At 46.2% G+C, this 102500-nt stretch overlaps 1 long non-coding RNA gene across 1 annotated transcript; it reads left to right on the top strand.

Annotated features, from left to right (window-relative positions):
* Positions 1-5741: 5741 nt before the first annotated feature.
* LOC307236525 lies at positions 5742-70469 on the top strand. The gene is made up of 4 exons (XR_013844378.1): positions 5742-6398; positions 48411-48469; positions 65075-65136; positions 69572-70469. It is a non-coding gene; the product is annotated as an uncharacterized lncRNA (long non-coding RNA).
* Positions 70470-102500: the final 32031 nt, after the last annotated feature.

A 102500-nucleotide genomic window follows, 5' to 3' on the forward strand; every position in this document is an offset into this window, starting at 1 on the left:
ACTGAAAACGCTGGGATTGACACTGATCAAATCTGACAAAGAGCACCAAAGGATTGCGTCATTTATTTGGACGGATGGTCATCCGCCGTTGGAAATCTTGTCTAGTTCTTACAAGTAGTGTTTTTTTATTTTTTAAATTACAATCAGGGATGGGTTGTGTGTGTGTTCTTAGGGGGTGGGTTCATCTTGTGCATTTGGGGACTGGATGACTTTGAGTGTCTCGTGTGCGTGCGTGGGTGTTTGCATCGTTGGCTCTTGGCTTCTTCTTTGGTTTGGGTTCTTCTGCGGCTGTGTTGCTTTGGGCTACACGTGTTCTTGCGGCTGGGGGGGTGTTGTGTTTTTTTTCTTTTTATGTACTGCTGTTGTTTTAGATATAAGACTCATCAACCCAAACTCATGAACCCAAAACCTCCCTGTGATGAGTCTTAAAATGATGAAAACCCGCCGAGCACTGTAGCTTCCCACGGGGCAAAGTCAGGATCCCAGACAGAAACAGGAAAATTTGGCCGGACGTAAAGAATGCGCCATGGAGTTGCCACCGTGTAATTTGTACCTCAGGTTTCCTGGCTGATATTTGCGGGATTAATTCCCGGACAGATGTAGAAACGAAAACACCGCCTTGAAAGAAACGAGTGTGACAGGCGAGCAGGAATGGACATACCACCGTTGTTAGGGAAACCCATTCATTTTTTCCTCTACCCCTTCGGTTTCCATGTTGTCACCTCCGCCCCCCGACCTTCTCATCACGCAGGAAGATAGACAGACTGGGTTGATGAAAACTGTTCCTCTCTCTCTCTCTCTCTCTCTCTCTCTCTCTCTCTTCCTCTCTCTCTGTCTGTCTGTCCCTTCTTTCCTCCCTCTCTCTCTTTCTGTCTGACGAGCGCTCTCTATGCTCTCTATGCCGTCGCTAAGGCTCGGGCCACTCCAAAGCCACATAAGGAAACATTTGTTCCCGGTCCTCTGGTTGAATGGAGTCCTTGTGTTGGAGGTAGCCAAAGAGATACAAGGGGCAGGACATCCAAACAGTCCAAAAAAACAAGAGCCGGGAGCTCGGTCTGAAGCCCCTCTCTGTCCAGTAATGAATGTCCTCTCGTCTTAATCGCCCTCAGAGCGTACATCGCCCAGATATGACTGACTCCATTGTCCGCTGTCCGAGAGGGGTTTGTGTACGTCCAAGGGGGATCGGGGCGCCTCGGTCGGTCCTAAGAAGATATTCCCGTTTTTGTTACCACCAACACAAGCGCGGTTGTGTTTTCATTGGGGGGGTTGTGCTATTTTTTCCCCCCTTTTTTTTTTTTATAGCGTTTTCCAACCCTTGTTACATTTCAGCATGGTCTTGATGCCGAGGTATGCGGAGCAATTTGGTAATGCGTCCCAGAGAGAGAGAGAGAGAGTTGAGTCTTTATCTTTGCCAAGCCTGCCCTGAAAAATTCTCTTGATTCCTTCCCCCCCCCCCCCACCCCACCCCCACCCCCCCCCTACACCCCACCCCCCCCCCCCCCACGCCTTTTTACCATCTGTGGGAGCAGCGTTGGAGAATGGCGAAGTGCTCTCTCTGGATATGATTACCCCTCATCGGCGCAATCTGGAAGACATTTGGCCAGACATTAGTCCATACATAGCACTACACCAGCACTAGGCCGAGCGCATACATTTTTCTGCGCGGTGCGTGATAATAACAGGGGTTCGCACTCCCCTGCACTGTTTACATTCATGACATAGTTTTTACATTTTTAAGGGCGAACGTTTAAGGGAAGACACTAAGGGAACAACTATGCGAGAGCGTGTGAACTGCAATCACGGCGTCGCAAAATCCGCCGCTGAGCTCACGCTATCTGTCTGAAGGTCCATTCGATATATGCGGTCGGACGTCGGGGGACCACTTTCGTTGGGGACCACCGTTTGAGACCCAAGTAAAAACCAGATTAAAAAAAATAAAAATAAAAGCAGAAACCTGGCCTTGCTCTTTTTCTTTCTTTCTCTGAGAAGAAGAGGGAGGAGAAAAAAAAAAAAAGGCACTTCATAGCAGCGGTGGCATAGGAATGCGAGAGAGGAATGCCGTTGAGTTACTATAAAGGGGTTTTGATCGGCGAAAACAATGTCTTTGTGTTTTCATCCCCAGCTCTAGTCACGCAAGGCTGTGTGAGCAAACCTCCAGCAACTTTTCACCCTGGCACACGAGAAGGCGATCAAGTACCTGCAATTGACAGAATCGCGTGCAATTCAGGTACTCCAGGATTGCACTGGAGTGCGGCCAAACCGGGAGCCGTGGAAAAGCCGGAGCGGAGCCGCAGGCATTTGGAGGGGGTTTGAGTTGTATGCTATACATCTATAAATACAGTATACCGATATACTGTATTAAATGTTAACGATAATAGACCTGTCTCTCATCCATGTTTTCCTGCAGTCATCTGTAAAATCAATTGTGTTTTTAAAAACAGCAGAGGATATGAGAATGACATAAAATTAAAGATTGAAAATAAATAAATAAATAAATAAATAACTTTATAAAATAATTCATGAATAAATTATACACATACATAAATATATATATATATATATATATATATATATATATATATATATATATATTCTCCAATGGAATAATAGTACTACTTCAACTAATAATAATAGTAATAAATATAGCTGCAGGCAGCAATACACAGGATCCAGGGTAGTTAAAATAAACGATTTGGTATATTTGGAAGACGCAAGAACCCATTAATAAACTGGGAAATAGAAAATAACCTGGGAGACCACAGAGACCACGATGGTGGACGATTGAACAATACATTCATTTTTTCTAATAAATTCCTTTTTTTACTGTCAAACTGATCCGAATAACTCTCCTGGGTGTAGGCATTGAAATAAACATCAACATATTCCAGAGTGAGGGAAATATGGAGAAACAAAATAATTGCTTATTTATCGAGATTCTGTGAATTTATACGTCTATTAATGTCATTTTAACCTTCAGTCCAACACCTTTCAGGAAGGATGGGGTTTGGGGGATAGTGTTTGGAAGATGAATTTCCACCAAGTGGGTTAAATTGATCTCTCTCTCTCTCTCTCTCTCTCTCTCCCTCTCTCTCTCTCTCTCTCTCTGTCACACACACACACACACACACACACACACACAGGAGGACGGGTCTTCTGCTTACATCCTCAGAGAGGTGTCAACTTGTGTATCTGGAGAAATGCATGACAGATATAATCAGTCGGATATAATAACAACACTACCGATCTGGGGTATCATGATTGGAGCGATTCCATTCTGTGTCCTCTGCCCTTGCTCTGCTCGGACGTGGTAGCCCCCTGCTGAATGTTGCTTCAGGTGGGACAGTCCACCTGAAGTGACGAAATTTTCTGGGCGACAGAAAATACTCCATGGCAAACTGTGTAGTTTGCCTTGTACCCGTCCCGACTGACAGGTTGATCCACTCGTGGTCCTGTGGTTCAGATCTGTATTTGGACAGCCTCTTTCTTTTTACGGGCGGACTTGAGCTGGAGGTATTCGCTGATATTTTCAAATGCCGCTCATCTCCGTAACCAGGGAAACGATGACGTGGAGTGGCAGACAACTTGCCTTTCATTCTGATTTAATACATCTCCGCTTCGTCTCGTGAAACTTTTTAGGTTTTACGACATCTCATGTCATTGCAAGCATTGTTTAATCAAATTGTCTTCTGATATTACTTTGACTTTTAATAGTAATAAAGTAATACCTGCCACTGTGTAATTTCATATGGTTGTTGTTACAACTAACTGCAATTCAGGAAGACTCTGAATGTTCCAAATACAACACCTACCCCGTGTTTGACGGTTATCTCTGGCCTTCTGTGCTTCTGCATATGTACAGTCTGTCAGAGTTTGTGTCGTATACTGTATTCCTTTCTTTAAAGTCAAATCGCGGCTACATCTGTGCGTGCTGCCATTCTGGTGAGGTCCAGATTGTTGACCAATCAGTAGACTGAATGGCTATCACGTGACCTGTGCGCGCCGTCATCTTGCACATGGGCCCAGGGATTTCACCGCTGCAGAGATGATAAAAACACAGTTTTTTACCAACTTATCTCACAATAATGGACTGAACTGGATCAAACTTGGAAGGCGGCATGTCGGAACTGCAACTTGTTTGTGAGTTCATCGGCTCCATGGGATCCGTACACCACAGACCTCAGCGCTCCCACCCCTTCGGGGCTGGACTTATAATAATAATAATAACAATAATAATAATAATAATAATAATAATAATAATAATAATAATAATAATAATAATAACAATAACAATAACAATAACAATACTAAATATATATGTATACACAAATAAATAAATACATAATAATAATAATAATAATAATAATAATAATAATAATAATAATAATAATAATAATAATACATTGTAGATTATAGACAATATTTAGGGATAAACATCCTTTCACGTTGGGTTTCGAGTCTTCCTCCGTCCCAGTGAAACTCCAGCCCATGTTTTGGGGTTTGGAAGGGTGTGTGTGAGGACTTATGATCCCAGGAATAAAAGCAAGCCTGGAGGTGGTTAAGACATGAAAGTGAGGTAAGGAAGACAAGAGATTCATTCATGGGAAGGCGGTTCAAGGCACCGCCATCGCTGTGCGTTTGGAGGATGACGGATGAGCATTATTACTCACACACGCGCTGCTCCTCGGCGCTCACACGCAATGTGATAGCAAATGTGCCAGCCACGTTGATTGGACGAGACGCGATCGCGACGATACTAGACTGTGGAATCTGTTGGATTGTCGTAAAAAATGAAAAGATACTCCAGGCCAAATAATACTTTGACATTTGCTTATATTCTTGTAAAAAAAAAAAAAACATAAACAAAAGAAAACACACACACACACACACACACACATATATATATATTACATTACATTTAGCAGACGCTTTTATCCAAAGCGACTTACAATTATTCAAACACCGACGGACGCAGCCATCAGGAGCAATTAGGGGTTAAGTGTCTTGCTCAAGGACACTACAGCATGCTAGCAGGAGGAGCCTGGGATCGAACCAGCAACCTTTAGATTACTAGACGACCAGCGCTACCATCCCCAATATATATATATATATATATATATATATATATATATATATATATATATATATATATAAATCGTTGAAAAAACAAGATTTTTTTTTAATGAAAATAAATAATAAATACAATTGAAAAACAAAATTAAAAAAATGACTATAGAATATAAACCTATAAAAATGAATCTTTCTTTTTAGACGTATCGTTTTTGTCATCTTTGTTGTTGTTGTTTTTTTGACAAGAGCAGCAATTAACCTTAAACATTTCAAATACAGTTTATAATCTCCCTATTTGTCATCCAATTTATTATCTTTCCTTTCATCGCGTGTAATTGATTTCTGTATTTAATTACTCATACCTCCAGAGCTCACCAAATGAATATTTTTTTTTTTTTCCGAGCAATGGTTTTTTGTCGTTGTGAAAATGATTTCGACGACTGTAAAAAAAAAAATAAAAATGAATAAAAGAAATAAACAAATAACAATGCCGTGTTGCGTCCGTCTCTTTGGTGTGAAACGCTTCTTCCAAACCTCGGGGACGCGAGCTTGCCGGCGAACCACACCTCCCGCCATGCTTTGCGCGCCGACGTCACCGGCAAGCCCGCACGTGCTCGCCTGCCTCTGTTTGGCCGCGACTCATTACGGCTCCGGCTCCCGCGGGGTGCGCACCGTGCGTGACGCGGGGGGACGCCGCCGGACACTATTGGAGGCTACGGGGGATTCCTGCTCTTCACCCTTACGGATATGTCCGCTTACGCTTTTCACAACGCAAGGATTACTCTATCATTTTGGTGTGTTTGTTTTTTTGTTTGTTTTTTTGACATGGCTATCAATGAAAAACGACCGTTACTTGGACCCGCACACTGGAATACTCCGCCGCGGTTCTCATAATAGCTACTAACTCACGTGGCGAGTTGTTGTGTTTGTTTTGTTTTGTTTTAACTCCCCCGGCTTTGCTCCAACGGCTCCAAACGTCTTCGGTTTGGGATGTACGGATGGTTTTTCCACGATGTCATTCGCGTCCGTCCGGCGTCCACGGGTCCGGAGTGGAGCTGGACCGGCCGGCGGTTCGGACGGACCGGTGTCCCGCTGGAACCCTCACCACTGCCGGCCACGGTTCGGATTCACGCGGGTGACGTGAAATTTGGATTGGATTTATCAGCAACGCACTGAATGGATATGCTATTTATGGGATGGGATATGAAGTCCAGCACGGGAATACCTGTCAAGATTATGATTATATATAATTATTTTTTTTTATCATGGAAGTGGTACCCAACGTTTGTCCAATCACGGATCCCGTCTATCTCCCACAGGTAAACACTCAGGTAAATGTACTTAAATTTATTCATTTGTTTATTTTTTTTTAACGTCCTTGGGTTCCTTGAAAGGCGCCCATAAATAAAAACGATTATTCAGTTGTTATTATTATTATTATTATTATTATTATTGATATTAATATGTATTAATTTAATAATAATAATAATAATAATAATAATAATGAGAATACCTCATTATTAAATGACTCTACAGTGGCGCTGACATCTTTTTATTTTCAAGAATGATTGAACGCCAACGTAATTCGGTGACGTCATGCCCCCCCCCCAGAAGGTCCTGGCAGAAATGAAAAGCTTTGACCTTTTTTCCATTTGACGCGTCGAACCCTGACACCGACTTACTCCACGCTCCACACCCCCATTCACCTGTTCCGCCGCTCCCTCCCCGGGGAACGCTGCTCCGTTATTCCCTGGGACCGCTCCAGTGCCGCCACGACCACGGAGACGCGTGCCGACCGTTCGCGGAGACCCGGAGGGACATTCTTTTCTCTCGTTCCCTTCTTCTTTTTTTGAGTTTTATAGGTGCGAATCCGTCGCGGGTGTCGTTCATTCCGCCCCGTCGTGGAGTTCTAGGGCTCCCCAGGTGTGAGCCGCCCGCTCGCCTTGCCCCCCCCCCCCCCCCCCCCCAGCTGTCGGAGCTGCTGAATGATCACCCACGCTAAAATGAATGGACCTCCGTCCATAGGTTGCAAAATGCGGTCCCACCCCTCCCATAAGTGACACCATTCAGGTCTGACTCATTATTTCGGGTGTTCCTGTCATTGCCCTAGGGGAGGGGAGGTGAGAAGGGTGGGGGTGGGGGGGGGGCGGGGAGGGGAGCACCTGACACAAGTCTAAATTCCCACAGCGGTTTGAGTCGGCAGTCTTAAAGTTCACCATCACCGTCACATCCCCTCAGGTTCCTTAGCAGTGGAGAATTTCATCTTTTGTTGGGGGTTACAGACTGAGTTACTGAGGGGTACAGAGCCCCCCACTATACGCCTGTAAAGGACAGAGCTGACGCTGAGTAACACCCCACCCCAACCCCAACCCCGACAACCCCCTCCATTAAAAATCTTCTCCAAACAAGACCCCCTTTCTCCGCTGAAGAGGGACCCTCTGTCCGATGCCAAGTGACTCTCATGGCGAGCATTGACGGTGGGACACTCGCTCCACAAAAGGAGCTGAAGTGTCAAATAAACTCGGTCAGAGCCCCCCCCCGCCCCCCACCCGACACACAAGAATTCTTTTATCCGGCACCCCGGGAGGCGGACAAAGACGGACTTTGTGTCACCGAGGAGGCCTTGGCTAAACAGTGGAAGTTTTTTTTCTTTTTCTTTTCTTCCTCTTCTTCTTCTTCTTCTTCTTCTTCTTTCCACTACTTCTGGCTCTTTTCCTTCCTCCACCTCCTCCCCCTTCCACCCTTTCGTCGTTTGAACGAGAAGGAGCGGGAGCGTATTGCCCCGCACACTTTCACGATACTACGTCCCCCCCCCCCCATCCCCAAATCCGTCGTCCCAGATCAGCCCATCTCTGTATGGGAGGCCTGCACCCTTTTCAGCAGCTACTTTTGTTTTCGTTTTCTTTTCTTTTCCCCTTGTGGCCATAATTTGGGGGCAGGAATTTGCTTTCTCACCATGTTGGAGGGCGCTGGGCTGTGCTTGTCAAATGATACGCTTGTGGTGAGCCGCAGCGCGGAGCCGTGCACGCCATCGGTTACAGTCACTTAGCGAGCCTGTATTTTACTCTTCCCCCAAGAACTCTCTCTCTCTCTGTCTCGCTCTCTCTTTCAGGGAGAGGGATGCCCATCCAAATTCAGATCAGACCCCTTCCTTGGTTGGAAAGTTGCTTTAGACGTGTGATTCTCAACCTTTTTTCCTCATCAACGACCCTCAATTAGATGTGCATTAGGACCCCATTTGACTGACTTCTGCCTTTGGGACCCCATTTTGACCCCAATTCATTGTCAAATGTGATTTAGTCCAAACTTCCACACCCGTTTATACTATAGTTCGGGAGATAGCTGTGGAACAAGGGTCGACAGTTATTCAAAACAGTCATTCTTATACGTTACATATACGTCATACGTTCTCCGATGTCATTTCACCGTGAGGCTCTCTTGTCTTGGTCTACAGGTGAGTCTGTAAGGGCCCCAGACGCCCAGGCGTGGGAAGCGACCTGGACTCAATCTACAGTGAGACAGGTTTTCAGACATTGTTGTGGCCCCCGGTGGTCTGGACCACAACCTTTCCCGTCTTGACCTTCAAGTATGAGGAATATTGCAAACGCAGACGCTGAGGTACATCACTAACGCAGCCCCTGAGAGGTGCGTCGGCGAACGCAGACCTCGATGCACATCGCCAACGCGGGCCTGCGAGAGGGCGATAGCAACACCACCAGCCCAGAGCGGGAAATGTAAACAGATCGAGTTGCTGTGGTCGAGCGCGTTAATGGTGTGTTTATGAGCTTAGGCTGAGTGGTGATTTATCATGTCCAAACCCAGAGGCTGGCGTTGGGTCCAGGCTTTGATCAAGCCCAGCGACAGCCCTAGTGTGTGTGTGTGTGTGTGTCTGTGTGTCTGTGTGTGTGTGTGTGTGTGTGTGTGTGTGTGCGTGCGTGCGTGCGTGCGTGCACAGGTGACAGCACACTGACTTCAGTTTCCTAACCTCCTGGTGAACTGTGTCTGGATGCCATGCCAGTTTACAAATGACTGGATGGGGTGGGGGTGTAAAGTAATACAAGCATGAATTAAAGTGATTATTAATCATAGCGCTGCGTTCACGGTGTATGACCTCACTGCGAACAAATGGGAACATGAGTGATTTTCAAAGGGAAAAATCTCATCATGAGAAATATCAGGGTGTCAGAAACCCAGCCGATAAAGTGTGTGTGTGTGTGTGTGTGTGTGTGTGTGTGTGTGTGTGTGTGTGTGTGTGTGTGTGTGTGTGTGTGTGTGTGTGTGTGTGTGTGTGTGTGTGTGTTTTTTTTAAGAATAGGGCTCTAAAGTTTGTCCGAACAGGAGAACTGTCATTTATTAGTGGTACAGGAACAATGGGGAGCTTGTCTCCAGGGTGGCGGGGGCCGATGGGGGCCAGTGGGGGCTGGCTGAGCCGGGGGAGGAGGGTGGCCTGAGATTGGGCTGCAGCCTTCGACCAAGAACAAGCCCCTGTCTGATGGAGGGAACTGCTGACCCTTCCTGAGCAAAATGGTACCTTTGTTCCGAGGTGTGTGTGTGTGTGTGTGTGTGTGTGTGTGTCTGTGTGTGTGTGTGTGTGTGTGTGTGTGTGTGTGTGTGTGTGTGTGTGTGTGTGTGTGTGTGTGTGTGTGTGTGTGACAGCAAGAAAGAGAAGGGTTTTGAAAAGCCGGGAGCGTTTTTTTTTCCTCCTCCTTCTTTCCTCCAGCGACAACAGGACCGTGGCACCGCGCTTCTTTCCAGACACCGCAGGGTTAATTCACATTTGGAACAATGAAGCCGATTCAATCCGATATCGCTCGAGATACGATTCTATATCCCTATCTTGACATTTTACACACCATGAGAATCGCTGGCAACTTTCCGTTGTACCATCTGACGTTCATTACAAAAATATTTCCGCGGAACACATTCCGTCTCATGCAATTCATTCCTGACGATGGCGGCATTTCATTTAAGCGGAAAATGGTTACATAACGTCCAAACAAGGTTTTCAAAAATTACAATTTTCAAATCAATTTCAGAAATCAAAACAATCGAATGTAATCGCTGCTAATCAATTTGATCGATTTGTATTCGTGTGGAATTTTTATTTTATTTTTTTTTCTATTTAATGTTTTTAACCTAGCCCTACTCTTGGAGGTCATTCCGGACGCCTGGCGGCCATGTTTGGACCTTACCCCCTAAACTTTTCCAACAGGTGTTTTCAACACACAGGAACTTGTTTTAACCCTCCGATCGCAGGCCGCCCCCTTCAGACTTAACAGCCCTGTGCTTACTCTGGCCTTTTGCCAGCGTCTGAGTGGGGTTTCCTCTTGGGTCTGGTGGCGAGAGAGAGAGAGAGAGAGAGAGAGAGAGAGAGAGAGAGAGAGAGAGAGAGAGAGAGAGAGAGAGAGAGAGAGAGAGAGAGAGAGAGAGAGAGAGAGAGAGAGAGAGAGAGAGAGAGAGAGAGAGAGAGAGAGAGAGAGAGAGAGAGAGAGAGAGAGAGAGATATTTTGGAAGACAGGGGGGTGAAATGAAGGGGAGGAAGTAGGAGGGACGGATGTGAGCGGTGGAAGGTAATGGCAGCATATTGCTGATTTCCTCCAGGGGAAACCACAGCTTAGAGAGTGGGTAGGTGGTACGGTCCGCCTGGCGGGTTGGGGGGCAGGAAGTGGGCTGGGGAAAAAAAACAACAGAGTGCTGGAGGTCCGTGTGGCTGGTTCACATGGCGGGGTAACGGGCGAGGATGTGGTCGGCCGCCATGGCGGCTTTCTGCAGAACGCCGTTTTTGGGGGTTTTCTTGTCACGGTCTAGTTGACGGTTTGGGGGGCTTCTGTCCAACGTTCACCGCTCTGCTAGGTCCCCACCCACCACCAGAGATGGCAGGGAGAAGGCTGAGAATTGGGTAGAAGTCCTCTGTTTACACCAACGCATCCAACCAAACCAACCTCGTTTTTAGTTCCCAAAATTTGGAGCGAACAGTAGAGACACTCAGTGGGAAACACAGGGCCATCTCTGTTGGTGTTGACGCCGACATACAGCCGCTCCATTCAGACGTTGCGGCCCCAACCACAGGAAGACTATGTGAGCTACCAAGCTAACTACAAGTGCACTATAGATGTGGAGAACAGTGGTGAATAGGAGATGCTTTTAGGTGAAAGGGACCTCTGTACAGGTGTGGATTCACACCCACTGTACACAGCAAGTCAAGGCGTTTCCATTGGTTGCTCTCGTTGTGACAGTGGAGTTTTCCACGCTGACACGCGGGTTTTATGTAGTATTGCTGGATGATTTCAAAAGACTTTGAGACATGGCTGTGCACATGTCTGAGGTGCATCTTAAGTGTTTTGTATTAGGGACCAAAGACAGAAATTTGAACATTAAGAATTTAGGGGTGAGGTTGACTTCCAAAGGGTTAGTGCATTTGCCTTGCTGGTATTTGTTGGTCAGGAAATGGCCGCTTCAGAGGATGGATTTTGAAATGATGAGCAAAGTTTTCAAGGCAAAGGAGCGAGATGTTACCCTTTTTAGGATCTCGCGAGGCTCACAAATCTGCCATACTTTTAAAGTCACAGGACGAAAATAGTCCCAATACGTATGGAATTTCCCATCCCTATTATTGAGAGTATAGGTCCATGACCGAAGAGGCTGGTCTAGTATGTCCAGCTGGCCTCTGGAGTCCCAGGGGGTCGAAGGATCAGGGTGATCTTCGGGTGACCATTCCTACAATAGCGCACATTCCTTTGCCCTTTCTCTCTCCCTTCCTCGCCGCGACCTCAGTTGTTCTTTTCGCGCCCCGGCTGTGGAGGGAAAATTCCTTCCCTTTGTCCTCACGGCTCTCACCAGTGTCGCATTCCACCGAACCTGTGACTGTTTTTTTGTTTTTTTTCTACCTCCTGGCTTTTCCGGGTGTCGACGGGTTCGCCATGGCAACGGCGAGCCGTACACACCTTCCCCGAAACCTCCATCGCTATTCAGGAGGGGTGTTCTCTCTCTCTCTCTCTCTCTCTCTCTCTCTCTCTGTCTCTCTCTCTCGCTCATTTGCTGCACTGTTTCACCCCACCCCACCCAGCCCCCTTTTCTTTCCTTCACGGTGGGGGATAAAGGAGACATTTTGGGTGTGAAGAGGAGCGTGTAATTTCCTATGTGACCTCCCTGGGACAGGAGCAGACCACCAGGCTCCTGGGCTAAGCCCGGCTAGGCTGGTGTCGGGGATGCCTTTCTGTGCGTGTCTGTCTGTACGCGCGGCGTTAAGCAGATTAATTAAGGCTTAGTTACACTGGCCCCATTGTGAGGAGAGGAATATTTCTGTGGATCGTTGCACGTTCCGTGGGGGTCCTGACACTCGGTCGGAATCTTGAGCCGGGGAAAGGTCTGCGGATGAGGCGTTTAGACGACCTAACCTGCCCTCGTCTGGAAGGGCTGCTGTTATCCAGGAGCAAAGGCTGTTCAACTCTACGACGGTATTCAGTTCCGAGCTTGGTTTTGCAACGTACACTTATGGAAGAAGGCGGGATTCTGCTTTTGGGCTTAGTACATCTTTCTTGACATTACTAGGCTTTCGTTGATGTACAACAAAGAGACCTAATGGGATTTTCGAAGGTATCTATTGAGGGGGCGGTGTCTGGTAAGGACAATGTTTCTGTATTCAGGGAGGTTCATTGAGGTCCTGGTCACCTGTTGAATTCTGGCATTGTTAAGTCTTTGCCGACCCCTTGTGGGCTTTGTGAGAAACTGCACCCCTGAAGGTTTATGGGGCTGCAGTTCCACTCCTGGCCACTGGAGCTCCAGAGTGCTAATGTTCACTATTTGGTTTTGGGGTTTTTTTTTTTTAGCCAAAAGAGTCCTGGAGTGAGCTCCTGATGTGGGAGCTTTTGGCCCAACCTTGACCCCCCTCAGAGTATGTTTCCCACAATGGAACGAGGTGGACAAAAGTAGAGTAGTCAATGGCTGTATTTTGAAACTCTGCCCTCGACCTGAAGCTGAAGAGGACTGATGGATTATTTATTTTGGACAAACCATTAATCATACAAACTATTCAGCCGTACAGTGGTTGCAATACCATTTGGTATATTGTCCCTGCCCCACTGGTTTGCAGCCCCATAAGGGTAGAATTTGTGGAATTTGTTAATTTAAAAGAATATAATTTGTTCACATTTAAGCTTTTTTTCAGTATTTGTATTATTATTGTCTTATTATATACTGTGTATATATATATATATATATATATATATATATATATATATATATGTTTTTTTTTTAATAGGCAATAAAAGCTACGAATGAATGCGACTGCTCAACCTGGTTTTATATAAACAATGTTAGTTTGCATATTACACATTTTTTTAATTGTACATTTTGGAAGGGAGGGCAAATCCTCTAAATTCTCGAGAGGGGCTGGGCCGTTGAATTTGAGTCAATGAATTCAGGACATTGGCGCCCTCTAGTGGCCACGGGGCAAAGTGCAGTTGCTTGATTCGCCTACTGGAATGCTTGGCTTTGTACAGGGGACGTTCTGCTTGGGAGATGCTGTAACATATTCAGAGTCAAACACGGAAAAGACAAAAAACAACATCAAGTGATTATTTGATTATGTCTGTTGGTCACTCACGGTAAACGCATGCGTGCACGAGAACCATAAGATACTAAGTACTGTACTTAGTGAACGAACAAGTCTGTTTGCCTTATGTGTTAAAATAGGCCGAGTTGAACATCTCTGACCCACTGTGCATTTCTGCTTTGTGTTTTTATATTACACACTGGAGACAGAGACCATGATTGCAGATCCATAGTGGCCAAAATCAAACAGAAAATAGCTCAGCATGCAGCATTTACGGTGTTGCCCACTGGAGGGAGATGTATGTTCTTGTTTAAAGAACAACATGAAGTCTTTGTTAAGACCTCACATCCTATAAAACTTATGGTCCGTTGAGCAGTTTTTCATTTCCCTGGATAACGGTAATAATATACATGTATCCTCATTTGGACCAGAAGTATTTTGTTTCAGCTTGTTCTGTATTTTCATCATTGAACTGTAACAATGGTGGTTTTTCCACCATTGTTGTGTCGTTATTTCAGTGAGGGGAATCATTGTGTATATATAGTAATACTTGACTCCAGGCCATATTTTCATCATTTCAGGCTTTCCTATTGTCCTCCTACTCATGAACTTTTTAATTTGCTTTTGTGTGGTACTGTCGATGTCACTCTGCCCACAAGGTGTCTCTCTTATGCCAGCCTTGAGAGGGCCCCGGATGAAAAAGATAAGCTTCTCCTGAAAAAACGAGGAGATCATTCTTTCTTCAGGAGAACTTCTTTGAATACACCTGTTTGGTCAGTGTTTGTAGAGCAGTGGTTGTTTGCTGTTTATCTCTAGTTTGTCGGATAAAAATAAAATAAATATATATGCGTGTAAATAATAATGCATTCATTCATTTAAAAAAGATGTAAACATATATATATATATAATTTTTAAGGTGATTTTAAACCCAAGCGTCAGAGCAGGAAAAACATCCGACAGTTCCCGCCTGGGCCACTAGATGGCACTGTGTCACAACGGAAACCCTCCTTTCCCCAGCGCCAGCAGGGCAGGGAAGGCCCAGCTTCTGGTTCACTCCTGTGATCTATGGGGTAATGGACGCAGATTGGCGGTATTATCCAATTATTGCCCACATGCACGTCCATCCTTCTTTGAAGATCAAAGGCGGCGTGTGTCTCTGTGTGTACCGACGCTGATAAACCCGGAGTGAACTTCAATAAACCCAACCGCTCCTGCCGCACATCTGCCGGCTCCAGCCAGGGCACGGGAGAAACGCTGTGGACCACGTGATGCATTGTTGTCGATTCAAACTTTTGGGATTTTCGGCGTGACTGCGCGTAGGAAAGCGCGGCGGGGTCTGAGAGAGAGAGAGAGAATAGTGGCGGCCATTGATGAGACGCCGCTGCTTTGCTTGTATGCTAATTTCAATCAGGATCTCTCGTCTTGTATCCAGCAAACACACGGAAACATGGCAAATGCCTCCGCTCTCTGTTGGCCCCGTTCCAGCTCTCTGTGAGAGAGAGAGAGAGAGAGAGAGAGGAGAGAGAGAGAGAGAGAGAGAGAGAGAGAGAGAGAGAGAGAGACGAGAGGAGAGAGAGAGAGAGAGAGAGAGAGAGAGAGAGAGAGAGAGAGAGAGAGAGAGAGAGAAGAGAGAGAGAGAGAGAGAGAGAGAGAGAGAGAGAGAAAAACACGCTGCCGGTTTCAATACTTCTCATATAGTTTGGTTCCCACAGGTGTGTGTGTGTGTGTGGAAACCCAGACGCACATATTTGATTGTTATCAACTCCACCGTGTGACATGCGTTTACCGGAATTTGTTCACAAGCCAAAAGAAAGAAGCGACTTCCTTCATGGCACCAATATTTCCCCGGGCCTTCCTTAATTTGGTTCAAGTGCGATTCTTAACGTCTGCATTAGACGTTGCCGTTCGGGGGAAACCTCGCTTGGACCTGACGCCTATCCCGACCTCTAGATCTCCCCGGTCGCTTCCACGGCGCGCAGAAGGTGCTCATCCGCGCGCGGAGATATCATCCGCCGCGCAAAGTTCAGTTTGTGGACTTTAGGGCTCACTGCGCCTTCCGAGATAAGTGCGTCAGGTCGGCCATTATCTGTGGCCAATCGCATTTGCCCGTTTGGGGTTTTATAGTTCAAAAGTCCCAGGGCAGCCGCACATAGACAGCCCCCCCCGAGCGAGATTCCACATCCCATAAATTCTTTACATCTTATCGGCCCGGACTCTGTCTTTGCATAACTCCAATCATAATTCCACGCCGCGTCCTTATCAGACCCGCTGGTCATTACTACATTTTGCTGCCGTTCTTTCATTCCTCTTTCTATTTATTCTCACAATCAGTGAAAGTGCTTCTCACTACTGGGGCGGGAGGGGGCGGGGGGGCAGCTTTGCTTCCTTTGTAGGAAACACAGTGTTGACATTAGCACCTGCGTCAAGGGCCCTTCATTTATTTTATTCTATTTTTTTTTTTTTTTTTTTTTTTTTTTTCCTTCAAAAAGCGGCAATGGCAAATCCCGCGGAGGATAAATGGTTGCAACATTCCCCTGGAGCTGCTTATCTCCTGCCATCTCCTCTAAGCTCTTGACAATTACTCATCTCTCCAGAACAATCGATCATCCAAATCCTTCAGCAGCTTTTGATAACAGCTACCGCAGGCGAGCTCGGCGGGGCCTGACCAGACCCGCCTGCGACGCTGACGGGGGGGGGGGGGGGGGGGTTGGGTACCGTTCCAGCTCACGCCGTGCCTCCGGGGCGATATTCCCCGTTTTTCTTTCCTCATTTCATTTGATTTTCATTTTTTTCTCAAGCTCTGGTTTTATTGGCCCGCCGTTGCAGCCGCCGCGCCAGGGCGCGGCGGGGCCTGGGCGCGGCCGCCGCGTGGAGGCGGGGCGTCGGGGGCTGGAGATAGGCAGAGGGAAGTCTAGGTTCAGGTGAAACCTCCGTCTGCCATTTGGGTTAATCATTGACCCCGGTTTGACTCGGTCTGCTCGGCCGGTGGAGCGAGTCCTTACGAACGCACACCTTCTGGAGGACACGTTAAGTTGGGAAAGTTACTCAACATGCCGATGGCTGCTGTTGCACAACCAAAAGAAGGTATAATTCTGTGTAATGTAATTAGGTTTTGTTTTTTACGGTAGTATTTCTGCTGCTCCCCCTGCTTTGTTATTAATGGGCCGCTGTTAGCGGTGGCAAATCCTTTACAGGCCTCGTTAGCAGAGACCCCCCCCACACACACACACACACACACACACACGCATGCACATATGCACACACCCCCCCCCCCCAACCCAACATTGTTCCATAAGGGAACCTCCACTGTAAAGACCAGGCCTTGGTGTGTTGAAACCCCAGCTAGAATTAGCGGGTTGTGTGTGTGTGTGTGTGTGTGTGTGTGTGTGTGTGTGTGTGTGTGTGTGTGTGTGTGTGTGTGTGTGTGTGTGTGTGTGTGTGTGTGTGTGCCCTGTAGAATAATGACAATTAAATACCACTTCTACCTCGATTTATGTCACCACCCCCAATCACGCTCCTAGCTTGCAATCATCGGGACCCCCCTCTCATAAATGGGCTGCACGTGTGCAAGGGCGAGGACAGCTGGGATGTGGAGAACCTCAGGAGTTCCACTTTTGTAGCGGGGGGGCCGGGGCATAAAAACACATTGACACGCACGCACGCACACACACACACACACACACACATAAATATACACATTTGTGCGCTCACGTGCACATCAGGAGGACATCAGCGGTCCTTGTAAGTTTGGGTTTGGCCTCGGCGTAACTGGGGGAGTTTGTGTGTGTTCCTCTGTTCGTTTACAAAAGCCTGCGCTTGGCCACAGTAAACCCTGCCAGCCCGGACCCTCCAACACATCTGTCTCTTGAGTCACATACACACACACACACACACATGCACGTCCGCGCTTCATCTAAAAATCCTCATAAGCAGCAGTTGAGTGAAAATTTAAACGTCTATGTGCGCACGAAAAAACAGCAAACCCATTTCCAAAACACGATAAAAAAAAAAAGAAAAGAAAGAAACTGCATTTATAAAAGCAGGTTATACTGTATTAATTGCGCTTTACGGGCTACGCCTGGCCTGTAAAAACCAGGGAGGCACGGCAGCAGCGGCCAAGGTGATATCGGGGGGGGGGGGAGGGGGGGTGTGGCTGGTCTGGCGTGTTTGCCCCTCACCGAGGGGTGTAGCGTGGGCGCGGCGGCGGGGTCCGTGCGCCCCGCCCGAGCTCTCGGGTCTCGGGGCTTTGGTTTTGGTCCCGTCCATGTGCAGTTGGGAAAGAGGCAGAAGCGAAACAGAGCGAGGGAGAGCGGGAGAGCGGGAGCGTAGGAAAGAGGTTTGTGGAAAAAGTGAGTGGCGTGGTCAGGGAGCTGGTGATTGCTGATGGCCGGCTTCCCGGCTGCCAGCTTATCGACTTTAACAATACAGGGAACGGCCGGTCGCTGTGCCCACGGGGTCCCCGCGTCCTCCCCACCTGCCAAGGCAGCGCCGCGCCAGTAAAACCCCACATGGTACTGATTGAGAAGGCCTCGGAATTATGCCTCCTTCCTCCCGTCCCCCACTCTCTCCCTCTCTCTCTCTCTCTCTCTCTCTCCCTCTCCCTCCCTTTCGTTCGCCTCGTCCAGATTCATGAAAGCCATCAAAGGAGCTGGAACGGCCGCAGCGCACGTCGACGCGGCGCAATAAATCGAACTCCCCAAAAAACCTCCTCCTGATGACTCACATTCCCTTTGTGCACGGTCGTGATCTTCAATCACAGAGAGGTTAGGGTGCCAGATTTTGCCCAAAAATGACATTTGCTCATAATCCCCCCGCGTGCTGCTTTCTCTCGTCCCGCCTTCCCCTCTTTCCTCCTCCGCTCGCTCCCCGCTTTCGTGCTTCCACTGAGCTGTTTTGGAAGGAGCTCCGGGGGTAGCATTCATTTAAGAGTCAGATATAAACAGGCATTAAAGGCAGCATGGTCTTAATTAGCCATGTGTTTAGTGTGATTTGGTAATGTTTATACCCCTCCGTGTGCACGTACGCACGAGTGTGCGCTTATGTGCGCTAATCACCCGGCCTGCGTCTTTTACTGCCGCATGGAGTCATTTAACAGCGAGACAAGCTCCGAACATTCACACTCCGTACGGCGGCAGACGTACCAGCTCGCACGGCTACGTTAACAACTTGTCACTAGGGCTAAGTGGATAAACAGCCTTGTTGTTGGACCCGGCTACGAAAAAGCCTTTGGCGATGAGTTATTTCTTACGTCAAAGACTAATACGCGCTCCCTCGCAAAGCAAGCCCAAAAAAAGCGCCGCTTTCGGCCTCCTTTCGGGCCGGTTTTGTAACCTTCCTCAGTCGTTCCTTCTCGTTTGCAGTTTGTTTCAAAAGCCACAGAATAAGACGTCGAGCCAGCGGCGCTCCGCGCCGCGGCGTCGCGGCCTCCGGGGGCGCAGCTGTCAACCCTTTCTTCTTTTACCCTTCTTCCCCGCTGGCCCGGGACTGGAGGCTTCCGTTATTTCCAAATCCCAATGTTGACAGGTATGCTCTGGGGCCGTTATGAAACTCCGCCGGCCCCCGCTACCTAACCCCCTCTCGCGTCGTACAGTAAATGGTTGACATTTGGCCCGAGCATCAAGGAACTGCGGGAGCCATAAAAAACACCTTACAATGTCTGGGTTTTGCAGCCGTGCTATTAAGCTGTAAAGCCCTATTGTAAAAAAAAAAAAAAAGAGAGAGAGAGAGAAGAAACGAAATCGAGCCGATACAGTTGAGAACGACGCAGCGAAAGATGAAAAGGCTCCCTCACTTAGCAATCGCTTTACAAACCCGACGGTGGGCTGGTACATTCTCCAAATTCCCCACGGCTCACACCCCCTCGCTCAATTTTTTTTTTTTTTATCTTTCCCGCGGCCCCCGTTAACCGACGGCGTTGGCGGGAGGGCACCGTCCGCGGTGCGAGTTTGACGTCACCGGCGGCCCCACGAGATTCCTCGGAAGACCAAGGTCTGGGCGGCCGGGTTGAGAGATTATCTTCCACCCTTTAACGGCTGGTACATTGTTCCGAGGAGGTAGATAATCCACAGATAAGAACGGGGGGAAGAAGCGACACAGGACGCATGACGCGCACGGCGGCCGTGGCAGCCTTGGCGGGCCAAAGTCTCATCTCAGCTGTCTCCGTGATGGACGACCGCACGACAGAGGGGGGTTTTTTTTTTTTGGTTTTTTTTTTTGGGATGCGTCACTCTCTTCCCTTTGTCCCGGGCCTCACCTCCGCCTCGTTTTTTCTTCTTTTTTTTTTTTTCCCCTCTTTCCTCTTTTTGGGTATTGTGGTGCAGAGGGAGCAGACCCAGACGTGTTCATAAATAAACGGGGTCTCCCAGGCCCGGGCCAGGCGCAGGCCGGTGTTTATGTTCCAGCCCCGCGCTGGGGGGGCCATCTGGGCCGCGGGGGCTCCGCCGGCCCCGACGTTTTCGCTGGGACCTCAGGTGGAGGCAAGATGTGTCGCCAGAACACAGAAGAAATTAAAGAAATACACGATTTGGGGGGGGGGCATACTTATATATATATATAATATATAATATAATTAATAATTGGTGTTGTTTCAAGATGGTACCAATCTATTTGCCGGTATAAGATCAGATATTGGTGGGGAAACAAGTAAAGATCAGATCGGAGCCTGAAATATCAAGGAAACACTTTTCCACTTAAACTAAGGGGGGGGATGCGTGCGCAGGAGTGCGTGTGTGCATGCGCATAGAACACAATGTAATGGGGCAAATGCGGTTTCCCTGTTACAGAAGTGCAGGATTTATTATTTACAAGTATTTACACCAAACATCCAGTTTTGCTCAATGAAGTCCCATAGCAACAGAAACCAACAGGGAGATGTGCGTGCCGCGGCAGGGACACTGGGGATACACAGGCTTTTTTTTTGGTTTGGAACGGGACAGTCCCTTAACCGAGTTGTGTTCATTTCATACACGTATGAAGCAAACCGATTCAAATAGATGAAATAGATTTAAAATAAAAACACAGGCATGGGAGCCGGGTGCCGGCACGCGTGCGCACGCCGCACCGCTGTCTGGAGGAGAAATAATAAAAAAAATTAAAAACTCTATATAACATTGTTTTATTGTAATCACAAGATTTGCATATAGAGTGGGGAAGTGAGATCCCATCGCAGTCGGTCAGCTCTGAGCAGAGAGCCGACCCCTCCCTCCCTCCCTCCCTCTTCCCTCCGCTCCAGTTTCAGAACACAGTGAACTGCACTTGCACCGTTTCAATGCTCGCTCTTTTCCTGGCGGATAAAAAAAGATTTGAAAAAATCCTCCGTCGTCAATGTCGGTTGCGATCGACGGAGCAGGTTGACTGATTTAATCGTAAATCTGCCCAAGCCTAATACACTGATCACATTACTTGCCCACTGCCAACACCGGTAGTGTTGCTTTTTTTTTTTTTTTTTTGTTTTTTAATAGAAATAAATAAAACCCAATCAGTTCATTTTCACGTATCAACAACCATGTTCATCAAATAAAAAAAAAACAAATTTGTAAAATACTAAGCGTGTAATTAAAACTTTAGACAGGATTGAACGCAAGGGGGAGGTACGAAACAAGTGTGACAATATGTTGGTATGGTGATGTACAAAGAATACAATATATGAAACAAAAAGATTAGTGCCTTTAGGTATAAGAGTAAGGTTTGCTCGGAGCTGGTAGATAACAAGGCAACGAGACCGCAGAAGGTGATTGACAGTCGCCCAAATCCGGTTGCCCGGGGCAACCCGGGCCACCGCTATCGTCCAGCCCCGATATGTTTTGTTTTGAATTCTCCAATTTTGCGAAAGTGTTTCGAGTGTTACGTTTTTGAAGTCCTGTCGTTGGCGACGCATTTCTTCTTCTTCGGTCAGGTAGTGTAGTGTTTGAACAATTTGAGCAATATGGTACTTTTAAACAGCCATCTTAAGTGTAGCGCGTGAAAAAAATGGCTTATTTGAAGCTTAATTTGGCTGTTGAAGACAAAAATCTATATATCTCTCTCGCTCTCTCTCTCTCTCTGTATGTATGTATGTATGTATGTGTATATATATATATATATATATATTTTGGATCGGTATTGGTATAGCGCCATTTGTAGTATCGTTATCCCCTTCAACCGTCTCCTATTCCTTGGCAACCTTTGAGGCCACAATTATGGGTCATTTTCTCTTTTACGACTATTTCCATTTGCTGTGCGGCGAATCAAAATTATTTGCTCTCGAACTAATTGTTCCTTTGGCGTGTGGGCGGTTATATATTTTTCCTAGCTCTCCTCTCCGTTTGACTCTCACCCGGGCGAGCGAGAGCGACCGAGGAAAAGAGCGGGAAGAGCGGGGAGAGAGGGGTTTATTTACATGAGCTGGATGTGGTCTTCTGGTCTCAATTTCATTCAAAGTCCAGGGAGCCAGGGCATTAACACTAATGAACACTTATTAGCGCAGCGTCGGATCCCGGGCTCTCATTGCTAAACATCCCCCCTTTCGCCAGAACCAGTTTGTTTTACTTGTACCTGATGGTTCAAACGGCCCCGGAGCCTGCTCACCAATCCTCCCGTAAACACTCTGAGCCGCCACATCTGATTGGACGCAGGAGCCCAACGAGGGTGGTCCGCTCTGTTTTTTTTTTGTTTTTTTTGTTTTGTTTTGTTTTTTCAAATTGTCATTTTTTTTTTTTTTTTCTTCCTTTGTAATAATCATTCTGGACGCCTCCCACGAAAATGTACCTTAAGATAAGGCGATCTTAGGGCAGAAACCCTTCCTTCCTTTGGCCGGGCGCGTCAGCGCCGGCCCGGCAATCTCTCCCGCCGCCTGTGGGAATATGAGCGATTTGGGGTCGCCACACTCTAATAAAGACATCTGTTCCGCAAATGTGAGAGTGAGAGAGAGAGAGATGGAATTCCCGCGAGCCCAATCCAGAAATGAGTTTGATGTATTTCGAAGTTACACGCCGCCGACAATTATGATAGCACGTGTTGGTCCGTCCGACCCTGAAAATTATGGACTATGGGTGTAAAAAATTAAAAATAAAATAAAAGAGGGGGAAAAAGTGTTTACAACATGATGGACTTTTAATGTGCTCGCCGAGCTCTGGAGGCTGCAGAACGTGTCTTGGGAGTTTTCTCGTGTTTTAATGCTTTCGCTTCGCCGTGATTTCAGGGGCATTGCTCAATCCTTAAAAGTCGAATCTGAAACTGATTACGCTGTAAAATGCGTGAGCACTTTTTTCTTTTTTCAACTCCGAATGCATTGCATAAAACGATGCATTTTACCAACCATTATATGAACCGTCCCCTTTTTTTTTGAAATGTCTCTTATTTCATGAATAACTCCCTGTTTGAACCTAGGCCTAGTTCTGATTCTTAATATACATACACTATTCCTAATTTATAATATGCATTTACCTGCAGTGCGTTTTAACTTAGATTTGTAGTTTTGCAAAAGAGCAGATACGTTAGATTTTACTGCCTTTTTTTTTTTTTTTTTTTTTTTTTTTTACGATTTGACCAGCAGTGGTATTTGCACGGTTGATGACTTTATAATAGTCTGGTGATCGCCAGACGTCTGCCGGCAGATAACAGCTGGCAGATGCATCAGGGCTTAAAACTGTCTGCACCTAGACGAGAGTGACATAAAGTAAAGGTAATTAAAGCGGGCCACGTGACGCCCACGGTGTATGTGTTATATCTGCGGAGGCCTCGACTCCGACTGGTCGATGGCGTCGGCCGGCGCTCAGGTACGTCTGAGTGATCACCGCCGTCACGTGCAAAAACCGGCTCTCCGCCTGGATCCCCGTCCCCCGTATCGCACCGCTTACATGCCAACGCTAGCGTTAGCTAGAAGGGACGCTACATAGACATTACAAGGGGTGACTTGAAGAGTTGTGGAGATGATCCAACTTCACATTAATGACAGATGTAACATTGTTTTGGAGCGAATAGTTTGCCACATGCTACGCAGTGTTAGGCTATTTTGTTGCAGATGTTTTTTCTTGGAAGTCAAGAAGCTGAGGGCATGCAGTCGGTATCGTAGCGGTATCAGAATCGCGCCTCCTCTGATAATGTCATCCCTTCGGTAGCTTTGTGAAGGCCACGATTATCGCCATTATCGTCATCACCGGTGGTTATAGAGGAAAAAATTGTATCGGCATTGGCACATTCTAGAGATTTCAGCCTCAGTATTGGTATTGTTCCATCTTTTGTATTGTTATCCATCCCCCTCAGTCGTCTGCCATTATTCGGTAACTTTTTGAAGGCCACAATTATCGTCACTTGTTATTGTCATCGCTAGTTGGTAAAGAGGGAAAAACACACAGGATTGTATCGGCATCGGCAGATGATCACAATTTCAGTATCGGCATTGGTGTCAGTATCACGCCATCTCCAGCATTCATCCCCTTCAATCGACATCCACTGTTATATGGTAACTCTTGAGGGCCACAGTTATCTTCATTCTTAGCGCCCTGACTTGTGTCGGTATCGGTATCGTCAGCTACTCGCAACTTCAGGATCGGCACTGGAACCTGTATCATACCGTCTCTGGTTTTGTTACCCCCTTCAATCGTCTCCTATTATTTGGCGACTTTTGACGGCCGCGATCATCGTCGTCACCGGTTGTTAAAGAGATGAAGCGTCGGATGGGCATCGATATCGGCCGATTTCGGCATCGGAAAAGAAGGTGTCGCGCGCAATTTTGCCGATTTTCACCGCGGATCGTCGGTGCCGGGCAGAGTGGCACATGAAAGAGAGAAAGCGTTTCTTTTCTCTCTCTCTCTCTCTCTCTCTCTCTCTCTCTCTCTCTCTCTCTCTCTCTCTCTCTCTCTCTCTCTCTCTCTCTCTCTCTCTCTCTCTCTCTCTCTCTCTCTCCCCCCCCACCCGTTTCTTCTTCCTTCTTTTTTTGACATTTAATTCGTGGGGAACAGGCGGGGGCATTGTTGCCGGGGGAGGAAGGAGCCTGTTTCTGCCGACTCCTCTCCCCTCCCGACGCTTGCGGTTTTCGAACCCGATCCGCGCGTACGGAAAGCGTGGTCAAATAAACACCGTGTTGGGTTTCGCCGTCTGTACCAATCTGTCAGAGAGCGCCGGAGCTCGGCTTTCACGACGCCCCCTCCCTCCCTCCATCCATCCCTCCTTCTTCTTTCTTTTTTTGCCACCCCACAAATCTGGAATTTCCCTGGAACCGGAGTCGGACATTTCCACTTGTTTTAACCCAATTAAATATTGTCGCTTAATGGCACCTTTGTTTGGCTAATGAGAGAGAGAGAGAGAGAGAGAGAGAGAGAGAGAGAGAGAGAGAGAGAGAGAGAGAGAGAGAGAGAGAGAGAGAGAGAGAGAGAGAGAGAGAGAGAGAGAGAGAGAGAGAGAGAGAGAGAGAGCGATTTCCTGTCTATCTTTCGCACTTTAGGAGGAGGAGGAAGAAGCAGCCCCAAAGTCTGTTTCTTTTGCTGAAATCTTATATGGTGAAATTAAAAGGCAGGTTTTCTGGTGTTTGATTTCACTCCACATGCTATCGCTGTGAACAATCTGTAAGAAGAGATTTTAAACTCAGGCACCACACCTATAAACTCAGGGACAATTATAAAGGCCTGTCTTGGCCTGATATCCATACTCCACCCATCAGGTGCTGGTAGAACAGGCCCAGGCTGTGTGTGTGTGTGTGTGTGTGTGTGTGTGTGTGTGTGTGTGTGTGTGTGTGTGTGTGTGTGTGTGTGTGTGTGTGTGTGTGTGTGTGTGTGTGTGTGTGTGCGCGCGTGTCCGCGTGCGTGCGTGTGCGTGCGCACGTGTGTCTATGAATGTGTATCCGGGCATGATTCCGACATTGTTTCAAGTCTGTAATTTTACTCTTTCGAGTCCCTGTAAAGGGAAAATAAATGTGTTCTGAGTTTGTCACACCACATAAAAATGTGTTATGAACCACCCAGCCAAATTTAAATGATTAAAAATGACCCCAAGTGTATCAAATGAGGTTTCGAAATTGTAAAAAAAGAAAGCCTGTACTCTCTGCTCTGGGACGCTAGGGGCAGGTTCATTGAAGACACTGATTAACTGGCGGCGTTAATCATGACATTGGAGTAAATTCCGTGTTCAAATGTTCTGCTTGCACCCCAAAAGCGCCGCTCTCGGGCCGCGGGACGCCCCGCCCTCTCCGGTGCCGCCCGCGGCCTGCTAGCACGCAGCTAATGCTAACATAACCGAACCCCGTGCGGTCAGACCAGGGGGGGGGTACTTTTTTCCTTCCGGGTGCGTAGGCGGAGATTTCTGTTCCTGCCGGAGGGAGTGAGGGCGGCGTCTCCATTCTACGCGTCTCTCTGTGCGATATCGCGGCCGCGACGCCCCCCCGCACGTCTCTGCAGGCGGGAGGGGCGGAGGGACGTCACTGATGATGTAGAGGGGCCAGGCCGCTCTACATCATGGAGTCATGATTCACCCCGCCCAAGAAATCCGGACTACAAAAATGGATGAGAAACAGTTCAATGGTCTAACTCCACGATGCCGGTACTACATCACTGAGTCTTTTCGCGTGTTTTCAGCGATTACTTGACATGTATACTATGTCAGACGTGTTGAGAAACAAACCACTGGATTCACTTTACAAGGACTTGCAGGATTCGTTACGCCGTGTAATCTACAGTGCTTTGTAATCGATCTGTATTTTTGTTTATTTTTCAAATCAAGATCCCGTATTTGATGGATCCAACCAGTCGGTTATTATCGCAAGGTAACCCCCAACAGTGGGATCAAGGTCTTCTGAAGGGGGTTATTTTGCGATAATGACCAACTGGCTGTACATTATCCAACTTCATGACACGGCTACTTACTAAATAAAAGACATTTAGACGGAATATTGATTTGAATTGATTTTATAACTGGTATGTCTAGTTTAAGAGCGTTGGCTGAGAAAAATAGTCGTAGCAAACTTTTCACCCGACAAAAAAAATTACATTATCATATTATTATAGTGAAATTCGACATATCCACATTCAAGTCTTCCGTCGTCGTTTCTATGAAGCGTCACGAAATGTTGCCCCCAGCTGGCAGTAGCATAAGCATGGAGGCGGTGTGGAACAACGCGTGTTAAACCAGGGCAGAGATGACCTGATCGTTATTAACAGACGGCGGTCGTTATTCAGAAACAACTGATCTCTGATCGGCGCTGTCGACCAATCAGAATGGAGTATTCTACAGCGTCGGGTCGCAACGACGGAACCAATCTTTGCACCTCGGCATGAACAGACACGTCACAAAACGTGGCAAGTGTAAGGCCATCAGAGCCATCAGAGCCGAGCCCCATGTGGAGCTCATCTCATTTCGGCAGCTACTGGCGAGGGTCCCCCGGGGGGTGGGGGGGTGGGGGTCCTCCGCAGGGTCCTTCCTCCACTCTCTCACCCGGGGGGACAAGCTGGCCCCGGCGCTGCCCAATAGCAAATGTTATTCTTGGAGGCCGCGCAAAGACTCCTTCCCAAACTTCTAAAGATGTATTTTTATCCATAGATGAGAGAGCGAGGGGGAGTGGGTGGGGGTGGGGAGGGGGGTCCTGCCACCTCCCGACTGAGCGTTTACTTCCTGCTTTTGTTTTCCTTTCTGTTCCCTTTCTTCCCCCTCTTATCGCCTTAATCCCCCTCCTGTATAGAGTTGGTCAATTAAGGAGCTTAGCCGTTTTTTTGTTTTTGGTTTTTTTTTTTGGATGCAGTTGGATGTAGAATGTGTGAAACGCTCTGAAAGGAGGGCCCTCTGATCGGAGAAAGGGATGGATTTGGGGTCTTTTTAGGGTCGGGGGAGCGGGTTTATTCGATTCCCACAGGAGCGGCGGGCGTCCTGTCGGCGGATCGGGCACCGAACACCGAGAAGCCTGCGTTGAAAAAATGCTCTGGTTTTGTTACACAAGTGCTTTTAGATCGTGGGTGGGGGTAAGGTGGGGGTAGGCTGGGGGGGATTTTGTGGACTTTGGGTTTTGTAACTGTCGCATTCCTGACCCCGAAAAGGTTGAGCAGCATCTAATACACAAGCTCACACGCTCACACACACATGCTTTTCCACGCCCATGCCTTCCGATCTCCTTATTCAGATTAGGCAGGAATGACCGCGCTTATGACCGCGCTTATGACCGCGCTTATGTCCGCGCTTATGACGCGGCAAAAACACGTTGCGATTTAAGGTCCTTTTGGAATTACGGCATTAAAAGTGTTTATCCTTCCGCGTCGGTGTCGGTCAGAACAAACACGTTTCACAACAGCTTCTTCCAGTGGAGGCTGGGATTTTTTTATTTTAGCGTTTGGACGCAAAAACATTGACATCGTTGTTATTAACACATTTAAACAACTTACCTGTATACAATTATTAAACTTGATAGAGTGTTTTTCCATTGACTTCCTTAACCTAAATGAATAATGCACTGACGTTAGAATATTCCGCCACACGTGGGCTCTCATTGTTGTCAATACATTTTGTCTTTTGCCAAGTTCCTGTTAGGGCGGGGCCATGCTGACAAAATGGACCAAGTCAAATATTGCAATGCTTTTGCACCGATAACTTGATATCGATACTTTGACGATAACGTGACTGTTTTGACCAAGCAGGTAGAGGCTTTGATTAGAACGGCCAGAACAGTCTATGAATTTTAGCAATTCTCATATCTTTAGTGTGACGCAGCCACTAAAGACAAAACGTAATGATATTGGGATATTACGATCAATCAAAAACCCAGCTGATATCTATTCCCATTTCATGATATTGATATTGCATCGATATACAGTATCACCTGTCCCTGTGCATATATCAAACTACGTTAAAATGCCCCAAAAATTCGCAAGATTTGACGATATCATAATATTATTGCGAGCTTACCAACCTAACCCAGTTGGTGTCTTGTCCCAAATCACAATATCAATATCATATCGACGGCGTGCCCTCGTGGCGGCACCGCAAAGCAGTTCAGATGAGTTCATTTCTCCGGAGCGCTCAAGGGGGAAGGTTTGTGCAACGTTTTCTCAGCGAGCGGCGGCAACAACGTCACGAACGCCGCCGGTTCTTTTTTTTTAATTTTTTTAAATTGTTTTTCGGGCCTGAAATTGGTGACTCGCGTCCCGCTCATTCCCAAACGGACGCCAGAACCTTTCAACCTCTGCCTCTCTACCGTGAAGTTCAAGATGTGGCCAGGTGCTGGGAGATATGTTTCTGTGTACAAAACAAAACAAAATACTGGAGGTGCTTTGGAACAGACCCGGCGTTGTTTTTAGTTTTTTCTTGAGGGGGGTTAATTGCCACATTAAGGCGAAGGAATTCAAAATAAAGTTAATCTCACCCCCCGCCCCCCACTGAGCGTGCTCCATCTTGTACCGAGGCACAAGAAGGTGCAGAACGAGGGAAATGGAGACGTTTGGGATCCAGGGCGACCTTGTAAAGATCTTGTTCGGTGGCATGACCGTATTTTTGGACGTTATTCTGTGACGTCACATCAACGTCAACTCTGTTTCCTGCTGGCGCTGCCTTACCTCCTCTATTACACGCAGTGTGATACATGAAGATTAAGGCCGGGTGTTTGGGCAGGACCTCTCCATTCAACTCTCGATTTGCGCGCCAAGGCTCACGGTTTGATTCAAATTTGATGTGATACCACCAGGATGGGTCATGATATGATTCTATATCGATATATCGGCAATTTATACATCGGGAAAATATTATATATATATATATATATATATATATATATATATATATATATATATATATCACAGAGCAAATCTAGTGCAACACATATTCCAAATTAAATATTTAAATAAATTTGTGACTGGTGGTATTTAATTCAGGAGAATAAGTGTTGTTTTTTTACTATTCCTACTTACATTTTTCCCACTCTGACTTCAGATTTTCAGGCACTTTTTTTTTTTTCTTTCTTTTTCTCAAACATTTCGTTTGAAACTGCCATAGAGGATAGAGATAGTAGAGCATTCATTCCACTGTGTGTCGTTCTGGCCTCTGGGCATTCGCCAGCACATAATGGTGTGGTGTGATATGCGGTGTGATATTTTCTATCGTTTGATCAGGTCATCATTCCTCTTACTCCTCCTACAACAACGATGTTCAAACTTTCTCCACGCTGACCCAGAGACGGCAGAACACACACACACACACACACTCACACTTTTTATCACAAGCACTAGGGGCGATAATATCACTGGGAAATAGAAATATTGCAATATAGTATTTTGTCCATATTATGGATAAAATACTATACTATTTACTACAATACCTTATACAATATACGATATACAAATTTTTTTTGGGGATTTTAACATTTAGTTTGATACATATCACATTCAGGCTGAGGGATATATCAATATAATATCGATATTGCGATGTTGTTACAACTTCATAGGCGGTTTTGGCTGTAATTGATGGTCAAATGTTCCCTATGAGTAGATATGTTATAAAGGCAACAATAGTCACCCCCAAACATATCGTCAAAAAGTCAATATCGAGGTACCCGTTCCAAAAATATTTGTAAATATTTGATTTTGTTATTCTCGCCCAGCCCATTCCAATTGTTATTGCAAATCTAGATCACGAGCAAAAATGTAAAGAATATCTTCCGAGTAGTCAAACAAAGGACAGAAAAGCACTTTTACTGGATTTCCCCCAAAAAATACCTGCAGGAAAAAAAAAAAAAAAAAAAAAATGCAATCCGAAGTGCAAGTTTGAATTGGAAGCAAACAAATCGAATGAAACCGTGAATCGATTTTGAATCTATTTTCACCGCATGTTAAGTTGAGACCGTTTTTTAAACAACACAGCGGCGCGGTTTCCTAATCCTTAAATTATTAGTTGGAAGAAGGTCGCCGGTCACCCCTTCCTTCCAGCGCCTTAAACCCGGGCTGATGTGTTTACTGGACGACATGTGACCCGTGGCGTTCCGCACTGACTCACCTTCCGGGGTCGACTGGAGTTCCCGCTTGCAGGAGCGCTCGCAGTGACATTGATTTTTTGGCTTTCAGGTCGTAAAGATAATTAAACACCTGCGAGGAGTCTATAATTACGGACCTTTTTACCCCATGCGTCATCGCCAATGCATATCCTCTCTCTCTCTCTCTCTCTCTCTCTCTCTCTCTCTCTCTCTCTCTCTCCCTCTTTCTCACCCCCATTCATTATCATCTGTCAATATCTGCTTGTGTACTTGAGAGCCCGGGTGTTGCTTCGAATGTTGGTTTTCTACTCCTGGGATGTTTTTTTTTGGGGGGGGGGATTCTCTCCCACACACTTTGCTATTATTATTACACGGCTCACACGGAGGGGTTAATATATGCGGATACGACCGATTTCACAATTGTAATAGTTATTTAGGAAATTATTTAAGCAATTTTTTTTTTTTTGTGAGCAATGCTGCCGATGACTTCTCTGAGCGCAAGCTCTTAAACCAGGCATACTAGTTATAAAACAATTTCAAATCAATATTGGTATATACCATATAATTGTAATAATGGTATAATAAGCAGGATAATGAACAGCCAACCGGACATTATCCCTTACTTCACAGCGTTGCTCATGAGCTTCGTGGAAGAAACCAAGCATGTCGCTTTGTAACTTCCATTCAGTTATCAGCCGTTCCGTTTGGGGAGGAAAAAAAAAAAAAAGACTTCCTGGAGGAACTGCTCCAGCTTGTCACCCGGCCCCGCAAGCGAATTGACAGCTTGATTGAACGTGATGGGGGAAACGTCGGCCGGTGGTTTCAGGGGGCGCTGACAGGCTGATTCGCTGCGATGGGGACGCCACCCCCCCCCCCCACCTTTTTCTGCCAACAGGGGGGGGGGGGGGGGCGAACACTGTGCCCGGTGTTGATGCGGATGGCGGGCGCCCTTTTCGAGGATCGCGTTTCGGGCAGAAGCAGGAAGTGAGAATTGGAGGGTTCCCGCGACCAGGAAGCCTCATTCCTGCCGCGGCTACACGGGGCCAAACTGGAACCATGTGTGCTCGCACCCAGTGGACTTCCACACGTCCGCCCTGTCCGACTGTTTGGCCGGCTGACTGGCCGGCGAGTGCCGTAGGTCTGTTCTGCAAGCCCAGGATCCATTTCAACCTCCTCCCTCACGCCGTTATCATTCGATGCCCCCCCCCCCCCCTTTAAATTCTCCTGCCGTCTCTTGAGGGACGGGGGAAAAGTGATTCCCTACATGTCCCGGCCCCTCCCTCGCGGGGGCCTTCACTCAAGGTTAGCTCCACGATGGATGTGATTGGGGGGAAGTACAGTAGTCGATCCCCGAGGCCAAAGGTAATTTCCTTCTGCCCAAACCCCTGCTAATTAACTAACTAACTAGCAGCAGATTAAGGAAACGGCTTGAGTTTGCAATCAAAACAAAGAGCGCACAAATTTGTACACAATAGATTAGAGCGGTGGTTGAAGGACCTTCAGGGGGGGTCCTTCAAGGAGGTTCCAGGGAAGGTTCCCCGGTCGGCAAAACGCACCGTAGGAAAATGTACCGCAATGACTGTTTTGGTCATAGTTCCACCGTTCCCTCTCTAACTGCAGTATAGACAGGGGATGAAGTTTGAACTAAGTCATATCCAACATTTAAAAAATTTGGGGTCCCAAATCGCATCAGATGGAGGGTCCTTCGATACGGAAAAAAGTTGGGGAATAATTTTTGGTTATCTTTTCTTTTCTTTTTTTTTTTTCCTTTGTCTACGAGCTTCCTTTATCGTGGCGAAAAGCGTCAACTGTAACTGTAAGTCGTTTGTGAGTCCGTTTTGAGTCCCGTCCACCAAGGGGTTAAAACTGTTCCCGCTACAAAGTTGGCTGCCAAACCCCCTAATCTGTCGCCACTCGATGTGCAGATTTATTTGTTCTTTAAGAGAAAGCAGGATTGTGGGGGGGGGGAGAGAGAGAGCGAGAGAACATGCCCCTCGCTCTCCAACCACAACCAACCACTCTCCAAACCCAACAGTGTCTCAATAAATACTTCTGATTAACACCCATAAAGAACCGCAGGGAATAAGCTCTTTCCTAATACCAACTCACAAACGTATTCCTCTTAAGCGACGGTTCGTTTTTTTTTAATTTTTATGTCTTTGGGTTTTATGGATGTAAATATAATTAAATCAGATATTTCTTTGGGTCGGCGTGTCCTGGCACGAGGTGTTTACCCGCGCCAGGAGCTATTTAGTGTGTTGGAAGGTATGCCGGTTGGAAAAGTACGACGGGATGAGGCTGATTAGCCCAAATACCTGTCTCCACTTTCAATCCTTCCACTTCAAAAAAGGCTGTTTACAGAAAACACTGCTGATGAAAGGATAATCTGGAAGAAATTGATGTCCCGTTCTTTGCACCTCTCCTCCTCACCGCCGCACCCCTCGCTCGCTCGCTCGCTCTCTCTGTCTTTCTTGTTGTCTCTCAATTTTCAATTAAATTCACAGTACAGTACGTAACACAAACATACAGCACATTTAATACTGTATGTTGACATGGCCAAAGCAAGTGGAAAACAAAAAGTTTTGCTAAAATAACAAAATGATGGATATAATTACAGTTAAAAATGACCTCAAATGAAGATAGCAAATCTGAAATGTTGTTAAAAAATATACACATATATATATATATATATACACAGAAAAGTAAAGAACCTAAATAATAGATATTTTTAAATTGCTATTAAAAACAGCCAATAATAAATAAATAAATAAAATATATATTTTATTAATTTCTCTTTTTCCCTTTAACTCTCTAAAGCATCCTCAATGCGTTTATTTGTGGTTAGGGTTAGAAAGCCAAAAAAACGACAGAAACTCATTTGATTTTTTTAAACAATAGTTAATATAGTTATAGTTACTAATTAAAGTCACACAGCTCTGACACAACCAGTGCGGTTACAAACATTATTATGATTATTATTATTATTATTATGGGTTGCGGACTCCTGTGTCGGCGTTTTCCTTCATCGCATCTTCCATTTTTCCAGGAATGGGAAAACCTCCGGTCCTGACTTCCCCCAACCTCCATCTTTGTTTTTCTCTCTAATGAGACACATTGTGTGGACACCTGTGGGACAACGTTTTCCCAAAAGGCGGCGGGGGCGTGGAGTGGTGCTGACTAATCGCTGGTGGATTAGACGTTGAGACAAGAGCCCTTTGATTCTGACACCCAGCAGCTCCTAAGACGGGGGCAGAAGACCACTGGCAGGTCTAAGGGGTTTTTTGGGGGGTGGGGTGCCTGGGTCCGCCACACACACACACATACATACAAGCCTGTTTTCATCCTCAACTTATGTCGACAAAATAGTTTTATCGACCTACATGCGACATACATACGACTGAATGTTTATGTGATCTTGGGGAAAAAAAGTCGTATTTGTGTATTTGTTGTCGGGTTTTTTTCAACTTGAAATCGAGAAATGAAGCTGCACACGTTAAAATGAGAAAACCAAAACAAACGAAATGAAGGTCTAACAAATTGAAGTCACTTTTTAAGTTGATCCATGAGCTCCAAGCCAATAGGCTTTTTTTTCCCAGTGTACTTGGTGAGCATCACCATGATGATTCCATCTTTAAACGCATTTGATTCGTTCTTTGAGACGTGATCATCTCGTTTTTTTTTGCGGACAAAGTTCACGGGAGCTAGGCTAGCCGATCCCATCTGCAGCCCTGCATTGGGGTTAACACAGTTAGCACGCAACCTATCGCTGTCTGTATTGGAAGCACAGGGGAGAAATTAGTATTGTTCATCTCGTCAGAATCCGGGTAAGATGGGCAATATCTTAATTTCCCCAAAATAGGGAAAATCTTTGAAAGAACTGAGTAACCCTTCAATAAAGTAGAGACTAAACTAGCTTTAACTGTTCGCGTTTTTGCTCTTTTTTCTCTCGGCGGCAGGCAGTTGGAGGGGTTGTGTTTCTCGAGGGATTATTGTCATCTATGTTATGCGGTATAGCTTACAATGAGAAGGACGAAGGAAAGAAAAGAGATAAAGAGAATCTCTTTAATTAAATTTGAACAATAAAAGCATTGTAATGTGGAAAGAGCACCCACTACATTACGCTCCGGGGAGTTTGAAACTCATGTATCTGGGAACTTCGCCCTGCCTTTCTGCCCCCTTATAAACAACCACACACACTGTGTGTGTGTGTGCGTGTGTGAGTGTGAGTCTGTGTATGTGTGTGTGTGTGTGTGTGTGAGTGTGTGTGTGTGTGTGACCTGTACTGTATATTGTTGTATGTAAAATAAGCATTGGGGTGTTTTTGCCGTGACGTTTCCCAGACGACACTTCTGCTGTCTGTTCCAGTGTTTTCTGAGGTCATTTGTAACATACTATAATACACACACACGCAGGCACGTGAAAAAACGCACACAAACATACACGCATAAACGTATAAACAAAACTCGAGGTACAGGTACAGAGAAATGAGAGGCAGGGGAGGAAGTTTGTCTGAAGGACGATTCGTCCTTTTCGAACTTGTATTCAAAATTAAACGATTTAAATACTTTTGTCCGCCGTAACTTTGTAGGTTATACTTCAAATCATATAATTTAGATAGTGAGAGAGAGGGCGAGAGAGAGTCTCTCTCACATGAAGAATTTGTCTCCTTGGCCTCTTACATGTTTTTGCATATTTATTTACATGTACAGTACATTTTGTTGATGATAGGTAGTTATGCATGTAAGCCATGCACAAAAGAGTGTGACCAAATTTGGGCTTGCTCTATTGAGTATGACGAATGTGTTATTGGACCATAATAATATGAATAATAATACAAACAATAATGATAATGCATTTAACAGCGTTCATCCATACAAAATTGCTTGAAATGGTTTCCATCCAATGAAAATAAAAAGTATTTAACACATTGTAAACCATTTGAAAGTGTCAAAATCTTATCAAAATTTAAGTTAAGTTAAGTTTAATCTAAATGTAAGTCTGAAGGCCATATCTATCTGTCTATCTGTTTATCTGTCTATTAACAAAACCATAGAAGTTATTGGGAGTTTTGGTCTGACAGCCATTCTGACACAACCTACAGTACCTGAATAAAATGGCTCTTTACTGAGTCATTTTCATTTTGGTTAAATTACTTTGTCTTGGTTCTCAGATCCTGTTTCGTACTGTAACCCAATCGGGTCTATGGCATATTGTGTCTCTCGTGAAATAAATAGAATCTCTTCAAAGCCTTTTCAGTTTAGGAGGAAGAGAAAATCAGGTTTGCACACTTCTACAGGAAGGACTGTATCAATACATGAGTTGAAGCTGGAGGTTATGAATGAGTGTGTGTGTGTGTGCGTGTGTGTGTGTGTGTGTGTGTGTGTGTGTGTGTGTGTGTGTGTGTGTGTGGTTATGAAGCACTAGGCTGGGAATGAAGTGTTTCGCCCTCAGGTGTGTGTGTGTGTGTGTGTCCGTCCGTGGTTGTCGGGGCATGTGAGGCCCGTTGCAGGGGTGGCTACGTGACAGCGCTAATGATAGGTTTTGACGGGTGCAGACATGAATGTGTGTGTGTGTGTGTGTTTTTGCCGAAAGGCATGTGTTAGTCCAAGCAATGATGACACACACACACACATACAGAAACACACGCCTGCTCTCACACACACACACAGACACACACACACACAACAAACGCAGTCAACAATGCAGCGTGTATCAGCCCGCGCTTACCCACCGTGTCGGCAGGATGAGTGCAATTGCTGGGAGTTGGGAGGTCTGACAGTTGGGGGCTCTGAGAGCCACGAGGGGTGTCCGGGGGTCAGACGCCCAAGCAAGCTCCGTAAAACCTCCAGGTAACTGGAGAGTCAAGTTCAAGTTTAGAGGATGGAGTAACCCAACCTGTTAGTTTTGCAACATCTTCTTCCTGTTGGCTTTATGAGGCGAGGGGAACCATGTCAAAGTCATGCAAGCGGTGGGATGAGCTACATCCATCTATCCATAACAGTCCAGGTAAAACTCTGGTATTTTTTAAACTGGTAACATTGTTTTTCGATCGCTGGGAGTCAACCCCGAGCGATTGGCATCAGAATATGTTATACTGGGCGTTGAGAGGATAGATTCCGCAAATTGAGGAAGGGGGCAACTGCTGTCGCCATAGAATTTTGGTTGCGATTGCCCCATTGCCAGCTAAAGCTCCTTTATATTCTGTATGCTGGATCGATTTAAACCTCTGATCTCATTCCAAATGTTTCGGGTTGGCTCCCAGTGATAAAGAGGGCTTTACTGTCATGGACGGATGTTATACTTCCGACCCCTTGCTCGACTTTCAACTTGAACTTCTGATGACACCTTGTACAGCCAACAGGAAGATGTTGCGAAAACAAAGAGGTTGAAATGGTTTTCCTTTAAATACAGTTTTACGACCTGTTGCCAATTAAAAATCGAATGAATCCGACTAAAGTGTCGAAGCTCCCCAATGACAAAAGAACGTTTCTCTGAGTAGTTGTGAATGCAAGAGGGGGACATCTGTAGATGTGTTGAGTCCCAATGGTCAAACAATAAGTTTTAACAATAAGATTTAAAAGCATTTTTTTTTTTTTTTTTTTTAAGTCCTTTAAATAGTTTTCCTTTAAATACTGATTTTCAACTCATTGCCAAATTAAGAAAAATGAACCCAAAGTGCCAAAGCTCCCCAAAACAAAAGAAAGCCAGCTTCCCTCGGCTGGTTACGATGGCAGGACGGGAAACCATCTGTAGACGTTTTGAACCTTGAATCCCCCGGTTTCATGACAGGCCTCATACCTGGGCCTCATTAGGCATCAGGGGAATCTCAGACGCACAATCGTCCCTACTGTCGTATTTACGGTAATGTTGGACAAAGGCTGTCATTGTTGTGGCTTTCTCGGCGAGGCCCTTTTTTTTTTTTTTTTTCCTCCAGTTCTCAGGGGGAAGCAGCGCCGGTTGTGGCTCGACCGCCTCGCACAATAAAGCTCTCAGGAGGGAGCTCTGCTCGCGCCGGGTCCTTCCACAATGGGGCTCACCACGACGGCCGCATCCGCCCTCGCCTGGTCCTCGTTTCCCCGTCCTCCTGAGTATCACACCGCCGCAAGCAGCGTGCACGGCGACACATGCGCACACATACGCCCTCATCAACGCAACAGACTAGCCATTGTCTTGTCGCGTCTCGCCTCGCTGAGCACGATTAGGTAGTACTCATGTGTACAGGTCTGGTGTCTAGGGCGACTCGATAGGTGCTGTGCCGGCCAACCTTATCTGTTCCGACGACTTCCTCATCCAATTTTATCTTGGGGCTCATTCTTATTGGCCCAACTAACAGAGAGGTGAATTCTATCTGGCACTGTTTGGTAGCAATCACCCCCATCATATTGAAGGATGGTACTGGTGCCGAACTGCATCTTAGCCTTTTATTAGCCTTAACTCTTTTATTTGCTAGTGTATTTGTCAATTCCATGTTAAAGAAATGACATTTCTGCCTTTTGAAACAGAATTGGCAAATAGAAAATACAGCTATTTACCTTTCTTGGACAAAAATACAGGTTACTATAGCTGTCAGCGGGGACCTAGAGGTCATTTTAAGGGTAAGGGTTAGACCATATCATTCAAATTTCTCCAAACCGAGTCTAAAATGTGACCTGTGATCTTCAGCAAAATGGTTAGGAGGAGTTATCATTTTAAATTTCTGTGCTGACTAGTAAACTGACCAAAACTCAATTTGACGCCAGTATGGGTGTTTTAAACCCAATCCCACGCTGAACATATGCCACGGGGGCTGCATGGCAACCATGGTACGCCTACAAACAAGTTTGGTTGGGTATCTGTTTGAGGATGAGCAGCCATTGTCAACTGCCCTTTGTGTGTGAATCCTCGTGAGACTCTACTTTTTTTTCTCTCTCTCTCTCTCTGTTTAATTTTATTTTCTAAATTGGACTCTAATGGAGCGGAGTTCAAAAGGAGAGAAGAGGATATTTCCTGCTGTCTCGGAGCTTTATTGCCGGTTCAAAGACGTCCCGCTGCTTGACGGCAGCTGACCCTCTCAGGAGTCTTTTCTCCCGGCGTACAAAGAAGCTACCGCTTGACTTTGCAATTCCCAACAATGTGACACTATACATCTCCCCACCGTCCCTAGCAGGGAGCTTTATGATTTCGACGGTATTAAGCTGTTTGGAGAGATATCAAAGCTTCCTTCCTCTAGCCCTCTCTCATGTTGTTCTTTCTCTTCACTTCATTTTTTTCCTCTTCCAGTCACAGACCATGGTGCCCAGAGGCAGTGTCAGTGCTTATATTTATGATTTTCTTGGCAGAGGAACAATGGCTTAGTTTAGGGGAGCGCATTCCTGATTATTGACACACTGCGGTAGAGAGAGAGCGAGAGAGGATTAGCGCACGCTCGTCCCTCTCAACTCTTTAGATGCAGCTCGTGAGCAACACCTGAACGCCCGTCCCTATGGCGACCGAGGCATCACAGCGAAACAGTGATTTCGCGACCAACCGGTTCGACAGAGAGTCCGCGGTGGCGATGGCATTCGTGCAAGGCAGGGCCCCAGAATGAGGAAAATGTGAACCTTGCCTCGGAACGTGACGGCTCTCTCGTAGCCGTAGAAGTTGACTAATTCACTGAGGGGTTGTGAGTCGACTTTTGATCCGTCTGCATTGCAGGACATAGAGTGACTTCTGGCCCTTGTCGTTCAATGACATTGACGGAGGGGATAAAGGCGGAGATTCTGAGGAGCCGTTCCCAATCTGACAGCCCTGATTACCTGCGTCTGGCAGGGCCCTCATGCAGCCTGGCGAGATGGCCGAGATAGCTCGGACTGAGGCGGCTTTGTTAGCCCGCTAGCGGTGCGCCGAGGGTCTCCGAACGACCCGCTGGCTAATCTTATCAACCAGCACGGACCACAGGGTTCCTACATCAACCATCTCACTGACATCATCGCCTCCTCCTTAGCCAGTTACTATTTTATCCCTAGTGAACTTTCTGCCATTTGGCTGGTTCTGCTTTAGATGTGCATTTAGCTACAGCGTTATTTTGGAACACTCCGAACCATGTCAAACCTATTTTGAGCCGTATAATAAGCTGCAGTTGGAAGTTCAATCTACAGTTTCTTCCACGAACGAAGACCTGTTTTAATATATTTCAATAAACTGGAAGGTGGTTGACGTAAGTTGCACATTACACTTATTTCCTGCCGCCAGTCATTTTGATATATGTTTTAGTTTAGGCTTGCCCCACTTGACTGATACAGGTTGCAGTGGTTTTTGACATGACGTCAACTATGTTTGCTTTAATTTTAAAGAGAGTCGTCAGTATATATATTCCGCCCTGGAATGCGTCCAAGAATATCCTGGCGGGAGATGGTCTTGTTTTGATTGAGTGCTCTAATCTACACAGTTCGGTTGCATTCCCGGCCATCAACGCATTATCATATTTTCCTAATGAACATAGTTTGTGATCAATTATTATATTGAATTATGATGTGGCATTTCTTGCTGATGACGGTCACACTCCTGTAGAGGATCTTGCATCCGAACCGTAAATATCCAGGGCTCCAGAACATTGGTGAATAACCTGTACTGGAAAATGACAGAGTACCCTTTATCCAGTCCAACATGTTGTCTGTCTTTTCCTGAGTAGAACTTAGGAAATTAATAATCACTGTGTGCGGGGCAGAGCTCGGTCCACACATCCCAGGGCTGTGATTGTGAAAATCTAGGGCAGAAACGTAATCGCAAATTTTCACCAACAGTGTTGCTAATGAGCGCCAATAAATAAAGTATTTAGGGCATTGGAGTTGCGTGTCTTGTCCAATTAGTGGTTGGATCGCTAGGGGGGCCAGAGAATAGACCCAATATTTCATACGGGAATTCCATTTGTTCTTAAGCCTACTCAAGTCGCTGAACAGCATCGGCCGGGATCGCTGCTCGCGGCGACGCTCATTGCAACACTCAGAGCTTTAGTTCCTTGAAATTCACTCTGCCCAAACATTATTTGCGATGGAGTCTCGTGACTCGTGTTCTGGTTTGACGGTTCTTCATGCCACGTGCATTGCACCTGCCTCCTCTGAAAGCGAGACTGGCAGCGCTGGGTGGGAACGGGAAGGTGCGGTCCTGTGGGCCTCTTCTGCTTCGGTTCCTCCTTCCAGCAGACCGGCCCGGCCGTGGTACAGGAGGCCCCCCTTGGCCTCAAACCCAGGCCTTGAACCCTCTTCCCTCTGCCACCTTCTCCCACTGACTTCCTGTCTCTCTGTCTGCTATCTGTCTCTTGTCTGTCTCGCTCACAGTGGACTCCTGTGCTGCCATGCCGCTTTTTAAGGACCTTGAGAAGAGCGATTGTACGCTTTCAATCCCCTCATTAGGAGGCACAAGAGAGCGATCTATAAACAAAAACACAGACGGAACGGTCAACGGAGAGGTGGCGCATGGGTGGCATCTCGGAATAGCACGTTATTGTGAAAGAAAATTGAGTCAAAAGATTTTTCTTCCGGATAGTCGAGATGCCAGGGAAGATTATATGCAAACGGTGCGGTAGCAGAGTCCGGTCAAGCCTGTTCGGGAACCTTTGTCACTCGCTGCAAATGGTTTTGTTTGGCACCGTCCCTTTGTCGAAGCTGTCAGGTTGTCATGCCTATTAGGTTGCTGTTGCCAAACGGGTACCGTGATAGCGCGCGCCGTACTAAAATGCCATTGGCCCGCAAGTGAGTCACTGAGAAGACGATCGCGCTTTCGATCGAACAGAGCGCCGGAACGGTCCAGAACAGAGTCCATGTCTCGCGCTTCTACGCACGTGGCACAATGGCTCGATGGGAGGTTCATCCCCGTTGTTTTAGCTCGAACACGGGTTAAAAGGGTGTCTTGGGCGGCCCTGGACAGGGATAAAGAGGGACAAGACAACGAATGAATTAAAAAAAAACCCCAATATTTTCCAAGATACGAGCAGGTGTATGAGAGAATGAGAACATTCAAGTCGCAAGAGAATTTCTCTTAACCCCCCCCCGCCCCAATCATCCATGTTTTTTTGTTTTTTTCCCCACGCAAAGCATGTGACTGTTGTGTGTCTTGCTGGGCTGATGAGGAAGTAACTTGTGTTTTTTTTGTTTTTTTTTTTCATCCATGTGCGGCCAGTGAATAAGCGAACCTGTCTTTTACGGTGCGAGGGAAGCGTGGGAAGTTTAGCGAACTTCCCGACCTTTGAGCATCGCCGCAGCGCCCCCCTGCCCCCTCCGTCACGTGGCAAAGGAATTTCCCACCCCCCCCCCCCCCCCCCGCACCTTTTGTTTTTACACCCAATGGCACTTTTGGGGAGTCGAGGGGGCAATTCTGCATACTATGGAGCCACCGCTAGTGTTGGCACTTTGCCCCCCTCGTCCCCCAGCGTTCTTCCCCCAAAATGGGACTTTTCGAGGCAGGCCCTCCGCTGCATATTTTTAAATTACTTAAAGCTTTTCACCCAGGCGGGGCACCAATCTACTGGCATCATTTGGAGCCCGCGCACACCGAGAAAATGGACCCCTTTTATTTTTTTTGTTGTTTATTTTTTTTCTTTCTTCTCCGCGCTAAAGGGGTTGGCGAGCGGGGGAGCAAAACAAAGCGTTGGCCCGGCGAAGCGCATCTCGGGCCGGCTGGCTCAAAAGAGGGGCCTCTTTCATGGTTGTTTATGAGCGCTCCTCTTCAAAAAACACACATTACAAATCACATCCCGTTCTTCTTCTGATGGAGGGGTGTGTGTGGGGGGGGGCGTAGTTGAAATGCCTCTTGTTTTTCCATCCGTTCCAGTTGATTGATTGAGTTGAGCCGGGTTTGATCCGGTCCCCGACTCCGCTATCTCTAACGTAACTTTTGTTGTGGCGCGTTAGTGCTGGACAATATTGACTAAATCTATATATCTATGCCTTGATATGGATAATTTGAAAATATTTTAAGGGATCACATCTGGTGCTTTCATCATAAAGCCTTCACGTATAGGAACATTTTGAGAAACGATCGTTAGTAGGGAGAGCAGGGAGAGGTGATGATTGGAGCAGCAGTCTACTGACGGAAAATTGCATCGCTTTACTGCAATGAAGCCGATATAACAATAACCTTTAGTCCTCAATAATTTATTTTGTTTGTGAGTCCAACATTCTCCCTCTCACCCCACTCTTTGGCCAAAGTGAATCCAGACTCCCGAGTGGTTTAAAAGATTCATTCTTTACAAAACGTATTTTTAGGAACTAAACGTTTTCAATGTTTCCATCATTAACTACAAGTAGGCCAGAATAATGAGCACAGTTCTACGTGTTTGTGACGTTTTGTGACGTTTCCGTGGTTGACAGGATAGTCGTCTTCCTCTTCACAGACGGTGGTGTGCCCTGCAGTTATTTTGGTCTCAGAATGTACCATGGCAGAAAAAAAGTTTTTGGAAACACTGGCCTAGCCCCATACACCTGTCCATGGGGCTCCAACCCAGGCCTTCCAGCCATTAAACCCCCCAATTGCTGCAGAGCTCCCGGGGGTCAGGAGGTGGGGACCCTGGGTCCCTTGTTATGTGTGTGTTTATCTGTATACGAGGCAAATAAAATGGAGGAGGCAAGCTAGCGCGAGTCCAAACTTGTGGAATGTGCATGCCTCTTTTATTTTGTCAAATCTTTTTACCGTTTTGGGTAAAGAGGAACTCAACTCCACAGGCCAAAGGGGCCACGTCTAAACCACGACAGCTGAAAAGGGCCAAAACTTATTATTACGATAATAGCACAGTTTTATTGACTGTATTCAAAACTGCTGTTTAATATGCTGCATGGTCTGGCTTGTCATTTTTAATGCATCCCAAAGCATCATGGAATATTGAAGAATATTCTCGCTTGGAGTAAGAAAAAAAAAAAAAAACTTTTTTGTGGCTGAATAGTTTATCTTGCAAACATATTTAATGCATCCCAATGTATCGTGGAATATGAAAAAAAAAAATCATAATTATAAAAACCATATTGGTTTGCCATGTCTCGCCGCAGATGCAAATACCATTGCAACATGCAGGGTTGAAAACTAGTGATGCAAGACTCAAATGAAATATTATCAAATGACGTTGGGGTCGGGGGTCACTGCAGCAAGAGAGTGTAAACGAAAGGGACAGAGTCGGAAAATCAGAACGACTCTTTTTAGCAAGTGACTCCTCAAGAACCGAATCTGAAAAAAAGAGTCAAAGCTTTCATCGCGATCGAAAACCCGGACATCATCCACTTTCCTTTTCCTTCGTCACTAATGGTGCAATCGTTCCGTTGGTGCACAGCCTAATTTGCACACAACTTTTTGTGACTTAAGGGTTATAATTCATAACCATGTAATGAGGGCGAACCATATGTCGGGAGCCACAAAATAACTGGCCGGTTGGGGCCCGCGGGCCACCTGTTGATTAGGCAGTCTCCAGACCCCCCTGGGAGCCGCTACCTTCCTCCGCCGTGTGTCACTCCGGCTCCACGTCGCTCATCGGCCTCTGCGTTTGACGGACAGGCGGCGGGAATGTGCTCGTGGAGGATTTGTGTTGTCACGGCGACCCATTCTCTCTGGGTATTGTTGAGCAAACAGCGGCGGTGCTACGTCCTGTTTTCACGGCTCCCACACGTCACTGTTCAAACTCCCGAGGAGAGAGAGAGAGCACGTCCAAAAAGAGAGCAAACACGGCAGCACTAATATTTTACCACGGTGACCTTCTGCTAACTGGAACGCACACATGTGCACAAACATTCATGCAAATGTGTGTGTGTGTGTGTGTGTGTGCGTGCGTGTGCGTGTGTGTGTGTGTGTGTGTGTGTGTGTGCGTGTGTGCGCGCGCGCGCGCTCCTTCCCACCCTCTCGCACAGGACACATACATTATTCATATATTTAAGGAATGTAATGCAAATATATTTTTTAAGTAGAGAGGTATACATATTTACACAAACAAACAAGAAACAATAAAAAATGAATCATAAATAACTTGGCAACATACAGTAAACCAAAAATATATATACATATATATATATATTATTTTTTTTATTTTATTTAGTTAGTATTGTTAGTTAGTGTTAGTCTTTTGTATACTTACATTTTTGGAGTGAACCGTTTCCCTATGCAGCAGCAACAGTAGCTCAGGGTGTTGACCTTAGAGGTCACAACCTTTCACATTTCCAGAACCTCCAACACCTTCTGACAACTATCAACTCAACAATCCCAGTGAAGGCGCGGTTAACGGCACGTTTTGCGTCATCGACACATCACGACATTTCAAGTCCCATATTACCTCTCCACAATGTCAAATTTAACTGAGCCGTATTATACTGTTATTACACGCGTGGAAAAACAGTGGGAATTCTGTGGGAAAGTCTCAAAAAGATCATTAAAAAAGATGTTTTTTTTTCTTTTATAACTGTACTAGGCCCCCGATTTCCAGAAAAACTTACTGAAACACTGCTATAATGGGCTATTTCATGTTATTTCATGACGGGGCCATGGAAAAACTGGTGAGAAAATGTGGTGGCGTTCCTTATTTTGGGGCACTGGGGCTCCGTAGGTGGTTTTGTTTCTATTAGGTTGAGTAGAGTGTCCTTTTGAATAAATATCACAGAACATGGTGATAATTTACACTATATAAATATAATTTGTCAGAATCAATACTGTCTATTCTGTATATTTTCACATATTTGGCTTTTTGTGTTGTTTATTTTTGCCTATTTTGGCAAAAAAAAATAAATTAAAATTTCTGTGTTGTTTTTCCCATACTGTTAAGTTTTTTTCTGCTAAATGTCTGCACAGCAATACACCAACCCTCACCAAGACAAATTCCTCGGATATGAAAATGTACTTTGCCGAATAAACGGATTCTCATTCTGAGAATCAACACCTAGCACATTTAATTGCCACTTGATTTAAGGCTGTCTTTGATATAACAAGGCATTCCTTTGCGGTTGTGTAACATGGCAATTCTGAGGAGCAGAAAGAGAGAGAGTTTTTTGCACGCCAGAGATAGAGCAGTGAAAGGGATGAAAAGCGCTTCACGGTCACATTGGGTTTCATGGCCGACTATCTGCTTGTTTTTCCTCAGCCGGCTTCGTGAGCAGTTGACCGGTTTGAGCTCCTGCGGTCGTGCGTGGCGCTCCCCCTAAAAACTCTACTGTAGCGTGCCCCGTTAATGACCACAAACAACCCCGACAACACACGATTAAAGCAAATATTTTAATAATGACCCGCCTCATTATCATCTCGCACTGGGAGTACAGAAGCTGAGGTGCAGCCTCCCTCGCCCTCTCTCACACTTTTATGAGTGTGAGACTTAATGCGCAGAGCAGTTAAAGCCTGCTCCTTTTTTTTTTTTTTTTATTAATTTATTTTTTTTGTGAGGTTTGTGCAAATTTGTGCAAAAGCTTTGCGCAAATTAATTGAAAACAAACCCAGATTTTATTTTACCCAGATAGTCCGAGAGCCGTGGGGTGCATGGCTGCGGTGGCACAGGCCGCTCTAGAGGGAGCTGTTTACTGAAGAAACGCACATGTTTGCTTCCTCCCAAGCAGAACCAGCAGCCTCCCCTCACCCTGCTCCCTGGTCCCTCGAAAAACGATACACCTTAAAAACATTGATTTCAGTTGTTTTTGTTTTTTTAATTCTGTTCTTGCCGTAGAGCTCGACAAATTGCCAACAAAAGTTCAAATCGTTGAGGTAACGTCGACGGGGAGTCAGGTTCAAACTCCTCAGAGTCAGTATGAGCCTCCGACCTTGAAAGAGGGGAGAAAAGAGGGCGACCCAAATTTTAGGACGTTTTTTTTTTTTCCATGTCTCCAGATCTTATCTGGAAGAAAGGAAAAAAAAAAAAAAAAGAAAAGTTTGGAATTGTGCTTCAAGGCTCGGTAGGTGCAAGATTAGGGCCTGACTGTAATCCCCCTCCTCCTCCGTGGGTGTCCCCTCTCTCTCTCTCTCTCTCTCTCTCTCCCTCGCTCACTCTCTCTCTCTCTCTCTCTCTCTCTCTCTCTCTCTCTCTCTCTCTCTCTCTCTCTCTCTCCTCCCCCACCACCACCGGAGGCCTCGAACACCCGGAGACGTTGATACAAGTCTCACCCGAACCAGCGAAAAAGCTTGACGGGCTGACTGTAGGAATGCGTCCACCGCCTCCTCCGACGGTTCCACCACCTGCAGCCGTACCTGCCGAGGTGTGGAGGGTGGCGTTGTAATCCCTGACACCGCCGAGTGTTTACTCCTGTGTTCTTTAGTTACGGCTGCCGGGACGGATGGGTGGGTGCTTCAGGAGCTTAGCCAAGACTCCTTCTCCTTCTTCTCCTTCTCCTCCTTCTTCGCTTTCTGCTTGCGTTGCTCCTCAGACCTCCTCGCGGGGGCCAACCCTCTGCGAACCGGCCATACACAAAAAAAAAAAAAAAAAAAGACCCAGATACAGTCGAAAAAACATTGGAGATTGCGGCGCTCTTACATGTGTACGTTTGGATAAATGATGTGACGACATGAAAGGTTTTTTTTTTTTTTGTTTTGTTTTTTCCTTCATAAGGAATAGAAGGGGGCTCATGGTTTTCCTTATGAAAGTCATTGGGGGTTTGTTTTTTTTTCCCCTTCTTTTTTTAGGAAGCAGTTAGGACTTATGCAATCTCCTTCTGAGATCTCTAAAGTTGCCAACTCCTACTTCTGTTCATTTTGGTTCATTGGGTTCCCATAATAGAATCGTTAAACTGTGCGGGCATTTCCCCCCCATTTCCCCCCGTGCGCTCGGGAGTATTTGAGGAGGTCTTTTTCTGTTGTTTTATATGGTTAGCGTTTCTTCATTGGTGACGTGCACCACAGCGCTGAGGTCACGAGTTGGGGAGGAGAAAGCCGTTTCCATGCCAGCGCCAGGGGTTGAACTCACTTTTATTTTAGGAAATAATCTAAAAATAGAACTTCATGCCTCACGGCAAATGCGTTTGCCCCAAACTCCCTCGATGACACACCTTTTTCGAGAAGTGACACTGCTGGAATTTGTGATCTTTGACAGACCCCCCCCCCCCCTCCCTTTTTCTCGCTCCACGATTGTACCTTTACTTCGTTTTGAGCCCTTTCCCAAAAAGATCTGCAGTTTCTGTCGCGCAGATTGGACGACGTGAGACGGTCACGGCCAAATCTCAAAGTAAGTAGGGCGCACTTGGGTGGTTTGATGAAAACAGCGTGTTCTGAAGGGAGTAGCAGATGAGAACCAGTAATATGTCCTCGCTGCTAACACGCCCTACTTCCAGAGGCACCCAGAGAGAGAGAGAGAGAGAGAGAGAGAGAGAGAGGGAGAGAGACAGACAGACCGAGACAGACAGACAGCATTTAAAACCTTTAAAGTTTAAACGACCCAATTGGATAATGGGATTAGGATTTTATTTTATTTTTTTCCATTCTGTGACAGCGCACAGAGGGGACATTATGACGACCCCATGCGCTGACACAGCCAAAAATCTTACATTTCCCCATTGTCCCGTCCCTGTGAAGGAGCTGTTTGAGTGCCAACCTGGTTTTTTCCGTGTAGCGTGACGTCGATGAGGGCCGCCGGGCCATCGTCTTTGCTATTTCTGTCCCCGACCCTGGTCGAGAAAAGGCTCACGGGAAGACGCTCTGTGTGTGTGTGTGTGTGTGTGTGTGTGTGTGTGTGTGTGTGTGTGTGTATGTGTGTGTGTGTGTAAACCCGGTCCTGTGGGCTGTGGCTTTCGCAAGATATTCCAGCAGTTCCCATTGTCACATCTCCAACACCTACGAACCGGCGCTTCGCCAAAATTGTCCCGGCCTGGGCAAAAACGGACAGGCGGGAGTTAAACCGATACAGCCAATGGAACATGATACAGTTGTTGTGTGAAGTGACGTTTGGTCTCTCTCTCTTTATTTCCACAGTCAAGGAATCCAGATTCCCGGAATGAGACGTCTTCCGCTGCTTCCCAGGGATCCTTGCGGTAAGTATCTACGCTTCTAGAGGCGTTGCAAATACTCTCGAATTGCTTGCGGTCTGCAAGTATTAGCTTATAAGCTTTTTCCTCCCATAATGCTCAGCAGGGTATACCCTCCCTGTACGTTCATGGCCTTGTCCTCTGATTATCAGTGTTCGGCATTGCTTAACAATTAGTATTGCAAAACAATGCAAATTCAGTGTTGTAATGAATGAGGTGTCGATGAGGTGGGAGACAGTCGCCCCATCTGCCGGGTGACATTTATTTCCACGCCGCCGCGGCCACTGGTGTTTGCAGAGTGAGCTCACTGGGATCCTCTGAACGATACGATGGATAGATTCCAGAGAGTTAATGCCTCACAGTGGTTGAGATTTATTAAAGCCATGATGCAACCGACCGACACTCACATTGCTGTCATACGGCCCTAGTTTGCCAAGTTTGGTTTAAGCCCCCGGCCCCCCCAACCTACTTCACACTCCTAACCTACAGTACTAGTTACAGTTAGTTATACTAGGAATATTCATCGTTCTTTTTGGCCTCTGTTGGCCGAATTCTGTCAGTGGTCCTCTCTGTTATTGGCCCATGTTCTCAGAATATCACTTGGGCTTCCTCAAAACTTCTATAGGAATAACTATTACTCTGACCCCAAAAATGAAACCAGTGCTAGAACCAGTACTTAGGCTTGAACGAGCATAAATTCAGAGCCGATGCCCCTTTTGGCCACTTTGATGCTTTAGCCGACGGTACTGAATGTACTCTAATTGAATGCCTAATTCTCCCTCAACACTACCCCCACCCCCTCCATTGGGCTCATCTGCCCTCCACCCAACCCTCCAACCGACCAGTGTGTGCCTGTCAGCGTGTCACCCCAGGGTGATGCCCCCTCTTCTCAGCCCCTCGGGGCCCTTTTTGACTCTGCGGTGCTCTGTGTTTGCCCAATCATTTGAGAGCCGGATACGGGGATGAATTGTTAACTACAGCGGGTCAGCCTGTGCCCCCCCCACCCATCCCCACCCCCCTCCAACCCCCACCCGGCCCTCGACTCTCCCCCCGACCCGCTGTTGACTGATCGCCATGGCGATGGGGCTAGGAATTTGTTTTCTCCCATGCGTCGGTTGCCAGTCCACCCTCCACCAACCCCTTCCCTTGCCACCACCACCACCACCACCACCTTGCTTCATCCCCTCCGCCTCTGGGCGTCCAATGAAAAGCTGGTTGGTGGTGGGGTTGGGGGTGGAGGGCGGGGGGGTCACATGTTTTGGGGAAGTGCCGGTGGAGCGTCCCGTCAAGAGTGGAGAGGTGCTGTCACCGGGGCTTAGCGCCGCTCCGCCGAGGAGGAAGAGCTCGGGGGGGGAAATATGTGCGCCATTTGTTTTAGCTGGAAATAGGGTTCAGTCATCTATGGTTTTCTGCCATAGAGGCCTAGGAACCGAAATGCTAAAGTTTTTGCTAAAGTATGTCGAAACTGTGGGTACACACACACACACACGCACACGCACACAGACACACACAGACAAAAAAAAATCCTCCTTCTTGCTGACATTGTGGTCGTCGCGGTTAAACCCGTTCAACTTGTGTTTATTTTCTCAGTGCAGTGAATAAGGGGAAACCTAAACAGAGTGTGTCCTGCTCTATATACATCACAGGGCTGGTACCAGCGTCTATTTCCATGCCTCGCATCTCGCACAAACACAGCAACACACAGGCAGGTCTCAGGTCTCTCGTTGGTTCCTCGTCAGTGTTTGGGGCCTCGACACAACCCAGAGACAAACGCACGGAGACCGAGTTTAGGGCTCGGCGATACAATCGAATGCCTCTTTATCGACAACTTGAAGATATGTTGGGGACGACTGTTGGTTCGAGTACAGAGCTTTTGGTTTGTTCTCCTCAGTCTGAGATGTGATTTATTGCTTTGTGGTTGTGGGGCTGAGCCCCAGACCCACACCTCTTACTAAAGGTCTCATCCTTACGGGTGTCTAAACTCAATGGGCATGCTCAAGTGTGTTTGTATGCGTGCACTTGTGTGTGTGTGTTTGCCTACACAGGCATTATTAGCTAAGGGCAGGTGAGTGTTTGCCGATCTCCCTTTATGAGCTGACTGTTTGCCCAAGGAATGCACCATGTCCGATTTGTCATTGACTTCTATTGTTTGGTTTCATCCGACTGGTGCCTCGGGGTTGCGCTCTGTTGTGCCCCGGCAAGTGAGAAATATGTGCTTTTCCTTTATTTTCTTCTTTCTTTTCGTTCCCTCCTCTGTATTTGCTCTGCGTATTTATGCATGGGTTATTGGGTAAGATTTGCTCGGACTAAATTCTGACTTTGATCAAAACGTCCACAAGAAGAACGCAAGGTGCGTTCGTAATGGAAGGAAAGACGATTCACGCACGCAAATCCCTGCGTCAGAAAGAGTCGAACTGAACACTTTTCAAGCGTTCCTGATGAACTGCAGAGTTGGAGCCCGTACCCCTGCTTCACATCTGTAGCTGCGAGCGGGGTCCTTGTTTTGACGTGGGCCATTTGCGGATGCAAAAATCACACGATTGCTTGTACTGCAATTACGCAACATTGGAATGGGAGTAAAGGGTGGAGGGGGTTGGGGGAGGGTCTGCATGAGATTATTGAACAGGAATGGAATGGCGTTTGAAAGCAGGCCCATCCCATACCCTTCAATAGCAACTTGGCTTGGGGAGGAATTGCTTTGTAGAGTGCGTGGGGCCTGCACGGTGACGACGAAGCCCGAACTCAAGGACACCCATCTTTTTTGTTTAAACTCCTCCCATCACGCGAGAAGGGCTTCCAGAGCCAACCAGATGCTATGTGTGGCTTATAATTACCAATTCAAAGCAAGAACTTGCCGGAGTTCGCGGTCAAATTAATTCCGAAGCGCAGGAGATTTACGGCCGTGCGCGTTCCAGTGTCCATGCAAATTTCCACGGATGATTTCATATAGATCTCACAACATGTGCATGAATTTGCGTGACCCCCCCCTTATGCTTGTAGTATGTGGTTGTGCGTGTGTGTGTGTGTCCAGTCCTGTTGCCACCATCTGGGTGGTCCTCACGGCTGGTTTGGTGGTAATCCCCCCTGTCCCATAAATCAGTGTCCGGACTCGGGACGGGAGCTGATGCAGTGTGACCGCCAGAGCGAGGGGGGCTCAGCGGCACCAAGCTGAGGCCCCATCCTGCCACCGCCACCGCCGCCACACGTCGGCCCTCCACACCGCTGCTAAAATAACTCCCCCACGCATGGCTGATCCTCACAGAGCCGGCCAGAGCCCCCCCGCGTATGGCCGACAATGCAAAATCAACGCTGGTCCACATTCATGAACTACGCCGGTGTTCCACGGCGCCGGAATGTACGACTCCATGACGGGCTTTAAACGCGATGAACCTAAAGCGGCGTAGGCGAAGAGGGCGCGTAGAATTGTCACAATTGTCATGGCAATACGCAATTTATCTTCCAAATTCTGCACGTCGGCCTTTCCAACATGTGACGTAAACCAAATAGAAGGATGGGAGATACACAGAGCACACGCGGAATGAGTTAGCTCAAAGCAAACAAAGCGAGTTTGGATTAAAAGTTGTAAACAGAGGAGTTGGTACCAACATAAATGAAGTACATCTGTTGTGGGGAGATGCTTTGAAAATAAAAAAGAAATGAAATTTAACAAACGCAGGTGTTTTTTTTGCGAAATGTGTCATCGATGATGGGCACGACAAGGGGAAACATTACAAAATCTTTAGCCCACCGTGACCTCAGAATCATTCAACAGGGAGTAACATGATGAATGTTTATTAACAAAGGCTCAAACGAGTTAGCGTTAGCTTCCCTACGACTCCGCCGCCCAGGGCTGGCTCTAGCCATTTTGCCGCTCTAGGCAAACTGTCGACTACGCACGATGCTTCTTTTGTTCCATCAGGAAACGGGGTAAAAGAGAATAACTTCATGTAAAATAAATAAAAACACCCTGTTTTGGCGCGCAGATCGCTCCTTGGTTGGTACCGTCGGAGCTCGGGCAGCCAAACGCTGGCGAGCCATAGGCACCATCTGAGAGGGAGACAGGTGCGCAAACTGCGCCCCGATCGCTCCCTCTTGCGCTCCCCTCAGGATGGTGCCCTATGTTGCCTATTAATAAGACATTGCTTATTTTTGCCAGTGTTACGGTATACGAAAAATCCTCCTTGCAATATAGAGAAATCGTCTTGGCTAAAGATATGCAGCTGATTTGCATTTTATTGAAAGTTGACATTTCAGTACTATATGAGAAATTTAGGAAGGTTGTGGAATCACAACTGAAACAAATTGAATACGACTGATCTTTGGTCTCGTCGAACGGAACCTGACAAGGGGCAAGTCCTTTAAATTGCACTACAGCTAATGGCCACTAGACAACTTACTCAATGGAAGTCAAGCAAAAAATAAGAAACTTCTCAGTACTATACAGTCAAAACATTTCTTTATTTAAATCTTCTAATGGGTGCCTCGATATCATTTAAGAAAATTATTGTTCCATCAAGAAGCTATTTGAGACGCTGGAGACGTGTATGTCTGGTGGTGTGGTTGTCCTAGATTACTGAAGCTCAAGCTCCATCCTGCCATGATGGCTATGAGCGTAAAGCCAAACTCTCATAGTCTAGACACTCTAAACACTCTATGGTCACACTGAGAACTTTATATATCTGTCATTTTATGAAAAGTCACTGTTTATAGATGCCCTACTGTCCTAATGAAATATAAATCCTCTCTAGCTTAATATCGAACAAGAACTTGAGTGAAGAGTGTATTACCATCCCAATTTAGCCATCTCACTAATCTCAGTGACTGCTCAGTAATACTCTCATTCAATTTCATTTACGACTGTTTTAGTTTCACCGACTTTAGCTTGCAGCGCAATTTATGACATAAACAAAGTATGCACTCACTATATCCTTAGCCTTTTTTATATAAACGGATCATCCACAACATTAAAACCACTGACAGGTGACGTGAATAACATTGCTCATCTCGTCCCAATGGGAGCTGTCAAGGGGCGGCATATGTGTGGCAGCAAGTGAACAGTCAGTTCTTGCAGATGATGTGTTGGAAGAAGGAAAAATGGGCAAGAGTAAGGATCTGCGTGACTTTGACAAGGGCCACATTGTGATGGCTAGACGACTGGGTCAGCTGCTTTCGCACAAATTGGTGAGTTAATGCTGGCAATGATAAAAAGGTGTCAGAACACACAGTGCATTACAGCTTGCTGCGTATGGGGCTGTGTAGCCACAGACGGGTCAGAGTGTCCATGTTGGACACGTGAGCGTCAGAACTGGACCATGGAACAATGGAAGAAGTTGCCTGGTCTGCTGAATCATGTTTTCTTCTACATCATGTGGATGGTCGGGGTTAGGGTCCGATGGAGCATCTGTGGGATGTGCTGGAATAACAAGCCCGATCCATGGGGGCCCCACCTCGCAACCTCCAGGACTTGAAGGATCTGCTGCTAACGTCTTGGTGCCAGATACCACAGGACACCTTCAGAGGTCTTGTGGAGCCCATGGCTTCACGGGAGCTACACAATATTAGTGGTGGTTTTAATGTTATGGCTGATCTGTGTATGTATGTGTGTATGTGTGTATGTTTATACAGTGTGTGTATATATATGTGTGTGTGTGTGTGTGTGTGTGTGTGTGTGTGTGTGTGTGTGTGTGTGTGTGTGTGTGTGTGTGTGTGTGTGTGTGTGTGTGCAGTATATTTGTGTGTACATGTGTGTGTGTGTACATATATTTGTGTGTACGTGTGTGTGTGTGTATATGTATGTATGTGTGTGTGTATATATATATATATATATATATATGTGTGTGTGTATATATGTATGTATGTGTGTGTATATATATATATATATATATGTGTGTGTGTGTGTGTGTTTATTTATGTGTGTGTGTATATGTATTTATGTGTGTATATGTATAGCATTGTCATCTTGCAGCCTCCCTTCCTCAGTTTGTTTCCAAACTTTCTGATCGTGAATGACTCTCATGATCATTTTCATTTCATATCATATTGTTTATCTTTGACCAACAACGCAAATATCCACTGTAAATAAACTTCGGCTCGAGAGCCCAAATAGCCAGTGTCTGACCCCTCAAAGTGTGAAGATTAAAGCCATGGTCTTGGTCTTTGTAGGCCCGGCAGCTCTCAGCGAGAAAGAGGAGGGAGGATGATGAAGGCCTGTCCGGGGCTGTCTGGCCTGTGTACACCTCTCCACCGGCCTTTTATCTCAGAAGATTGTTCTCAGCCTGAGCCCAGAACCGGCCCCCGGCGAGTGCGCGGTCCGCGAGACCTGTGGCATTAATAAAGATAATACTGTTTGGAATAATAACCGTCAATTCTGCCAAATAGAGGGGACACAACAGAAACAAGTGGGGGAGAGGAATACAAAAGAAGCCAAGATGAAAGGCTGGAGAGGTATGCACCCCATTTTCTCCTGCTTTCGCACTCTTCTCACTGTTGCGTGAATGGGAGCTGTAAAAACACGCTCAAACCACGTACAAACACACTCACCGAGCGACCCTCTCTGTCTGATTGTGACTTTTTTTTCCGGTGCCATGATGCAGAAATGCAATTTGTTCTTTTGTCTGTCAGACGCACAGGAGGAGGTAGTGGAGGGAGGGAGCAGTGACTTGTCTGTTTTTTTTGTTTTTTTTTTCTTTCTTTATTGCCGTTGCTAAGTGCAATTGAATTTGATGAGCAGGTGGTCTTTTTCAAAATCTCACAGTGGCTTTGGCTTCCAGCGCTGGCGTGTGGGGCTTTGAGTTGGAGTCAGTCATGTAGGCCTGGATTAGGGGAGCGCATGAGGAGAAGGAGGAGGTGGAGAAGGTCCAGGGAGAGCGCTGGTATGGGCCGACCCCCACGCCTCGCGGCCAGAACCACGCAGAGCGCACATTCAAAGGGTTATTCTGTAGCCGATGCCCTCTGCTGCGCCCCAGATGGCTTTTGGGACAAGGTTTAGAAGGGACGGGCTCCGCCGGGCTTTTGGCGAGTCCCCCCCCCCACACTCAGCAGGTAAAGCAATTCGTAAAGCCAGACCCGCCTGGGGAAGGCAAAATAGTTGTCACCTCGGCATTTTTCCACCTTGTATACGGGGGCGCTGGAGCGCAACTGAATAGCAGGATTAGCGCAAAGTGAAGCCTTGCATTTTCTAAGCATGTGATGATTCTTCACAGAGACACAAACCCATACATACACATGCACACTTAAGCAACACTGAAAATAAGACCTCTTAACAATTCCAACCCCCCAACTAGGAAAGCTAAGCGGAGCATTTCATCTGATGTCCCGTTGGGGACAAAAGATCCAGACAGGGACGGCTAAGCTTGGAGGGGTGGTGTTGTTGTGGCTGTTTTTCCAATGGGAGCGTCTCTTTGTCTCCAGTGTGCAAAATAATACTGAAATCTAGGATCAAACCCATTTCCAGATCTGATATCACCTTCTATTTCCTCGGTTTCCTCACATGCGGCTTATTTACCTTTCACTAAGTTGCGCTCACAGCCGGTCGTCATTTTTATCTCCGTCGAACATTCCATTGCGATGGTCTCCCTAGCTATGCTTCACCGAACGAGTCAGTATGTTGTCAGTCAAACTGGTGCTCTGCGCTGCTCTGACCCATACCATTTGCAGTCGAGACCCCAGATCCCGTCTTTACTGGGAGCAAGACGGTTCTCAAGCTGTAACTCCAAAAGGAATGAGGGCGTTACGGGGTTGGACCGCTACGTCCTCCCCTCTCTGGCCTTGTCCCCCTCCAGTGTTTGTCATGGAGGTTTCACAAGTGGCAGCCCCTGATTCGGACCCGTAAACAGTTCGGGGATTGGATCCAGACCCTGCCGGGTTCCTCTCTGCATCCCTTGGGCCTGTAACCACACAGACTGGGAATGTTAGTCATTTGTTTATTATTGACGATATTTGCCCGTTCCTAATCCCCAGATGGATTAGTCTTGATGTGGTCCTCATCCACCACCTTTTTCCACCAGCGCAGCCCCTGACATTTACTTTAGGGGCATTTGGAAGTTTTTTGTGTGTGTGTGTGTGTGTGTGTGTGTGTGTGTGTGTGTGTGTGTGTGTGTGTGTGTGTGTGTGTGTGTGTGTGTGTGTGTGTGTGTGTGTGTGTGTGTGTGTGTGTGTGTGTGTGTGTGTGAGAATCGCGGGGGGGGGGGTTCTTATGCATGTTTCTATCTGCCTTTTCCAAAGTGTGTTATTTTACATGTGTCAATTAAGTGTGTTTATAATCAAGGCAGCTTGACAGATATCCCCCTCTAACTCCGTCCTGTGTAACACTATGATCAGCGTGAATAGGAAAAGTCTGTGATTGTGACTAATATTTTTATCCATTTTTATTTTAGCCAGAGCATCTTCCTCTGCAGCGCCATGTGTGCGGCCGAAGGGGCCGCCTGCTTGGGAAACCTAGTGATTCAGGGGGTCGTGGAAGCCGTTTTTTGTAAAACGGAAAACTCTGGGATCCCCGTAAAAGAAACAAATGAAGCGAGAAACCACTTACCTTCCCCCATTGCTGGAAAACCCGAGACGTCATGAAAGAGCAGAGAGTGGTTGAAATGATGCTCATAGCCTCTTTAGCGTCATCTTTAAGGCTTCAATCCCGACCAGTGCATCAATGTTTAAAACTGTGCACAGGCTTGTTAGCGTCCCATTCCATTACCCTCACAACATAACCACATGCTTAAACATAGAGATACTAGCATACACACTTACAAATACACATATCTGAATGTACATGGTGTGAAAGTGATAGACGTAGCATACACCAATCAGCCACAACATTAAAACCCACCACTAATAACCACTAATATTGTGCAGCTCCCCATCCTGCTGCCAAAACAGCTCTGACCCATGGAGGCACGGACTCCACAAGACCTCTGAAGGTGTCCTGTGGTATCTGGCACCAAGACGTTAGCAGCAGATCCTTTAAGTCCTGGAAGTTGCGAGGTGGGGCCCCCATGGATCGGGCTTGTTGTTCCAGCACATCCCACAGATGCTCGATTGGATCGGACCCTAACCCCAGCCATCCACATGATGTAGAAGAAAACATGATTCATCAGACCAGGCACCTTCTTCCACTGCTTCTTGGTCCAGTTCTGACGCTCATGTGCCCATTGTAGGTGCTTTCAGCCGTGGAGAGGAGTCAGCGTGGACACTCTGACCTGTCTGCAGCTACGCAGCCCCATACGCAGCAAGCTGTGATGCACTGTGGGTTCTGACACCTTTCTATCATAGCAGCATTCATTTTTTTTAACAACTTGTGCTACAGCAGCTCTTCTGTGGGATCAGACAAGACAGGCTAGACTTCGCTCCCCACGCGCATCAATGAGCCCATGGGTGCCCATGCACAAATGACCCTGTCGCTGGTTCACCGGTTCACTGGTTGTCCTTCCTCGGACCACTTTTGGAAGGTACTAACCACTGCATACCGGGAACACTCCACAAGAGCTGTTGCTTTGGAGATGCTCTGACCCAGTCGTCTAACCAATCACAATTTGGTCCTTGTCAAAGTCGCTCAGATCCTTACTCTTGCCCATTTTTCCTGCTTCCAACACATCAACTTCAATAACTGACTGTTCACTTCCTGCCTGATACATCCCTCCCCTTGACAGGTGCCATCGGAACGAGAGGAGCAATTTTATTCACTTCACCTGTCAGTGGTTTTAATGTTTTGTCTGATCGGAATTTTGCTTTTTTGTGTGAGGATCATAAGGTTGAGATCGACGACTTATCGGTGTAGTTGGGAAAGAGCTGTCACATTGGAGCGGGTTGTAAACAGTTATTATTCACACAGATCAGAGTCAAAATCAGAATCTACGAGGAATTTGTTGTGGTGAGGATTGGTACAGTGCTTTACCGAAAATTATATAGGTATTATAATAGGTAAATTACAGATATACAAGGTATGAATTATTACTATGTAATTACTATATTATTAAAGTATCTCAAATGTTACTACAGTGTTATTACACCCCCCCCCCCCCCCAGACAGAACTAGGGAATATTTGACTCCGTCACCCACATCCTAGTTTGTCCTTTTAAGAAACAGAGGTTTTACTCGCCACACATGGACACTGTCCAGATGAATCACACTTTAGCTTCATGAGGTGCTGGTTAATTGGCAGCGATCGCTAAAGTGCAGATGCGCTCCACTGTGCATGTCTACCTCGGTGTCCCTCGCACTGTGTTCCCTTGTGCGAGTGTCCTTTAATTGGCTGCACAGTCACAGTCCTCTGCTTTAACCATTCCCCTGTGGTACCTGAATGTGCCCTGTTTTCCTCCTCAAACCTCAGGGGGCAATACCTGCGTTCAGCCCTTTGAGCCAGGCTTTTCCCCAAAGAACACATGGGGTTGGTCATTTTGATCGATGTTTGAACATACATTCCTTCATCTCTGCCATTCTGTACTTCTGCTTCTTACTTTGATTTGACCTTTGAAGGTCATTCAGTCATCCGTTTTATTTATTTATTTATTTTTGTCAGCGGAACTCCACAGGGCTCCTGAAAAGTGAAATCTGTTTGGTTTCATATCCCTTACCTTGCCTGTGTTTGTCTGAGTGTCTGCCAGACTGGGAGCCAGGCCCTTCTGTCAGCGAGGGGATGTGCCGGCCGCCGCGGCCCCAACAAAGGCCTCAAAGGCTGGACAGGTTCCTTACATAGCCCCCTCTGATAGATCTGGCCCATGGCTTCTCCCCTGCATCCCCTTCCAACTGGGCTGTCTCAGCAGTATTTCTGAAAACTCTAAGAGCGCTGTGATCCCACCATGGGGTGTATGGATGTGGCTCCTCCTGCAGTACTTCTAATCCCCTTCCCTTTTAACCACAATGGGAAACATGTGCTTACTCCGAGCCGGGTACAGGCCCACCATGGGAGAGGCTGTTTACCTTCACATTTCACAGCTCTTATGACCACTCCCGCTCACTACTGTAGCTCTCTGAAATCGGAGCAGAGGATGGGGGATCATTTTGTGACAGTCATGTGGTAAAATTACGAGTTGCCACTGTTTGCTGCTAATTGGAATTCACCTCATAAACACCCAGAAGATTTTGTTTTACTTTCCACATTATCGACACCCTAGGACCTGGTTAGCGCTGTGCGTTTTGCCTTAACAAGCATTTTGACGTAACTTTATAATCCCCCATTTTCGTTTCCACGCCCCGATGAATTATAGATCACTATTTGGCTCCAGAAATTGCATTTCTCTGTTAAGGCACAAAAAAAATGACGGGTTAGGCTTGTCAAAACCCTCTCCCAAATCACCCTAATCCACCATGTCGGTTTGTTCCAGATGTGGGTAATTTAATCCGTGTCTCAAGATTTGGCCATCCCCCCACCATGTAAACCCAAAAGGTCCAAGCCCATCGTACCTGTTTCTGAATTCCTTGATAAGCCGGTCGTGTTAGCCGAGGCCAGGTGGTGCGAGGCAGAGTTGCAGTAGAATGTTATAAAACAGGAACTCGTGGCGGCATGCCAGCCCAGAGGACAGGAAATGCACTCCAGATGAAGACACTAGATAGTTGGCCACTTTCATTGCTATGTGTGTGCTGTGAAGTTTGCTATGAGAACGACGGGACCATATTCCACTCCCATTCATAGTGGAGCAACAGAGCAATTGGTGAATGGTCATTTGTTTTTGGGAAGACAATCATGTACTGTTTGACAATGCATGCTGTCCCATGGTAAAATATTCAGTCTTTCCATCCAAACTATGACCAAATATGACCAAATGCAGAGTTGTTGAGGCTGGAGTTAAGTTTTCGAGGCTCAGTCTCTGGTGACCTTTCCTGCAGTGACTGTCCTTCACAAGCCTGGTATGTGATCCCATGGATGAGTGAGGGCTTCTGCCGGCGGCGGTAGCCAAACCCTCACCCACCCACACCCAATACCCGCTGTTTCCCTGTCCTGTCCTTTCCTGTCCTGTTATCTGAGCATCCATTGCAGTATAACCTGGGCTGTTGAATCATCCAACGTAACTAGACTACACCCACCCACCCCCACCTTTCATGTTCTCAGACGGTTCTGGGGCTGGTGAAGATAGGATAACCCGCTGAATTAACTTATGTGGAGCTAACAACTATTCCACCCTGCCTTTTTTCCCCCTTCGCATTCTTATCCTCACAATTCACCTTAATACTATACACCCCAAATACAAAGCACAATGGAGAACTGGTTGACTGTCTTGATTTCTAGAGGAATCAATTGTGTTATCCTCGCAAAGCTGTAAAGCCAAAATGCGATTTTGGGTGCCTGATGTTATCTGCGCGAGTTGCTTGGCCTGTCAATTTGGCCAAGGGGACGTGGAGTTCCGTGGCGTTCCATTTGCCCTGTTGATTAGCGGCGGTGGAGCCTAATGCTGTGGACGCTGTAGGGGAAGGAGACTTGTACCTCCTCCAACCACCTGGCTTCCATTAGGGCGGTCCGGTCCACCAGCAGCCGAGCAGCCAGCTCCTCTCGGATTCTGTCTCAATTAGAAAGACTGCGAAGAGGGGGGAGAAAAGGAGCTGGTATGAACAATTGCACGAGTAGAATGTTTAGAACCTTACAAGCAAGCAAAGTCGTATGCTTTCTCTCAATCACTACAAGAGACAAACTAACCTGGTACCTTACCTCATGCATCCCTCACTCCAACCCTGAATTCCCACCCTAAAAAGAAAGACCAAATACCTCTTTGGCCCCGACTAATTTCATGCTCGGCAAAGGGGTGGTATGGTTTTTCCTGCCGAAATACATGATGACTTAACCTGAACAGGGCTCGCTCAGATCTATCGTTTCGCCGACCGCACTGTAAACATGTTTCCACATGAGCACATTCTGCCGCAGAGCTGCCGAGCAAAGCAGCAAGAAGCTACCGCTACCACACAACCTTATCACGGCTTTTAGACATTCCCCCTTCCATGTTGTTTTTTTTTTGTTTTTTTTTCTGGGTTTTTTTTTTTTACGCCTGACAGAGAAACCAGGTGTCGTCTCGGTCCCCGAACCTTAATATACTGTATTTTATTTTGGGTGCCGGAGGGAAAATAACTGACATCCATGTTGTGACCCAGTATTACTTCTTGGCTCAGCTGATGCTCGCTAGTTTGCTTATCTAAAAAAGGACGAGGTTGGTGGAGGCAAAATGTGATTAGGGTGTGTGTGTGTGTGTGTGTGTGTGTGTGTGTGTGTGTGTGTGTGTGTGTGTGTGTGTGTGTGTGTGTGTGTGTGTGTGTGTTCGTGTGTGTGTGTGTGTGTGTGTTCGTGTGTGTGTTCGTGTGTGTGTGCGTGCCCAGCACTCCAACTCCCACTATGTGTGGACTTGAAGACCTCAGCTCAGAGATGTAATCTGATTTGCAGCGAGGAATGGGTCGTTTCACATGACTGGTTTAAGGCAGCGCTGGCGCAAGGTCGTGCCAGTGTCCCCGTGTGTGTGTGTGTGTGTGTGTGTGTGTGTGTGTGTGTGTGTGTGTGTGTGTGTGTGTGTGTGTGTGTGTGTGTGTGTGTGTGTGTGTGTGTGTGTGTGTGTGTGTGTGCAGAAAAAACCCTGGTTTCGGTGTTGCACTCAAGAAATATGAGTATTTGTTAGTGTGTTCCACCGCTAAACGGGAGAAAATATTAGTGTTGGTGAAGGTGTTAGTATTATTCACTCGATGTTGTTGTTTGGTTTGCTTTTGTTTTGGTTTTTAACTGATTTTTTCGGGAGGCGTCACATGAAAGCAGAGGGGAGGCTCTAATTAGCGGCCGATTACACATCTGGAAAAACGCAAAGCCCAGGCACAGGTTTTTTGTTTTCCTCCTTGTGTTTACACGTCTCCCCTCCTCTATAATCAGCGCTTTATTTTGAACTAATAGACCATCAGAAATTATATCGAATAATTGAAATCATCCTTTTAAGCTGCGGCGAGGAATCAAATGCCCCTGAAAGCTCCACCTCCAGGCATTACTCGGATATGTTTATGTTTTGGTTGTTTGTTTGTTTTTTGTTTGTTGTTGTGTTTTTAGTTTGTTTTCGTCATGGATGCCATCCATCATGGGATTTCCATTGGAGAGAGCCCTTAGTCGTAGCCACTAAGTAAGTGTGTGTGTGTGTGTGTGTGTGTGTGTGTGTGTGTGTGTGTGTGTGTGTGTGTGTGTGTGTGTGTGTGTGTGGTGGATGGAATCTGTTTGTTTTACTGCATCTGTGTGTCATCTGGCCCCGTGGACCAAAAACAGCTTTTCCGTCGGGAGGATGATCAGCCGTGGTCTCTGCTTACAGCATCCCAGAAGACCAGGTTCCTTTGCAGCCATGGAATTTTAAGCACTGGTAGCACTTTTTTAACCACTACTACATGTTAAAATATCTTTAGCTATTTTAACATGTATTCTGTTTTTTGGAGGGGATTGTGACCAAAAAGTGGGTGTTTTGTGTTATATTGTCAACTTCCTATAATAATACACATTCTCCAAATCAGAGAAATAACTGAAAATAATTTAGCAATCATCGCTTTTTTATTTTCTAGGCATAAAGAACCATGGCCTCAAAGTTACAAAATGAAAGATACAGAATGCAAATACTTTGCTCAGGTACCAGTATTAACTCTATGAAATTAACTTTTAATTCAGCACACAATATGCTAATAATATCAGTGCTACACGACGATGGCAATGTAGGCTCTGTCTTCTCAGTGCAACAAGTTTAAGCAGTCCATTTATTTGGCCATTTAATGAGGAAAGGTTTCAGCTTTTTTTGCAAAATTGTAAGCGCTGGAAAATATTGTACAGATTTGTATTAATAATTGCGCAAAATTGCAATTTCCTGGAGGGATTGGTGATACTAACAAAATTATGACACATAATCCATTTGATTGCTTTAGAGACGTTTGTCATGCTTCTATGCATCAGTCATATTTTATTTATTATAAAATATAAATATGATCATAATTGAATTCAAATTCTTTTGGTTTATAGTTGACAGGTGATCTTGTATTGATGCATTGGACGGATTACAGTATCAAAGTATTTTTTTTTTTCTACAAGAATGCCTTTCGATTGTTTCCACATCTATATGTTATTGCTTTGGTGTGTGTGTGTGTGTGTGTGTGTGTGTGTGTGTGTGTGTGTGTGTGTGTGTGTGTGTGTGTGTGTGTGTGTGTGTGTGTCCGTCCGGAGTGCTCATAAGCTGGAGGAGGACACGGCGTTCAGGAAGCCGTGATCCCGGCGGGGATGCCGGCAGGGGCAGCTTTTCATAAGGTCCTAATCTCCCCACGCAGAGGGACGTCCAATGCAGCGGGAGCCCCCACCTCCTAACTAATCAAGACCCCATCAGAACCTCCGCTCAGTTCCAAGCATGACCTCATCTGGAGGCTTAGCTAGCCACATCAAGCTAGGGCCTGCTGGCGGACATGATAACTCACTTACCTCAGGACGGGATGGTAGTCTAACCAAAGAAGGGGAAGAAAAAAGGGAAATGGTAGAAGGGCTTTCACAGAAATGATACAAAGCAGGAAAAACTACCTATAGTAACAAGATATTTTACTATAAGGCGAGAGGAAAATCGTCCTCAGAAAACTCTTGGCAAGTAATATGCCGATGTTCGTCAGTTTCTTTCCCTCTCTTTCCTGTCCTATTTTTCTGGAGCTGAAACAGAGGAGGTTCTTCGGTCTAAGCTCCGCGTCACTTGGAAACAGTGCTTTGTCGCAGGGCAGCGGGTCTGGGACTGGGAAACCCAGGACCAGAGCACACCTATTATTTGTTGCGAAGGTCGGGCAAAGGGGGGAACGCGGGCCATCGTTGGTCCAGAAACCACAGCTGGTCTTGACGAGAACCTTGTCTTTTTTGATGGAAATATTCTTGGTACCTTGCCCAGTGCCTGCCCCGATCGGCTAAACTAATAAAGTGAGAGAACTTAAATTATTGCCAAGTGGTCGAATGGAAAAAGCAACTTGGAGAGATGGTATTGCGCTTGAATGAGCAGGTAGTGTCGCATTGGAGTCTTTAAATTCATAATACGAGATGTTCCCTTTTGATATACTGGAGGAATTCTTCTCCAGGGTCACAAAATGATACAGTAAAGTACAAATGCTGTTGTAAAGCTATCTCTCTGGAAAGGAAAAATTCTGGGAAAACTAGATGCACGACTTCTTTTCCAGTTGTTTTGTCATACTTGGAGACATTTTAGCTTTGGCGTACATGGAAGTTGAAGGGGATTGGAAGGCTCAGTCAAATTAAAGGACTCTACTAGCGTAAAATTGAGTTTTAGCCGTTTTGCCATTACCCCTGACTAGTTTCCTGTTGATTGCTCAGAATTCAGGTTTTGGAAAATTAGAACAATATGATAAGAAACCTACCTTAAAGGGATCCTGGTCCTGTTTGTGGTAGCACGTATTTTTTGCAAAGGTACTTAATTTTGCCATATTTTGCAATTTGTTTGAAGCAATGGCTCTCCCCCCCCTTTCAAATTGACTTGAGGTTGTTTTCTCATCATATTGTTGGAATTTTCCAAAGAAAAATGGCTACAACTGAATTCTTTAACACCGATATGGTCCTTCAAGCTTGATTCCTTGGATGTTTGGTCCATATTTAATTTGTTAGCTTGAAGCTAATTTGCTTTCCCGCCTTTAATGTCTTTCAGGTAAATCCAGGGTGAGTCTGGGGAGGCGCAGTGCTGGAACACCTCTGAAGAGCTCCAAAAAGGTAACCAATGAGTCAGTTTTCCACTTAATCCTTGACTCTTTGGAACATATGATCCCACGGCGCCATCCGACACCTACAATGACAGTCGTTAAAAGTATAAACAACCGACCTACCGTATGGAGAGTTTTGCTAATCGAGCAGAGTGGCGGTAGTAGCTCAACAAGCAGTCGGGACCTGGTCAAGAGGGCTGCGTGGCTGTTGGTCGGGGGGGTCGGCATGGTTGGCGGCGCGGTTGCCCGTGATCTCACCGTTGTTGTGGAGGTTTTTTTTCCACCTGAAACTCGAGTCATGACAGCGCGGTGAGGAATGCAGTGGCAAGATATCACTTCAAACACTGGCCTCTCTGCAAGGCGGGAGATCTGCTGCATGGATTGAATGTAGACTTTGATGGCCCACCCTCAGAGCCAGAGCCAGAGCCGTCGGTCTTCAAAAGGGACCCGTTGACGGTTATGAGCTTGGGAAGGGTCCGGGTGGGGTGGGCCGGTGGGGTGTGCATCGGTGGGAATGAGTGAACAAGTGGGAACGCGAGTGCATGCGTGTTGGTCCTCATGAGGAAGCCAGTGTTTGACCTCCCAACATCAATGGTCTATCTCTAAAGATTTCAGGCCCAGGCGTTATCTAGGCGTTTTCCCGCTGCCGTGATCCCAACTGTGGGGAGGTGGATGAGGTTGGGAGATGGGGGTGGGGGTAAGGTGGCGGTCTGCCAGCAGACAGGTAGGCTGCTGATCAGAGGGGGAGATAGGGGGGATGGTGGGGGGGTCTGCAGCTCGGCTGCAGGCTCAGGCAGAAGGCAGCATGGGGCAGGTTGGAACCTGATTCCAGGAGGCTGATGCTGCAATATCGGGCTTTCTTTGTCTAAAAGGGGTGGAGACATGGGGTGAGGGCGGGGGGATAAGAGACTTTTTCATCATTATGTCTCTAAATATAGTCTATGAATGAATAACTTCACAAAATAAAATAAATAGGTAAATACATATAATTTAAAAATATATATTTTGCTGCAGACTCCCTGAAATGCTTCCTTCCTTCCTTCCTTCCTTCCTTCCTTCCTTCCTTCCTTCCTTCCTTCCTGCCTTCCGTGGCGGGCCCCAAGGGGGGCGTGGACCCAAGTTTGGGAACCCCTGCTCTATAATATGATAAAAGTAAATAGTATGCTTTTGAATATTTAGAAAAAATTCTAAGACAGTTGCCTAATAGGTCAGTCATGTCAGTTTTGAAAGTACAGTATGAAAGATTGTTATTCCGCCTCAGTCTGTTGCTTTGAGTCCTAAATATGAATTTTAAGGCATAAAGTGAGTGTGGCTGGCTCCAAAATAATAATAAGGAGAAGATTTGTAACACTCCCCCCCCCCCCCCCCCCCCCCCCCCCCAGGGGGAAATACAGGTTAGTTGCTGTTGTTGTGAACATTTGGGGACCAAAAAAGGTTGGAGGGTGGAGTCAGGACAGTGTGTGAGGTTTCAGAGAAGCTCAGTAAGGAGGAGGAGGAGGAGGAGGAGGAGGAGGAAGAAGCTGGTGGAACGTGACTCCGGGCAGGTGAGCGCAGACAGATGGACGGATGAGATGAGACTCGCTGATGGATGACTCCCTGTCGTCTGACACGCCGCTCCCTTCCTTCCTCCCTCCCTTCTTGCTTCCTCCCGTAGGGCTTCGCTGCAGACGGGCCAGTCCCACCAGCTCAGCTCGCTGCCATGGCAACACCTCTGGGTTTGGCTGGGGAAACACCATGTCATACATGTGGGTCATTCCTGTTGCTTGGAAAGTGTGTGTGTGTGTGTGTGTGTGTGTGTGTGTGTGTGTGTGTGTGTGTGTGTGTGTGTGTGTGTGTGTGTGTGTGTGTGTGTGTGTGTGTGTGTGTGTGTGTGTGTGTGTGTGTGTGTGTGTGCTTCAGGGCTGTAGGTAGGTACATTAGGTAGATAGGTAGGTACATTAGGTATATAGGTAGGTACATTAGGTATATAGGTAGGTACATTAGGTATATAGGTAGGTACATTAGGTATATAGGTAGGTACATTAGGTAGATAGGTAGGTACATTAGGTATATAGGTAGGTACATTAGGTAGATAGGTAGGTACATTAGGTATATAGGTAGGTACATTAGGTAGATAGGTAGGTACATTAGGTATATAGGTAGGTACATTAGGTATATAGGTAGGTACATTAGGTATATAGGTAGGTACATTAGGTATATAGGTAGGTACATTAGGTAGATAGGTAGATACATTAGGTAGATAGGTAGGTACATTAGGTAGATAGGTAGATACATTAGGTAGATAGGTAGATACATTAGGTAGATAGGTAGGTACATTAGGTAGATAGGTAGGTACATTAGGTATATAGGTAGGTACATTAGGTATATAGGTAGGTACATTAGGTAGATAGGTAGATACATTAGGTAGATAGGTAGATACATTAGGTAGATAGGTAGGTACATTAGGTAGATAGGTAGGTACATTAGGTATATAGGTAGGTACATTAGGTATATAGGTAGGTACATTAGGTATATAGGTAGGTACATTAGGTATATAGGTAGGTACATTAGGTATATAGGTAGGTACATTAGGTAGATAGGTAGATACATTAGGTAGATAGGTAGATACATTAGGTAGATAGGTAGATACATTAGGTAGATAGGTAGGTACATTAGGTAGATAGGTAGGTACATTAGGTATATAGGTAGGTACATTAGGTATATAGGTAGGTACATTAGGTATATAGGTAGGTACATTAGGTATATAGGTAGGTACATTAGGTAGATAGGTAGATACATTAGGTAGATAGGTAGATACATTAGGTAGATAGGTAGGTACATTAGGTAGATAGGTAGGTACATTAGGTATATAGGTAGGTACATTAGGTCGATAGGTAGGTACATTAGGTGTATAGGTAGGTACATTAGGTCGATAGGTAGGTACATTAGGTAGGTAGGTAGATACATTTGGTAGGTAGCTAGGTATGTTAGGTAGATAGGTAGGTACATTAGGTAGGTAGGTAGATACATTTGGTAGGTAGCTAGGTATGTTAGGTAGATAGGTAGGTACATTAGGTAGGTAGGTAGATACATTTGGTAGGTAGCTAGGTATGTTAGGTAGATAGGTAGGTACATTAGGTAGGTAGGTAGATACATTTGGTAGGTAGCTAGGTATGTTAGGTAGATAGGTAGGTACATTAGGTAGGTAGGTAGGTAGGTAGGTAGATACACTCAGTAGATAGGTATGTATATATGTATAGGTATATGAAAATGTATATGAAAATTAAGTATGCCATATATAGATAGATAGATAGATAGATATCTACAGTATATATACACAATCTGTAAACATACTATGTAGATGTATGATGTGATGCTATTATTCTATTTGTGAGTTGGAGGAAAATCAAACGTCTACAACACTTTCATCCCGGAATGATATATATTATTATTATTATATATTGTTGTTTTGGAAATAGGATGATTTCCCCCTCTCTGTTGTACTGTATATATGCCCTCGACAGCGGCGGTTCTCCACCCTTTGAATGCTCCTTTCTTTAATCATTTCAGTCAGACGTTCAACGTGTTTGATCTAACTTTTTGTCTTTGTTTTTTGTTATTTTTCCTTCCTTCTCTGAATGCCAGCCAACTATTTGTGTTTTCTCGCTGGAACAGCGTAGCTCAGAGGGAACGGAGAGCCATGTTCTGGTACTGGTTTGGTATCGTAGCGTGGCTCCCAGGGCTGGTGGTTCTACATCCTTGATGTAATGTGATAATTGTGTGCGGCAAACGGGGTCCCGGACGGTTCATCTGCAAACCTTTTTGACCTCATTTTGGAGTTTCTCAAGCAGCCGCCGTATGGAAAAGCTCTGCCCAGGCGGTCGGCTTGGTTAATAACTTGATTAGTTTAGCCTGTTAAAGGGATTTGGGGTTTGGATTTGAGATGATTTGAAAATGTTTTTGAGAAAAAAAATTGTGGTTTGGTTTTTCAAATATCAGTCCTTGCTTTATAGATACATATATTCGGATAAATTAACTACAAGGCATATGTCGACCATAAGGGAAAAACACTTATTTTCGATCATCGGGAGTCGACACGTAATTGGCGTTAGAATCTTTTCAATTTATTCGGCATTGAGAGAACAGCTTCAGCCAACTGCCGCCCAAATGGGGCAATCGTGACCGCGTTCCCCAACGCCTAGCAGTGCCATCAACTGAAAAGATTTAGAAGATTTCGATTTAAATTAACCTCAGAAGATTTAATTTGGTGCCACGGCCTCGGAATTGCGCAACCGCAACATAGATGGGGCAGTCGTAACTGCCCCGTTGGCTGTTGGCCAAAGCTATTCTCTCAATACTGGATCAATTTAACGGATACTGGTGCTAATCACTGTATACTGTTATTGAGGTTCAAGTTGTGCCTGAGCTGAGTCACTCATTAGTTAACTTTGTTTTTGGGGTTTCAGGGAGTGGACGAAGCCAGAGTCCCAGAGCTTGGATCTCGGATCAGCAGATGTCCGTCCAGTCCTGGCAGGACTTCTGACGCCGCCGGCTCAGTCCCTAGAAAACCTCAGCATCTGAAGCCAACAGCTCCAACAGCCCCAGTAGGATGGGACTCAAAGAAGCCGCCGGACCGTAGTGGGGTGCGCTCCCCTACATGGAAATGCAACAAGTCTTCAAAAGGTGCATTCTGGGAAATCAACTTTGGGTGCGTCAAGATTAGCCAACGGTTTTAAATGTCACTTTAATGGGTTTTTGGCCGTTTATAGAAAACAAGCTTGGTAGCATCCACATCAATTCCAGTTCATTTGCTTGAAATAATTCAATGTCAGATTTGGATGATTAGCCCTGCCAAGGTAGCTTATGAATGTTTGATTTATTGCTCCATAACTATATGAACATCAGTGCTACATCAGCGTGTCTAGAGTGAGCAGAATTGACGGCAGGATAGGATTTTATCCAAACTGCAGCCTGTTTGTTCTGTCATGCCACCTTCTAAATCCATCAGACCGAGAAGTGACACAGTGATTGAAATGGAGCATTTATTTGAGGTCTTCTTTGACAGTCTGTGGTTATGTCGGTTGTCATCGTTGCTGTCATTCGGGGTCGTTCAATTCAATCTGCTAAACGACAAAACCTCTCCGATCACACTGTCATTGGCACTGTCTGCAGCCGCCGAGACAATGAACAATTGCAAATCAAATGATCTGAATGGTTGTTTTCATGTACCTTTTTATTGAGAGAATGGAGCAGGAATACAACAGTTCAATTTTGAAATTCACAATTCACAACATACAAAGGGAACAAACCAGAATGTACGAAAGTACAGAACCTTAAAAACTGGAATAAACTGTGCTGTCCAATATACATACATCTTTGTCAATGTTAAAAATAATAAATAAATACAATAAAGCATTGGTGTGAATTGTGGTATTTAAAGTAATAATCTTCAACATATTGATTGTATTGGTATTGATCGTGAATCAGTTTTTAAAATAGTGTGAATTTCGATGTGGATTTGCGCTTCATATTTAAATTTCCGAGGCGAGATGACGGCATGGCTTCATGGAAAAACAAACATTATTTATGTCTGGCCAGCTCTAACGGGGAAGTGCTAAATGTCAGAGTCTGGGTCAGCGCAGGAAGAACTTGGCCACAAACATCCCCAGACCTTCACCTTTCTGTTGAAAAACAAAAACAAAAAAAAACATTCCGTCAAACATCACTCCGTCCACGCAAAAATATATTTTTGGTGCCTAGTTAAAAAAAAAAATAAATGAATAAAAGCTGCTTCCTATTCCTTCACCAAATAGGTCAAGCTTTGTCAGAATTTTTCAAATTCCACGCTGACTTCCCATTCAACTGTCTTTCACTGTCGCTCTCCACTGGTCCTCCGCAGGGTCTAGAGGACTCGGGTCCCTTAGGAGGGGGTTGGCATGGGGGTCTGAGTGATGAGCTTCGGGGGGGTACTGGATCGGAGGTGGTGGTGGTGGTGGTGGCAGGGGTGGCAATTATTCCTGGAGGGGTTCCTCATTGTGGCCTTTCTCTCGGGGAATAAAACAAAGAGGACAAGGCCAGACTCCATCGCACTCCGCTCTAAGCCCCTTTTCTTCGGGCGCCTGACAACTTTCTGACAACTTCTTCAAAAAGCGTTTCGAGGGATCATATTAGGGGTTGAATTTGCGGGGGATGCGAGGTCATCGCCTTCTGAAGGGGGGAGGCGGGAAGGGGGGAGGCGGGGGGGCTTTTGCTGGTTTTTGTGACATCTTTATGGCCCTGCCTACGGTCAACAACATTAGCATGTCCACAATGCACTCCTACCCTGCTTGCCTACACCCCCTTACGCCCCCACCGCCCCTCCACCCTCACGCTATTTCTCACTCACACACACACACACACACACACACACACACCCACACACACCCACACACCAACACACAACAACTCGGGAGGGGGGGGGGAAATGACCTCTCCGCAGCTCTCAATTCACCGCGCTTCTATAGCCTTGAATGGAGCTGTGCAACAAAAGGTGACATAATTTTCTCAGGGTTTGATTGGCCCCCCTCTCCATGCCACGGGATGACATCATGCAACCAACCCCGCACGCACACACGCGCACACACACACACACACACACACACACACACACACACACACACACACACACACACACACACACACACACACACACACACACACACACACACACACACACACACACTCCCCCTCACCCACCCCCCCCCCCCCCCCCCAACCCTCTTGGATGCGGTGTTGCCCCGGGCAACAGAACCTAGACCCGGGGCCGGAGGAAGGGCTGGACTTGGCAGCGTATGGGCGCTTGGCGGGTCGTAATGAGCTCGGAGCTCAGCGTTGTTCTTGTGTTTGTGGTAAACAATCTTAGAAAATGATAGGGGGGGGTGGAGATGTGAGATGAAGGGGGTGGGCGAGGCACAGCGACTTCATCACGCCGGCGGCTTCCACTTCCAAACCGCCTCGTCCTTATGCATGTTCTGTGGTGAGAGGGGGGAAAAAAAAAACAGTTGTCAGAACCCCCCCCCCCCCCCCCCCCCCGCCAAAAAAAATTGTTTCTTTTAAAGTTTGGAGACATTCATGGGCAACGTGACGAAGGAGCCGGTGTGCCGGTCGCGCTTGTGATTCTCACTTTCTCTTTGGGTGAAGCAGATATGAGGCTCTGTGTGTGTGTGTGTGTGTGTGTGTGTGTGTGTGTGTGTGTGGAACTTCAATTTCTCGAAATGTACTCTTTGAGGGAAACAACGTATTTCCTCTTGACCTTTCTCCAGCCCTTCGACATTATTCGATAGCAATCAGGGGACTGAGTCGGCAATCACTATGTCCAATGTTCAGTGGAACAGTGGAAGTTTTGAGATTCTCCGTACAGTTCTTGGGACTTTCGATGTCTGTTGTTACAGTAAAATCCATGAAGCCCTTAATTACATTTTTATTTCCAGTTGAAATGGAAAGTGGAAAAAGCCGCAATGTCTATGTAAATAGCGAGTTTTCCTGTTTACCAAAAGCTTTCATTCGCGTGTGTTTGTGTGTGTCGACCGTTTGAGCGAGGGCTGTATTTTGGGGTGTTCCTCCACTGGCTCATGACGTCAAAAAAGAAAAACACTCCGGGTTCTCCCTGAACATCTCCCCTGGCCAAAAGAGTCGCTTACTGGCTCGCTCGGCTTCGCCGGGCTCCAACGATACAACCTCCGACCCCGACTAATACACGGCGCTTTTTTTTTTTTTTTTTTTTGGTGCTGGTCCTCGTCCAGGACCATTACAGACACGTACGTTTGAGCATCACACGCAGACAAATGGCCGTTTCCCCCTCGGAATACTCGTTAATGAGGATAATTGGAAGTGAGGTTGACGCGCGGCCCCGGGCCAAACCTCGCCGGTTCCAAACACTTCAGCACCGCACAGACGACTCTAGCCGCACTCCAAACCATTTCCTCAAATTGGAGCTGCAATCCTAAGGAAAAATGACACAATTACCACTTGGTCTTGGAACAACGCCGCGCTTCAAGTGCTACATTAAATAGTGTGTAAAAAGAGGCAGTATGTGACGCAGGACGGGCGACGAGATTCCAAACAAACAAGGGGTCGGGGAGAAAGGCCTTCTCCCTTGTGCCTGAAGCGACTATAAACGTTTAAAGTCCCGGTCTTTAGTCCGTCGTGGACCCGGAGGGGGCCGACAGGAGTCGTTCCCAAGCCGACAGAGCCCCCTGTCCTCAGGATGCCTGTGTCTGAACATCCTCCTCCGCTCATATCCATCCATCCTTCCCTCCGGCTCGGGGTGTGTGTTGCGCGGGACCTCAATCTTCCTGGACCGGCGGAGCGTCATCGGCCCTCGCTCGGTCCCGCCAGCTCGGATGAGCGCTGACGGCGCTATCCGATACGTTCTGGCAGGGGCGAGGGACGAGTGGGCGTACTGGGAGAGCGACGCTGGCCCGCTCGGCCGTGACTCTCGCCCGGAGAGACGGTGGGAATCGGCGCCTTTTTTCGCTCGCTTTTTCGCCGTTTTCCACAGATGCGCTCCAAACTGTTTTCCAAGAGGACCTTTTCTGTCTGTCTGTCTCGCTCTCGCGCGCTCTCTCTCTCTCTCTCTCTCTCTCTCTCTCTCTCTCTCTCTCTCTCTCTCTCTCTCTCTCTCTCTCTCTCTCATGTGCGTGTGCGTCGGATTTATCTCTGGGGGAAAATAGATCCTCGAGGTAATCAATAGATTCCCCGGATCATTCGAGTTCACAAGAGAAAATAACTGATTGTATTCTAATGGAAATGCTAATATTTGATCCGCAAGACAAGACGAGACAATATCTCAGCGGCTATAGACATGGACCTGACTAACCACATTGCCAGGTGCCTCCTAAATCCGCTCTTGTCGACAGCTATGACAACTTTTTGAGGTCGGCAGCGATGAGGCCATCGGAACGTGAGCGTGCGTGCGTACGTACTGTACGCTTTTTAAACACTTCCGACCTCCCCCCTCACCCGCTCTCTCCGTGTCTCTCTGCTTCTCTTGTCTCTCCCTCCCTTAATCCTCTTTTGAGAAATGGAAAGGGGGAGACGAGGGAGTTGGAATGGGAGGCGGAGGACGAGGTTGAGTAGGGGCGTAGGAGGGGGACGGGAGGGGCGGGGGGGGGGGGGGGTGGGGGGGGCAACTAAACAGGCCAAAGGCTCCGCTGACATCCATGGGAATCTGCAGATTCCATTCAGCGGTAATTATCAGCATCAATACGGAGAGGCAGCGGCAGGCGAGGGGGGAGGGGGGCGTGTGGGAGAGTTTGGGGTGCTTGGTGTGTGTCTGTGTGTGTGTGTGTGTGTGTGTGTGTGTGGAGAGATAATGGGGCGTACCAGACGGCGTACCCGTAGAACCAGAAGAGCTCACGGGTTAGAAAGGTGCCGGGGGGGGCCGGCGGTGGGGGGAGTCCGTCGTTTTCGAGGACGAGGAAACTCCATCGGGACGCGTTTCATTCGCAGCCCCGACGACTTGCTTCCCAAACGGGGTCCCGGCTTTGGTTCTTGAGTTAATCGAGTGATTTAAACCTTGTGAAATGACACGAGCTAACGAGCGAGGACGGGGGTAAAAAAAAAAAAGGGAAAAAAAAGGGAGAAAGCGTCCGCGCCCACGTCCCCGCCACGCTAAGCTCTCCGTCTCGATCCCGGGGCCATCCATCACTCTGGACGGGCGGTTCACTCCTAGGCTCAGAATTCCGTCGCAGGGACCACCTCAAACGCTCCGGGTCGTCCCCGCTGAGCGGGAACGTCGCTCGCGGGCCGTCAACGCCCCGCTTCGAACCGCCGCTGGCTTGCCGCGGAGCCAATTCTGTCCAAAGGGGGGGGAAATTATGACGAATGATCTTCACCCCCCCCCCCAAAATATAAAAAATGTTCCAGTAGAGGGTGACTCAACGCAGCAGCTTTAGTGGGTTGACCTTTACCGGTTGGCAAAAAATGAACGGATCAAAAACTATTATAAATGGAAGAACCTGCGAGTTTAAGGAACCCGACAGTTTCTTGAGGAACCTGGAGGTTTGACCTTGGCGATTGGGCGAAAACGGAGATAAATTTTCCCCGACAGGATCGCTCCATCGCACTCTGGCTCCTTCTTCCGATGGAAGTCGGAGTCAAAGGTCAGAGCGGCGATGGGGGTCCGGGTTAAAAGGTCGATTCGCGAGTTGGAATTTTACCGTTGGGGGAGAAAACATGAGCGACGAGTGTCTCGCTGACCTCGAATTTGATTCCTCAAATTCCTGTGCAATCCTATGTGCCGGAGAGAAAAGTATTTTTGCCAGTATTGCCCATTTCCAAAGTGGTTAACCCCCACCCGCCCCCGCCCCCGTCTGTTCTTACGTAATGAAGTCTCCCTCCCTGAACATTCCCTGCAACGCCGGGCCCCCCATCCAGATCGCTATCATACAGTCAATAAGGAAAGGAGCCAGAGAGTCCTGCAGGTGGGGCCTCGCCTGCAGCGCCGCCTCAACGCTCGCTCGCAGCATTTCACGTTTGGGGAGAACACGTCGACCGCCCGTTCACCAGGAGTCAGGAACGGCTCGAGCCGGCGAAGATTGGATCAACCGGCCCCGAAAATTGAATTCTAAAATTTTCCCGCAAAAGTCAAGGGTTCGCTCATTGCGCCGATGATATCTCATCCGGCGAATACCGGGGGGGAGTGTTTGTCCCGTGGATTTCGACGAACGCCACCACGTATGGAATGATTTTTATCTGGTCTTTTCAGTGAGCTGGCGCACGGTTCTACCGCTTTGTGATTACGAGGAGGGATAGCTTAGGCTCTGATGCTATCATAGTCACTTTGTGTTGAGCGACCCGCAGGCGTTATGTCTATCTCCGGTACGTGGTCTTACCCTCTTGTTTATAGGGGGGAGGTTGCTGTACATTTTCTGGCTTGCATACAATGCGGGATTCCTATCGGTCAGGGAACCGACCGACCTCTTGACCCAGTCCGCGCAAAGTTCCTTTTTACACGCAGGACTTGAATTTCTTGGGCTGATGCGTAGAGTTGCCGGAGGGGTGAGGAACAAGACGACTATCCGTCACAAGCGTTGCTTGGACATGGGGTTGTCTGTCATTGATGTGTGCAGCCGAGATTTTGAACCTCGAAAAAGTTTGAATTCTAAAAACTTGGGGCTTCTGTCATTTTGTAAACCACGGCTCAACTGTTCATTCGTGAACCGTGCGTATATGCGCCCATGTCCAGGGGCCCCGGCCCACCCCGGTGGGCTGGCGAAGGCCTGCCACTCGAACTGGTCGATAATCATCGGTTTGAAGATAGTGAAACGGTGTTTACACAGTCAGCCAGGCACCCTCCACTCCCTCCCCAGTCCTATTTCGCACATATGTAAACCAGGAACTGTTGGGCAACAATATTTGCACAAAGCCAAGGCCATAACAGAGCTACGGAAAGAATCGACCGCAGCCACTCTTTTTCTCACCTCCTGCAAAAAGACCATGGTACTTTTCTGATTATACAGCCTCGAAAGTATTTAAAATAGCATTTCTTTATATACTGTGTGTGTGTGTGTGTGTGTGTGTGTGTGTGTGTGTGTGTGTGTGTGTGTGTGTGTGTGTGTGTGCACTGTATATCCCAACCGCTACCAACACCAAACTGCGGTTTAATGCTGCTAATAAAAATCTTATTTAAAGGTATTTGATATGGGGTTAAAAACTTGGGGTCATTCTGTGGCCATATCGCAGAGTCCGGTGTTGTTGTTTTTTTAATCTACAAATAGAGAATGATGATGAAAAAAAAAAAAAATGTGCCGAGTCAGGGTTTTACAGTCACTTCAAGTGTTTGTATTTCAAAGGCTGCTTTGTCTTCCTGTCTTCCATCCTGCTTGAAATTTAGCCCAGAAAGTCGACGCCGTGTGATGTTTATCAGCAGTCTCTGCCAGCGATTCAAACTCCTGTTGCTTCTTCGAAAGCTCCATGATCACCGCTCGTACGGTAACGCTCGTCTTTTATCCCCGAGCTGACACAAAGCTTTGTAGTGCAAAGCTCTCCAATTACAATTGAATGTAAGTAAAGAAGGACAGGAAGATTAGATAATTTAAATATTTCTAATAAAAAGCGCTCAGCTGTTTTCTTTCTCCGTCAAAGGTATTATGTTTCAAATCTTTTCAGCAGTGTAGGAAAATGTGATATGAATAAGGAAAATCTTATTTACATGAAACATACACCCATTGGGCACAGCATTAAAACCACTGACAAGTGAAGTGAATAACATTGATCATCTTGTACCAATGGCACCTGTCAAGCGGTGGCATAAATTAGCCAGCAAGTGAACAGTCAGTTCTTGAAGTTGATGTGTGGGAAGCAGGACAAATGGGCAAGTGTAAGGATCTAAGCGACTTTGACATGGACTAAATTATGATGGCTAGACGACTGGGTCACAAGTCTTGTGGTTTGTTCCCAGTATGCAGTAGTTAGCACCTACCAAAAGTGGTCCAAGGAAGGACAACCGGTGAACCGGCAACAGGGTGATGGGCGCCCAAGGCTCATTGAAGCACCTGGGGAGTGAAGTCTAGCCCGTCTGGTCTGATCCCACAGAAGAGCTGCTGTAACAAAATGCTGAAAAAGTGAATGCTGCTATGATAGAAAGGCGTCAGAACACACAGTGCATCACAGCTTGCTACGTATGGGGCTGCGTAGCCACAGACCGGTCAGAGTGTCCATGTTGACCCCTGTCCACCGCCGAAAGCACCTACAATGGACACGTGAGCATCAGAACTGGACCATGGAGCAATAGAAGAAGGTGCCTGGTCTGATGAATCACGTTTTCTTCTACATCATGTGGATGGTCGGGGTTAGGGTCCGATGGAGCATCTGTGGGATGTGCTGGAACAACAAGCCCGATCCATGGGGGCCCCACCTCGCAACTTCCAGGACTTAAAGGATCTGCTGCTAACGTCTTGGTGCCAGATACCACAGGACACCTTCAGAGGTCTTGTGGAGTCCGTGCCTCCACGGGTCAGAGCTGTTTTGGCAGCACAGGTACGATATTAGTGGTTATTAGTGGTGGTTTTAATGTTGTGGCCGATCGGTGTGTATATAGAAAACTACCACTTTTAACTTCTCTGTTTTTTGGTGATTCTCACTAACCCTAACCCTAACCCAAATGTGGAAGTGAAAAATCTGCTTTTAGCTACAGAAAGAAGTATACTGTATGAAAATGAATGACACACATTATAAGAAATTGAAATAACAATATTTAAAACTATTTAAATCTGTTGAGAGTTAAGTATTTAACCCCCAGCTGCAGATCTTGACCTCGACTCAAAACACCTCGCGTGGATGCTAATTTAGAAACTCATCAAATTGAATCATGACAGATGTGGTGTGTATATCCATAACAATTGCATTTCCATATTGTGAGCCCGGTGCGTTTAAACAGTAAAAGCTGGACCCGACTCAGCAATTCCATTTGCTAAAACAACACAGTTATTGCACCGAACCTGTTCCCCCGAGTCGAGTTCTCTTTCACTGTACTTAGAAAGGAGAATGGATTGAGATCGGAGCGAATTTGTCTTTGGATGTTATTGCACTGGATATTGTCCGGACGGTGTCCAAGTTCTCTTCTGAAGGCAGTGTCCTTTAGTTATGATAAGTAAGACATCATGACCAGCTGGAGTGGACAGTAGGCGTTAGATCAGCCACGCTGGATCTTGCCAAAAAAGGGAGAGAAATCTAGATTTAAAGCATTTATTCACGTCCAAGATCTGGAACCTATGAGTATAAATGATTTGTATACTTTGTTCGTATGCAGAGACACGTTTTTGGGACTTTTTCATGCCTGTACGAGCACGCATGGAGTGTCGACGGTGAGTCTTGTTTAAGGGTGGGTGACTTTGCGTGAGTCACCCAGCCTTTGCGTTTTCAGTCAAAACTATGCAACATTTTCCAGCGGCTGGTCTTTGTCTCTAGAGGCGCACTTGTGTTTGGGAGAATGTTTAGGGGTTTGCGTGTCTACAAACGCCTTCTGGAAACCGGACCGCTGGACTGGTTTGCCAAGGTGCTGCCTGCGACATGCTTCTAGATTGGCTGTGCGTTGGGTCCATGCTGGCACGGACCCATTAGTTCCATAGATATTTTTTTCAGCTTGAGAACATGCAGGAGCTCTTGGTAAGGTTGTTATTGTGCTGCTTTTGGGTGTGTTTACAGGCAACTCTTAGTTTCTCACTGAGGTAATTCAGTACTTTCAATGCGTGAGGTTATTTGTACCACGTCCTTAAAAGAATTGCCCTGTTGAAAACCCCTGAGAATGGCCGCAGGTGAACGATCCCATCTCAGCCCAATTTGAACCACATTGTCAGTTTTGCAATGTAATGTAACTCAGCACCTGTGGGTACCCACTCCTTTTTTTTCACATCAAACATAATAGGAATATCTTGTGGTCTGGTTGGAAATCACAATTAACATAGGCCGTTACTACAGATAAACTCTAATTTTCTGTGTAATTTTCTCCGCTGTGAGAAAGCCGGACAGTCATTGTTCGCTTTATTCCAATCTATCCCACGGTTTGCATGACTCACACTCACCTCTTGGAGACAATGCCACCAGGCTTAATTCTAATTCAATCTCATGACACTACCTTGCCCCTGTTTTGCATAGACTGAGAATCCGACAACTCAATGGCCCTCCAGACATGTCGGGTTGCTTCTGCCTCTTTGGGTAACCATTCTCACATTTCTCTCTCCTCAGTTCGGCCCCTCTTCTCTTCTTGAATAAAGCACCTGGGAGCTCCCAGAGGGAAACAACATATAAAGAGACGGTGAGAGAATGGGAGCGAGGGGGCAAGAGGGAAACATATCCATCGCATTCAAATGGCGATGTGATAGCGACGTTTAGCGAAAATTGGGTGCCCGGATTGCCACTTTGGCTGAGAGGGCTCGTCCTCCTCCCACCAAACGCTCCTCCATTTTCATCTTCTCCACCCAGAAAGCCAAGTGGGCCCAAGAAATAACAGGCTAAGCTGTTGTTTAAATGTTTGCACCCTTCCACCCGTGCTAGATTTTCTCAGCAAGCCTGTTGAAACGCACAATTACTCACTGGATAATGAGTGTAAAGCTGTGGCTGCATTTGGAAGCATTGGAGTCCTGGTGATGGCCATAATGAGGGCGCGGCGTCGGGGTTACTCAGAGGTTAGAGCTGGAGGAGCCATACTTTACAGCCACCATGAGCCCACTTTGCTATCAAACCACAACCTTGTGCTGAATGCACAAAATAGTTCAATTAAAACCATCAGAATTTTAATTGATTATTTAGAGTTGTTTTTTGAGCCGACAAATGCGATAGTGTTCCAATACCTAAATCTGCTAAAGAGTGAATTTGGGCAAAGTTGAAAATGGCCTAACCGCTTCCTTTCATCTGTCTTTGCATGTCGAAATGGCCATGTTCTAAAGAACTACCTCATATAATTTATTAAATTTAGCAAATTACTTTGGCAATTTGGGAGTTCCACGTATGTTAAATTCCTCCTGAGTCCTAAGCTAAACACCTAAAATCTAAATCCAAAGAGCTTGCTGTGATTGATACCAAAGGCCGAGTGAGAAATGGATGGATGGGAGTTAAAGAGCACCTTGGGATCGGCGCACATCCTGTCAGCTGAGCACTCCGGCTACCTCTCCCTCCATCCTCTCCCTCCACCCCGCCCCTCGCCTCCCTCTCTCCGTTTAACAGCTGGCGCTCGGAAGTCCGTGCGGAGAGATCCGCGGGTCGGAGGACACCCTCCTCGGGGTCTCCAGCTGAATCGGGGCTTGGCCTGGAATGGCACTCTGGGGTTAGCTGACCTCTTGACCTGCGAGTTAGCCTCTCAGCTTCATCCATCCCCAGAGCCATTTGCAGGGCCATACTGAACGCATTAACCCACTGACCCCGCTCTCCCGCTTATTGATACATTTGACACTTCATCCTCGCTCTGCAATAACAATAATGTGCATCTACTCGCACAACATTCTGGTTATGAACCATAATCTGGTTGAGACCTTGTGCAGGATAGGCTTTTTTACATGGAATATGAAAGTAATATAAATAAATGTGGTTTCTAGATATCCCTGTGTAACTGTTTACAGATTAGATGCTTTGAATTCCATGCAGGGCTGTGGAATATGAACAAAATCAAATTCCATAGTATTTTTTAAGAATACCGTGATATCAATAATTCACTGATACTTTGGGGATGACTATTGGTGCTTTCATGAGATATTTAGATAATTTACTTCATATTAATCCACCCTTTAAGAGTGCATACACATATCAAGATTCAAGGAGTCTTCCAGGGCTAAGTGTCTTCCAGGCTAGGGGGTATTCCAAGCTAGGGGGTCCTCCAGGCTAGGGGTCTTGTAGGGCTAGGAGTCTTCCAGGAAAGAAGGTCATCCAGGCTAGGTATGTTCCAGGGCTAGGTGTCTTCCAGGGTTAGGGGTCTTTCATGGCTAGGAGTCTTCCAGACGAGGTATCTTCAGGGTTAGAGGTCTTCCAGGGCTAGGGGTCTTCCAGGGTTAGGGGTATCCCAGGCTAGGGGTCTTCCAGGCTAGGTATCTCCCAGGGTTAGGGGTCTGCCAGGCTAGGGGGTCTTGTAGGCTTTTTTTTTTAGAGGTTGGAGTTGAGCGGACAGGGGGGTAGTTCAGGACACAGTCGGTCCAAGTGAACTTCCTGAAAAGGCGGCTTAGCGTCTGCACAACCAGACTCTTTACAGCTTTAGCCGTTTAGCGTTTAGCGGTGGCTAATGAAGACTGGAGGCTGAGCGGCCCCGGCCTGCAGACCGAGGGGCTGCCAGCCCGGTCAGGTGGAAGGCTCAGTCCTGGGTAACTGCCACGGGGTAGCACCGCTCCTCCCTGATCCCCCCCAGCATGCAGAGGACTTAGGGCCAAAGCCGGGGATTATCCCTGCTGCACTTCCACCACCTACAGCACACCACCCACCTCCACCTCCAACACACCACCACCCTCCAACACACCACTACCACTTCCAACACACCACCCACCTCCAACACGCCACCACCCACCACCTCCCAGCATCATGCACACCAAATGCCCTGCCTCCTACCACACACCTGCATGACAGCAGCCCAGCGGTCACACAGATTGCTGTAAAGCATGTGCCCGCCCGCCACACACACACACACACACACACACACACACACACACACACACACACACACACACACACACACACACACACACACACAGACAACTAGCACAGATGCACTTTTAAACACAAATAAATAAATACACACTTGCTAACCTGTATTGATTAACACAAACACACACATTCAAAAATACAGGCACAAACAGATAGACACTTACACATGAACACACTGTAGACAGATGTACAAACTCAAAAAGATTAACACACAAACACAAAGATAGACACTGATCCGCTGACAGGTGAAGTAAATAACATCGCTCCTCTCGTTCCGATGGCACCTGTCAAGGGGGGAGGGGGATATATCAGGCAGCAAGTGAACAGTCAGTTCTTGAAGTTGATGTGTTAGAAGCAGGAAAAATGCATTAAAAAAAGCATAAGGATCTGACCGATTTTGACAAGGACCAAATGTAACCAAACATGGTCCAATAAGGACAACCGGTGAAGCAGTGACAGGGTCATGGGCGCCCAAGGCTCATTGATGCGCGTGGGGAGCGAAGTCTAACCCGTCTGGTCTGATTCCACAGAAGAGCTGCTGTTGTATCAATTGTTGAAAAAGTTAATGCTGCTATGATAGAAAGGTGTCATGTGGATGGCTGGGCTTAGGGTCCGATCTGATGGAGCATCTGTGGGATGTGCTGGAACAACAAGCCCGATCCATGGGGGCCCCATCTCCCAACTTCCGGGACTTAAAGGATCTGCTGCTAACGTCTTGGTGCCAGATACCACAGGACGCCTTCAGAGGTCTTGCGGAGACCATGCCTCCACGGGTCAGAGCTGTTTTGGCAGCAGGATGGGGAGCTGCGCAATATTAGTGGTTATTAGTGGTGGGTTTTAATGTTGTGGCCGATCAGTGTTTATAGATAACACACACACATAAGTTTACACGCACACAAACATTTATGGTATAAACAACAAAATATATATATATATATATATATATATATATATATATATATATTTATTTATTTATTTTAAAAAACTGCTATATTACAGGTACACATAAACGTTGAGCACAAGTTCACTCCAAGCCAAACAGCTTCTAAAATGAATTGCTGTTTGCCAAAGGCACATCAGCGTAACAGTGGCTCGGTGTCGTCAAGGTTCTGAAACTTCCTGTTTTTCATGTTTTCTCTTGTTCTTTCAACACATCAGCAGCTAATCCCTCTCCTTCAATCAACACTCGCTATCTCATCCTGTCTGCTGCATTCAGTACAATAAACAAGTGATAGAACATTAAAGCAGGTTAAAATTAATTATAATTTGTCACGCACAAAAAAACGTACTTACTTATACATACTACTTAAAATAGACATAGTTGATGCATCTATATCACATATATATCATAGTTTTTAAAATTGAAGCATTTTCTTTAAAGTTGATCCAATGACTCATCCTGATCCTTGATCTGTCTTTCTGACTCATTGTTGTTATTTACTTTTTATCATTAATTGGCTCTGGGGAGAAAATTGTGTGTTTGGTGAAGCTTCGTTAGGTCTTCTTTTGGGGGAGGAGATAACGGGGGTCTCCATGGACCTGGACGGGGTTCAGCGTGGACCTGGACCTCCTCTGAACTGGGACCTCCTCTGAACCACCTCTGGATATTGACCTCATCTGGACCTGGACCTCCTCTGAACCCCCTATAGACCTGGACCTCCTCTGGACATGGACCTCCTCTGCACCTCCTCTACACCTCATCTGGACCCGCACCTCCTCTGGACCTCCTTTGCACCTCCTCTACATCTCCTCTGGAGGTGGACCTCCTCTGCACCCCCTCTGGACCTGGACCTCCTCTGCTCCTCCTCTGAACCCCCTCTGGATCTGGACCTCCTCTGCGCCTCCTCTGGACCCCACTCTGGACCCCCCCTAGACCTGGACCTCCACTCCATGGGGTTCCTCTCCACAGGAGCCGCCTTTAAAACACAGCTAGAGTTTCATTTCCTCATAACTCATGTCCTGCTGTGCGCTCTCTCTCTCTCTCTCTCTGTTCTCCTGTTCTCTCTGTTCTCTCTGTTCTCTCTCTCTCTCTCTCTCTCTCTCTCTCTCTCTCTCTCTCTCTCTCTCTCTCTCTCTCTGTTCTCCTGGTCTCTCTCTCTCTCTCTCTCTCTCTCTCTCTCTCTCTCTCTCTCTCTCTCTCGCTCTCTGCTACCCCCTCTTCTCATTTTCTCTCTCTCCCTTTTCTCTCCTTTTCTTCCCTCTCTCTTCCTCTCCTATCTCTCTCTCCATTTTCAATGCTTTATTAACATGGGAGACATGTTTACGTTGCCAAAGCAAATTTAAAACAGAAAATAACAAATATAACAGAAAATATGTAACAAAAAATTGTAAATCTTGCAAGCAAAAAAAACAAAATTGAAGAAATAAAAAAGAAAAATATAACTATATAGTGTGTGTGTGTGTGTGTGTGTGTGTGTGTGTGTGTGTGTGTGTGTGTGTGTGTGTGTGTGTGTGTGTGTGTGTGTGTGTGTGTGTGTGTGTGTGTGTAAATACGGATAAGGCTTCTAATAAAATTGAAAAATGTAATCATAAAAAACATGTAGATTTATAAATACAAATAAGGATATAGACTAGAATAAGGGCAGAAATGTGGAGACATTGCACTTCAAAAAATTTAACATATATAACATAATATACTGCAAATAAAACATATACTGTACATATAGGTAAAGATAATCTAAAATATTTTTTAGTTAGTAAAGTTCTCTTATTCAAACACACGCTCTCCACACGCAGACATACGGTACATACAGTACACACCCATACACACCAACGCCTCAGCGTGCTGGCATCCCATCATGATGTCATTCGTGGGAGCAGCGTGGTGACGTGACGGCGGCGGCAGGTGGAAGAACAACAGGACGTCTCACTGTGGAATCGGGTGATATCACTCTGCCTACACAGCGAGGGGCACTCTAAGATCCAGGAGCTGCATTCAGAAGTTGAATGAATGAGCGAGCTTGTCATGCCGGTATATGTAGAGGTTGTATTGGGGTTTTGGGGAAGGCGGCGTTTTTTAATCTATCTGTCTTGAGTAAAGGGAGAGATTGTGTAAATGTGAGATTGGCCGTATAGGAGATGAGGTGTAAAACAAACAAACATCAGTTTCTCCATGCAAAGCGAGGTACACATAAGATAGTGAAGCCAATTGTGGGCCCGATTCCCCCCTTCCAACCATCATGAAAAGAAAAGGGAAAAATTAAATCCAGCCCTACCACTGCAGTGGCATGCCAGGTGTGGTTTAAAAGAGCGCTCACATTCTAAATAGAGTAAAATCAAAAACATTGTTTTTTTTACTTTATCCTAGAACAAATCCAAACACATTTTTTGAAAATTTCTCATCTTGTAGGTTAATATATATAAGTCTGAGAGATTTCAATGGACCCTAAACTGAGATATTGATCTTTGAACCCTGACCAGAGGTCACCTTTGAAGCCCTATCTCTCAGTAACTAAAAGAGCTACTGAAATAAAGTGAACTGTTTTGGACAGCTCTGGAAATGTTCTTTTAGAGGGGTGGTATTGTCAACAGGGGGTGGCACTTTAAATGGCCTAAAACAAAATTCAGGACTCAACAATTTACATATGTAGATTCTGACAACAGAGGTATATTCCCCGACCAAATTAATCCCTCGTAAAACATGCATTTCATTTTTCACCCATACCTGATTTTCCTTTTTTGGTTTAAAATTATGTAACTCCCTTACCCATGAGGCCATTGCATGAAGATGCATTACAAAATCATGTAGAATAGGGTTTGAAACATTTATAAATAAGTGTGTAAATATAATGCAATGTATCTAATAATTTAGTCTGTATATCAACGTTGTTTTAAGGAAAACATGTTTTATTTATTATTTTATGGAGACTACACTTTTCATAATCCTAAATCTAACAGCCATGTCTCTGATTGGTGGAGCTCGCTGTCACCATGGAAATATTTACTGCACTGGCTGATGGGTTCACAGGTGCGCAAACACTGCTATTATATCCAGTTAAACTGTATCTATGAATGGAATTCATACTGAGGGTATGACCTATATCCCTATTCTCACCCAACCTTGAATTAAATAGACAATTCAGCAGAGAAAAAGTGTAACCAGTATCCCGCTTTTATTTTGTGAAAAGCAGAATGAAAATTTAATCCCACACATTTAAAATGTTAATACATCCATGGACAAAAAAGTGAATTAAACGCAATTACCACAATAGCAAGCAAATTAAGGAAACCAAATGACGAAGATAACATACTTTAAACAACAGCAATAACCTCCAGAACCAACCAAAGAACAACAATAAGAACAATATATAATAAACAGAATAATAACATCTATCTATCTGGACCGAGTGATACAGTATAGAACAGTACCGTAACTACACTAATAGTTGTGCAACTGAGGCATCTTCAAAGTCATCAGTGAATACGATCCCTAATAGAGAAATACACCAACGCCAGCAAGGGAACTCTTCTAATATCTCTCTTTGTTATTTATTTAATATTTATTTTTTATTTATTCATTCTATTCATTCATCTTTTTTTTTCTATACCAAAGGAGAATGTGTACATCCCCAATTGAACAACTGAATACATATTTGTCCTTCATGGTCATCTATCTTGTGACACATGGTTACTGTGTGTAACCGTGTGTAACTAATGTATGTATGGAGTTTGAACAGGAGGAGAAAACAAATCGTTATAACTCCAGGCTCCAGCTGCAGGGTTGTGATTCCACTTCATGGAGTTTGTGTGTGTTGTGTGTTTTACTTTTCGAGTGTAGCAGTGCAGTGTGAAGGTTTTTGGGGAGAAATGAACTGTACTGTAATGTGTAATGTTGTCAGGCTGGGACACGCTGAACCGGCGGGTGTGTGGGGACACGTTGGCTCTACGCCGCCTGATTTGGCACCGGCTTCTGGAGTGGAGGTTGTGTGTGTGTGTGTGTGTGTGTGTGTGTGTGTGTGTGTGTGTGTGTGTTTCTTTCAATGTGTGTTTTTTAACGTGGTAAGAAAATAAATAATAAAAAGTTGCATGGGCTCGATGCCAGGACTCGCAAACGTCGCGCAAAGTATTGTGGGTAGTAAGGGCAATAGTATCTGTGGAAACAATGATGTCATTTAGACGTTAGAGAAAGACCGGGAGAGAGATTAGGCTGTATGTGTGTAAGATATCTATCTGTTTAATTTTTAGGTTATCTTCATCATGTGTATATATATTTTTTTATTTTTCACAGCATTGCTTCCATTATCGTTAAAAAAAACATTAAAAAAAAAATCTAAGATCGTTTCGTTTCAATTCATCTTCACTGATTTGGGTTCATTTTTTTTTATTTTTTTTCCACTGCAACATTTTAAGCTTTTCTCTGCATCCATGCAGGTGGAGCTTCTATATAAACATTTCTTTGTGCATGGAGTCTTTCTTCTTCCCCTTCCCTCCCTCCCTCCCTCCCTCCCCCTCTCCTCACCCCATCCTGCCTGCACGTAGCCACCCCCTCCCCCCCCCCCCACCACAACGTGCCCTCACCCATCCATGGCCCGGTGCCCAAACGTCCCCGCATTGCACATGTGCAGGCAGGCGGCGTGTGAGATTAAATGGCCGTGCTGCATACACTGCGGCAGTAAACAGTGTGTGTGGCGTTTAAGGCCGATAACAGACAGGATTATGGGTTTTGCGGCGGCCTACGGCGTGAGAGGCGCGGAGGCCGCATTTGCTTAATTCGGTTTGCAGCGATTTGGAAGATAAGTATTCACTTCTCAACAAACAGCGGCAAAGAAACTCTTCGAAAAGAATCGGGAAATGTTGTGGAGGACAGCATGTTCAGTCGTTTAACGTTATTAAAAATACTTGCTTAAAGTGGTAATCCACCAAGTTTCCACCATATTTTATACTTGATCTACTTTTAGTTTGTAAAAAATAGCCAATCAATAGATTATAATTATGCATGTGCTCCTCCGAATGCTGTTTTTCATTGATGGTGGCGGGGTCCGCCAGACGCAAGAAGAAAACGAGTGTGCCAGAGTGTTCCGATTATTTTTTTATTTTTTTAATGATACAGGATATCAATCAAAACATTAAACCTAACAATTGAAAATGAATACGCCCACATTCCTAGAAAGGCACTTTAATATACATTTAGTTGTGAAAGATCCCGTTTTTCCACGTCAAGACGTTTGTTAAAATCACGCAAAAAGTTGACAGGAAGTGATTTGAGTCAAGCGTCGCTATAGTAACATAAGCAATGACATTTCCAAAACATTTGTTAAAGCGTCGAACAAAAAAAGAACGTAGAAAAACTGTTTTTTACAGGGCAATCCAGGGACATTTCCCGTGACAAAGCGCCAAATCTGGGGGACAGGCGCTCTAGCCGGGAGATAGCGATTGAGCGATGGCATGTGATTGCGATTAATAGCGCGCGTGTCTGGAAATTCATTTTTGATTTACGGCGCATGACAAGGACGTACATGCGTGTAGTTCGCCGCAGCACGGATCAGATCTGTAAGCTGGGGCCGCCTGCGGTTTGAGGTGAAACCCAAAGCCGTGCAGTCTAGGTGGGCTTACGCTGTTAGCCTAGCTAGCCTGACAGCACCTGGGAATGGTTAGCGCCCGGCGGATAGATCTCCTGGACAATGCTCAGAACAGTGAGTGAGGGGGAAAGACTTACATAGGAAGATGATCCTATTTATAGTGCGAGCGGCTACATCGGTTCACACATGGATGGTTAGCCAGGAACGAAAAAAACACACATACACACATATGATACAAGACAGAAACCTTCCTCCCGCCTGGCACGCATCATCCTCACTCCATCATTATTCACGTGTGGTTTATTCTTCGTCATTTTCCATTTCCCCGCCCTCGATCTGCTATCGCCGCTAAAGTAAATCAAGTTTAACTTTCCTCGCTCTACCTTTCCGCAGCCGCCTGGCGCTCCCTCTCGCCCTCCTTATGGGACATATCAGATAACCCAAATCTCCGTCATTTTAACGGAGTGTCACAGCGACGCCGGCACCCCTGCAAACCGCGCTTGCGCTCCGGCGCCCGCCGTCGACCGCTGAGACGCGGGGCTCGAGTGACAAAGCCCGAGGCCTCGCTTGGCCTCGTCAAAATCAGGAACATTCGGTTGAGGAGAATTCCCAAGTCCAAGATGCGGACACCCCGGTGTCAAGGTTCGAGGCGTAAGGGATGACTTTGCAGGGAGAACACAGCACTTACAGTATATACCGTGGGCTCACATGCGTCCATGGAATCGCCTTATTTGGTCGAACAACCGCTCCGGTTGTCGAAGGACGTGTTGATTTTATATATTTTATTTGTGTATTTTATTTGACAGGGACAAAGCACATTGATTCGATTTCTGCAGATGTGCCAGAGTAAACCAGGGCAGGCACCTAGGTAAAAATAAATGCATACAATCACTAACCTAAGGCATTGGAGATGCATTCCATACACAGAAGGGCATAAGACAAAGAGCAATTGATAACACAGGGACCTAACATCAACCGTCATCTAATGTTTGGCAGGTTGGCAGTTGCTGATGAACCAGGAACTTAACAGAAGAAGAAGAATGTTTATTTGTTTGTCAGTTTGGTTGAGTTGTGGGTTGTGTTATAATCCTGAGAACCTCTAACTGAAAATGCGGACGGGCCAAAGACACTCTGCCTCATAGGTACAAGACAGTCTCCTCTTAGCGGTGGCTCTAGGGTTTCAACTGGTTCTCAGCTTTATAAAAGGGTTGTGAGGAGGGGCCGTAGCGTTGAAACTCTCGAAAACAGGGGATAGACTGCTCTACTAAACCATGTTTACCCGGCTCACGAGGTTTGTTCTTTCTTTCTCATCTCGGGTCTTCGTGGTTCGCTTGTGCAGGGGATTGGGGTTCAGGTGTTTCTTTCCCGGAGTAGCCGGACAACTGCCAGGACCGTGGACCTTGTGACAACGAGGACGCAGTAGTTGTAGAGGTCACATACCCCTAGACTGAACCTAAAAACCGGCTACTCAATTCCTCAACCCTACGAAGGCTTCCCCCGCATGACGCAGCCCCGCCACACCGAATGGCCGGGGCGATGCTGTTCTCCCCCGAACCAGGGTCGTCCCCGACGAGACGACCACAAGCACTTGGCCGGCTCCGGCTTCATTTTTTGGGCCGCCGGCCCACCTCCATGTTCTGCGCTCCATTTGCTGCTTTTTCTGATCCGTCCCAAAAAACAAAACCACAAGAAGCAGAGGGGTTGATGCAGAACGAGCGTTTGCCCGGCCGCAGCGCGGTGAGGTCATAGACTGTGCGTCCCAGCCTTCAATTTGGCCCGATGCATGGGAAACGTCTTTGAAGCCCTCTCTCTCGCTGCCCGTGCCTTTTTTTTTTTTTTTTTTTTTTTTCCTTCTCCTTACCCCTTTTCCTTCTTCTCTCCTCAATCGGACGGCCTTCGGAAGGTCCGCGATCAGACTTCCTCGCACTTCATCATCTCTCATCCTTCCTCGTCTCGAGGAACATATGGGATCTATATCACGGCCGCATATAAGTCATCTTCTTAAAAAAAACTCCCAGGATCCCATCCATGCATGCTGCGCAGTCTTTCCCACACAATACAAATCATTAATGCCTCTGCCTCATGCAAACGATGGCCGGGCATCATGCATTAGCATAGAGGCGGCGCTGCCAAAACAGGGATCTATTGTGAGCTAGACGGATTTTAATATTTATACAATTGTACACGTACGGGGGGGATAAACGGTTTAAACCCGACCTGCAAAACCTGCACAAGAAAAAGCACCGTATCCCCGTGCTTATGTTTTTGAAATTATTTTAGTTTTTCTGGACGAGCGGCGCGTAATTTGAGTCGGGACAATCATAGGTATTTAAGCGGTGGATTCTTCTATTACCTGGTTGCCAGACACTCAGACTGCTCCCGGAGGAAGAAGGGGAAACTGATAAGCTGCGCTGGGGGCACGACCGAATTGCAGCGTCCTGAGTAATCAGATTTGGTGCATGCCAGATCCTGCTTTCTCGCCAGCCCCATTGTGTCCGATTGTGTTGCCCGGTACAAAAACAAGAGCAATTGTAAACAGGAAAAAGGGGGGAAAACGTTCGATTTCCCATGTAAATGTTCTGCCCGGTGAATCGCTAATGGAGGGTTGTTACATCTCTACGGCAGCATTGGTTACGGCCTGGTCTGAGGCCAAGGGGCAATTTTGTTGTTCCTCACTGTTTTTCTGAATGGTAATAACCCCCCAACCACCCCCCCCCCCTCTCCTTTGCACAAACTGTAAAACTGTACTTCAGTGCATGATGGGGCACGCACCAGCGCTGGGGAAAGATATTGCTTGTCAGTCATAAGTTTACCTTGTTCCAACACCTTCACAGACACAAAGGTGCCAGTATTGTTTCTATAGGGATCTCTCTCTCTCTCTCTCTCTCTCTCTCTCTCTCTCTCTCTCTCTCTCGGCTCGGGGTTTGATTCTTTATTTTACAGTCAAAGAGAGAGGGAGGGAGAGAGAGGGAGGGAGAGGGAGGGAGGGAGGGAGGGAAAAAAAGAAAAATTCACTTCCTGCATCAGAAGTGTCAGATTTCTGTCTCACACAAACAAGCCCTTGTCTCCCGGTGCAATTTACCTGTCCTATAGCCATGAGGGTTGTTGTTCCCCTTCACTTCGTCAGGGGCGGAGAGCGCAGTTCACCGGGAGGACAGGGCTTATATAGATGTTGTCACGGCGATATGCAAACCTGCTTGAGAATGGGGGGGGGTATTATTATGGGATGCCGCTTCAGGCCCGTCCGTAGGGGTCCGTTTATGGTGTTTTGAGTTTCCGAAAAGATTTGAGCTTTGGGTGCTTTGTCGTAGTGGAACGTTTGAGCGATTGGACCTTTTTTACCTGCAGTGGGTCCACTGAAATCCACAGGTTCTCGCGACCAAGGATCCGAAATCCTTTTGATATCAAGGGCCCTCAACTGGATATGCATTAAGCCACGGCTCGCATTTGATAACATTCTGTCTCTGGGACCCCAATCTGAGAAGATTTTTTATTGTTAGGTATGGTTTAGTCCGGAATCTTCATAGGCGTCTTATAACTATACTTCTTATAACTTTACTATATCTAACTTATAACTATACTATACTGTGTTATAAGTGTCTAATAACTATTGTAAAGACTATATTCTTTACAATAGTTACGATAGAGATAACATTGAAACTAGGATCAAAGCAGTTATTATTGGTCATTCTCTAATTGTGCGTCTTATACGCGTCGTATGTTTCATTTAACATCTTATAAATGAAATAAAAGTGAACTTTATATTTTAACCATATGACCGGGGACCATCCGGGAATCTCTTTAAGGGCCTCGACCTTGAGAACCTCCGCTCTTTAAGTCCACCACTTAACCTTTAACTTTTGATGCCACGCTAATGGGAGCGCCGCCGCTGCCGCCCTGCCCCAACTGCAGCTGCCAACCGTGCTCATGCCCCGGGGGCCAAGGGCAACAAGACGTAAATCAACGTGCGCTGCCGAGACCTGTTTGGCTTGTCACCGGAGCTGTGGTGTCAGTCCAGAGGAACTGTTAAATCTGTCATCAGCTTCCCAATGCGATAGCTTTGGCGTATCTCACTGTGTACGTATGCGAGCTTTGTGGGTTGAATCGAGCAAAGGTGAACAATCCGGAGAAATAAAGTGAGTGTGTCAACGTGTTGGCATACATGTGTACGTTGGCATCCTTCACCGTCCAGACGCGGTTTCCAAACTCCCGGCAAACCCACCCCCGCCCCCAATTTTGTTTTCATTGTGGGTCACTTTGTAAAAGCCTCTTCCTTGAATCCCCCGTGAATCTGTCATCGAGCTGCCGCCGTTCCAGTTCCCTCTGACCAAGCGACTACATTAGTGAGCGATTTAAAGAAATTAGGAAGAAATTAGAGGAATATTAAGAGGGGGGACAAAAGAGGAGGAGATGAAAGCGCTTGGCCGAACTCGCCGGCTTTTTAATACGATACCCGTCACTTGTAAAAGCTCAAGTGCCGATGATTTCACATTCGCTGACAACGATTCATAAATCAGAATGCGATTTGGTGACAAAGTCGCATAGTATAATAAATCATTGGGGCTCCTGGGTGCCAAGGGCTTCAGAGGGGAAATGTGGGGACAGCGGGTTGTATTGCCGTGCGTGTTTTAGAGATCTTTAAATCATAAGCAAAATCAGGAGAATAATGAAAATGGGAACCTTTTTTGGTGTGCGAATCGGAATCTGGCAAGTACATCTTCATATACGAGGAATATTTCATTGTTCACAGTGACCGACCGAGGGGGCGTGGTCAAGCCGCCGCTGCAGTGGCATAGGTGTCGTTTAAACATTGAAACAGAAGAAAGAAGAAACAGTCTTTATTCATCACGCAACACACCACACTATAACACATGCTTGCACACACACACACATGCACATGCTTTGATGGTGGCTGGTGAAATGGATTCTCTGCTTTTGACCCATCCTGGGTTGTCCTTCCTCCGGGGGCACAGCCAGGAGCAGTGGGCAGCATACGTGGACGCGCCCGGGGACCAGGTGATAAATGTCCATCGCTGGTCAGACAATGATGGGTGCATGTTTTTGGTGGGGGTCCTTACTGACGTGAGGTGGAGGACACCCCATGTGAGCACGGGGAGAACATGCAAACTCCACACAGAAAGGCTCCTATTTGGGAGATAAGAGCCTTTCTGTGTTGAGTTTGCATGTTCTCCCCGTGCTCACATGGGGTTTCCTCCACCTCACGTCAGTAAGGACCCCCACCAAAAAACATTGTGGGGGGTATGTTAAGCGGGGGGCCTGGGGGTCGTACCCCAGGAAATGCGGAGCGTCAAACACTCAATTTCCCACATTCTGGTGAATTTTTATGCACCAATTTGTGCCTTTTCTGCATCAATTTTTCGTGGAAATGTTTTTGGAGTGGAAATTTATCTAAAGGAAAAGACAAAATTCATGCGCCAGGTGACAATTCAAAATATTATGGAATACAAAGCAATTTGTCTCTCAGGCAATCCGTATTGCTTTCAAATATTTATCCTCCTGTAGATCAACTTCTCTTCTGTGAGTCCACACACATATGGGCATGATTTACTCTTCTGTCCTCTTTCTTGGGGGGAAGTAAACCCTTTAAATGTGCACGTGGCAGCTCTTCACATCAATGATAAGTCAATTCATTATCATCAATTCATATATGAATTCGATGTCATAAACCCCCGGAGTTCAATAGATCATATGTGTTTCAGCAAGATTTCTGCTCATGTTCAAAGGTTTTTGCACATTCAAAACATATGACACATATCAGTTTTCTGGGATGATTTTAAGGAATCATGTACATCTGTGTTGTGTGTGTGTGTGTGTGCGTACGTGCGTGTGTGTGTGTGTGTGTGTGTGTGTGTGTGTGTGTGTGTGTGTGTGTGTGTGTGTGTGTGTGTGTGTGTGTGGCTGGCAGGGATAATTACGTTTGCCACAAAAGATTCAGTGGTTGTATGAGCTCATAATTCATATTCATATTTTGGGAGTAAAAAAAAGAATCAGCGCTGAAGAAAACAGGACCCGCCACTGTCGGAAGCATTGTTGTGTCTATGAGTGACGTTATAGCATTGTTGGTTTTTTCAAAAATCGAAGTACAGTCGTACCTCGACTTATGACTGCATCTACTTACGACTAATCCAAGATACGAGTAACGATAGTCGCCAAAATTTGTATCGACTTGCGACCGACTGCTCCAAGACACGACCTTGGAAATTTGCAGCTGGCGCGTCGGGGGCCAGTCAGCAGTCAGTCAGCAGTCAGTCAGCAGTCAGTCAGCGGGCGACCTACATCGTGTGTGCACATAGTTCGTGGCTTATCGATATTATTTTCATATTTACTGTGTTTGTGCTGTGTATTTAGTTTATTTTTCCCCTTCATGATTTCATCATTCATATGGGAAAAATTGCTTCGACATACGACTGTTTTAACATACGACCGTTCTTATAGAACGAATTACAGTCGTTAGTCGAGGTACCACTGTACTCAGCTTGTTTTGTGTTTTTATTGGGGGGTGACAAATTCACACGTTCTAAATATTGAGTTGGAAGTGTCACCTGCAGCGCCGAAATCTACGCCTATACATATACAATTCCCCTCATGGACCCTATGAAGTTCTGTGGCGTAACTCCCCGGGGGTACGTGTACCCCCTTTTGAGAACCTGCGGTCGAAACAACGCCAAGTTGGGATGTGACGCCCTGAAAGTCAGGTTGAAGCAAAAATGGCAAGATGATCATGTCCACAGCCCTCCCATGAGATGTCCTGCTTCATGCGTCATGGAGTCATGGAGTATCGCTCACGGTTGTTCTTTGTCTTTCGTCGACAGTTGCCATTCCAGGTTCTGCTCTCTCAGCGTTGTTTAACTCCTGTGCAGTGTCTCGGCGTCTTGGCTAGAGGTAGTTAAAAAAACAAACATCACTGGCGGTGGTTAGGGTGCTGGAGCTGTTACAGAAAATAAATATTTAGTCTGTCGCTTTTTTTCTCGGTGGAGCTCACCATCTGTATTTACAGTGAGGTCAACCTGGTCCACACCAGTCACCGTGGGAACCGATGTACCCGGATGGAGGGATGGATTAAGAATGGATACAAACTGTGTCAGAATATTTAAAACAATGGATTTGGGTCTAGTCTTATTGAGGAACTGTGTAGCACCTTGTTCATACCTTGTGGTACCATGTTCAAAATTTAATTCAAGGCTTGTTTTATAGTGTGGTATGATCGGATCCGTACTACCCAAAAATGAAGGTACCTGGATTAGAGAATATCAAGATATTGAGATAATAACAATAATAATAATAATAATAGTAGTAATAATAATAATAATAATAATAATAATAATAATAATAATAATAATTATAAGAATAATAGTAACTTTCATGTGTATAGCACCTTTCATACACAACATGCAACTCAAAGTGCTTTACATTAATAAAAGGTGATCAATATAATAATAGAAAGGAATTCTACATATCTTTCTGTATTAATACATATAACATACAACATACAATTTTGTTGTTATTATTATTATTATAATTATGATAATAATAATAATAATAATAATAATAATAATTATTATTATTATTATTATTATTATTATTATTATTATATCAAGGTTTCAGTAGCAGCGCATTTCTGTTCTTATTACATAGTACGCAATACATTTGACACGTATGCCTGGCAAAAAAAAGAAAGAAAGAAAAGAAAACATGGGAGGCACGTCACCTGTCAGTGAGCTGTCAAACCGAATTGTTCGAGTACATCAACAGGACACGTTGCTATACAACAAACTTACTACCACCCATCCATCCATCATCCATCCATCCATCCATCCATCCATCCATCCATCCATCCATCCATCATCCATCCATCCATCCATCCATCCATCCATCATCCATCCATCCATCTATGACAACAGTGATTGCATTATATTTTATAATGTAAAAATTATAAAGAGAAAATTGAAATGTATTTTAAATATTGCAGTTAAAAATGTATATACAAATATGGCATTCCCCAAAATGTAAATAATAAAATGATGAAAAAAATTAACAAAGTTGTTAAAGACATACATAATATATATGTGTGTATATACATATACACACACACACACACACACACACACACACACACACACACACACACACACACAAAGTACATGATTCCTAAAAGCACACATACACACACACACAAAGTAAACTCTTATAATCCTTTGTTTTGCGTTTTTGTTCATGACCTCGCTTTGAACCTTGGATTGCCTTAAATCACTCCTGTCATCAAAGCATGTCAGTAGTTTTCTTTATTTGTTCCTGGCTTTGCTGTATCTACGCAAACAGTGGCTAAGGCTAATAAGAAAATCTGAGTCATGCTGAACACATGGATCATGGAATGCACCAGCTAATGCGCCGCTAGCGCCCAAGGAGGTGCCTTCAGCCGCTGTTTACCGACCTGCCCACCTGCCCATTCTGGCTCCTCCAACCCGTGGCCCAGTCCGGAAGTCCTGAGAACGGTCAACAATGGACTCGCTCCGCTTGACTCGCCGAGGCCATCACACCCCCCCCCCCCCCCCCCCCCGAGTTGCATCTTCAGGGCCCTCCGACACAGAGACACGGTCAGAGATGTTGCAAACAAATCCGTTTATTGCGGTGGCAAGAGGTAACAAGCCGGGATGGAGATGGACGCATGTAATGACAGCGGCTCGTCCTGTGTATGTGTGGGGATGGGGGTTTTACCCGTTGTTGATTGATCACTCTGACGAGCAACAGGCGTACGGCCACCCTCATAGTGGGCCGGTAGTTCTGAGTCTGATTCCTAGTCTGCCGAGTAGTCGTCCCCGTTTCCGAGCTCATTTCTGTTTCTGCTCGGGGGAAAACATGGACGCCCTCAGTAAATATGTGTTTGTTTGGCAAACCTTGTGAATTCTTCAGGCTCCGTGGCCTACAGTGAAGGGGGTCGGCATAAAAGAAAGAAGAATACCAACAATTCTGGGCGAACAACAGGGAGCTGACTACAAAGGCGTGATCGGAGTGAAGGAACGCAAGAGAGGGAAAAAAAAACGTAGAACGAGAACCGCTGGATTGTTCCAACAGAAAAATCGCCAAGGGAGGAGAGCGCTGGAGAGATGAAGTGATCTTAAATGGAAGGGTGGAATTCTGCTCTGACACGGGGCTGTCAGCACTCCCGGCAGCCGTCGAGCAGCACTGCCATTCCCATGGCGACGGCGGAATGTTTTCTTTAATAATAGGCAACAGTGAGTCCCCCCCAACAGATATACTCATACTGTACTTACTCATACTTAAAAGACACCTGTCAAATGCACTGCGCCGTCAAAAAAAAGCTGACAAGAGCTGCAGCTACCGCCACGAGATGTTTGTGAAATGTGAGGCTGCAAACACACACAAATGCCGCACGTGCGCACGTAGACGCAGGCTTCACCAGATGTGTTAATTCTGAGAAATGGATGACTCCAGGTAACCTGTTTGCGAAAGTCGGCAAAATTCGATAATTGGGCTCAACAAACTCGCTAACTGTTAATAGTACCTGGAATACAAACAGTATTTTCAACCGTATCACTTGATTCAGGGCTTTCTGATCGAGCTCCCATAAATCTGGAGTGGGGTGTCCTTTAGCATGGAGCTAACTCATAAATAATAAAGGTCTGGGTTAGGGACACGAGAGGCTTTCACACCAAACCCATTGTTTGAGCAATGACTCTTCTGGCTTTTTATTTTTTAACACATACAAAATACAGCCAAATTAAGTGACGTTGTCAAAAAATATGTTTTGCCTTCGTTCAGACAATGTTAAAAATTCTAAGAATGTGAGCTTTCATCGGGAAAATGGTCAGGGTTAACGTAATATGTGTGCTGACCGGCACCAGCGATGGTGCACCCGTGATCAGTGCACCAAAACAGTGAGTCTTTATTTAAGATATAAATTATTTCATTTTTAATTTTACTCCATTTCCTTATGGAACGAAACAACTGCATGGTACGATCTGCCACCCATCCATCCCGTCTTTATATTGCTTAGTAGCGTCCAAGGGACATTTTCCAGCAAATCTTTCTCTCTGTGTGTCCTTAACGAGATAAAACAAACAAAGGCAAACGTAAAAATAATGACGTATCCCCTGTGGAACTCCGGAAAAGACAGACGCCGAAAGAAAGGGAGAGCAACAAATCAGCAGCATTGTTCAGGGCGGGATGTTTGAGGGCCAGCATGCGATGCGATCGCACCTAGCCACGCCACGCTAGCAGACCCGCACTGGGTTGGAAGGAGGCTTGGTCACGTCTCATTGCCGCTGGCCCGATAACAGAGAAGCAGATCCCTCGCAGACGTTTGTTTACGGCTCCAAGACCCAGTTCGGCTCCTATGTCAGACCGAGCCTTTATTCTCCCCGTAATGGAGGTCTTCAGCAAGAGCTACCTCACTTCCGACACGTCACTTTGCACAAAGCTCCCCTGAGGCGAGGTGCCTGAGTGCTATCTCACAAAAAGTTGCACAATGGCTGAAACGCATCATTCATTCACTTCCATACAGTTTGCACCGTCATATTAGCATAAATCTGCCACTTGTACGCTGCACCTTTCGTATCGTGGGACTTTATCCCAAATTCTGTAAGTGCATTGTTTTCTCTCCTAAATCACACATTTGATTCCTCTCATAATTACCGTAGGTAATTATCCAAACAGAAATTGATACAGGTCTTTTTAGCTCAGGGTGTTGGATGCCCTTTGTTCGTCGTGGGAAGGGTGGTGCAAGACCCAAGAGCTGCTTTGGCACCAGGACGTCGCTGGGTTGGTTTTAGGATCTGTGACCGTCACCTGTTCCACCTGGCCTCTGGAGGACACTGCCCCATTGGATGGCAGGTAACTACGACAGGTGACACCATGGGATCTGAGGGTAATTGGCATAGTTGTGTTTGTGTTACAGCGGGATAGCTGGTCTTGGTCTTCTCCGATGGGAAACAGCAACCTGTTGGATTTCTCACCTAGAGATCACACTCGCTGGCGAAAAGTGGTGGGAATGCAATGCATACAGTCCATTGTAGTACTAATTCTCACGTTCGCTATTTGTTTTCCATTGTATTCCCTGATTTCCCAGTTCCTCTAACAAGTGAATCTGTGGTTGTTGTTGTAGCGTGGGACCTGAGGATGAAAAGATTGAACGTCCCTCTACATGCAAGGTGAGAAAAGCAGTTTAACATGGGCTGGTTCAGCCAAAATCTAAATATATAGGGCTTCTAAGATAACACTTTATATCAATCTCTGCGGAAATTCAGGAGATGTAGCTATATCAAATATATCATTTCATTTGTAATTAGTATGACAGTGGGACAAAAAATACATTAATAAACAAATACATAAATACATACATTAATAGACAAATAAACAAACAAATTAATAAATAATACGAATAAAAAAAATCGATACAAGCAAGAAATGTATCAAATTCACACAAGCAAGCAAACAATGGTTAACTTTACAGATTTCGATGGTCATACCCTCAGTATTTTAATTCCTCAGCTCCAGGTGGTGGTGTCTGGAGCCTGGTGGAGTGGTTTCAGTTTTTTGGGTTTTGTTTTTTTTCAACACATTTTGCTCCATGTCTGGATATAATAAAACAAAATATAGTTAAAAGAATAAAATAAAGATGAAGATGAATATATGTACAAATGAGCTGAATAAATTTGTGTATAATCATTTGGTCAATGGATAACAACAGATGAGTAGATCTAAATTATTGCTATATTATTACTAAATTATTACTGTGCATACAGTCTAGTTATTGCAATATTATTATAACTATTTTACGGTAGCTGAGAAGCACCGAAAACAAGAAAAAGCGTGGAGATAAAAAAACACGTCAACAACGTCGCCGTACGGTCACATGGTTTTCTCGGCGTCCTCGGTGGAGCGCCTCTTCACCCAACCAAAAGATTTGCGGCGCGGCGGCCTCTCGGGGATCACGCCGACATTTGCAGCAGAATCCCGTGTAGTTTGTCATAATTTTGAGGGAGCGGCGCTCCGAAGTGATCACGGAATCATTCTTAGCTCTCCATAACAAAGACCAGACCACGCAAGTAAATCTGATTCAAAGCAATTTGTCCAATTATAGGGAGCTGGAAAGTGGAAACCGATACCCAGTGTGAGACTTTAGTTCCACAGCCGATGGGAATTATGGCATCGGAAAAAGTACTCGCACCCTGGCTTGGATGGTGGTGTTTCTCGCTCTCCTTTTAGGAGCTAGCTTGACACATTAGCTGTGCAATTTGCCGTGCGGGATCGGTGACACGGGGGGTTCACGGGCTAACAGCAGTGAGGATCCTCTGACTGGTACATTTTTGGGGATGTGGATGGGTGGTTGTGGTTGCACTGTCACAATGCCTGGGCCAGAGGAGGCTTCAAGTTTGCTCTGTGATGAAGGGTTCGGCTCTTTTTCGGAGATTCGGTTGAGTTGAATAGGAGTGAAAAGCCAACGTAGTTCCTCGTTCATTTGATTCAGTTGGTGTAATGAGTCATAAAAGTCAGTTTGTCTTCTCACAAGAATCCTTTAATTTTTCTCAAAATTATACACCGATCAGCCACAACATTAGAACCACCACTAATAACCACTAATATTGTGTCGCTCCCTCCCGTGCTGCCAAAACAGCTCTGACCCGTGGAGGCACGGACTCCACAAGACCTCTGAAGGTGTCCTGTGGTATCTGGCACCAAGACGTTAGCAGCAGATCCTTTAAGTCCTGGGAGTTGCGAGGTGGGGCCCCCATGGATCGGGCTTGTTGTTGCAGCACATCCCACAGATGCTCCATCGGGTCAGACCCTAACCGATGTCCTTCCTCGGACCACTTTTGGAAGGTACTAACCACTGCATACCTGGAACCTGGAAGACCTGCGGTTTTGGAGATGCTCTGACCCAGTCGTCTAGCCATCACAATTTGGCCCTCGTCAAAATCGCTCAGATCCTTACGCTTGCCCATTCTTCCTGCTTCCAACATGTCAACTTCAAGAACTGACTGTTCACTTGCTGCCTGATACATCCCACCCCTTGACAGGTGCCATCGGAACGAGATAAGCAATGTTATTCACTTCACCTGTCAGGGGTTTTATTTTTATGCAAAGTGTAAATCATCCACTCATGACTTCCGTCTCTTCTCGTTTGCCCAATGGAGAGTCGAGTCTCGGTGAATGCCTGTGTGTCTGGCTGCAGTTACCGAGCCGCAAACGGACGACTCTTTTGTCGGAGGGACTCCGGACTCAACTTCGAAACGAATCGTTTGCGAGTCTCGCATCCCTATGCCAAAAGCGGTCACATCATTGTCGGTCCCAGACAAGCCTGCGGAGCTCGTCGTCCATGCGTAGTACGGTGATGACAAGCAGTATCCAGCAAAACCAATTGGGTCCTGCTTCGTCCATGTAGATGAGGAAAGCCCTTTTCCATCTGCCCTGAGCGGTGATTCAGTCTTTCTCTTTGGTTGGAAGAGGCTTGTTTATTGTATCACGGTTTCAAGATGGTTATGATTATGGTTATCCTTCATCATAAAACTGTGCTCTTGTGCCTGTAGGTTTCGGCTAGGAAAGAAACACCTCTCGAGACCAGAGTGCCAAATTGAAAATTATGAAAAACTCACCACTGAGGTGACCACAATAGAAATATAAATAATGGAAACTGGCTTTTAATGTTGATGGATCAAAAATTGCGAGCCTG

The sequence above is a fragment of the Zeus faber genome, assembly GCF_960531495.2.
Source record: "Zeus faber genome assembly, chromosome: 11".
NCBI lineage: Eukaryota > Metazoa > Chordata > Actinopteri > Zeiformes > Zeidae > Zeus > Zeus faber.